Here is a 114,965-nt window from a genome sequence, read left to right on the forward strand (position 1 = left end):
AAATATATTGCGATATTTAATCATTGGTTTTGTTTATATTATTTAATTTAGGAATTGTAATTATTTTTAAAAAATAAATATGAGAATTTTGTATTTTTTAAACTTTATTTTCTTGTCTAAACTTGCAATTTTTTTAATTCTTTTAAATGTTGTATTTCTACCTTTCTTTTTTCTCTTACTTTATGCATTACACTCTTTCCTTGTACTTCAGGTTCGATAAAACATCGATTAACGACACTTTTTGGTCGATCCAGAAAACTGGGAAATTCAGATATCCGGGATAGCGATGGTCCCGAGCATCCCGGATAATTGGTTCTCTACTGTATTTTAAAAACAAAGCAGAAGTTAATTTTTAGGATATCAATAATCAAATAGTAACAAAAATATTACCCCACGAGTCCTAGAACAGGTAAATGCATTCGGATTTCAGAATGAAAATTATCGTCAATTGCTTTAATTTTTTTTTTATTTATTTAGTTATTTATTTGCAATTTAGTATCAAAATTATGATAGCTAAATCATATTTTAATTTTTGCTTGCAAACTCCGTAATATTTTATTTAAAAACGGCTCGTGGCCGCAATAAGACAAGACCAAATTTAATTATTTGTCATCATAGGAGGTAAATCAGTAACGGATATGTTAAATTAGTTTATTGTGTCCTATTGCACTGTGCAATATGTGATAAAATGCTTAAAAGAAGGACTTCATATCAGAGATTAAAATAAAATTTGCGGAAAAATTCATAAATTCGCAATTGAGTGCCTGCACGAATTTAACCCAACAAAAAAAAAAACTAGTTCTATATATTTACAAATTTATAAGTTTTTGATGATTGATTTCGTAAAAATAAACTTTTCCTTTGCTTTTAAAATATTCCATACAGTTTTGTTAAGATGAGAATACATTTTTTATTATTAAATATCCATATTAATTAATGGATAGTCTTATTTCAATGAAAGTCATAAGTATACCAACACTTTTGCGAGTCACTGTTATTATATTTCAATATAAAGCTGTACTGCATTTTATCTTACAAGTTGTTTTTTATAAAACATCTCAAGTCAAATTTTTAAATAATGTTTTGAATTTGCATTATTATTTTAAGAGATTCAGAATACAAAAACTTTCGATATTCTGACAACTAAACAAAAATCTTTTTTTTAAAATACATTATGAAAGGTTAAAATGAAATAGAAAAAAATTAGCATTAATGGAACAATTGTAACTATTTGTGGACAAACATTGCTGCTAGCGATTGCAAAAAATGTGTGATTGGTTGGTTTAATTATAGAAAATAATTTAGACTTCTTTGAATGAGAGTACAAAAGCTTTTAGAAAAAACGAGTGCAATATAAAATCTATTATTTTTAAATTACAAAAAAACGAGAATCTTATAAAGTTAAAAATACAGAAACATTGTTAAAATAGAAAAAATTACCACCAAAGCATCGGAACAAACTTGAGCTATAAATGGATTCAATTCACGGATAGAATTAAAAAACAGAAGCGCATATCCTAACCCCTTCTTCCACGTCCACCACAATCTTTGTGTTTCCTAAATTGCACAGTCCGATACTCTCCATAGAGATCAAAGGTTTCTACATTTGTTTAGCAACCATGGAAGAATTTTATGTGGCAGTCTAGTTTAACAGGGTAATAATGGAGCAAATTTCGATGCAAGCAAAGTATAGCTAAGTTGATGACATTTTAACCGTTTGAAGATACATTTCCATCTATAAAATGTGGGTATAATGAATGACATAATTTAAACTAAGAAGAAATTTCTAGCTTTTCTTTAAAATTCCCTGATTTTTCCAGCATAAAAAAATTCCATGATAATTCGAGGTTTTCAAGGTGGGTGGGCACCCTGATGTTAACTCAATAATAGCTGATTTAATGAAATAGCATACTTAGCTATTCCCAACAACAGAAAGTGGGATTTTTTGGTAAGCCAACAGGTGCAGAACTACAAAAGAATTCTATATCTGCAGCAAATATGGAAATTTCTAAGAATTATTGTGCAGTCAGACAATTGCGAGTTGAGCTCTCCATCAGGTTAGTTATAAGATCAGCTTATCTCCGAAACCCTCAAGTTTTAAATTACAGATGATTTTACTTAAAATTCACAAGATTTTACACGTTTTCATTTTTTAATACTTATTCAAAGAAACAAACAGTACAGTTACAGGAATGCATTTCAACACAAATAGATCAAATAAATCTGAAACAGTAGAAAAATAAGTTATTTTCTTTGTACTATCAGATGCCTAACAGCTCGTACTATTAGGACGAAGCACAGTGAAAATTCACAAGGTCACAGTTTGAGCAAGGCATGAGGGCCAATTATTACACAGGTATGTGTAAATATAACTAGATCAAAAGTGCAAAATTTTAATTTAATGCATATTTTAAAAATACAGAAGATTTGAGGCTTAGTGCAGAAAGCTCAGACAGTCACAGACTATATATAAATTAAATAATGTGCAAAGCATATTCATTTGGTTAAAATTTAGAAACAAATTTTAAGCATAACTGAGGCACAAAAAAAAGAAGAAACATAGTAAAAATTAAGCAACTCATAAAGAGTTATTTTTATTCTAAGTTACATATGAATAACAGAAGCAATTAGTATATGTCCAATATATAGACATCAGTAAACAGAAAACAAATATACTATTTGGATGAAACAAAATGAGATGAAAAATGAGAAATTACAATACAGATTGGCTATGTTGTCATACTGCCAAAGTTGAAGAGTGAAAACACTATTTTATAAAAGTTCATTTCTAAAGAGATGAAATTAAAATCCTGGATATGTGGTGGGACCCATCATACTTAAATCACGATTGTTGCCACCAGATTGGTAATTGTTGCCGCCAAACAGCTTTCCTGATCCAAAGAAATCAGAGTCAGTCCCACGATCACTGGCTAGAAAGATAGATTTCCATTATTTAGATCATCAAAACTATAAATATCAGAGCTTAAGCACAGTTGCAAGCTTATAAGATGTTGTGAAAAGGTTTTCTTAAAATTAAGTCACTTTACTAATGCAGGGGTGATTATGAGCCCAACTTAAAAATCCTGAAAAATTCCGAGTAAAATCATTAACATTTTAAAATATTGAAATTCTAAATAAATTATATGCAGAATAATTTAAATGAATAATTATGTATAGGTTTACTTTTATCTTCAATCACATTTATTAATCTAAAAGAAATATCCTTAAATAAAATATACAAGAATTTTTAGACATAAATGTGATAGGTGATTTTTGGAAATTTCTAGCGGCTTTCTTGGATCACGGCTAGCGAAAAATGCATTAGATAGATTTTAGTTTAGCAAATGCCTATTATATACACATCTTATGAGGCCAGAATAAGTTAACTCTTTTTAAACTACAACCATACAAGTCAGCAGCAATATCTAAAGAATAAAATTTACCAAAGCCATCTCCTCTGTTACCATTCCTATAATTGTTTGACATTCCATATCCAGCATTTCCAGTATCAGCATTAAATCTGTCAGCTCCAGCAAAGGGCCTTTCTGCAGCTCCACTAAACTGACGCCCACCAACACCATAACCTCTGTCAGGTGCATTGTTACCATAGCCTTGAGTGGAAGCTCCTCTCCCAAAACCTCTATCTGCTACACCACTGTTAAAAGATCTGTCTGTAGTGCTACCAAAACCTCGTTCCCCAGCAGCTGGTGAAAAGCCTTTGTCTGGACCAAATCCAAATTCTCTATCACCTCCACCAAATCCTCTAGCAGAAGCTCCATCTCCAAATCCATCATATTCTCTATCAGGTCCTGAGCCAAAATTTCTACCAGGACCTCCACTAGGGCCAAAGCCACGATCACCCATTCCAGGACCACCAAATCCATCATCCGGACCCATGGCACCATAACCCTCTTCGGAGTCAAAGGGACGAGCTCCTCTGTTGAACTGCCCCATGCCCGAAGGACCCCCATAGGGTGCGTCGTGTCGGAACATGTCAGGTTCAGACTGCAGGAATAATTCAATGTATCGATGTTCTGAAATAGAACAATACAGTTAGTATTCAGCAACATTTTTGAGTGCACAATGTGTCAGAGCAGTTTATACGTACGAATTTTTTCTTTATCTTTTTTCATTGCCCTGACAGCATCTTCGTGAGTGGCAAACATTGCATCTGCTTCTCCAGAAGATCGTCCACTGGATTCATATTTAATTCTTACAGCTACTGGCTTCAACGGAGAAAAAAACTAGAAGAGAAAACTATATTTGTAATGAATTTAATAGTATTGACTCAGGAGTCTGCCTAGGTTTTTATGAGAGGTACCTATTTTGCGAAAATTTAGACTTTATTTGTGAAAATCAAAAATTATATTAAAAAATGAACACAAAAATATGGTAAAGTAAGAAGATATATTCAAAAATTAACACTACGAATAAAATTAATTTATGACTGGGAAATTTTTATATATTTTTCCCCATATTATCAAAAATTATTTTGCTATTGTAAAATTTTGGGCTTAAAATTGCACCTAAATTCAAAAACCCATAAAAATCATTGTCCATTGTTAATTTAAAAACAGGCATTTAACAGTACTTGCACTAAAAGTTATTTTCCAACAGGGTCATATAGAAAAAAGTTTCACAGAGAGTAAAAATGTTTCATTAAAAAAATAAAGGTATGTTAGAATAAATTTTAACTTCCTGTAAAGTTCATCGGCGTTTTGAATTTGTGAAGGTACTGCTAAACGGCAATAAATTTGTCATGGCCAGAACCTGTGATTATTCAACAGAAACTTATAACTTCATAAAACATGACCTACATCAAATATGTCTCTTTCAACAGCTCTAAAAGGCAGACCCCTCATATGCACATTGTGACCAGTATCTCTTATTCTTTCACCTTCATTGAAGCCACCACGCATTGCAAATCCAGACGGTGTTGGAGCACCAGCTCGACGGCCTGCAATATTGTTTAAAAATCCATTAACACAGATATTTTGATTCATGAAAAATAACATGACTTGGAAGTGCATTCTTACCTCCTCGTCCTCCACGACCAAAACCACCAGACCTATCATTTCTATCATATGGACTAGGTCTGCTAGATCCACCCATGCCCCTCATTCGTACAGGTCCCATGCCCATAGCATTCCGAATTTCTTGCAAGCTGCTTTTGAAGATTTCTATATATCTACAAACATTGAATTAGATCAATGTTAAAGGACAACAATTAAAGTATAAAGGTTGAAAGTAAAACAATGCATAATACGCTTACGTATCTTTCATTATGTATGAAAATGTTTAGATAAACTAAAAATAAGCGTAAATAAACAAAAATAAACTAACAATATTTTTAAAAAGCTTAGAATTTGCAATTTAAAGGCCATTCAAATATTACATACAAAAGTATCTGAGGGATGGAGGTTTGCAATTTACTTATTTTGGCTGGTATTGAAAAGGGCAGTATAAGCAAGTTCAAGTAAGACTTAATATCTTAGCTGGGAAAAAAAATCTATTGTTAATTGCACCTGACATAAGCACAGGAGGAGAAGAAAAAAATTTAAGGTTTGCTTATTTTAGTTGACAAGGATGAAAGAAACCCAAAATCACTAAAAATGTTCAAGTAATATTCAAATGGCCAATTAAGTGGATTGAATTATTAGAGATTTGTTATTTTTTAAATCAATCTTCAGAAAATACATAAACAAACGAAGTATTTTCTTCTAATATAATTCAGTTATTTATTCTACGGTTCAATTTCATACTTTAAAATTGTGCAATTTGAGATTAATCATTGCTACGATTTTGACTAACATCAGAATTTAGGAATCTCTCTAAAAGTGTGGAATCTACTGAAATAAGAGCCACAATAAGCCACACGGCTTGAAACTTAAAATCTATTCAAAGTGGAATCAAGCAATAATAATCTAAATCAGGTGAGGCAAATAAAAAGAGAAGGAAGGTTACAGAGATACCTCTTGGCCTTGGGAATTGTGTTTAGGCGAAAGTTAACGCACCAAGAGTTAAAAAGGTATTTTTAAAACCTTCAGAATAAACAAAAACGAAATCAATACTTTTAAATCAGTCATAGTTTTCAAAGAATGTTACAGACATTTTATTTTCCTCATAATCTCAAAAAAAAAAAAAAAAAAAAAAAAAAAAAAAAAAAAAAAAGCATTAGACTTTGTCATTATTAATTAAAGGAAATAAGTAATCCTAACCCATTTTTTTTAAATACTCAGTAATATTTTACGATCAATAAAAAAAGCAGAAAGTAATCAACTAGTTTACCTCCTAGAGAAATCAAAGCCACTGCAAAATAACCTATGTTTGGGGTAAAACTACTATTTACGTTCACATACCTACACAACTATTTTTGTCCAAGTAATCAAGATCTTATACGCAGCTAATAAGTTTTTGTTTCATCATGCAAGAATTTAAAATGATTAATTCAATTAGCTAAAGTTCACCTTTCCCAGCAATTTTTGTTTTTAAAATAAACTAATCAATACTTTAAATAATTTTGACATTTGCATTCAGAACATTTCATTTATAATTTTTAGAAGTCTTGTTGCAGATCATTACATAGAAATTTGTTCCTACAGGCTCAGCTGTATCATTGCATCCTAATAATACTGATTGCTGTTTTAAATAGGTAACTTTTAAAACATCTACTAGGCTTTTATTAAAAATAACTTTTAAACACTCCACAAAAATCATAGATTAAAAGTAAACATCCCAAGAAACACCCTTTCTTTTGCGGCAGAAAATAACATTGATATTCAGAAAACTGAGTCAAAGCACATTTTTATAATTTATAAAACCATTTTTTTTTGGACAAATGACAATGAAATGCAACACAGTGCTAAACATATATATATATAATCAATCTTGGCCAAAACTTGATTGTAAAAACAAACCGAATTCAGGACTTCCAAATTACAGGAAAGTGAGACATTTGCTTATTCTCCAAAATCTAGTTTTCAAACATATTTATTTACTAGGAATTAAAAAATATTAACAGTGATGGAAATGGTACAATTTAAAAATATTATTTTCCCATCTTGGATATACCAACTTTGGAGACATAAATATAGTACTTAAAAAGGAAGGAAGACACCCCAAAACATTAAAATCTAACCACCCCACTTCAATAGAAATTTCAAAATAAACAAAAACCCATTTCCATCACTGATATTCCCACTCAACAATAAAAAATACAATAAAAATTACAATATATTGATAATAAATATAGAAATATAGCCCAGTTGACGGACAAAGTCCTGCTCTGGCCGATCACTTCAATACCTGTGCCCAATTTTTTCCTTGTGTTTCCCCATCGCCTTTTCAGCTATCTCCTGTGATGCAAACTGCACATATGCCTCCCCAGTGCTTCTCCCATTGAAGTCTGTTGGAAGGGTAATCCCATTTCGGACAATCTCCAACCCTTTAAATTAAAATCCAACCCATTATAGGACACTACAAATAAACTCAAGCAATATATTAAAGTAAACCTTTAAAACAGAGTTTCCTCTTATCACTTAAAGCTAAAAGAACAAGAAAATGATTAATGAACACCAAAATCAGGAAAAACATGAGCAAATTTAAATAGCCCTATAAAGAGACACTAAAATATTTTTTCTTTAAAATAATATTAACAAGCGATGCTTTACTCTAAAATAAGGTTGACAATGCTTCAAAATGAAAGTAGAATAAATTTTAATACAGAATTTCTTTAGTATAAAAGAATCAACACAGTAAATTATTAAAACCAACTTTACAGCATGAAAAAAATAAAAAAATGTAGGCTAAAAATATTTTTTATATTTTCCTTGTTTTTACTACTAATACACCATTTCAACTTGTTTCTTTTATAGTTAGATACTTACTGTATCAGAGTGCCAATCTGAAGGTAAAAATAACGAGAAAATTAGTGAAAAAGCATTCATCATGCATTTCAATAGATAGTTAAGTATTTTGAAGAACTTTTCATAACCACTATTGAGAATGTGAAGAAATTAGAATTACACTATAAATTATTATATATAAGGAATATTTTCCAAATTCGTTAGCTTTTGCATACTTAAGCAATATTTTTCATTAAAATATTCAAGTAAAAAATAAATATACAGATGCATTTTGTACTATATTTTTAAAAAAATAAAATATAAAAAAGTCAGACACCCCTGCACACAGTTCCGAATTTTTAAAGTAATTTAGTATATTATAGAGATAAATGCATACATATTTTGATATAACTGTCCACTTGAATATGCATAATCAATATTCATAAAATAATTAGTAGATTTTGTTCTATATATCACTTTGTATGTGTCCCAAACTTTTGTGTAATTACTGTTCCAAGTACAAAAAGGGACAATAAAATAAAAACTACAGATTCTAGTTTAATAAAATATAATTTCCAGGTTACAAACATGTTCTTCCCTACAGAGCAGTTATGTTTAATGACAGTTCCATTTCTATTAGGGTCCATAAGCTTGATTTTATCTTAAAAAAAATAAATTATTTTTACAAATTGTATTAACTTAAGTTTAAAAAATAAATCTAATATATATCGTTTGGAAATTGTTGTCTCTATCTGATATATATTTAAAGGGGATAGTAATTACCCGATGAGTATCGAAAATTTTTACTATTTAAAAAACATTACAAACATGCCACTACACATTTATTTGAAGATAACATTGTTAGTAAACAAAAGAATTCCAAATTTTTAAAATTAAAGAGAAATTTTAGGACTCATTAATATAGTTGAGATAAAGTATCAAAATATTAACTTTGTAAAGCAAAACTAAATGGCTAAAAAATTATTTTCAATTTTTTAAAACCATTTTTATTCAATTGTTTTCTTTTCCTTAAATAATTAAGAATTTGGTAACTTAAATAAAATTTTTTAAGTATCATAGAAATTTGCAAAATTTTAGAAAAATTATATAAATATGTAATGAAAAGACCAAGAATAAAACTCCTACCTGAAATGTTTTTTTTTAAACTGAATCTTTACCGACGTGTTTGGATAGAGAGTTTTATTGATCGCAGGTAAAAGATAATAAATAGAAAAAAAGAAAATTAATAGAAAAAAGATAATAAATAGAAAAAAAAAGAAAATTTTGTTTGAGCCATTTTTTAAATTATTCACCAAGGTGGATTTTCACCCATTTCTAAACCATAAACAATTTTGATGAAATATACAAAATATATATTTAAATGCAAAACAAACAATATCAAAGGCAATCTGAATAATCTGGTGATTTACAATGGCTTGAAATTAATAGTGATCTGTTGATCAGGGACAATATTTAACTCGGACCACCATAAAATTACCAGTGGTTTCTTGGATCAGCAATCAATGCAAAGGGATGATCAGCTGCATTTACGATTTTCAAATCTATAACTTTCCATGAATTCCAAGAATTTTTGATGACTTATCGAAGTTACTATTTTGTCCACAAAACCAATAAATTTTTAAAAAAACATTATACAGTCAGACCTCGATATAAGGTTACCCTAAGGGACATTGCAAAAGTGACCTTATAAGCGGGGTGACCTCTTAACCAATTCATTAGCAGTTCATAACTAAGCACGTAAATAGTACACACTAGGATTTTTTAAAAATGGTAAGAAAAAAGAAAACGTTCGGCCGTAAATTAAATATTTAAGTCAATAAATATTTAACAGAATTAGTAGAGAATTAAAGAAAGCTAGATTTTAAATTTTTTATTTTATTTAAAATAAAGCTGTTTACAAATTTCCTCAAAGTGTACATACATACATTACACCTTTCCTTATTCAGAATAATCATTTATGCAGGTCTGTCTCGTTTTTTGTTTCATTTTTCGAACAATGTTTTCTAGATTTTGTAACTTCTCAAAATGTTCCACAGCTCCCTCATGGTTTGTAAAAAAAAAAAAAAAATTCGCATGGCATTTATTGCATTGAAGGCTTTCCGTTGGGTTACAGCTACAGTCTCAGGATCACTGTCAACAACTTGTGAAACAATCAGAAATCGTAGCTTCAGAAGTAGTGGCAATTTCCTTATCAATCAAACCATATTCAGCTTCGTCTTCATTGGCATGGCCACGATTTTTTCAAATCTTCCATCAGAACAGATAGAGGAATATTGTCTTCTTCTTTGGTTTTCGTCATCCACAGTATTCAGAGAACTCACAAAACCAGCATGATGAAAACAATTTGCTATGCATGTGGTGGACACCATGCTACGCCTCAGATAAAAATGACCTTATAAGCGATAACGATTTTCAAATCTTGACCATATATCCGATAATCTGTAACAAAGAATTCCTATTCAGTGAGCCGGGACTTTGCAAAAGTGACTTTATATCCAGGTCTGACTGTAATAACATTTAAATTGAAATGATAGTTATAACCAAAACTGTTATATTCTGCATCTTCATATTTATTGATTTTAAACTAAAAACAGTAAAGAAAGAGTTGAAGCAATAAAATAGCTAGAAATTTTTTATTTCTTCTTGAAAGTAACAGTATAATATAAAAAGCCTAACAAAAAAAATTCTGAAATCACAGAAGTTTAAAAGATAATTCACTCTAGAAATGATGCTCTTTCTCTCACTTTTTGAAAGAACAGGATAAAAACCTTTCATATTTTAATAGAATATGACTATGAGTGGGGACTTTGTACAAGTCCCCACTCATTTGGAACATCAGAACACTGAATTTTTTTGATGCACTGCAGAAAAAATGAAAGTGTTTTTTAAAAATTTCAACTCCTGAAAAATGAGAGTAGCTTATATATAGTGAAAAACAAAATTATTTTCTTAGTCAAAAACTAGCGATTATACACATATAGTAACATCCTACCTATCATATTTGTGTCAACATCTCAGAATGCATTGGAACATTAATGTTGAAGCTGAATTCACATACTTACTAAAATTAAGCAGTATTCACGTATTTACTAAGTTAAAGCTGTATTCACAGCTAGCCCTCATTCACACAATAAACAAACACACTTGTCATTGAAACTTTTCACAGTACTTCACCAGGATTCATCAACATAAATCTTGTATACCCACGAAAGCTACACCACAATTTGCACGATTACTTAAATGTTTCGAACAAGTCTCTCTCAAAGAGGAAATGTGAATTTAATTTTATAGCTTGGCTTCACACTGTCTTTACCTTAATTTATATTTCATTTTCCTATAATATTATTGGCTAAATGGATGGATTTTTGTAGTCTTGTTAATGAGAATGCAATGGTAAGTTAGTGACTATGTTGTAACTAAATAAGAATAAATTACTTAGAACTAAAACTGCAATAAACCTAGTAAACTAATCTTAGAAATAGTTTAACACAACACAGAATTTTAAAGACAATATCCTAATAAAACACCATAATTCAATTTGCCAACACATCACACACTTTATTGATCTACAGATTTCAAGTTTATTTAGATAAGTTTTATAGATTTTGACAAGTGTGCAATAAAAAATTTATTCGAAGTGCAGTTATTTTTCTCAACATGAAAAAAAAATTTTTATTGAAAAAAGAAAAAACATTCAGTACTTAAGTGTACCTTGATAGTTTTTTTAAAATTCCATATTTAGTTATTTTTGCGAAATTTAAAAAGTAAAACAGCTCGTGCTTGTTTTTACTTTAAGACATTGGCATTAAATCAATCCACCCTTATTATTAAAATCGAAAAATTAGGAAATGCTATTAATGTTATAGAAGCATTTTTCAGAATATTTTCTTTTGTTTATTTTACTTCTATTTGGTTGATTTAAAATTGTGCAATTTTGATTAAAAAAAATAATTTTCAAACATACGCTATATTGCGCTGTCTAAAAAACGACATATCACAATATAAAATTTCTTACATCGCCCAGTCCTAAGAGGCTCATAAACTTTAAACTTGTGATAAGAGAAAAAAAAATACACAATATATCTCACACATTGATAGCTTAATGGGGAAAGATGCTTGACATAACTCTTGATATGAAATGAGAAGTAAAACATTAAGTCTCGGATAGCATTAAAAATCATGTATCAGAAAAATCTGTACAACTGTAGACTGTATAAGCGTATTTGCAAGGGTTGAGTCCCTAGAAATTTACCTGCCACACACTACTTTCCCATTGAATAATATGGGGTAAGCTGGTTTCTTGAGGCAGTAAAGCCCGCAAATAAAAGTTTAAAGTCAGGACTTACCCTCAGAAGGTTAATAAAACTGTACACCATTGTTTTAAGAGCAACTATTTATCATTAAATTTAACATACTTATCTTTAAATGAAATTTTTTAATGATGAAAATGTATAATGAAATAGGTTAGATTCAGATTAAATTCATGATTATTCAGGTATTGATAGTAAAAAAAAAAAAAAAAAAAATCTAGGAATGGTGCTAAGTGCTACAACCAACACAATTTTAACCATTGCCACCAATATTGTCAACTTTTTTTACTTTATGTCCTATGACTTTTATATTTATGCTGCAGTCTAGCTTCAAAATACTTAGAAACAGTAGGAGTAAAAAAGTTAAATGCAATTCATTCCTAAATATGATTAAAACTAAATATTAATAAATTTTAGCATATAAAAGAAAGCTGGAAAAAAAAAGAGAGATTTGAGAAAATCTGGAATCGAATATGTGAACACTTGCTTTCATTTTGCATTAAAAAAAATTAAAAAAAATTTGACCATTAATTTATAAACCTCTTTTTAAAAATAAATAAAATTTTACAAGTTTGGGCAATTTTAACAAATTTAAAATTTTTAACAAATAATATTAATTAAATGGATATTTGAAATCATTTTACTTATAGTTACCACCAGGGATAAAAAACAAACAAACAAAATAATGAAAATACCTGTGAAAAATTGAGCAATTTCTTCTTTTGAGCATCCGAATGGTAATCCTCTTAGCCTAACACAGGCATCACCAAAGGCCTCTTCACCATCTAAACCACATTTGCGTAAAGCCCATTCCATTTCATTAGGCTTAGATCTAAAAACTAAAACAAATACATCAAATAAATAATAATAATAAAACACAAATAAAGTAAATAAGAAATTGGAAATTATAACTTACCTTCGATGTAGCGACTGCCTAAATGTTCGTTGTCTTTATCTAAACCTTTTTCAGCATCCTCTTCAGTTTCAAACTCAACATAGGCTTCACCACTAGGTCTCCCTTCTCTCGACATAGTCAAATGAATACCAGAAGCCCCATTTTTTAAATTACACCCTGAAAAATAAACCAGAAGTTCTTTTCAAAAAAATAATATAAAAACTAGCATTTAGTTACATACAAAGAAAAATAAGCACACAGTAAAACTAATATATATATAAATAAGAACTGAAAGAAAGTCTTTCTTTGAACTAAGCCTCACAGCAGAATTTTTTCGAGCTATCTATGACAAAATTCTCTATAACAATAATATCTTTCTACAAGATACCTTTAATAATAAAACATATATGTTACAAATTAAAAATAACAAAAGCACTGTTTAATAAAAAAAACTATATAATTTGTTTTAATTGAACACATCTTTCTACAAGATACTTTCAATAATTAAAAATATATGTTCCTAATTTAAAATAACAAAAGCACTCTGTTTACTAAAAAAAACTACATAATTTGTTTTAATTGAACATGTAATAATTTTTTATTCTAATATTATGGGTGATATTCTCGCACTCTGTAAGGAGACACACAAATTATTTCCTTCTTTGCATTTTGTAAATAATCATAACAATAAAATAATTAAAAAATCACGAAATCCGTAGCGATTGCCGAAAAAAAAAAAAAAAAAAAAAAGATAGACGTTGAAATCATGCTAATACAGGTTTTTAATCCTAGTACCTAATTTTGCGAAATTTTTTTTTTATTTTTGTGAAAATTTAGCATTGTTTAGAAAAAAAAAAAAAAAAAAAAAAAAAAAACTACATTTGTATACAAAAAGTACAATACTATAAAACACATACACATATTGAGCACATATACACATATTGTAACAAAGCTTGAATTGTTTTGCTCTTCAATTATTGGTTCCGTAGCATTTTTAATACACTGTGCCTCATTATCAACTGTGACGGATTCTCCTCAGTGACAGTTTTTTCAGGCCGAAAATTTTTTTAAAAATCGATTTCGTTCCTATACTATCGATCGCGTGCAAACGCTTCATATAATAATTGCTATTCAGTGAGCCATCCACCCGCTACACTTAAATTTCTTCCTTGTTTCATTATAAATACTTTTCATAAATCTTGTTAAAAAATACAAATAGAACACGTTTTACGCTAATATCAAATCATAACAAAAACACTTGCCGTCTGGGAAAATGTGTTGAGTTGTTTACGCGCTAGCTCAATTTAGCCAGTTGCCTAATATAAAAACTTCACCACTCACGCTGAATGAATGGCGTACTTAGGAGAAGTGACATCAGCATATCAAGCCTGTTTTCGAGCTAGTGCGGCTGCATGGAAGGTCACCTGATGGCGTTCACTGTGAATTCACTTTTCTGTGAACCGCTTGGAAAACTATTCAGTACTTTAATTCCTTCGTTTTTTTTTTTTTTTTAAATTTTCGTGAAGATGCGTTTTTTCTTTTCTTCAAAGTTTGTTGAAATACTGATTTTTTTTTTTGTGTGTGTGAAGGTACCGAAAAACGGTGCCAAAATCGACCCGGATTAAGCCCTGGCTAATCAGCCCTTTCAAATGCGCTTTTTAGGTTGTTATATTAAATAAAAAAAATATCAGATTTCAAAATTACGATGGAGAAATCAATAGCAATAACTGCCAAAAATTCTCTAGAATAATTGCTGTAAAAGCAAATACTCAAATGCAAAATTTGAATTTTCCATGTTGTGTGAAATGTATCATTATAATTAAAATCCACATGAAAATCAACTGCCGAAAATACAATTGAAACATTACATAAATTTTTATGATACTATCGACGTAAATTGAGCGCACCCTGAAGTGATTATCTAAATGCATGATTCGAATATTACATGTAAATCCCTGTAGAAAAAAAAAAAGGTTTTTTTTATAACTTTTCATAAGAAAAATCTCTTTGCAGGAACTCCAATGTTCTGCCACAATGTCTGTCTAGGGGTATCTAAGTTTGTGGCTCAGTTAAAATCTATCTCAATAATTTATATATATATATATATATATATATATATATATATATATAATAATAACAATAATAAACGCAAAAGCCAATTTCAATTAAAATAATAACAAGTTGATCAAGATAATTTTACAAAATGTTGTGATGGTTTTGCACATAGTTGTTACACATGGTGAGAAATCTAGGAGCTTGAATTTTCTCGATTTTGGAAATAGATTCCTCATTATAGAAATAGATCAAAATAAGTATAAATAATCAATAATTATAGTTATTTTCATACAAAAAAAAAAAAAAAAAAAAAATTACTTCAAAACTAAATTGTATATAATCTAGAAACTAAAGAATAAAATGCAAACAAAAATAAACAGGTAATAATAAAATGTAATACATTGTAATGAGGAAAAAAGAATTTTTTTTTTACCATTATTTAAAAAGTAAATGGCTATTTAAAAGTACTTTGGTACAAAAGGCTTAAAATTAGCAGTATTGAAATTTTTTAGAAGCATTATAGTTCTATCATTATACATTACTAAACATTGGGTGCAAGTTGAAAAAAGGGCCAAGAATGAAAAATTTTTCCGACTAAAATTCAAAGCAAAGAGAAAATTATTTTAAAAGAGGCACTTTTTTTTAGAATGTAAGAAGAAAAATTCTGCTTTTGGACATTTCCGTAAATTTTTCAGTTTTTTAGTCACTTTTGTTCTTAACTTACGCGAACATTTTCTAAAGACGGAAATCCGTCCAGTGGACAGACCTCTTGCACCCATGTTACTCAATAAAAATATGATAAGCATTTCAAAACTTTTAAGGTTTAAAGTAGGGGTGCACAGCCTGCGGCCCACATGCGGCCCTTTGACTACTGAAGTGCGGCCCGCGAGAGCTTCTGAACACAATGAAATTTTTTTTAAAAATGGCAATTTTTAATCGCACTTTTGAGTCATCACGTTTTGACACAATCAATTTTAACAGATTCTTTAGTAAATGTACGTTTAACGCGCTTTCTTTAAGCTGATTTTATCGCAAATATAAAAGATTTTTTTTTTTTTTAAACAGTCATTTCCGCTTTTCTACGTGATTTCGAAAATGCCAAATTTTTATTACGAAGTAAGTTTCAGATCGCCCATTTAAATAATAACTTTTTGGTGCACTTAATTTGTGACGATTTCATCTTAAACCTAAGTGATTTTTTTTATCTTTTTTCTTAGCAATTCTTCCTTTTTTTCAACAATTTTTTTCGATAGTTATTGCTATGCGTTCCCACGTATTATAAAAAATTCAAATTATTATATTACGACATGCAAATTTTAAATCGTGCATTTGACACGCTTTATTCGTGCTGAGTTCAGCATAAATATAAGTAATTTCCCCCCCAGCTATTTCTATACTTTTCCACATGATTTTGACGATCCCGTTATTTAACTATGATGTTATTGCGGCACGTGATTGTTAATCACGCAATTAATTAATCACTTTTTGATATGGTATTTCGGTGCAGTTTTATCATAAATCCTAGTTACTTTTCCTACATTTTCCCCCCGAAACGAATATGATTTGGTCGAATGTGGTAATGAATTGTGATTTGGTCAAAAACCAAATATTCGGCAAAATAAAAGGAAGAAAAAAAAATCGACTGAACGTCGTACACTTGGGGCCAAATAGCAAATTTTTTTCAGCAGCATACAGGGCTTCAAGTGGCAAAACATGGTTTTGGAGCATCTTAGGAGCAACAAAAAAGCAATTTTGGAGCAGCAAAACAAAGATTTGGAGCATATTTAATAAATAGAATTAAAAGAAGAATTTAATAACAAGAATTTTTAATTTTGTCCATTAATAACATATCTTTTTTTTTACACTTTTTTGAAGGTCCCTGCATTAACAAATTAAGTTTCTTTTTGGTACCTTCCAATGCTGTTAAATATTCTGCTATCCTCAACTTAGCCTCAGATAAGAGGATCCGTCCGCTTTCTATAATCGACATGTCTTTATTATTTTACCCATCTTTAATATATTTTCAGCTGCGGCTAAGAGATCTTGAGAAGCCTTCAATTTTTTTTGCAAATCAATTTCAGCAGATTTCAATCTGCTTTCGTCAGTTTCAGTGTTTTTTGCTTTCTTTTTTCACAACCTCTAGTCGAGCAGAATAATTTTTAAATGCTGCACGAGCCACTTTAATCATATCTTTGTCAACTTTAAAGTTATTTAAACCCCTATTTTGTTGATATGTGACACAACTTCTCTCAAACCATTAACACTATTCAAATTTAAACTTGCCTTATTGTCAAGTAGCTTTTTGTTCACACTTAAACCTCTTTCAACATCGGCATTCCCATGTGGTACGCACAATAGAGCTTTGTTATAAGAGGATATTTGATATTTCCCAAATTAACTTTCTTCACAAAATAGTTTTTCCAAAACACATCAATTTGTGCATATTCATTTGAGTCAGAAGAATAACTTTCTGGTTCCCCATGTAACCTTGCCCCCTTCATCCAGTAACAAAGATGCCTCTCCAGGTTTTATAATGGATGGGGTTACTGTTGCCAGATATCTTATTGACTTAATAGAAGTTTTTTCTATTCTCATTACAGGATGCAACACTTTAAGAGGGCACAGTAACCTATTTTTTTGAGGCAATGCTTTTAATAAATTTTTTGTGCATGCCAAGTAAAAAGATCTGACACCTAAATACATAATTTTTTTTCTGAAGAAGATAAGGATGTCATCACCTTTGTGGTATCTAGTCCAACATCTATTAAATTTGAATTTTGCCAAATTTCTGCGTTTTCTACATCTAATGATTTTAAGTCCTTTCCTGACAAACATGAAAACCAAAACTCTTTAAAAAAACGCCCTGCTTTAACTAGGAACACCATTTCATCATACAGCAAGTGAATCAATGGTGTTTCAGTGTGGAAAAGACCTAAAAATTTATTTAATATTGCCGAAATATTAAAAAAAAAAATTTAATAAATTCAACATTGAGTGGCTCATACTATTTTTTAAATTAATTATTACTTTATTTAATTCTGTAAAAGGTAATTCAAAACTCTAATTAATTTAACTATTATTTAAGGTTATCGAGTGTAATTTTATTAAAATTTAAATAAATGTTATTTGTAATAGTATATTCAACACAACATTAACAAGATTAATATTGATCATACCAAATCTATAAAAATATGTAAAGAATTAAGCAAATTAAGAAAACTTTAATAAATTTATATTACAAATGTAAATTAGTGAATGGCCCCTAATAAATTTTTATTAAAATTGGTTACTTATAAAGTATTGCATTAATGAAATGATTAAAAAAAATTAAATAATTTTCAAATGCAAATACGAGTATTGAAGCTAAAAAAATTTTTTCAGAAGTAAATTATTATATTGTCCGTACACTCATAATATTTAGCAAATCTGTGATAATTAAAATTTTTCATATCAGTTGCTTTAAATCAAATCATTAAGAGATGAATTAAAGTATTTTTGAATGACAAATCTGAAAAACATAATATTTTTTGCTGCATTTAAAATATTTAAAACCCCTCTCTTCATACTTATTTAAAATCTTGCCTCTAAATATTATTAAGTTATTTCCTAAAACAAAATAAGAGCACTGAAAATTTTGAAGGTAATAATACAATAATAAAATGCAATAAGTAAAAAAAAAAAATTTTTTTTTTTAAAAAGTAACAAAGTAAAATAATTGTTTAAAAACAATATGCAATTAATGGATGGTCCCTCAGATAAAAAATTTAAGTTATGAAACTCAATTAGTTCTTATCCTTATTTAATCTTATCTTTATCTAATTACTAATATAATGAATAAAACGGAGATAGAAAGTTTGAGGTTATGAAGCTTTGTGATTCTTGACTGTTCTGAGGATCAACATGAAAATATGTACTTAGTGGATGGTCCCCTAGTTAATTCAAGGATCATGGTACTAATCTATAAATAGAATAGCGCAAGAAGGCTATTAGCTTTCCATTGACGAAGACGATGGTACATCAATAACGATGAAATCAACAAGAGAAAAAATTTTCTTTTGCTATTAAAATTTGGCAATGTTTAGTTGGTCCCCAAAACATTTTTGGCGCAGAATCGGCGCAAATTTAACATAAAATGTCGTTTCTGCGCAGTAATGCGCAAATATACCGATTTGGCGCAAAATGCGCAGCACTTGAAGCCCTGAATAGCAACTCTGAAACTAAAATTTCAATGCTCAGAATAATATTTCCTGGAAAAAAGTATTTATAAATTAACTCTAAAAAATAAGGCCAATCAAGAACGTGTTTGAAAATGTCGAAAAGCGAAACAGAAAACATAAAAATTACCAGAAAAAGCCAAGAAAAAAAGAATTAAGTCAATAGAAATGCTATTAAAAATTACTGCGTTATAATAAAAAGTTTGAAAAACGCTCTTAATTTTTTTTAAACGAAAATCTTAAGTTGAAAATCTCAATTTAAATTTTTCTCATTGCCATAATTTTTGAAGAAAAAAAATTGCTATAATGTAAATTTTATTAGTAACTTTATTTTTAAAAAAAAATGTTGAGTCATAATAAAAATGACTAAAAAAAAGAAAAACAGAAAAAACTAATTTTTCTTCTTTCCTGAAACAAAACTTGAATACTGAAAATCACACTTTTCAAAGATACTGGTTATTTATATTACAGTACAGGGAAAGAGTGATAATAAATTAATAGTATGAGACGTTCTGTTAAAATTCTAGATTATAATAAAAACACCAAAAAATGTTAAAAAAATCCTTCTCAATTCTCAAAGTATCGAAAAAATGACAAAATTGACTTGTCTGAACATAAATTTTTTAAAAAAAAAATTAATACATATCTATATAAAAAAAAAAAAAAACTTAGAAAAATATATTTCTAAAAAATATTCTGCCGAATATTTGACTGATCATTCAACCAACTGAATTTTTCACAGAAGGTGCCAAATACTCGTTACATCCCTAATTTAAATGCAATGTTATTGCAACTTGAAAAAGTCATAAAATGGCAAAAAACGTGAATTTTTAAACTGCTCACTGCTTGTAGTTTAGATTTCAATTTTTTGTTGCTTAAGTGATCTTTTTCGATAAAAAAAAAGGAAAATGTTTACGATATAAAAAACTAATAATTAATAAAATTAAATAATAAAGTACATTACAAAATAAGCATGGAATTTTATTTTGAACTATCACAGTCTTGTTTTTATTTCAGGCTTTTCTTTGAAACCTGTAAATTTTATTCAATTAAAATATTTAGTTTGAATTTATATTACTTAATTATGACAAAATTTTTTCCTACTTTCATTCTGTGGGCATTGCAGTTTTTTTTTTTATTTATTAGAATTTAATTCTAAAATGAATTTTCGTATTGCATGATATGATAAAAAAAAACGTTTCTTTTGTTCAATGTTTATTTATTTTGATATATCTATTGTTTATATAATAAAAATAGCAATTTTTTTTGTAAAAAAAAAATAATATCTTTATTTTTGAGTGAATTCTAATAATGAAACACCTTTAAATTTTTAAAAATATATTACTAAGTTTATTGATAAAAAAAAATAGAACGTTAATGTTTAAATAAACATTACTACATTTGTCATTAAGATGTCTAAATACATGTGCGGCCCTTCGCTAGCCAACCTGCTGTGCAAGTGGCCCTTCACTCAAAAAGGTTGTGCATCCCCAGTTTAAAGTGTATCAAAACTATACAATTAGTGAATAACCACAAATTCAATGACTAATCTGAGACTAAGAGAAATTACAACTATCAGCATTTTCCTTTTCATATGTCTCAGGAATACAACTGTCAAGGGCGCCGACAGCAGGGTGCACTTGCACCCCCCTGGCTTTATTTATAAACAATTATAGAGTATAAATTTTTTTTTATTAAAAATATTTTTAATCGAAAACAAATAATTAAGTAATTATTGATACGTAACAATTAAAAAAATGTTTAATCAAGCAAGATTTGTTATCGTCTTGTTAGCTGTCCAAATCTGCTTTTGTTCAATGAATTCTGAGTTATCTTTGATTTGTTTCTTATGCACACTGAGCATAACTACTTAATCTCTCGTGAGGCATTGTAGACCGATTCCATATTTTGGTGTGTCGCATTGTACTAAAAGTGCGTTCAATAGTGCAAGTAGTAGCTGAGGCCAAGAGTTAGGCCAATTTTGATTTCCTCCGCTACAGCTAGATAAAAAGGTGTGGCCTCAATAACTAAATCGATGTATTCGAGGGATTCATGAGTATTTTCACTATTCCTCCACATTTTGTACCACATAAATTCGTACTTTTTTTTATAAATATCTTGTTAACAATGAAGAAATGTATCTTGAAAAAAATTAACAGATGAAAGTACATGTAATAACAAAACAAAATGTAATAACAGAATATTTAAAAAAAAATTTGGGGGAGGGGGGTAGTTTGTTAGAGGGTTGCACCCCCTTTTATATTATTCTGCCGGCGCCCTTGACAACTGTAAAGATTTTTCTTTAGAACGTTAAATAGCATTAAATGTGATACAAAACATACAATCTAAAAATTAATCATTATTCACAGTAATGGTAGAAAATGAGTAGAGGATGGATTAGAGGAGTCACAGTTACCACTAAAAAATTTCACAATATCTTCTTTGGATGCAGACCAAGGCAGTCCTCTAACTCTCAGAACAAAAGGATCACGCTCTTCTTCATCTTCCTTTTTCCTACAGTAAAACATTTTTAATTAAGCATTTAGAAATCTTAACATTATGCAAATATTAGAAACTAGAAAGATTATACCTAGAAATCTTATTTTTCACAATATTTTTTTAAAAAAATTGTTTTTAAATATAAATATAGTAGTTTAAATCGAAAATACAAAATAACTGAAAAACGTATTAACAGTTTTGAAGGGCATAACATTAGTTTCAGTTACTGACACTGGTGATGTATCACCACTATGCTAAAAGAATTGAACATGAATAAAATAAAAGTATTTTTGAATAGTACTATAGACAAATAAACCTGTTTATGACGAACCAAGCACTTAGTCCCTAATATTTTAACCTGTACGGCAAGGCCAAACTTCAGTTATGTACTATTGAATGAGAGGACCAATTAAACTTAATTACTGATTAATCTTCCTTTGTTTAAATTGAAGAGTCAAACAATATCAATAAAACATTATACTTTTAAAAACAAATATTTTCTAGTATATTTAATTATCAATACGTTATTAGTTCTATGTTTATTTTACCTCTGAAATATTGTTCAGATAAAATTGTGACATAATTTGAGTAAAAGGGGTTTGGACAGTTTAAACCGTGGATTAATCCATTCTGTCCTAAACCTTGCCAACCCTGATTCGGATTTCTGATCCCCTTAGTTTGGCCAGGAGAACGCTACATAATTTGAACTCCTTAATGTTACTATTTGTGTATTCCACAGGGATATTTCCGTATCGTGACCTCTTGCGCCAACTATAATCGCTCAGGTGAAGTTATGAAAAAAATTTTTCCATGCAAAAATAACTTACAGTAAGTATATATTTTTGAAAACCATTTTACTTAATAATAAACTAAAAAGTTTCGAACTATAGGACATAAAACTTATAAGAAGATAATTTTACATAGCAAAATACAAAAACTGAATGAAACTGGTTGAATAGTTCTTCAGTAAGACCAGGAAAGTAAAATTTTTTATATGTATATCATCGATTAGTCATTTCGATATAATGTATGTTCGAATATTGTTTCCTCTGAATCAAAACCTTAAAATCAAAAATAAATAAATCCATAACAGAAAACATTGCTAATTCAAAAAAAAAAAAAAATGCTTCTAACATCCATAGTCTTACTTAATATTTTTTCAATTAAAATAATTAAGATGGTTTGACTTACTGATTTATATATATAAAAACATTAGGGCAGGCTTTGTTTCACTTGTTTTTAATTAAAAACGACTTACATCTTAATAGTTAAATACTAATAATACAATTTTATCAAAACTTTTTGTATATATATACGTAAAAATCAAATGAAAGTAATTGTCCATTTGAGTAGAACATAGTTTTCAATTATTTATTGAAAGAAAAGGTGCTTTTGAAACATTGCTAGATCTCTTTATTTAAAATAATAAAGTAAAGGGTCAGGGTGCATAGTAAAATTTTCAACAAAAAATAAGCACTTTTTAAGCTGTAAAAAATATTTTGTTATCTTTCCATTGTTAGAAAAATACGTAATTAGTGAATGATCACCAACTTAAGTACAAACAAAATTTGTTGCCAATTTAAGTGCCAGGGATATTTCCATATAGGTACCCTTTTATATCAAATATAATGGCTAAAGCAACAAAAGGATTATGCACTCAAAATCAGAGTTGGCAAGGTTTAGGACAGAATGGATTAATCTACAGTTTAAACTTCTGCCCAAAACCCTTTTATTCAAATTATGTCAATTTTAAAAAATATATTGTGTAAAATAAAAGGTTAATTTTTGAACAAGAAACAAACTGAAGACAAGTTTTTATTTTATTAAAAAAGTTTAATATTATTTTTAATATTGGATGGGTTTATTATTTTATTTATACTCATGCAAAAACATAATTTATCAATATTAAAAGCATATTTAAAGGATAAGGCATTCACTTTTCAGGGGTCTGATTAGAAGAAATTTGGGTTTAAATTCCAAATGTAGTATTCTAAGGAAATAATTCTACTTTTACAAACATCGTGTGCACAGTCCTATTGATATTAAATGATAATTATTTTTGTAAATAAATAATTGATCAATTTATATTTATTTATAAAATTAATAGATAATATTACATAAAAATTAATTTCTGGCAATTTTTTAAATAAAATATTATATATTTAATTGTTTAAATTTACTCAATGCGTAACACATTAATATTGATATATAACTAAGTTGTGTTATTTAAAATATGTCAATTGAAATTACAGTAGGGAACCGATTATCCGGAACGGTCGGGACCATCGCTATTCCGGATAACTGATTTTTCCGGTTTTCTGAATCTGCCGTTTTTTTATTGTTAAACCCAACTAAAAATTGAAAATTTTTTAAATAATCTTAAAAATAAGAAAAAACGATGAAGTAATACGCTAATGATTATTTCCATAATGATGGTAAGGTAAACATCTTTAAAAAAAGAAAGAAAAATCGTAAAATCTTATGAGGAAATTTTTTTTCTTTTTTTGAAAATGGCGAGAAAATTTATCGAATTCCGTTCCGGTTTTTTGGTTTTCCGATTTCCGGATAACGGGTTCTGTACTGTATTAAAAATATGAGTGATTTTGTTTCCATTATTCTTCCGAAATGAATATTCTGTTTTGAGCAGTATAAGCTAAATACCAAATATTTGTATGTGCATCTCTAATTTAGTAGCAGCAATTGTTAGGCAGAATCTTATCTATTTACAATTTAAAAATTCCTTGAAAAGGTTTTTAGCAATTTTCACAAAAACAGGACCTTTCACAAAATGTCTGGACAGATCCCTGCTTTTATTATTCAATGAACTGTGCAGCTTCAAAAGTTATACAGTAGGGAACCGATTATCCGGAATGATCGGGACCATCGCTATTCCGGATAACTGATTTTTCCGGTTTTCTGAATCGCTACAAAAAGCCGTCTTTTTTTATTGTTAAACCCAACTAAAAAAAAAAAAAAAACATTTGGAAATAATCTTAAAACGAAGTAATACACAAATGATTATTTCCAAAATGATGGTAAGATAAACATCTTTCAAAGTAGAAAGAAAAATCCTAAAATCTTATGAGGAAAAAAAAATTTTCTTTTGAAAATAGCGGGGAAATGTATGGAATTTCATTCCGGTTTTTTGGTTTTCCGGTTTTCTGATTTCCGGATAACGGGTTCTGTACTGTACTATATTATTTTATTTTAATAAATTAAAGTAAACTGCATAAAAAGTATTTATTAAAATATGTAATTATTATGTATACAATGGTTACACATATAAAATTTTTACCTTTTACCAATGTTAAAGGTTTTCGACACTTTAAGTCAGTTTAAGACAGTAACAGACACTTGTGTCCTAACCAAAACCCCAACCCTGAAAAAAAAATATGCAGAGAATTGCACCTGAGAAATAAGTTGCTGCGATTCTAAGAGTTTTTTGTAATTTCCTGCTCAGAAGATTGCTAATTTTAAAGATTTTTATATCAACAATCATGATTTGCAGCATAACCAGGGGTCTGTCGAGGCCGAATTTACTACCGTATAACGGTACCTTCACAAATTGAACTTTAGGAAAAACGTTAGTTTCACAAAATACTTTTTCTTAAAATTTTATTTTTGTATCCCTTAAGACATGATAAATCCATATTTTTGTGTTGATTTTTTAATACAATTTTTAATTTTTCACAAATTATGTCTAAGTTTTCACAAAATAGGTACCTTTCAGAAAAACCTAGTCAGACCCCTGATAACAGTCACCAATTTACTTCTGGGCAGCTTACGCTTGAAATTAGAAAAGAAAAAAAAACATCACAGAAGAGGACCTACTCCGAGCAAACGCCTATATATTGCTTTAAAAAAAAACGTACAAGCTCAAAATCTATCAAGCACCTTTGCAATAGTAGTTAGCGCTGCAGATAACAGAAATAATAGATCAATTAATTGGCACAGATGATAAAAGGAAATCCTCTCCCAATAGTAACACAATTTTACACTTAAGACACAAGGGTTATAGAAAAATAACATTACAAAACAGTAACAATTTTGATGAACTGAAATTTTTTTTTTATCTAGTTAAATTAAAAGGTCAATCTACATAAGCAGGATCATATTTTGCAAAATTTGTGAAAATCATGCGGTTAAAACTATAGTACTATTTATCTGAGCCCCATTAATTTAGAAAAAATATAATTTTTATCAAATTTATAGAAAAATCTTAATAAATGAAAGGATTGCTTTCGAAGTTAACAACTTATTTCAACATGTTTTTTTCACAAAAAAATGCCACGAGATAAAAAAAAAATTTAATATACATCATCAGTAAACAACTGATTTTAGCTAATTGATGAAACAAAAAATTTATCCGCAAAATTTAATTATATTATCTTGTCAGTTAATGCACTGCTGCGAATGATCAATAATAATCTTAAATAACTACGATAATAATGATCTTGACAATACTTTGCAAAATAACTATGCGTTAAAATTTAATCACTGCTAATTAAATAACATTCTAAAATGAATTAAATATTTTACAATTTAATACAGAAAAAGAACGTCATGGTAATGATACATGCAACATTGCTTTGAGTGTTGTAAATTTGTAATAAACTCTACCTATCTCTATCCATTATGAAATGAAATAAGCACTATAAGCAAGTGAGAAATATTAATTAAAATGCAACAAAATGTTGCACATATATTTAATAGAACAATAAGATATTTTTCCGACAAATGGCGAAAAGTTATACACCGGTAAACGACGCGCATGAGTTGTTGCCATTTCTTATTACAAGCCTTTGAAACAATTTTTAATACTTTGAAGAAAAAAAACTTACAATATTTTATTTGATCAGTTAGAAATTTTTAAATTTTTTTCAATCATATTTTAGAAATTAAGCTCTGTTATTATTAATTTCAAAACTTCACAGTTAAGAATTTGTTATTATACAATTAATCTTATAGCAGACGAAATTTTGTTTGTTTTCTTATTACAACCAACATTTAAAATTGTAGATTGTAACAATACATTTAAATCTGAAATTTTTTAAATTTATAATAAATTTGTAGTTTAAAACTTACAAACCTTTATACGCATTAAAATCTTAAGGAATAAATTGAATTAATTTAATTTTTCATTATGCTCGTTACGATGTGTTCATGTGCGGCGTCATAAGAATGGCGACCATTTCAAAACAGTAGATGAATTCGATAACCTTGAAAATCTATTACCTTCTTTGAGCCATTTTATAGTAAATTTATTACATTAAGTTAGCTTTTGTGTAGTACTTAAAGTGCAAAAGGAAGTTTAATCAATTGTTCTCCATCCCTCTTTAATAAATTATTTCTTATGTTATTGATCAATGATGCTGAACATCATGCTTTTCCTGAATAGAGAATCAGCTTCTGAACTCTGAGGAAATTATAAAATATATTTTAAAATCTTTTATAATAATAGAAGGGCGATGACCATTTCGGTCCTTTCATATTTGTTTTGTTTCCATAAAGTTACCTGCTTGTCAACTTCAAAATCAAGTTTACTATACAGTAAGGATAAATTGCATTTTCATTGCATTCTGATTAGTTTTTTTTAACTAACCGAATTATTTATGTTTCTGCTTAACTTATCAATTTAAAACTTGCTATTGTTACCTAGTTTGAGACTCTAGAACCGAATTAATGTTTTTTTCTGAATTTTTAGTGAAGAAGAAAGTTTTGCTCTATGCTGTAATAGGTTATATTTATTTACTTCCTGCTTTTGTTGTAGTTCAGAGTTGAGTTTTTATGTACCTTAATTAGTTTAAATGTATATTTTATTTTAAAGATAAGTGTTTTAAGCTGATAATGATCAATTGAACATTGACTTTAATTCTATGAACAAGGATTTTGCTTCTTTGAAATAATTTTACTTACAAAAGCAGTTTAAATTTACTTATAAAATCAGAATAGGTTTATATAAATAAAAAATTCTTTTCATTTTTAATTAATTGTTTATTAAATCAAATGAACATTATTGTGCATTTTATAAAAAATTTCTTTTATTAGCAATTGATATGCATGAATTGCTGCTTATTATCTTTTTATAATAAAAAAAGGAATAAAACAATTTTATTTGTTATTTTCCTCTTTAAAATAATTTTTCATTTTGCTGTTCTTTTAGATGATACAGGAGAATTAAGTTTCATATTCAATGTTGGTTTATGTTATTCACTTAAAACTCTTATTTTTATTTCAGTCACCTGAAGAACGTAATTTTAATCTGTTCTGATGGACGGTACCTTTCGAATGAAATCATATACAGCAGATATTCATGATAAAATAGCAAGAGCATATTATAGTCATGGACTCTTCTGTTCTAGTCACCCATACCTTGTTATTTTTGTTACCTTGATTATCTTTCTTATTTGCTGGTGAGTTTCATTTCTTTACTATTGTTTCGGATACATTAACTACTTTTTATTGATTGACTAATATTTCAGTTTATTAAAAATAGTTCAATTTTTAATTGTTTTCATTTTACATTGATTTTGATATATTTTCAATGTTGAGAAAAATTTTAAGTGTTTTTTCTATTTGTTTCTTTAACTATGGAAAAATATGCCTTAAAGTCTGGATTTTTCGTTAATTGCAATCTGGTAATTTCCAGAAATCCAAGGTACAGAAATTTCAAGATATCATCGATCACATTTATGTGTAAAAATTCATGTATATTTAATTTAAAAATATTAGAACTAGAATTTATACTTGGCATCTCTTTCATTTGTAAATATTTTTTTTGGTAGAATAATGTGATTAGAGGTAAAAGTAAACTTATACAAAATTATTAATTTGAATTATGCTGCATATTATTTATTTAGATTGTAAAATTTACTTGTTACTTGTGTAAAATTAGATTGTTGTATTTACATGTTGTAAAAATATCAATGATTTAAATTTATAAAGACATAAATTTTTTGAAATGCGTCCTTAATGATTTTACTCAAGAAATTTTTAGGATTTTTGAGTTCGGCTCACAATCACCCCTGAATTATCATGATAACGATTTTAATATTCTGTAATTAAAAACCATTTTTTGCAGTGAAATAACAAATGAAAAAAAGCAAGAAAAAAAAATTAGTACAATAAGAAAATTTAAGTTCTCTAAGCTAAACTTTTAAAATCTTTTTTTCTATGTTTGTTTTTATTGTTATTTTGGGCAGTTGTTATGTTGGAATATTGGCATTATTGATTTTGATAGTCTTTTGACATGTATGCTGTCCCCCTTGTGCCAGCCAGGAATATTCTCAGGCTGGCTAGGAAATATGTTATTAGAAAATGCTGAGTTTTTAAATTTTTTTCAGCTATCCCCTGATATACTTGCCACTTTTGGGAAGTTCATCTCAACATTTTTTTACTCCCATTCAAGGTTTTGTTCCACCTGATATTAATTTGGGAAATTCTGAGAATTACAAATTTAATGGACCTCGTTGGGTAAGTGCTCTTATACAAAGAAATTTCTTTCCTTATTTTAAGATTATTGTATGTGATGACTATTTTACGGTTTTGTCGTACATTTTCTCAAATGCAAGAAGGTAATAAATTTTTTTAAATCATATTTAGGTTCATTACTGAAATTCTTTAGAAGAAAATTGTAAAAATCTCTTGCAAGTTTTGCCCATGGGTCATTCCATGTCTTTGTTATGAACATTTTAGAAATCATATTGTATTTTTAAGTTATTTTGACAAATACATCCTAAATATTTCAGAGTGCAACTTGATGAGATTAGTGCTTATGTGAAATAATATCTAAGGTTTTTATTGTGAGAATATCACCCATAATATTTGAATAAAAAATTATTACCTCTTCAATTCAAACAAATTATGTAGTTTTTTTTGTAAACACAGTGTATTCATTATTTTAAATTAATAACATATATGTTTGTTAGTATTAAAAGTATCTTGCAGAAAGATATTAGTGGTAGAGAATTGAGTCGCAGATAGCTCAAAAAAATTCTGCCACAGGGATTATGGCAATCTAGAATTAGAATCTGGAGAGTTGTGTTATTCTTTGTTCATTCAAAAGAAATTCAAGTTATTTCATGATTTAATTGTATTAATACTTTAAGGCAGAATAATCCAATTTATTAGAAGCTGAGACTAGTAAATTATGCCAAAAAATAAATCAAGGTAAAACAAATATTGAGACTTGCTACAATACACTTAAACTTTAACGACATTCTGTAAAATTTTTTAAAAGAGTTTCGCAGTTTGAGTATCTGCGAACGATCTTCACTACTAAAAGAAATTTTAACCGTTAAGATAAATAACAAGTTCTCCATATCAAATGAATTCTATCATAGCCTCAAGAACAAACTGAAATTTCGGTTTTTAACTTTTAAAAATAAAAATTAACACCTGAAGAATGTTAATTTGACCAACTCAGCTTTATGGGACTTCATAGCTGCCAACTCTATTGATTTTCTAGTAGACAATTGAATTTTGCAAGTTTCTCCTGGTCTACGTCTACTGATTTGTTGAAAATTCTCCTGGTTTTTGTACATTTTAGAAAATTCCCTAAAATTGCAAGTTTCCTAAAAAAAAAAAAAAAAAAATTCCTATTGAAATAGAATTTTTGAACAGATTATTATTACTTGCTTGAATACTTAAATAAGTATTACTAATGCATAATGGAGCAATCCTCATTTATAGAAATCAGTTCAAAATTCTTTTTGTTCTAAAATGTTCAGTTAATTTTTTATTCAGAACTCTCTTTTTGTATTAAATTAAAGTATTTTAACTATCTTTGATGAATTACATGCCTATTAATATTTGAAATTATAAGTAAACATAATACACAACATTTCAAGCATGCTTAATGTCAATCATAACTGGAAAATATTGCAGTTTTTCTATTTTGATGATTATAACCCTATGTGTAAAATATTTCATATATTATGCAACAATTATCATGGAATTTATATTCCGTAAAATCTACTGGATTTTTTCCTACCCATGTTTGCAGCTTTGGAAGTTAGTGTTGGGCAGTAACCAAATTACATGAAAATAAATTATTGATTTTTGAGAAGTTTTAAAAATAATATTTAATGCAGTGCATGAGAATGATAGCTGAAGGTCCTTGTTTATCTTAAAAATTTATCTAAAGTACTCACATCCCCTTATAGTGTTAAAGTCTTAAAATGCAATAGATTATAGTGGCTCGAACATCAGATATCGTATAGGAAGAAGGGATGTTACTATGACTAGGTATAGTGACACAGTTTAATGAATTCAATTTAGAATAAAATTAAAATAAGCCATTTAGCAAATGTAATAAAATTTAATTCAAACTGTATCAATGTATAGGGACACTTATGATTTGCTTACATTACCTTTACGTGTGAAAGTTTTAAATTGTGTGCCTGTGAATCAATCAAACTATTTGTGTATCGGCAAATGCTTTTATGTGTAACAGCATGCTATGAAGTTTTATTGATTCTCTGTGTTTTGAGTTTTATTCATTTTCATGTGATGCTATGTTTTAAAATGTAACTTTATTCATTAATTTACTCCATTCTCACTCCATGTATTGCTATTTTATGTATGTTTATAAGTTAAAAATATAGAGAACAGGGAAAATAATATAATAAAATAATAAAGAAAAGAGAAAAAGAATTTTCTTCTTCTCTTTTCATTAATCTTCATTATATTATTTTCCTTGCTTTCTCCATATTTTTAACTGTTTTTATGAGTTCTATATACTTGTTTATTATTTTCATAATTTTCTTCATTTTTCTCTATTTCTAAAGTCCTTTATTCCTTTCTATCTTTATTGTGCTATATATCTATATTTTATATTAGAGGACTCCGTCCCCTGCTCGTATCAGAAGCACGCATGGGTAGACTAAATTAGTCTATACTAAATTTGAGGGTGCTCTTTGATTCTCGCCAAGTTGTGATCGCAGTTGATCACCAAGCTCGGCGATGTTGAAACCCAATTGTGACTCTGATTGGTTTAGATTTTAGCGGTATTTTTAAATGTTCAACAGTATATACAATTTCAGAGGTCCGTTAGTTCTACGTTGGTAAGGTTACTTTTGCTTCTGGTCAATAAGATCGAAGGTATGTGGGCAGTCATAAAAAGGGACTTTAGAAAAAAATGTCATTGCCAGTCCGGTACCATGGATGCCATTTTAGATTCGTATTTCGCCGAATTTATGTGGCAATGGAGGTACGCAATCTTCTATTCATGATAAATTTAGACAGTATCTAACTGCTATTAGAGAATTCGGTGCACCTAAATCTGAGGATATTCAAGCTTAACGAGGAAGTGAGTTGTTTTTTTCCTTTTCTTTCTGTGCTTACTCCATTAATTTTTGTTTCGATTCAAAATGCATTTTACCAATAAAATGCATTTTGCATTTTATTAACTTTGCTCATATCGGGTTTATTGCTATTTTATAAAGTTTTGGCCGATGTTTTGTTGAAATTTTCCAATATTTTATTGCAATATCATTATATTTTGGGAGCCACTCCTGTTACCACGTTGTTCTGCGCAAACAGGAATGGAAAACGTAAAACTAACGGACCTTATTATATATACCGTTACATATTACATATAACGTTGAACATTTTCAAATAACGCTAAAATCTAAACCAACCAGAATCGCGATTGATTTTCAACATTGCCCAGTTTGGCGATCAACCGCAATCACAACTTGGCAAGAATCAAGGGGCACATTCAAATATAGTCTGCCCAATATTTCTGGCTGAACGATTTTTTGAAAGTAAGTAAAAAATAATTAAAACTAAAGAAAAGCGATGATAAAATTAAAAATTAATAACAAAACCTCCTTATATACAACATTTTTTATCAATTTCTTTTCTATATTATTCGTTTTAATTTAAACGCCTTGACTCTTCAAAGCATCTTTGCCACGCATTCCATTGTCGCGTATTGATAGATAGCACTATGATTATTTTCCCGGTAATTTTGTGCTGCTAAATTGTGTTCAGCCCTATGTTGCTGTTGATATTGCCTAAGATATTCATGGCGATTCATTTTTTATAAAAAGATATAAGTATTTTAAAATAAACTCAGTTCAATATATTTCATACATTCAATACAAAATAAAAATCGCAACAAGGTTTAGCTGGTAAGTTTAGTTGTAACATTTCTGCAGACAGCATTATTAAAAATTATTACCTTTACCCACACATGCGTTCTCAATTTTGATTGGCTGTTTTGTGCGTTACTAACCAGCAGTCTTCTGTGATTGGCTATGTGCATTCCACTCTCTTCTTATATTATATATATATATAACATGAAACATTCTTACATTTACTTATCTCAGAAAAGAAAACAGAAAGGGAGAAAGACCACCAATTGAGTTGCTAAGTGTAGAAGAAGAAGTAATAAAAGCATGAATAGCGTAACTGGAAGAGCCTTGCTGTGGATAGGATTAGATGGCACTAACTTCTTGGTATGGCCTTGGCCTGCAAGAGGTTTTAATGCCTTTAATGAGGAACCAAATAACACATTTATAGAAGTTTCTTGTTTGAAAGCAGCCAACATATTTGAAGAATATTCTTAGAAATTGGGGGGGGGGGGAAAGAAACTAAATTTTTGTTACTGTATCTTAATAGTCAAGTAATAGGAACTGAACTTTATGTACCACAGGGTCATGCTGAAAAGTGCTGACTGTAATATGTTTATTACAATAATTTAATATTTTCTACTTTCAAGTTTTTTCTTCTTAATCCATTATTTTAACTCAGTTAATTGTTATTTTTTGCCCTGAAATTCTGTTGAATATCCTTGTTCAAAATGAGACAAACAAACAGTCGAGATATTTTAAGTGACCCAAGATTAATTAAATATAGTAAATATTTATAATTTGTAAACAAATATTTTACTTCCGTGTTTTAATCAAATTTAGGAATATAATAATTCCAAATATGAGTGTTAAATACTTAACACTCATATTTGGAATTATTTTTTTTAAATGATATAAATTTATATTTTGAAAACTGGAATTTCTTTTTTCAGTTTCAAGGACCACCCGTTAGTTACATTCAGCAGATTGTTGTAAAGAGTGCTTTATCTCCATGGAAAACAGATTTAATCTTAACGGATGCATTTCGAGCTCCACTGTCTACGGCTTTTCAAATTATCCAATTGCTACAAAATCATCAACTGAATCCTAGGTAAGCATGAACAAAAGAAATTTTCAGTCTGTTGTTAGATCATTAAATGTATTGTAGTTCTCTCCCTTTTTTTATTTAATCCAAAAGCAATTTATTTATCTAGTTTAATTTTAAGAAATGTTATTATTGTGTCTTTAAAGGAAAATTTGTGCAACTTCGTTTCAAATTTGAATAGGTAGTTACTTTATTTACGTGGACACTAGAGCTGCCCAATGGGCTATTGGCGATTGTACATCCATGAGGATAATCTGAAGGCATGCCATTGCAATTTTGATCCTCTGTAGAGGGGATATCTCTGCTTTTGTATGCGCAGCAACCTGAGTGTGAAGTTGAGCACTTTACAGTAGAACAGTTTAATGAGAAGCGATTATGTGCACCCTTGGTCCCTACGGTTGGTCAAAGTGGTCACCCACTCTCTTACTGACTGCAGCCAGTGATGCTTGACTTCAGTGTTCTACGGAGAACCGTGTCTTTACGATCAGTCCACTGCGGGGCAATGAATATTATAATTTAAATGATTATCATTATGCATTGGCTTATTTTTTTTTTAACTTAATGTTTTATTTTATCTTCTTATTAACTACTGTTTTTTGAAAGCTCACTTGAAATGACGCTTTTTAGAGAATAATATGCTATTTATATAACTGTTATGAGAGTTATTCATGACTGTTAGGTCAATTTTCGCATGTCTTTAGCTAATGTCATCTATGCTAATTCTGAATATAGCATCAATATGCTTTATGAAAATAAATAACATTTACTATCTATTAGTTATTATTTGAAAAGTTACTCATTATCTGTACTCATAAAAATTTGCAAAAATTGAAGAAAATGATTCATTAATTTCATCTAGGTCTGCCTAAATTGGCAGTTTTTTTAAAAAAAGTTTTATAACTCTTTCAAGTTTTCTATTGGCTCTAAAATCCAGATAATTCTGTAAAACAAGATTGTATATCTAGTTTTAAATTATTTATAAATAAGGCTTTTAAACAGAGGCTTTTTTTATTTTCCTCAGCTTCAGATCTTTAAAAAATCAAAGAGCGAACATATTCTTTCAAAAATTGGAATTATTATATCAATTGTTCCTGTATGTAAGATTTTGTTTGTTAATTTTAAATGTGTTAATCATTTGTGCAACTATTAATTATTCTATTTATGCGTAATTTAAAAGATATTCTATAGTATTATAGTCACACTTTTATCTTTAGCACTGTTAATCAAACAAGCCTTGGTGACTTATGTTTACAAGTGTCAGAGCCCATTGATCATCCAACTTCAGATTTTTTACCTCATTATGGATGCCTAATTGTTTCTCCAAGCAGTATATGGCAGAATAACATTGATAAGTAATTATTTTTCTTATTCTTTGATTTTTGACTTTGTAAATTTAGTTAAAAATTTTACTTTAGTGTCGCATGGTGCATAGAGTTTTTAAAAAGTTCTTATTTTCAATTTTTTGTTATTTAAAAGCCCTTAAAGGTGTTTTTTTTCATTGGCTTAATTTTCCCTTTTTGAAAATGAGATTCTTTTCTTTACCGTGTTGATTTTTGCCACATATTGTGCAAAAGCGTGCTTTTCACGTTGTTCTTTTCAACATTTTCACAATTCATTCAATCAATCTATTTCGGCCTACAGTTGGTCCATAGCATATGAAAGCGCAATCATTTTACATGTTTGATAAATATTTGCGAGTCCACATGTATGTATACTCAGCTTTGTTCGGTGAAATTCTTGCACTATCTTGTGGAACTCTGCTGCATTTTGCAAGATATTCTCAATTTCAGACTTCATTTTCCACCGAAAATTCTCTTTATCATTTTATAATGGCTAATATAACCCAGAAAAGAGTTCTATGTCAAAAACTAGTTATTTTATCATGATCATGTAAAGTCTTTGAAAATTATTTTGTATTTTTTAATGCACATAGTGCTTAAAAATATTTCTTCAATGCTTAAAAAGTACTTAAATGGTGCTTATTTTTTGTTGAAAGATTTGGCTGCACACCCTGTGTCTTTTGTTTAATTTTTTCAGATTGACTTGTATAGAGAGAGTTTTAGTTTTTGTTATTGTTACTTGGAAGTTTAATTTATAATTTTAAAACTGTTTGAATTAAATTATAAAAGTTGTTCCGAAAATTGCATTGTTCTATGTAAAAAAATAAAAAATTTTTTTGAGCCCTTTTTTTTAAATCTGAATACGTTAAATGAATGCAGTAAAGAAATCTTGTTAATTGATTTTCATTTAGATTCAAATGGTATTGATTTACTTTATTTTGTTTTAGATTTAAAGAAGACCCTGATATTGTCAAAACAATTTTTGGTGTCAAGGATTCTTCCGTAGACTCATCCAGTTTAAGAGGTATACAATTGTTTAGTTACTTTTCAATGTAAATATTGCATGAATGGTTGAATGAATGTAAAACAATATCAAGCTTCCTAAAATGGGAAGAAATTTAGAAAACTTCTGGTGTATTCTTCCGCTTATGTTATGTTTACGAGGCGATGTGTGACCAGGCTTAATATTCTTGGAAGTTTTATTATTTTGATTTGTATTTAAATTTATGCATAATTTTATCATTCCTAAGAGTTTTCTGCAGTTCATAAATTCTAACAAGTCATGAGCCTAAAACCAAATTTAATGAAGTTAATATCATGGCATAAATAAAGTGTAAGATTAGTCCAGTTTTGAGTTTTATCTTTTATTTGGTTATATATGTGTAAAATAGCATCATTTGTTATTTATTGGGTAGCATCATAGCAAGCTTGCGGAGTCTTCCAAATTCATTTCTTGTTTGTTTTGTTCAAAGTTAAATTGAAAAAATGTGTTTCATTGAAAATACCACAAGTATAATAGTTTCTGATAGTACTTATTTTCAAGCTTAGGCTTAAAAATCTGGCAACCCGAAAGTCTTACTACAGATATTAACCCCTAGCGCCATCTGCACTTAGCTTTACGCGATCAGCTGTCCACAGGGCCCAACTTAGCCTATTAGGGCCCCCTCTGCTTCACTACTTTAGTAATGAAGAACCGAACTTTATGGTGGCATTTAAATTTTTCACCTCATTATCAATAACAAGAAAATTGACTAGAACCTAAAATAGCTATAAAGTCCCCCCCCCCTCCCCAAAGGTCAGACAAAATATCGTTCTGTTTATCTTATTGATTTTCTGACAATTCTATGTCTATCAGGCCGAATGAAGTTTTCTGATAGTTAACTTTGTTATCTAGCTGTGAAAAATTCAAATCATTGCTGACATGAGTGTGGAATTCAGCTAAATTTGTGCAATTACGGAGGCTCACTTAAGCCAATCAGAAGCTTGCATCTTTGTTAACATATCGCATTTTGCGATATATAAAAATACAGCCTTGATTGGCCAAAGTTGTCCATCGTAATTGCGAAAATTTAGCTGAATTCCTCATTAGAAAACTATGGATTTACGAAATATAGATTTTTGTGTTAATATGATAGATTAATGAAGATGCTATTTTGATTTTTGTTTAAAAGAAGTTAATTGAAGAAGGAAACCTAAAATAAACTTTCAATTGGATTTGGGGACCCCTCTGATGTGGGGCCCTGGAGAAACTGCCCCATATGCCCATGCCTTTGTCAGACTCTTACTGTCCATGCATTTAGGATACTTAGATATCGATTTTTGTTTAAGCCTGAATGTTTTATTCCTTTTTCGAATTATATTTTAGCTATTTCAAGTTGAAAAGTAAAATTTTTTTTTGTATTCCAATTCATAATTTCTTTTTTTTTTCCCAATAGAAGTACTTTTTGGAGTTCCAGTTAGAGAAACCGGAATAAAGAAATTATTTGTTCGCAATCGTCCTAGAATTATTACTTATGCTGTAACAATAGCCTTTCAAACTTATAATTCTAAGTAAGTTTTTTTTCTGTTTAGTATAACTTCTTCATTTTCTTTCACATATCTACCTTCTTGTATGAGTTTGCTTTACAATATACATTTATATATTTACATGCCTGTAATATCTTTGTCACACCTTAAAATGGTTTGGAAAAAATTTTTAGAAAATTGAATTTTAGAAACTCCTTCTGTATTTTTTTTTACGTTATAATATTGACCCTTTTTTCATCTTTGTTGATCAAAACAAATATTGTTTTGATCAACTTAATCATAAGCAACCAACTTACACTGTATATTTTGTTCATTTTTTTATCTTTAATTCACTTTTGAAATTTTAAAGTCAAATAAGGTAAAGTTCAAGGTAAACTTTTAATTAATGTGCCAAAAAAAGTTCAAATGTTAAGTTCATTTTTTTTCCATATGAGTTCAAAACACCTTTTTATGCTAACATTGTATTCTTATGTATTTATTATTCTTATGACTATCGGTGATAAATTTATTTAAAGATATATTTTGAATTATACTATTAGCCTGTGTTAGTTTTGCGTTTCAGAAAATTATGTATTCTTTTTAGTATAATTACTTTCATTATTCATTTAAAAATGAAAGTTTTTTTAAATTTATAATCTTAGATAAAGTCTTGCTTTTTTTGTTCGTTAAAATGTTCACCCAAGTTTTATACCTAGTGCAATCTTATTTAATAGAAGATTTTAGTTATAAGTTAAATATTTTTGCTGTAATTTATTATAAAAATCTTGTCCTCAAGTAAATCTAAGTTTCACTGTATTTCTCCATAAAAAGATTTGAGTCTCGCAGGACCTCGTCTTTACCGAACCCTTAACAAGTCAGAATATGCGCAGGGGAGGCCATGTCTGTCGAGCGCCAATGACGTTCAGGATAAGTTTTTTGCCCTCCTGTTGAAAGTAAGGGATCTAGTGTGGCCCGTCAAGAAGCGTGAAAAGGCAGTTTGATGGGCTCTCGGTCTAAGATTGAAAGATTCTCCCGGTTTTTTTGCAAAATACTAAGAGTGGTTGGGAGGAGTTCTTATGGTCTTGTTTTGTTTCATTTTTGCCAGGGAAGAAATTTTACTAAAGGTAAGCTTCCCGCAATGATCAGCGTCTTCTTGGGCAGCGGATTTGGCCAGGAAGTCAGCCCTCTCATTCCCATCAACCCCAACATGTGAATTAATCCACTGAAAGTGTGTCAATTAGGTCTAAAATATCAAGGCTGGTCTGATCTCCAACAATATCCCAATTAGAGATATGCTGGATTGAGGCACGACTATCAGTCAATATCCAAATATCTTGAAAATGATCTGCCCGAGCAGCAAATTGCAAGCTCTTTCTGTTAGCAATAAGCTCAGACCTAAAAACTGAATTGTTGTTGTGATTTTTGATCTTGTATTCAATAGCACCCGTAAGAGTTGGAAAACACCGGAAATTCTTCCCTCACTTCTGCTACCATCAGTGTATATTTTTAGGGAAGCACGGGGAATATTCTGGATAGTCTCCATGGCCAGGCCTCTGATGAGGTTTGGGTGCTCAGAATTTTTCGTCACACTAGTCAAGAGTTCCTTGTGAAAGTGCATTCCATACAGTCCGAGTCTTCCACTATGGTTGCTGAGAGAATGGTGCTCCACATCAGAAGAAAGCAAGTCCAGAGATTTCACAAAGGAGAATGGGCTGTGTTTCCTCAAACGCCGATTATCAGTCCAATTCTGAAGATAGATTGAGGTTCTATGCTGCTCGCTAAAACTGTAAAGCGTATTATAATATTTTGTTAAAAGATAAGTTCTTCTCATTGAAAGTGATGGTAAGTTGCTCTCAAAAAGCACTATGTCATTTGGACAGCAATGCCTAAGACTGGTATAAATTCTAGCTGCACTATGCTGCAAGCCTTCAAGCTTACAAAGATTATAGATGGAAGCACAGGAGAAAATCGGGAAGCCATACTCCAGAATTGGTCTGACAAGACTTATCACTTATTAAACCCACTTTACTCTGGATACAACCGTGTAGAATAGTTTTCTTTATTGAAGACAAGTTTATCAACTTTCAAATAAATTATCTAGAACTTTAAAATAAATGAAAATTTTTAAAATAAATTATTTAAATTAATTTAGAATTTTAAGAAAATATAGTTTAGCAGTTTGTTGTGTAAAAAGTAAGTTTATTACATTGTAGCCTGACAATGTAATAAACTTACATTGCCAGTATTGTATCGACCAGCCATTGCTGGGATTCGAACCCGGTTTACCTCATTCAAAGGCAAACGATTATTGCCTGAGCCGTCACAGCTTAAATAATCAAGTATGTATATATTGTACCAAAAAATGTCCCGAAATTGTCTTAATTTTTAAAAAAATTCTACCCTGATTTTTATTTTAAGCTACTACGAAGCCGAATTAAATTAATCTGAGTTTTTACTAATTCATGTTAGTAATTAAACTGTGTATATTGTAATTATACTGTGTTGCAGTATCTTTTTAATCACAAAATTATTTAATTTTTCTTGATTTCTAGATATCTTACTAGTCTTCATGATCATATAAAACTGAAATTTCCTAAGCATCCATATCCAGAAAATGTTACATATGCTTCTGAGGACAAGGCTATAATCCATATACATTTTCAAAGCTTGCATACTTTGATGGAATTTGTGCCATTGGCTTTCGCTTACATTATAATGTTCTTTTACATTTATTTTTCTGCTTGTAAGTCACGTTTTAATTATTGATTCAGTAAATTTTTATTGATAACTAGGTCATTAAGTTATTTTTATTATCCAAATAAAAAAAATTTATTTATACAAATTTAAATTTTCAGTCTTTTTTTAAACTTTTCTCAATCAGAATAATGAATGAAATTTATGATAATAAGATGTCAAGATTAGAATAAAATAGAAAACTTTGTTTATACTAAACCTTAATTCTGTATTTAGGCTCATTTGTGTAATATATACACACAAATATATACACACAATCAGTGGTAAATATATACACACAATCAGTGGTAAATATATACACACAATCAGACGTCTTTTTATTCTTAAATCCTGATTAAAGAATTGAAAATTGGTTAAATAGAAAATCATGTTCATTCGTTAAATAGAATCATTCGTTAAATAGAAATACTTAAACAACACAAAGCAGGTTTTAAATTCATAAACACTTGACATAATTAAAATAGCAATTGATACACCTTTATCTTGTAAATTAATATCTACTATCAACTTGTTTCAAATGATTTTATCATAAGAAGGCTTGGTGATTTCTTCATCATTTCTTTCTTCATCTTCACAATTTATTGCTGTGTTGTTTTTATTTTTCACACTGTTCAAAATACCCAATTCACTTAATGTTTCTGTGGTTGCAGCTTCAGAATCAATAAAATCATTAATCAGTACATCATCATTAATTTCATGGTTTTTTCTTAGCTGTACCTACATTTTCTTAAGTTCTTCATTCTCTTCACTTCCAAAATTTTCCACGCTGACTAAGAATTCAGCTTTACCAAAACTGTTACGAATAATACGGTCTGTAACATCATAGTTTCATGCTTTAGAAATTTCTGTTATGCTTTCTCTTAAATTGATTTTTGGCATGAATTCCTGTATAAAATGGAGAGATTTAACTGCATTTTCTAAAAGTAAAGTAGCTACAAAAATCAATTTAAGGACATTACTTAAAATGCATCAACAAGTTTGAAATGTTCTGCAATATTTTGGGAAATATGGAAAGTGGATCTCAAAGAAAAGTTCGTTAAATAGAAGTCCGACTGTATTTGTGTGTGTGTATATGTATATATAGCATATAGGTACTTTAATGACTAATCCTAGTTTTTTAAAATTGCATTTTTGAATAATTTACTTTGTTAATCAGTAAAACTAAAATTTGGAAAATGTTAGAATTGTATCAGAATTATAACAATGTTAAATTTTAGTTTTTATATTATGAGTAGAATTTAAAAATTTTCATTACTAAATTTGTTGGCTTGTTGATTTCTAAAAAAAGCTGAATATATATGGTTATTCGAATAATTTGCAATTCTAATTCTAAAATGTCCTTCGGAATGTAAATTTTCTTGCAACCTGTATCCTCTTTTTGACTTAAATTTGGTTTATCAAGCTCTTACTGCATAAATTAATAAATGATACTATTTGTTTATTCAAAAGGTTATTTTCATAATAATTTTATCTATAAAAAATATTCATTGCTGGTTGACATCTCTGGTATATATATTTTTAATTTTTATAAATTTATGTTAATTTTGAGGAACTATTTTTCATCGCTGATTTTTTTACTTCAAAAAATCTTTGTCTGCCTTAGTTTGAAATCATAAGATTGCATCATAATGCTTGAAAATTTAATTTTAAATCAAGAATATAAGTTATTTAAGTTGTGTTATACAATTACTCACTTGTATATAGAAACCTGCTTCAATTAGCTTTGATTCATTTCACTTACAGATTTAATTTTTGTACTAAGCACGATCAAAATTTCTGTTACTTGTTGTCAAAAAGAAAACTTAATTGTATGCTTTTTATTAACTTTGATTCATTAAATTTACTTCTGTTAAATATAAAATTTAATCAACTGTAATAGTAAACATAAATCTGGCAAATGAATATTGAAAAGGCTGTAAGTTTAGCAGCATTGGAATATTTAAAAGTGTGCCAGAATCTTGTCAGTCATCTTGCTTTTGTGTATGTTATTCAAACTTTTTTTCCCTGTTACTCGATTTTTTTATCTATGATGTACAGGTATAGGACAAAATAATAGGAACACCTGTGAAAGAATAGAGTCGTTCTCGACCGTCCAATAAGCGGCGGGCACATGTCGCAAGAATGTGCCACCTAGTGGTGATGAAAGGCAATGTATCTGTCTAGGATTTGGCGGTGTGAGATTTGCATGAGAAAAATCTGTTTCTAGCAAAACGAGATTATGTTCGACCTCTCTGACCTTAAAAGAGGCATGATAATCGGAGCTCGCCTGGCTGCAGCGTCCATGTCCAGAACAGCGAACCTTCAAGGACTACTGTATCAAGGAGTCTGTCGGCATATACAAAGTTGGGTAAGGCGTCTTCGGCGAGGCACAACAGCGGCAGGAAGTGGAAGTTGTCAGACCGTGATAGACGGGTGTTGAAGAGGATAGTTGCTCGAAAACGCAAGACTATACTGCTGGTGATAACATCCGAGATGAATTCCCACCTTCAGAACCCTGTATCCATGAAAACTATTCAACGGGAGTTACATGCTGCTAACATTCATGGCAGAGTAGCTATTCCAAAACCGTTAGCTTCAGCTCGGAATGCTTTGAAGAGACTACGGTGGTGCCAAGACCACCTAAAATGGACACAACTGCAATGGGAACAAGTCATCTGGTCTGATGAATCCTCTTTTACACTATTTCAGGCCACCGGACGTGTGTTCGTGTGGCGAACGCCGTCATAAACAGTTCGTGTTGACTGCCTGGTTCCAACCGTGAAACATGGAGGTGGTTCTGTGATGGTGTGGGGCGCTATATCTGCCCGTGGATTTGGGCCTCTCATTGTCTTGAGGGGGGTGGTCAAAGAGGACCATTACCGAAGCATTCTTGAAGATCATCTTCACCCTATGCTTCATACTCTCTTTCCGGAAGTACGTCCTGTGTTCCAAGATGACAACGCCCCTGTTCACACATCTCACTGTGTTCAAACATGGTTAAATGAGCATAATGATAAAGTGGACCATCTAACGTGGTGTCCTCAGTCCCCTGATCTCAATATCATTGAGCCTTTGTGGGGTTTTTTGGAGAAAAAAGTAGGTGCTCGGTTTCCTCCTTCACGCACACTCTCTGAACTCGAGACAGCCCTGCAAGAGGAATGGCTGCAAATTCCAATGAACTTTGTTCAAGACCTTTATTTGCCAATCCCGCGTCAAATGCAGGCTGTCATTCAGGCCAAAGGTGGCCCAACTCCTTATTAATAAAATATTTTCATTTTTTCACAGGTGTTCCTATTATTTTGTCCTACACCTGTATGAAGTTTAGTCAAATAGTAAAATTAAATTATTATTTTTTCTTTTTAATTTTTAAGTTTTAATCTATATATTATATGTTAGTTATTTAAAATATATTAATAAGTTTTAATATTTTATTAATATATCTTGCATTTTTAATTTTGCAAATAAGTTTTTAATTTGTTGATTCAGGAAAAAATACTTGAAAATCTCCAAAAATGTCCTACAAACCTTAAAAATGCTTTAAAAACTCTTCATCACTATAAGAGACCAAAAATGGAAATGTTATCATTTTTTCAAATATCTCTCATGCTTATTATTTTCCTTCTTTTTCCTAGGTAAAATAGAATTAGTAAAATCCAAATGGATCTTGGCTATTTGTGCAGTAATGACTGTTTTTATGTCACTATTGATGTCGGTTGGTATTTGTTTATGGTTTGGACTTAATCCAGCTCTTAGTGGCAGGTAACCTTATAAGCTATATTTTTTCTGTGATGCAATTATAAGTTTTCCTTTTTTCTAATCATGCATTTTGTTTTAGTGAAATTTTACCATATCTCATTGTTGTGATTGGTTTGGAAAACATCTTAGTGCTAACAAAGTCTGTTGATTCAACGCCAATGCATTTAGATGTCAAGCTTCGAGTCGCTCAAGGTATAGAACATGATTTTAATATCTCTTATCTTTAAAAAAATCACTTTTTATAGCATAATACCAATAGAAATTAATTTATTTTTGCATAATTGAATACAAATGTTAGGTTCCTGCGGTATAAGTTTACCTATCATTTATGTGGTATATTATACAACTTATCCTGATGAAATTATTAAATTTACAATATTGATGTGTGTCAGCGTAGCCAAATACATAGTAGGATAAAAAAAAAAGAAAGAAATTAAATATTTGTGCACACAATCCAAAAGTATCTGCTGGCTCCTAATATTTTTTGAGAGCAGAATGTTTTTATTGCAATATAAAACATTTACCTATTTTACATATTTATTTATTTATTCAGGATAAAAAAAAACAATATATACATGCACATTAACATTAAGAACATTAGAGGAAGAATTATATAAATGGCTATAAACAAAAATAAAATTAAAGAATTGCATTCATATTAACACTAAACATACTGCAACCGGTCAAAAGACTGGTTATTGTATTGTAAAGTGTTGGTACGCTTAGTAATAAGTAATTATTTAAGAATTAAGTAATATTAATGATTTTGCTCCTGTAATTCTTCACAGCAAAATCCATATTTAATTTATCCAACAAACTTGGGGGCAATTTTGTTTCATTTTTATTAAGAAACAAAATTACATTAAAAAGTTTTCCTGTTGTCACCATAATTGTTTATATGCATTTTACAGCAATAATCTCGTTAGCAGGTGAGCAATAATTGCTCACCTGCTAACGAGGGGATCACATATTTTTGGGCTTAATGAGCAGTTTTATCTTTTTTCATCAGTAGCAGCATGCATACAACTAAAATTTTTTTTTTAATCTGCGCACATTTTTTTTCCATGGATATTTTTGTTTTTAATATTACAAAAAGTATCCACAAAATTGGAAAATATCTACCAATGTATTCGCACACGACGTGTGCGATTCCGTTTATATTATCTAACTATGGACAAATAGTTAGAGTCATTGTCCTGATAAGATAGAGGTACCGAAAATTTAAACATGTATGTTTAAATTTTTATTTATTATTCCTATGTCTTCTAGAAGTGTCTAGAACATGGTGCATAGCGTTTTTAAAAAGTTCTTAAAGGTGCTTATTTTCGTTTTTTAAAAGCACTTAAAGGTGCTTTTTTCATTAGGTGTTTTTAAAAAGTGCTTAATTTTCCTTTTTCTAAAATGAAATTTTTTTCTTTACAATGTCGATTTTTGCCATGTATTATGAGCTAGATTTGGTGAGATTCTTGCTCTCTTATGTACATCTCGCAGGGCCGTCTTTAAACTATTTGAGGCCCTGGGCACATTAGGATCATGGGGCCCCTATGACCTTGAGAAAACACTATTTAGTTACAATAGATAAAGAAAGACAAACAAGGTTCTAAATTTATTTTTATTTAGTTACTAGCTATAAAAAAATAGGAAATATAAAAAATAATCTACAAAAGTAACTCGCTTAACTTAAAATCCTTAGATTAATTCTATGTTGATTGCAAAGGTACCCTTCTAGATTTAAGATGAGCAAAATCGTTAATCACTTCTTCAAAATTTATGGTATTGAGAATATCACATTCTATGGACATCAGCGACAAACTATTTAATCTCTCTTGAAGCATTGTACTTCTTAATTCATTTTTTATTCGTTTCAATTTGGAGAAGGAGCGTTCTCCGCTGCAGTTAGTTACCATCATGCTTAAAAATATTCTCAATGCAATTTCTACGTTAGGAAATGTGTCTTCAATTTTGTTTTGCTTTAATAGATTATATACTTCCTGTACACTGTTAGATGCTTCATTTTCACTCTGAACATTTATTAAGTATTCTTTTAAATGTTGACATTCTATTTCTAACTCTTTTTCATTTACATCTTCGTGATAGATTTGAGAAAATTCTTTGCATCCTTGTCGTATCTCTTCGGAATTCAGAGTTTTTAAGTGAAAAAATAAACTAAAACGTTGACTGACGATCTCATATGAACTTTGTCGCTGTTTTAGATGAACACTCAAGGTATCGATTATTGGGAGAAAGGTTTCTACGTTGAATCGCTCTTTTCCATTCAATTGGACTGATGGCGCAGAGCCATCAAAAAAACTCTGCCGTGAGCTTCTACGTCTTGTTCTTTGAGATAGATCCTTGTAGTCAGATTCTGGGTTATTTTCTTTGGCAGATGATTCGAAGTTATCAAATTTATCCCTGAGGTTAGTAATAAAATCATAAAGTGAAGTCAACAAATTGGTTGCAACGTCCAGTGTTATTGTTTCTTTCTGAAGATAATTACTTGTTTTGTCTATTCTTTCCAATATAGTGCTCCAGATTTCCGTCAGTATAATAAATTCTAGATTTCCCATTTTTCTAGACAGACTAAGGGCTTCGTCTCTTGTTTCTCGTGCCTGTTCAGTATCGTTTGCGATGGTGATTAAAGCTTCTAATATTCTTTTATAACCCCCATGCAAAGCACTTACTGCATCAGCTCGGGCTGACCATCTGGTTTGTGAAAGACTCTTAACAACTTTTTTTGAACCTAAATGTTCTGTTAACATATTCCATCTGTGGGTGGAGCCCGAAAAAAAGTTGTACACTTTCTGAACTATTTCAAAAAACTGTGATGCCTCCGGTACACACCCAGCAGCATGGACACCTACCAAGTTTAGTGAATGTCCTGCACATGGTATAAAGGTGGCAAATTCACATTTTTCCTTGATTCTTGTTTGTAGACCACTATACTTTCCCGACATATTTGAAGCATTGTCGTAGCTTTGTCCTCTGCAATCTTTTATGGGAATATCATGTATCTCTAAAAAATTTAAGATGGTCTCCGCTAAATACTTAGATTTATGTTCTTTAATAGGTATAAATTTCAAAAACCTTTCAACAGGAACACAGTCTTTTACGTATCGAATGATGAAAGTTAGCTGGTCAATATGAGACAGATCGGGCGTACTGTCAACGCTTATGGAAAAATATTTTGCTGATTTAACTTCATTTATAATTTTTTTTAGAACCTGTTTTCCCATTACTTCAATAAACTCATTACAGATATTTGCTGATAAATAAGAAATGTTACCCTTTCCAGGATTCCCAAATTTTTTTAAGTGATCTGCAAGAAATGGATCAAATTCACTCAATAATTCCACACAACCCAAATAATTTCCATTGTTTGGAGATCCTAGGATTTCATTGTCGCCGCGAAATGGAAGCCCTCTCGATGCCAAAAATTTTACAACAGCTACAATCCGTTTAAGTACATTTCTCCAGTAATCCACTTCCTTTTGATGTTGAGATAATAAGTCTATATCTACTCTACCAACCGCTTTACTTCGTGCCAGATAAGTCATCATAGATTGCTTATGCGCTGGGCTATTTTCATGTGTTAAAATTATGTGATTAATATGCTTCCAATCATTACATCCATTCCGAGAGCAAAGATTAACATCAGTTGGGTTAAATAAGCAGCATGAAAAACAAAATACAGAGCATTTGGAAGGCGAATACAGCAACCATTTTCTTTCGACGCTTTCATTGTTCTTTAATTTGCGAATAAATAATGCTTTGTTGAAATATCTCGTTACTAATTTATTACCATCTTTGTATGTTCTGGATGCCTCGGAAAAGTCAGAATCTTTATTTTGAAAATATACTGGTCCCTTACGAATTAAAATTTCGCGATTTATTTCAACAAACTTTTCGTGAAAATAATCGGCGGGATCGTGCGATATTAATTCTTCTGTGTTGGAAAACTGCTGTTCAATTGACACAGTTGGAGTTGTCGGTTTTAGTGAAGTCACTGAAGTCGTTGCACTTTCGTCGTAGGAATAGTCGCTTTCTGATTCAATCTCTTTTTCAAAATTGGAACATGAAGGTTTAGAAATTCCCACAATTTGTAATTGAGCTGAGTCATCATGTGGAACATTTATGAGTTGATTGCTACTTACAGAAGTTTCTCCAGTAGTAGTAGTAAAATATGATGTTAATTTTGGTAACTTTTCAATTACTTCTTTCTGATGTAGAGCTTTTTTCCTTTTTTCAGATCCACTAGGATATGACCGTTTCGACATTTTATATTATAATTCACTATTTAATTAATTTTATAACGAAAATATTCGCTAACACAAAACAGACAAAACGACGATTTAATCAAACAATACTATTTTTTTTATCAGAGCTCGAGCACAGTCAGTAACAAACTAACAACTACAAACAAAACAAACGCCACAACATCGCAGACAAATACTTGAAGGGAATTCCCGTTCGTCAAGTCAAACGACGATCGGGAATCGGGAATTCCCCTTTTTTGTCTTTGGTATTACGAATGACGTTCGAATAGGTTTCTTTAAGACATAAACCACACCGCATCAAATAATTCTTTTTTTAATTTAATAATTTTTTTTTAAATTGTATTCTTATACTTACATATAGGTATTTAAATTAACCTAAACATACTAATATCGGAAAAACTCATTTTTGAGAGAGAGTGGAGTATTATACCCTGTTTATTTATTAGTTTGATCTTTCTTTTTGACAGATGTCAAATCTGAAATCGATATAACTTTGCAACGACGAACAATATCTTCTTATTTTAATAATATTAAAAATTGATAATAATCATAAGAATAGACACACAACATAAAAGTACCTGTTAAGGACTCAAGCATTTTCCGAAAGTCTTAAGTGGTTTTTATTGCTTCGAGGTAAAATTTAAATAGAAAAACTGAAAACAATGGTTTCTTACCTACCCAATGTTTTTATGTCTAGTGCAATAAAATTGATTGACGAATGAATTTATTTATTTTGAATAGTTTAAAACATACATACAGCCACATATTTAGCCAACACATTTTTTACACCAATAGATATTTTCTGTTTCCCATCACTGACCCATCTGTCAAAAAGTTCAAGCTATGTTGTACAAGGTATAGCTATCCGCATGCGGCAAACTAAAGCTAATATAATAAGCGTAGGTATTGTAGTAAGTCATTATCATCAGATTTTTCAAAATTAATGTTTTTCGGTAATGTATCGGTTATCATTTGGTAATCTGGCAGGAACTAGGGGACCCCATTCGATCGCGGGGCCCTGGGCACGTGCCCATAGTGCCCAGTGGGGAAGAGGGGCCTGACATCTCGGCTGCATTTCGCAAGATATTCTCAATTTCAGGCTTCTTTTTCCACCCTCTGAAATCAAACTGAAAAATCTCCTGATCATTTTATAATGGCTAATATAATAAAGAAAAGAGTTCTTTGTCAGAAACTAGTTATTTTATCATAATCATGAAAATTATTTTGCATTTTGTTGATGTATTTAAAAATATTTGCTAAAAAAAATACTTAAAAGGTGCTTATTTTTTATTGACCCTGTTACATCATTTTCTGTTCCATATTTAGTTTTGTATAAGCTGATGCATTTTAAGTGAAAATCCCAAGTTACCTTGCAGGTTTTAAGTGTTTTAATAATCTGATATACTTTCTAGACTCATTTAATTTCTCTCTTTGTGACATTATTTTATTTTAGTATATAATAATATTTTGTGAAGCTACAAAACATTATAAGCATAAAGAAAAATATTAAGTGCCAAAACTCTATTTTGATGCTTTTAATTTTGATAAATGTTATTGTGAAATCATTCTGTTGTAACCAGTGCTCAAATAGAGTAAAAGAATATTTTGCTTCAATACTTTTGTCACTTGTTTGAACCACTAAAACAGTTGCAACCTGCTGATTTCAGCTTCTTACTATTAATGTTTCTTAACTTCCATAAAAATGACTTTTAGGAGTGTGATTTCTTTTAAGAAATATATATATAAAATTTTTTTAAAAACATGATAGTTAAGTGTGCACCCTCTGTTAGAATCGCAGTGACATGGCGGTATTGTCACAGAACGTTACAGAGTTCTTGTGGAAAGATTTATCGTTTGAAAAGTAAAAAAAAAATTTCTTTTCTACTGAAATTTACACGTGATATTTGAATCATGCATTTAGATAATAATTTTTTGGCCACACTCAATTCACGCCGATAGCATCGTAAATCGATGTAATGTTTGATTGTATTTTCGACAGTTATTGATATTAATTTTCACATGGAATTCTAATATCCCGATATATTTCAAAACAATATGGAAAATTTCAATCGTGCATTTGGGTATTTACTTTTTAATGCAATAACTCTATCAAATTTTTGGCAGCTATTGCTATTGATTTCTCCATAATTTTTAAATCTGATATATTTTTCACACAGAATTATTTACTGCAACAATCTAATCTCGAAACGAAACAGGCATTTGAGAAGTCGAATTCACGTGATTTCGGCGTCCATCTTTTTCTCTCCAATTACTACTGCAGATTTCATGATTTTGTATTGTGATGATTATTTACAAAATGCGAGGAAGGGAATAATTTGTGCGACTCCCCAACAAAATTCGAAAATATCTCCTCCCATAATATTAGAATAAAAAATTATTAGATGTTCAATTAAAAAAAATTATATTTATATTTTGTAAACACAGCGCTTTTGTTATTTTAAATCAGTAACGTATATTGTAATAATTAAAAGTATCATGCAGAAAGATGTTAGTGCTAGAGATGTCTGTCACTGAGAGCTCGAAAAAATTCTGCCACAGGGATTATGCATTTCTAACAATTTGGAAAAAACATTGAACTTTTTTTTAAGAAAATTTATTTACAATACTTGCGTGGTAGACAGTACTTATTGTACTAATTTTTTTCAGTTTAGACTTCTATATTAAATGCCTCACAAGATATTTTCATGAAATATATGGGCTGTGTGTGTATATTATCATCTTATTTGATGTTCAAAATTGTCTTTGCCTTTTCAGGTCTTAGTAAAGAAGGTTGGTCTATCACAAAAAATCTTCTTACTGAACTCGCCCTTCTCACTGTTGCCTTTCTTACATTTGTTCCAAAAATCCAAGTAAGTAACAGTCATGATGTTCATTCATATGGTAGGCAATCTTTTTTTTAAATTTCTACCTAGCCACTTTAAATCCGTTGTAAATAGCAATTCAGTAGACTAAAACAAATTACTTGAAATACTAAACATAAGTCAACTTAATAAATTTTGATAAATTTTAAATTGTTTTCATAGTTTAAAAAATTTTTGTGTTTTAAATTTAGTTGTTGGATTAGATAATTTAATATTTCATGATATACCTATAGTAAAATAATAATAAATACTTGGTGAAATAGTAAATAATTAATTGCTGTTAGGTGTGATATATTTGTAGTTGTTGTTTAAAGCTAAGCAGTCAGTTAAGAAGTTGCTAAAATATGTTAGGTAGTGTATTTTAAATCTTGTGTTTTTTATAAAGTTATCAGTCATTATTATTAATTTTCTTTGGTAATTTTTCAAAATTATTTCTTATTTTAAAGATTTATTTAGTTCTTTACATTCAACTGCAAAATGCTGTTAAAAATTTTTTTGAAATTACAATTCAATATTAAGCTTATTTGTGTGTTATTATTGTGTCCATTATTATTGTGTCTAATATTAAGCATATTTGTTTTAGAATTAAAGTATTATTGTGAATTAAAATTAATCTAAGTATCTTATTTCAATAGTCATCATTTAGTTATTTTCTTGAAAATAAAAGATAAAAAAAAAAAAAAAAAAACTAAGTGTAAATTTTGTAATAATTATGTTGACAAAAAAATGGCTTTAATAATATTTTTATTTAACTCATTTTTGAATTTGTGTTTTAGAAAATGCTGCTAATTTGGTGTTACAGTGGGGTAAATGTGAACTTAAGCCACTTAGACATATGGCACTACGTTACATGCATATAAGATTAGTAATAAACTTATATTTTAAAATAAATTTTTTACTTTGTCCATAATTTTATTTTTGATACGTTTTAGATATTGATCTTTATAGATCAAAATAGCTTAGTTATAATTCAATAACTATCATAATTTTATTAAACAAAAAAAGGACTTTGTGAAATTCATTTAATTTAGAATTTTTAAAAAGTTTTATTGAACACGTGATTGAAAATGCATTTTTGGGCTAATTATTGACAGTAACGAGTAGATGGAACTGCCATTATCAACAAATTAGTTTCTTTATTTTTTTATATTTAAATGTTTGTATAGTTTTATTTAAATAGGGTTTTTGTAAAAATATATGTTTCAAAGAAATCGGATCTAAATTTTTGACAAATATAATTTTCGCAAAGCTTCATTTTTTTATTTCGAGAATAACAAACTATTTTTCACAAAAACAGGATGTCAAGAAAATCCTTAATCGACCATACATTTTTCCGTGAGTGTTTAATACTTTTTTAAGTTCTGTTTGTTGCCGTTTTAGAATTCTGAATATTACATGAGACTGTCATTTGATAGTAAAAAGCATTAATTCATAAAGTGTTAATGATAGTTTCAAGTAATAAGCATGGATTCATTTATTTATTATTTTTTTTAAGGAGTTCTGCTTGCTTGCAGTGGTTGGTCTTCTAACAGATTTTTTCCTTCAACTCATGTTTTTTGCTACAGTTTTATCTGTAGATTTAAGAAGATTAGAAGTAAGAATAATAATTAATGTAATCTTTTCATAATTTTATCAGGGGTGATTGTATTCCAGGTTTTTTGTATAATCCCTCCAGGTCTAGAAACTAGGAGCAGGTCATGTGATTTTTTTTGCAGAATTAAACGTATCTCAAGAATTCACGGACTTCAGAAGCATTAAAACTTATAATCCGATGAAATTTTCACCACAATCTAAAATTTGAAGTAAGAATTAAGTTTTTCAAACTAAAATTCAAGTTTTAAATCGCATTAACGAGACGATTTCATACACGTGATCTTCCGCAATATTATTATTATTAGTTTTGGTTTGTATAAATATCGCAATTTTTATATTAAACTTCGATGTTCATATTTACCTGATTTGAAAATTACTCATTGTGAATTATACATTGTGATTCGTTTTCTTATAATTTAAAAATCAAATTTCTCAATTTGTTTTTACACATGTCAGGGTGCATGACGTTTTTAAAAAGTGCTTAAAGGTGCTTATTTTTGATTTACATTTTTTAAAAGCCCTTAAAGGTGCTTTCTTTATTCGGGGTTTATAAAACAGGGTTCCCACCTCCTTAAAAGTCCTTAAAAATTGCTTAACTTTTATTTTGGAAAATAAGGGCCCTTAAAAGTACTTAATTTTGGTACAAGGTTTTTAAAAGTGCTTAATTTTTCGGCATCACTATAATTGATAGGAACAATTTTTTTGTTCAATGTTTTAAAACAAAAAGTCTTTCTTTTAACACCTCGAATTAGACCATGCACTGAGAGTGAAGCATTTTAGAGAGACAAGAAGGGATGTGTGTGAGAGGGCTACAGGCAAAAAGAAAGTATTAATGTATTGGTTCTTTCATTAATATATTCTGCCTCTTGTCTAGAATGATGCCTATGAGAAGAGTGACATTCTGAAGAAAAGAATAGAGCGTGGACAAGGGGGATACTGCACATGAAGGGATAGTGCTTTTTTTGAGGGTTCTAAGGTACTTAAGTAGGAGACTCACACTGATCTGCAAAATTGACAGAATTCAAGAAATTCAGTTTTACTTGTAATGCATCTGCTCATAGGAACAAAGTAAAACCCTAAGAAAAGAAGTATCGAAAAAAAAATTTGAACTAATCCACCACGAAAACTATTTCCAAAAATCTTGGAAGAATTAAATAAATTGGTATAATATTTCAGAGTGTAATAAGTAACTGTAAATTTAAAAAAAGCAATTACATTTTTTAAAATTCATGATTGTACTAAAAATTAAGCATATCTGTACTAAACAGGGTTTGAAAAATCCCATCCCACCTAGGTTTTACATCAAAAACTGGAGATTTATTGGGTTTTTGGTGAAAACCTGAAGTTTTTTCAAAAATATTGTAAATTTTATTCCTGAGTACTAAATAAGAATGCATGATTTGCTCCTAACAAGGAAGTTAAATATTTGGTAACTATTTATAACTTGTTTTGCTGCAATGTAAATTTTTTTTTAAAGTTTTCGATTGTTACGCTATAGTTTTTATTTCTTAAGGATAAACAGATTGTTACATAAAAATTTAAATCTACTCAATTAAAAGATCCCAAACTTTTTGTTATTAATGTCTATTGGAATAAAATTCAAACTTAGATTTTAATAATCATTTTTCTCAGTTAACATTGCGACTTAATATGCTGTTTTTTTTCTTCTAATTTCTATTCAACTTTTGGTTGCTTTAAAATTAGTATATGTTTTTCGTCACATTGTTTAGTAATATTATGTAAAATTAACTCCTAATATCAGTTTTGACTAGAAATAACTGTTAAGCTCATCATAAATGTAAATATAACACATTTGTTGTTGAGTAATAGTTTTCAAAGTGATTAAGTTACATACCGTTTTCAATATGTTTCTCATAAAATTTTTCAGTATATTTTTTCTAAACTAGTGATTCACGATAAAATAAAATATCAAATCATAGTAATAGTAGAGACTAATTTTAAGAATTATAGAGAATGATAAGAAATATTACAAGTAAATATCTATAAATGATGAAAAAGTAAATAATTTGTCAATATTTGTTAATTAAGTAGCCTTACCAATTTTCTGGCCATAGGAATGTGTTGATGCCTTTTAAAAATCATTTTAGACCCTTTTACTTATATGTTTCACCGAGAACTAATAAACATATTGGTGTGAAAATTATAAATCTTGAGCATATTGTATTTTTATTCTATAAAAATTTTTCTAAAAATATTCATTTCAATAAATTTTTTAAAAAAAAGGAGAAAAAAAATATTAAGTTTAGCCTTGTGAAAAAAAAGTGGAATGATTTAAGGCGCTTAGATATTAGTATGACCCGTTTTTACTTGAAAGAGGACTTGATTTAACATGACAAAGTTGAGAAAACTTCTCTCATGCATAACTCTAATTCGACTTCTTAGTTTTAATTTTTTTAATATATACCCTTATAAATGAAATATTTTGTTAATAGAAAAACAATATTTTTTTAGGCGTAACTGAATATTTGCCAAGATTGGCCCATTCCTGAATATGTGGTGCATGTCTAGTAACGAAATATAAAAACTTGTAATAATTTCTTTATTTGTTCTTTTTTTTTTAATACATGAAAAAAATTGCAAATTTTTATTTCTGTACCTAATTTTGCAATTCAATTTCAATTCAATGATTGAAAAGGAAATACAGATAAGTTTCATAGATGTCGTTAATCCTTAACAATCTGAAAATGTTTTAAAAAGACCCGACCGGGGTTTTCAAAAATTGTCTGGTCCTACTTTGGCGAACCCTGTTAATTAATACAATTTTATCAGTACTTACATTATAATAAAATTGTTTTTTATTATTTTTTTTATTTCTTGATTTGTTTTAAAGAAAGTTAAATAATAACATGGTCACTGGTTATATATATTTATTCAATGATAAGCAATCATACTATTTTTAAGGTCCTTAAAAGTGTTTAATTTTTGCTTTGTAAAAGGAGTGGGAACCCTGTAAAAAGTGCTTAATTTTCTATCTTTTAAGAAGAGATCTTTTCTTTGCCATGTTGATAGTCTTTCTAAATTACAAAAAAAAAAAAAAAAATGCATGATTTTCTCTGCAATATTTATCAGAAACTAGTTATTTTATTATGATTATGTGAAGTTTGTGAAAATGTTATTGAATTTTATTGATTTTATGTTCATAAATTATAAACTTTAAACAATAAAAAAATAATTTTTATTGCTGCACAAATCCTAATTATAATTTTTTTTTCTTTTCGGAAAGTGATAAAATTTTTTTTTTTTTTGAGTATTTAAAAAGTACTTAAGAGATGCTAATTTTTTGTTGAAAAATCTTGTTATGCACCCTGCAAATTTTTGAAATCAATATCGCGACTCTATTCACCCGAGTTTAAAATCCTGTATCCCTATTCCTATTCACAGAATCTAAAAATTATGTATCACGATTCCTACTTACGCGATTCAGAAATCCAATATTGCGATTTGTGTTTTTGCATTCTTAAAATTCAATATGGCGATTCATATATGTAATTTAATTATAAATCTTAGTCAAAAAAATTATATTACATATGAATAGTATATAAATCGATATCTTGTTATTGAGTTTTTGCATACTGTTTAATTGTTTCTTCGAGTTGCAACTTTCAAAGTTTTTCACTTCGTGTCACAATCACCCCTGTTTTATATTCTTCTTCAAAATCATATCACAATTGTTTGTACTGGAATAAGTCATGTTTTACTTGTGACTTTTTCCTAATTAATTTTAAGAAAGTTCTATGGTTTGTCTACCGCAAGAACTCCCCCCACCACAAAGTCTGAGGCCATCTGCTGCTGTGAAAACAAGAATTGTGCATTTCAGGGAGTGTAGCTACTCCTCACTATAGGGCTAACACAATAGACCGAAGAAAAATATTCTCTTTATCTCACCGACCTGAGTCAAAACCTGTCCTAAACAGTGACCCCGCTCCCCTACTTGAAATAGCTATACTTTGTTACCATGGTTACCGTCACGGGTCCAGACGAATGGCTAGAGGAGTTCTTACTTTATGCAAACTATATGTCTTATCAAAGTTTTTATTTTTTTATTTTTCCAATTAAAATCTCATGTTTAAATTTCCTATAGTTTGTCTACGGTAAGAGCTCTCCCTGACACAAAGTCTGGGGCCGTCTGCTGCTAATGAAAAATAGCGCATTTCAAGGCAGCTAGTTACTCCTCACTCTAGGGCTAACACTATTAACCGAAGAATAAATATTCCCTTTCACTCGCCGATTCGAGCCAAAATCTGTCCCTAAACAGTAACTCCACACCCCTACTTGAAATAGTTATACCTCGATACCTTAGTCACTGTCTCAGGTCCAGTCAAATGGCTAGGGGAGTTCTTACTTTAGACAAAATATATGTCTTACATAGTTTTTAATTTTGTATTTTTTAAATTGAAATCATGTTTGAATTTTCTTAAATTGATGTTATATTTTCTTGATTTATATTGTATAATATGTAAATAAACTGCTGTTTGTAGAAAATGCAACACCATGAAAGAATCATCAGAATCAAATGAAATTTAATGCAGAAACGACTTGTACTGATACAAATAAATGATGAAATTTTCAAAACAAAAGAAACAAATTAAGCGTCCGAAATCAGTATTTGGTGCAGCCACCACGCGCTGCAATAAGTGCTGCTATACGACGTGGCATGGAGTCAAACAGATGTTGAATATCTGCTTGAGGAAGAGAATTCCATATCGCTTGTATGCGCAACCAAAGTTCGTCTTTGGAAACTGCAGGACGCGGATCACGAGTGAGATGCCGACCAACCATATCCCACACGTGCTCAATAGGCGACATATCCGGCGAATAAGCAGGCCAAGGAAGAAGTTGCATGCGTTGTGCTGAACAGAAGTCTCTAACAGTCCGCGCAACATGTGGGCGTGCATTATCCTGCTGAAAGATAGCTCCAGGGATGCCTTGAAGGAAAGGAACGACTTCGGGCTGTAGCACTTCACGGACGTATCTGTTGCTATTGAGATTACCCTCAATTCGTATCAAATTGGATCGTCCATGATACGAAATCGCACCCCAGACCATAACTCCTGGTGTTCGACCACTATGTCGTTCAATAATACACTCAGGAAGGCAGCGTTGACCGGCATAACGTCTAACACGAACACGGCCATCATGGGTCCACAAATTGAAGCGTGATTCATCTGAAAAGACAACTTGGTGCCAATCAGCTCGCCAGTCTCTGTGCTCAAGAGTCCACTGCCGACGCAGCCGTCGATGATCCGCCGTGAGGGGAATCCTGTATAATGGCACCCTTGCACGCAATCCACGGCGCAGCAGACGACGCCGAATTGACGAAGCCGACAATTGTACACCTGTAGCAGTAGACCAATGTGCTGCCAGCTGCCTGGAGGAAGCTGTGCGATCATTCACCGCCATGCGGAGCAGGTGTCGATCATCGCGCTCTGACGTCACCTTCTGTCGTCCAGTGCCTGTTTTTCGAGTTGTTCGGTGCTCGTCGGTCCACTGCTTCCAAACTCGCATCACTGTGGAACTGTTCCGCTGCATACGAGCTGCTATTGCGCGATAGGAAAATCCTCCTTCTCGAAGGCCGATTATCCTCCCTCGTTCAAACTCCGTAAGTTGCTTGAATTTCTTATTCTTCCGTCGTGGAGGCATACTCAGGTCTCACTAAACGTTTGCCACTAACAAATAATCATGGACTATTTTCAACGTCCCGCTACAGCACTTTATTTATACGCTTTCAGCATCAATTCAGAGGGCGCTGCGCGCGCCACGCACGCGCGATGGCTCTGAAACTTTATTAATTTGCATAATATCCTATAATTGACATTTGCTGCGAATTTCATTTGATTCTGATGATTCCTTCATGGTGTTGCATTTTCTACAAACAGCAGTTTATTATACATATATAAAATATTTGAATTCTTATAAAATTTTTCTCGTCACATAATTAGGTTACTGATCTTCAAAGGAATTGCATCCGTGAAGTATCAAGTATCAGATCTAATCAGAGTGGTAGAACTACAGATGATAAAAATATTAGGATGTCACATCTCAGGTATCTTTTTTATTTTATTTTCCAAAGCTGTTTTTTATGTGAAATGATTAGGATTATTATTAGCAATATGCTATTTTCTGAAATTACATGTCTACTGATACACTCTGTACTCTTTATTAAAATTTGTAATTTAGGTTTTCCCCCTCCTCTTTAATGTATTTTATAACCATCATTGAACACCTGACTGGATATTCAGTCAAGTATACAGTTTATGAGTACTAATGTTCAACTCTGTATCCTTGTAATTTTCAAACCAACCCAGAAGACAAGAGAACTTCTGGATCAAATATTGGGAGAAATTTGGCTTCGTTTAGGTCATTTTGATAAGAATAACACGCATTTGCGTTACATGGGGAGGAAAACCACGGTTCATTTGAACCCGGTTCAGCTCATTGGATGGCGAATGTTCTTTCCCCTGACTGACACAGCTCTGTTTAATGTATTGGAAATTTTCATTAGCACCTTAAATTAAGCTTTTGCTTGCAGCTCTTATTAAAACCTGTTATTCTGGTCCATCAGTTGTACCAGTATTTGCAAAGGGTTAATGTAGATATAATTTTTTCAAAATTTTGCAATTCATTGCTGTAACATAATTTATATTCTAAAAAGTATTTTGATTGATACTTTTTATGCTTTTCAATTTTTAACTTTTTTACTGTATATATATATATATATATATATATATATATATATATATATATATATATATATATATATATATATATATATATATATATATATATATATTTATATATAAGAAGAGAGTGGAATGATAACACATAGCCAATCACAGAAGACTTCTGGTTAGTAATGCACAAAACAGCCAATCAAAATTGAGAACGCATGTATGTGAAAAGGTAATAATTTTTAATAATGCTGTAAAAAAATACAAAATACAAACTGACCTCAAATAAAACTCAGAGGACTTTGAATCAAATAATTAAGAAAATTCTACTATAACGTTTATAAAAAGGAAGATTTATGAACTCAACAACAAAATTATAACATCGGCATTCCAAACAAAAAACAAATTTCACACTTGTTACGTAAAGCTATAAAAAGACCGAACGATTATTTATGCAAACAATTATATATGATTATTATGACCTAAACTTCATGCAAACGATTGTTTATGACGTCATTAGATAAAAGTGTCATTAACGCAATATTATCCAGTGTTTATTAACAATTTTGAGTGCCAATGTAAAAAGATAGTTGTTCTAAAGTTTTATAATAAAATGTTGGGAATAATATTTTTAAGGGTGCCCCTTGGCGAAATTGGCTACTTATGTTTGGCGCTATTCCTGTTTGCGCGGAACACCATGGTAACAGGAATGGCATTCAAAATATAATGATATTTCAATAAAACATTGGAAAATTTCAACAAAACATCGGACAAAACTTGCAGTGAACCCAATATAAGCAAAATTAATAAACCCAATAAAAAGGATTTTGAATCGAAGCAAAAATTAATGGAGTAGGCACAGAGGAAAAGTAAAAAAAAAACAACTCATTTCTTCATTGAGCTTGAATATTCTCAGATTTAGGTGCACAGAATTATCTAATAACAGTTAGATACTGTCTAAATTTATCATGAATTGAATCTGTGTACCTCCATCGCCACATAAATTCGACGAAATACGAATCGAAAATTGCGTCTGTAATACCGGACCAGCTTTGATATTTTTTCTTAAATCTCTCTTTATGACTGCCCACATACCTTCGGTCTTATTGATCAGATTCAAAAGTAACCTTACCAGCCAGTATCCAACGTGGAACTAACGAACCTCTGAAATTACATATACCGTTAAACATTTAAAAATAACGCTAAAATCTAAACCAATCAGAATCACGATTGGGTTTCAACATCTCCCAGCTTGGTGATCAACCGCGATATCAACTTGGCGAGAATCAAGGGGCACCCTCAAATATAGTCTACCCAAATGTTTGTTTTGATAGAACGCAGTTATTTATTTTAGAATTCCAATATATTTTAATAGCTTTGATAAATCAGGTAGAGTTATTGGAAATGCGAATCAACACTCTCTCAAAAAACTATTCGCATTCCAAATTATCGAAATATATTGAACAGAGTTTACTTTAAAATGCTTATATCTTTTATAAAAAATGAATCGCCGCCGTGAATATCTTATGCGATATCAACAGCGGCATAGAGCTGAGCATGATTTAGCTGCACAAAATTAACGGGAAAATAATCGTAGTGCTATCAATACGCGACGGCGGAATGCGCGGCGAAGAAACGTTGAAAAGTCTAAGACGTTTAAATAAAAACGAATACCTTGGTGTACTTACGAATACTTCTGATTGAAACTAAAATATTTTGTCAGTTGACAGTCTTGAAGTTAATTGATCAATTACTTGCAATGGTATTTGCTTTTGAAATATTACTTAGAATCAACTTATTAGTATTACATGTTTTAATTTGTTTGTAATTTTTGTAAAGTTTTTTTTCATCAGGTTTTAATTGTTTTTAATTTAAAATTTAAATTACTGGGAGGGGGATAAAGCACTATATAGGAAGCGTCCTATAAGATTAACAATGATTTGAGTTCAGCTCTACCCCGCTTGCGTCAGATACGGAGATTAATCTCCGGCTAATGCCCTATAGTAATGTGTTAAGTAATATTGCTTCCTCGCTTTATATAAGTTTATAATATTGTTTGTATTGAAATCGCTTTATATAAGTTTATAATGTTGATAATAAGTTCCTCTGACATTTTACAATCCTATCATATTCTCTCTATGTGATGTTGCTGCAGAAAAACTGCCAGCTAATCTCCAGGAAAACGACTTTAAGTTTGTTCGCAAATTGAACAAAAATGTAATTGCGTAGCAATTATCGGGGGTTGGCGAGCGGTAGTGAGCAGGGGCTGGAGCCCTCTAGTATAACTAATTAATGTTCATAATTTTCTCTATTTTTCTCTTTTTTCTTTTTGTCCTTTTTGACTTTGTTATATTTATAATATATATATATACATACCCTCCAACTTATGAAGATTTTGAAAATAATTCTTTCTAGTGGTAGCGAACCAAAGTTGAAATTTTTAAAGCAAATGGATCTCTCTTAAAACTTTTATCAGAACTTAAGAATCTAGCCATATGGCCTGCACTTTTATAAGTAATAGTGGACAAGTTACGCTAAAATAAATTTTTTTTAAATATTAAGACATTAATTTTGCTACCGTCTGAAAAGAAGATTTCTGAAACTAGCAGTTGGAGGTTTCTGTAGCAGTTGGAGGGTATGTATATAAATAGATCTATATGATATACATGTATCGATGTATATACACACACACATAATATGTATACATATATACAGTGAACTCTCACTACTACGATATACAATACTACAATAACTCTCGTTATTAGGATAATGTTTCGTGGTCCCGGCAAACTTGTATATGAATTAATGTAATGCTCCTCTCAATATTATGATGTTCTCTGAAGCAATAAATCCCTGTAAAATGATTTTTTTTTCCAAATTTCAATCTTATTTTCTCCATTTGTTATTGATTTTCAAATATTGTAAAAATCCTATTTTATCATCTTTTGCCATTTTTCCATTTTTTTTTCTGACAAGAGAAGACTCACTGCTGACCACCCTAAGAGCTTCCATTCTTAGAATTACCTCCCTCATTTCTTAAGAAGTCACAGATGTAACATTCCTATCTGATTTCATTTCCTTTATGTTAAAAGCTGATCATGAGTCACAAATGACCACAAACATCACACATTAACACATGAAAGAGAATTTTTTTCGGTAGAGGGTGGGTGGAGCATCATTCACAAACAAAAATCATTTTCATACTTTGGACTCAATGCTTACTTACTTTGTTGGTTGACTTGACAGTTCAAAAAATGAATAAACAAACAAAAATATCAGATTATTTTCAATAAAAGCGGTTTTCAGGTATATTTACGATCTTACTGTCTACATTTATTTCAATTGGTTTTAATATTTAACCGTATTTAACACTATGCAAGTTAATTTTTGTGCATAATATATAAATACATTTATAGTTAACACATATATAAAAAAAAAACTTATTGTGTCCCCTAAGTATGTAGGACCTTGATATAACAATATATCCCTTTACAACAATATATTTATTGGGTCCCCAAAATATTGTTGTAGCGAGGTTTTACTGTATATATATATATATATTATTAAATTATGAAATAATTTACACTGGTTATCATAAATTAAGGAAAAATCACAAAAATAGCGATAACTCTTTCAAAAGTAAGCCAAACCGTGCAAAATTTGCATATGTTGTCCACTAAGAGTAGCTGAGTAAAATTGCAATATGCAAATTAGTGGCGCTGCACTCGGCTTACGTCATCTGCCTGGAGCATAAAAGTCCAAGTTTGAGAGAAAGCACACAAATTTTACTGTGATTGCGACATTGAAAATCTGAGATAGCCAATTCGTAATAATGACCTCTAGGCATCATTTGCCTGAAGAACTACGATGGAGAGCCATCGGGAGACTAGAGGCAGGGCAGAGTCAATCAGAAGTGGCCAGATGGCTAAATGTGAGTCCATCTGTGGTTCATAGACTTTGGAGGCAATTTCAAACCACAGATTCGGCATCTAGGAGGTTCAGTCAAGGACGGCCAACTGTTACGACCAGTGCCGATGACCGATATTTGACATTAAGTGCACGCAGGAATAGAACCGCTACTCCGACACATCTTAGATCCTCTCTTGCTGCAGCCACCGGAAGGTTGGTGTCAACGTCAACTGTGCGCAGAAGGCTCCACGAAGGTGGTCTGTATGCGAGACGACCAGCCATTTGCGTGCCGCTCACATCACGCCATAGGAGAGACCGTTTGCAGTGGGCCCGACAACATGTCCACTGGACGTCAGATCAATGGAGGCCTGTTCTCTTTACGGATGAGTCCAGGTTTAGTCTAGAAAGTGACAGTAGACGTTATTTGATATGGAGAGAACCTGGGACCCGTTATCATCCATCAAACATCCGTGAAAGAGATGCATACGGAAGAGGCAGTGTCTGTGTTTGGGGAGGCATATCCTTAGGAGGGCGCACATACCTCCATGTCTTTCCAAGGGGAACCGTGAATGCTCAGGTTTATCGAGACAACATCCTTGATGCTTATGTGCGCCCATATGCCGGGGCAATTGGTGATTGCTTCCTGTTACAGGACGATAATGCAAGACCACACAGAGCTCGCATTGTTGATGATTATCTTCAACAGGAAACAATTACTCGCATGGAGTGGCCAGCTCGATCCCCGGACTTGAATCCTATCGAGCACGTTTGGGATGCTCTAGGGAGGCGTGTATCTGCCATCAATCCGCCCCCTCAGACCCTTGCCACGCTTGCAACTGCTTTACAAGAGCAATGGCTCTCACTTCCTATTGAACTGATAGACCGCATAATTGAAAGCATCACACATCGCTGTTTGTGCTGTATTGCTTCTAGAGGCAATCATATTCCATATTAAAGGTACTTTTTCTATTGCAAACCGATACTTCCAATTTGTTTATTTTATACATGTGCTAATTTCTATACTACTATTAATGTCTGATAATTTCTTTTTATGTTGTTTAATACCTTACTATGTGTTGTATATTGTGGGTAAGTTTCATAAAATTCCATGTGTAATTTCTTGAGTTATCGCGATTTTTGTGAATTTTCCTTAATTTATGATAACCAGTGTAATAGGTATTACAGTTTAGTAGCTTTCTGTTATTGGATTGTATTTTACTTCCCTATTGTTAAGTATTGATTAGAAATGTAAGAATTGCAAAATGTGTTATGCAAATTAATAAACAAATATTTTTTTTAATAAAATATTAAAGAAAACAAAATGTTATACTCGCAGTGCAGACATTGATATGTGTACTATTAACTGCTCAGCAGACATCAAGTCAGTTGTAAGTCACTAGAGTTTGTTTCAATTAGGGATACGATAAAAAATGTTTTTTTTAGAGATCTATTGTCGGTAATTGTTTTACTGTATTCTAGTGAGCGCAAGAAAAACTTAATTCTTTCATTGCAATTCAACCCAAGAGTTATTTCCATATGTTTAAATAATTATTTTTAATATAATTAAAAATACTTTTATTTCTGTTTATTATATATAGTAAAATTTTATATAGTTTAGTAAAATTATATATAGTAACACAAAAGAACCTAGAACAAGTTAGTAATGATCAAAATATTTATTTAAAATCTAGGTTTGTTCAAGTGAATAATGATGTAAATATTTCATTGAAACCTCCAAACACTTCAGCTAAAATCTTTGCACCTCCTGCAGTTCCAACGCTGGGAAAATTGTCCAAAAGAATGAAATTCATTTATTTTTGGGCAAGAACTAGAATGGTACAAAGAGGATTAATGGTATGTTGATTAATTTATTGTTCTTATTGCTTACATTTAATTGCCTTAAATTTTAAAACTTGCACATCTTTTTTTGAATTATGATCTTACAAATAAAAAATAGTTTTTAAAGGCTAGTTAAATATAGTTATCTGCGCGCCTGGAAAGTCATGAGAAATTATGGAAAGTTATGAATTTCGGTATTGGACAAAATTTGCCATGAAATGTCATGATTTTAACTTTTTTTTTTAAAAAAAAAAGCATGGAAAGTCTTGGATTTAGGTTGCTAAAAAATCTAATTTTTAAAATGGTACCCCCCCCCCCCAAATTTCATGCTGTTCCGAATATCTGAATTTGTAACAAAATCCCCACTTACAGCCATATTTTTTAAAAATATAAAATGTTCTTATCATGCTCTTTAAAAATTACGCTGCTCTTTCAAAAAATTGAAAGAAAAAACATTTCTAGAGCGAATTTTCTTTTAAACTTCTGTGATTTCAGAATTTTTATCATTATTATTTTTTTTTATGTTATCAATTTAAAATTCTAGCTGAAGCAAGCCAGTTGTTCTGCCCAGCGGCATTTATTCGTGTTTACAAAAAATCAACAATGTTCAAAACACTTCACAAATGTGCAGACGTACTTTTGTAATAGTGAAATGAGTGTGCATGGAAATAAATAAAATAATTAGTTTTTACAGTCCACTAAGTGAAAATTTATTAAACACCAGTCATTGGTGAATTTTTCTTATTCCGAAGTAAGAACAGAAAAATCAGGAGTATTTCTTTCCTTTCCGATGAACATGAAAAGTATCTTTAGAATAAAATTCTGCAGGAAAAAAAATTTGCTTTTGTATTTTTTCAGCCATTTTATTGCTTCAACTCTTTCTTTAATCTGTTTTTTAAATTTGAAATCTATAAATATAAAGATGCAGAGTATAACAGTTTTGGTTATACCTATCATTTCAATTAATGTTCTTATAGTGCTTTTTCAAATTTATTGTTATGTTTTTGTCGGAGAAAGTAGTGACTTCGTTAAGTCATGAAAAATTCTTGCAATTAGTCATGAAAAGTCATGAATTTGAAAATCTGAAATGTAGCAGATACCCTGAATATTGAATTCAATTTTATCTGAATCGGTATTTACCTTATTAGTACTTTTTGGTTAGATGGATTCAAATCGTGCTAACTATTTTTTTTTCTTCGGAAGCTTTTCCATGTGACCAAAGCAAAATGGCCATTATCCCAAAACAAAACTGAAAATATTCATAAATGCATGAAACAATATCTACACACAGTGGATTCTCTGGATAAAAGGTTTTTGATTTTAACAAACACCAGAACATTCGTATTTAATAAAAATTACAAATATTCAATTGTGAAATAAAAATTGATTAATGCCAGCTTCATTCAACAATGCATAAATCCATGCGGTTCACCACCGAAAAATCAATCTTTCTCCTGTCACCTTGCCTTATCTTTGTAAAGAAAGGAGAGAAAATGGTACTGCACTTCTGAAATAATTCTGACATCGGCATCTTTTGATCTTTTCATCTGGACCACACAGGTTATGAGACCCCTCAAGTTGAAATGACTTCTTTCAATGCTTCTTCCCCATTGAAAATTTCTTTAATTTTCTTATCAGTTTAAAGACTGTATTTAACACAATTGGGGTAAAAAAAAAGAGAACAGAAGCATAATCTTTGAGGTGTTTATATAAATGAAACATTTATACAGACACTTGATAGCTGATCAATTGTGAATAATCACCTCCATAGGTCCTCATGACTTACAGGTATGCATTTCTTTTTCTTCTGTGAATCATGGGAGGTTTATTTTCCAAGAAGGTATTAACCATGTTCCCTATCAAATGATAAGTAGGTGTAAGGCGATGTGAACCTAATAATTGAAGCGGACTGAGGACAGTACACTCCTATTTGGTATCATATGTCTAACTTGAGTATCTATGCTAATGGGAAAATTATATTTATTTATTTATTTATCCGTAGCTACATCCAGAATTATGTATTTATATCAAACTTCTTTATATATTCTTTTTTATCTTTCTTATTGTTTAAATAAATATTCTTGTAGATATTTACAGTATCCTTGTAGATATTATTTAATTATTTATACATCTTTGAGAATATTCTAAAAACAATTTACGTTGTTAAATTTCGTTATATACCCTTCCCGTAAACGGACAACTCTCATAAATGGACAAATTTTTTGGTCCCATGAGTGTCCGCTTAACGGAGGCTTCACTGTATATATATATATATCAGAGTTCTCCCTATGAATAAAAAAGGGAAGGGAACACTTCCTCACAGGAAAGGGTACTTTGAGTTTTGAAAGGGCACTCACCACCGTTAAAAAGACCATCAATATCAAGATCATATAATATTATATGATCATCAAAATGTGTAATATTATATAATAATAATAATAACTGAATTCAATCTTCAATTTTTAAATTAACTTTTTATGCTATTTTATGTGTATGTTTCACAAAGTTATTCTCATTCAGTTTCAAACAATAACTTGTTTCAAACAACAGCATATTTTAAACTGAAAATTATGAGAAAATAAATAAATAAGCATTCAAAGATGCATTTTTAAATTAAAGCTATTTATTAAAAAAAAAAAAATAATGTTAAAATTTAAAATCAATATACCCCTCAAATAAAAGATGTAAATATCTCTGAGGACGAATATCATGCAAATATTAACTAGACATCATAAGAAAAATCTTACTAAAATTAGGGAATGAAATTTAAAATAAAATAACTATCAGTATCTAAATAAATCAGACATGAACTTTTCATTAAAACAGATGGTTAAGAAAGCAACCTTTTCCTAAAAAATAAAATAAAAAGGTAATGTTTCTAAGGGATGGTAGATTTTTTTTTTACAAAAAGGGCGAGGAGGGCGCATATATAAGAACAAAAGGCTTGCGGGGTGGGCCACCCTTCTAAAAACAATTAAGGAGAATATATATATATATATATATATATATATATATATATATATATCACAATGACACTCAAGTGAGCTGGGCAGACTGGCACGGAATTTAAAAAGAGCAAATTATACTTATGGCAAGAGAACAATCATCCAAGTAACATAAAATGGAAGTGCTTCTGAATAAAAATTAGGGAAAATCTTGCAAAATAGTCCCAATGAAATGTTGTGTCTTATGGAAAAAGGAAAACCTGAGTAATTAAAATAGGTGCATTAAATAGGTCGAGAGAATAATATAGTTATCACAGTAAAGTAAATTCCATCAAAGTAAATTGTTTTTCGCTGGCAAAAAAAAAAGTCTTAATAGATTGATGTATTTATATAAGCTTGATAAGATACATTTCAATATTATAACTATTAATTATTATTATTTTTCAGATCTGTCTTGTGCTTTGGATATTTTTGTTGGTTTATAGTTCAGGAATAGTTGAACGGTATACTGGAAATTCAACTTTAGTTTCCAAACAAGGTATCCTTTTATTTTAATATTTATGCAATCGACAAATTTTACTTTAAAATACTTTAAATAATTTCATTGAACTTATTTTGTTATATTGAACCTATTTTGTATCATTAAAATTTTAATTATTCCTTTAATTAAAAAGATTTGCACCCAATTAATTGTTTAGGCCGTTTGTTTCAATCTTTATTTATAAAAAGATGACTGGTACTTTTTACTATACCTCTCTCTTTTTTTATAGATATTTTAAATTATTAATTAAAATAATTTAAAAAAAAATTATTTTACTTTGATATCGCAAATAGTTTCGCTTATTAATTTGATAACGCGAAGAGTTTTTAAGAAGAATCAAGAATTAGGTATAATTTACCCTTGATAAAAAATAAAAGTTTGTTATAGTAAGATTTCAATTCCTGGTTTATATCACCTTTTCTACAAATGGTGATTTGATAAAATTTCATTAAAAGTATAAAGTTCTAAATTACTAAGAGGGCAGTTTTATTTTTATTCTGTTACATAAAATAATAATTTGTTATTCTTTGTGAATTAATGAAAATGCATAACTGCAAGATTTTAATTTAAATCATATATATAATCATATTTATAATCAAAGTAAAATATAGTAAAAATTTAATTTTAACATTAAATATTTAACTTAATTAGCGGTTAAATATATATTTTAATTAATATAATTTGAATATTTACTTAACAAGTTATTAATTTAATTAATAAAATATAGTTTATTATCAAACCATTTAGGGCTAGGAAATTTTTTTTAAAGATAAATAAATTTTTTGTATTGATTTTACACATCATTAATGGTAGGTTGTTAGTTGGTAGGTAATAGGTACTGGAAATGAAATGTTATTAATAGTTTGTATTTACACTATCAGTCGAAAGTTTGCGAAAATTTTGAAATTTGCAAAGAAAAGATCTAAATTCAAATGTTCATAGAACTGCGAAAAATCACTCAAATTGCATGAAAATTTGATATGTTCTAAAGTGAACCATCTACAGTTAGTTCCATATGATCAAATTGCAATACTTTGTTTTTTGCGAACTGAATCCAGCTTTTCATCATGGGTTGTTTTTATGATGAAAAAATTTGTTAACACTTACCAAACTTGCAAAAAAATATTTTTGTACTTTCTGTTAATGGAAAATAGTTATTTGGACCGTTCTATGTAAGCCCTCAAAATTTTAGATCGATTTGATTTTTTTTTACTAAGTTATAGAATTTTAAAGAACATGTGTACTTTTCTCGATTTTTGTTCTATACATCTTGCACCAAAGAACTTTTTAGTTTTAATGTTTTCTATATTTTCAAATAATTAATATTTATTATAAAACAAATATTCTTATTCATTATTGTAATTATTGTTATTACAAAGAATTAATTATGAATATAATTAAAAAAATATCTCATATATGTCACTGTACACGATTGTACACAATGCGCTGTTTCATTGAATGCTAGAAGTTAAACAAACAATACTTTATTTAACAATTGTAAATGATCAAACCAAAATCACTGCACTATTGTAATGGTAGCCCAACTGGCTCAAACAAAAGTTCAAGAGCAACTGACTAGTTGGAAACAATTACAACAGATGGTGTACCGTTACCCTTCAAACTTTGGCAAGGCTGTGATCTTTTAATTGAATTTTGGTAACAGTTACCCAGGTTCAAAAATAGACAAATAACTAATGAATTACATGAAACATTTAACAATAAAAATTAAATTTTATTATAACTATAAATTTTCAACAAACACAACTTCAATCATTTCCAGATGCCTTCATGTGCACTAAAATTTCCAATTTATAGACTTTTAAATTTCCAAATGGTTATACTCAAGATAAAACTTTTCGATAAAAAGCACTTTTAAATTTCATATGCACCACATTCAATTAATTCACACTAAAAGAGACATTTATGAAATGAAAATCCTAGCTTATTCTAAATTTACAAGAAACATTTAAACTTTAGGTCATTATATTCCTACAACAGATAATTAAAATTAAATATCCAAGGCTCATCTTAAAATAGGTATCTTAACACCTGATAGAAATAATTTAAAATACGAAATAAAATGCTCTTCTAAAAAGTTACTAAAAAGGTAAGAAATTAGAGTTTATAAATACAAAAGGAACTTGCAGATCACCTTCTGGAACGCCCACCGGGCTTGCAGCTAGACTTGTGGACTAGGAGAACTTCGACTTTCCGACCGCCATTCAGTTCTTTAGAAACATTCGATTTTCTGCCGAGGAACGCTGAATTCTTGCCAACCGTCTTGAACTTAGCGACATTCAGTCTATCACTTCCCGTCAACTGTTCTGAGGCTTCAGATCAACTTTCTTCCAGGCAACAGCTCATCCGACCAATGTTGCGTACTTAGTTGCGGCATCCAGAGACTCTTTCCAAACATCAACCTTTCAGCATTTCAGCCTAGATCAACTCACTCCGAGACTCCAGCTATATCTAAACTCATTCTCGATGATACCGGCTCAGAACACACTTCTAGTAGCCATGATAGATCCTGTCAGCGGTGATGTTTCAACCCAACCTTCCATCGGGCACGATCCGCACTCCCGTCGTCCTGCTTTTTCAGCCACTCTTCACGCCTCTTATACTTTTTTCATCAAGACGAAATAATCCATACTGACCTGTTTACTCGCTCAAAAGTCATCCTGCATCCAGTGCACGTCAGAACAAAAAAAAAGATCCATAAGAAAAACCAGCTACAAACCCACTAATACGCCATAAAAGTGATAATCAAAACCTCCTTAAATGTTAATACAATTTATATCCACAATCTACCCCAAAAATCCCATTTTAAAAGGATCAAAAAAAATTTCTCATGAAATATCATAATTTTGATTGCATTTAAATTTTATCTAGTGGTGCCATCTATTGAAAAATAACCCTTCTTTAAAAAGTATTGATACAAAAAAAACTCCAATAAATTCCTATTTATTACAATGGCGTTTCGCTTAAGACCGAACAGTCACATTTCATCGAAAATTTGTTTGTTCTTGCAAACGAAACGATGTTTATTGTTAATTTGAAGAATGTACTGTAAAATTTCATTGACTAATTTTTTTAGTATTAAATTATTTTATTTGAAGCAGCGTTTTAAATATGTCTCCTAGAAAAGAAATATCAACTGAAAAATGTGCAGCTATAGTATCTTTAAGAAAAGCAGGTCACACTATAGACAAAATCGCTGCATTAGAAAATGTTTCATTAGCATGCGTTCATTCTACAATTAAAAGGTGATGAAACAGGACTCTACGTTGATCGCACACGTTCTGGAGGGCCAAAGATTACATCAAATCGAGATGATCGAAAAATTATTGTTACAAATTTAAAAAATAGATTCGATACACCAGCACAACTGAAGTGTAAATTATTCCTAGGCTCAGAAAAAGTTTCAACTTCAATAATAAAACTGTGTTTGCGTAAAGCTTGCTTTAAAGCAAAAAAACCTCTTCTTAGACCCAAAAATAAAGTACTACAATTAGAATGGGCTTGCAAGTATCAGCATTGGTCAATCACAGATTGGAAAAGTGTACTATGGACTGATGAATCAAGATTTGACATTTTTGGGAGCAAACGTCGCATGTTTGTAAGGCGTTGTGAAGGAGAACGAATGCAACCAGATTGCATTTGACCAACGGTTAAACACGGAGGGGGTGGCATAATGTTTTGGGGATGTTTTGGAAATGATATACGCCAATATATGTAGGAGATTTAATTAAAATAGATGGAATAATGGACCAAAAAAAAGTACCATTCTATTTTGCAACGTCATGCTATTCCTGCAGGTGAAAAAGTTGTCGGTTCAAATTTTGTATTTCAGCAAGCAATGATCCCAAGCACACGTCAAAATTATGCAAAAAAAAAAAAAAAAAAAAACGAAGTCAGATTGAAAATTATGACCTGGCCAGCTCAGAGTCCTGATTGTAACCCAATAGAACTTTTATGGGATCATTTGGATCGACAAATTCGATGCTGTGATATTTTGAACTGAATTCGGTTATGGGACATTTTACAGCAGGAATGGAACTCTATATTACTTGAAGTGATTAATGGCTTGTTAGAACGAATGCCACACATATGTAAGGCTATAACAAAAGCAAAAGGTGGATGGTTCGAGGAATCTAAGATTTAAATGTTAATTTATTTAATTACAAAATACAAATAAGAATATGTTAAATATTTGATCTGTTGTAAATAAAATAGTTTAGTAAAAATGCAAGTTTTTTATACTATTGTTATTATTTTTTAGAATTATTTATGTAATTATTGTTATAACTTTTTGTTTTAATTTAATGTAAAGTAAAAATATCACAGCAAAACTAATACATATAAGTAATAAATAGAGCCCGGATTTTGATGACCTAAAAAATCTCAACTAATGCCCTTAAAAAGTGCAAAAAATGCCCTTAAAAAGGGCCAAAAATGCCCTTAAAAATGCAAGAATTGCGCAAAAAATGCCTTAAATAAAGTAAACATATTGAATTAAAAAATATTTTGGTCTTTAAAATTATTATGAGTCATTTAAAAAATATAAAGCAATGCAATACTTGTTCTACGTTCATTAAAGTTTGAAAAATATGTTTTATATCCTAAAATAACAAAAAAAGGAAAATATATTGACACCAAAATATTTTTATTTTGTATAGAAACTTTAATGGATATAACAACTTCCACCTCATAATATTACTAAATATCAGAATTACATTTGATTATTAAATGTTTCTTGATAATTTGAAATGTAAGCGAGCGTCTCTTGTCTGAAAGTAAATTGTCATTCCTGCAGAAGCTTCTTTCAACGTCTACTGATGTTATAGGTGCGTACTTGAAAAAGACGATCTCACTTACAATTCTTCTTCAATTTGAAAAGATTTTGCTTCACCTGTTAATATTCTATAGATTTTCTTCATTGTTTGGAAGCCAGTGTAATAATGAAAATTGATAAAAAATAGTAAAAATTGGAAAAAATTAACAAAAAACTTTAAAAAATGCATTAAAATGCAAAATACACCCCAAAATTTAAAGAAAAATGCCCTATAAATCTAAAAAAAAAATGCTCTAAAAGACCAAAAATGCAAAAAATGCATAAAAATGCAAATGTCATCAAAATCCGGGCCTTAGTAATAAATATAAACAATAAATATAAACATTAATAATTACAATAATGAATGAGAATATTTGTTTTTTAATAAATATTAATTATTGGAAAATATAGAAAACAATAAAATTAAGAAGTTTTTTGGTAGAAGATGTATAGACCAAAAGACTGCATATGTGGAATGCTCAAAAATTGAGAAAAGTACACATGTTTTTCAAAATTCTGTAACTTCGTCAAAAAAAATCAAATTGATCTGAAATTTTGAGGGCTTACATAGAATGGTTCAAATAACTATTATCCATTAACAGAAAGTGCAAAAAAAATTTTTTGCAAGTTTGGCAAGTGTTCAAATTTAACAAATTTTTTCACCATAAAAACAACCCATGATGAAAAGCTGGATTCAGTTCGCAAAAAACAAAGTATTGCAATTTGATCATATGTAACTAACTGTAGAGGGTTCACTTTAGAACATATCAAATTTTCATGCAATTTGAATGATTTTTCGCAGTTCTATGAATTTAGACCTTTTCTTCGTAGATTTCAAAATTTTCGCAAACTTTTGACCGGTAGTGTATAATTGAAAGTTCTTGTTGATAAGTAGTTAGTAATTTTTATAATACAATAAGCACTTAGTTTAAATGCTAACTATTTGCTTTCAGGCTTTATACCAACAATGTAAATTTTTTATTACTTTGCAACTTAATTTAAAAAAAATTTTTGTTTATGCAATTTTAAAATAATATGTCTGTTTCTATCCATTTCCATCCGTTATATGTTTACCTTATAGACGAAAAATTCTAACAAGTGTTTTAGGTTTTAGATTGACTGTAAGAAGTAACGATAAATGTAATTGATTGCAGTTAAAAATATATATATATATATTTCATGATTTATCAATTATCAGGGTGCATACAGACTCTTTATACTCCTTAGAAACTCCTTGGAAATAAAAAAGACTCCAAGGAGTATTTGGAACTACTTAGATTTCCAAATTAGTCCTTAGAAACTCTTTAGATTATTGTGCTGCATAGATGAACTTACTAAGTCCGCTGATGAATTTGCTGTCCAAGCAGGGAAACTAAATGATATAACTTGGCTGTCAAAATCTAATAGTTGAAGAAAAACTTTAAAAGAAAAAAAATTTGAATTGCAAGAGTTAGAAGAAAAGAATAACAGCAAATAATATAAATTTTACAAGTTACAAGCAAACTTAATTAATAATTTACTGTGATTTTTTTTTGTATAAAATGCCTTAGATTTTCTTATGTATTCAAATTTAAAAATATAAGATTGGTAGGTTTTTATGTTAATCTTTAACATCTGTGCTTTAACAAGATTTATTAAAATATTCGAAAATGGAAAATGTATTTATGTGTAAAAGTGATAACTTCATTTATTTTTCTTGATGAAGTTTGACAAAGTCAAAATTTATTTCAAAAGAGCTTGAAAAAAATATGCTATATATACATTTTTGAAAGTTCCTTATAATAACTGTCTTTTAATTAAAAAAAAACTGTTTAGTTATCTTTTAGACAAAGTTTTTAAATTTTTGATAAGTCCTTGAAATTTTGGACTCCTTGGATTTCTTTTTCTGATCTCTGTATGAACCCTGTATGAAAAAAAAATCTCTGTCTTGCTGTTTTTTTTAATTATTTATTATTATTAAAAATGGAACAATTTTAATTATTTGGCATACTTGTAATTTTCAGTGTGAAATCCATTTACTTTACAAATTAATAGAAATTTTTTTCTGTATATGCAATTATAAAATAATATATCTGTTTCTACCTGTTTCCATTCATTACATCTTTTCTGTATTTTAGGTTTCAGATTGGGCGTATAAAGTTAAAATAATTTTAATTGATTACAGTTAAGAAAGTTTTATTTAATGATTTATCTATTAAGAAAAAAATTAAGCTGTTTCTTTATTAAAATTACAATTTTAATTATTTCACATATTTGTCATTTTCAGTGTTAAATCCATTGCTGTCTAAGATTTCACCCAGATTCAATAGCACACTTTTAAATTCAAACGAAACAAATGAAAATAAAGCCTGGAACTGCAGCGATCAAACAGTGAAAGAATTTGCAAGAAACATAGATATACGTCTAAAGCACCATAATTTAAACTCTTGGCAGTCACTCTATCCCCAACATTGGACTACTTTATTTGGATACTATAACATATCTCTTTCTGGAAGGTAAGTGATAACAAGCTGTTTGAAGGTTAATTTGTTATCAGTTCATATATATTGATTTATGTATAAAATATTATTGTAAATTTATATTTACTTCAGATGAAAATTAGAGAGCCGGGAAAACCAGCCGGCTGAAGACTTCCCGTGTAGTAAATGGTGACTGGTGTACATTAAATCTGTTGGGTCTCTAAGTCCTCTATGTTCAAGGACTAAATTGAGCTCCGCAAGGTCTAATCTTAATAGACTACAAAGAATGGTCTGTGTAGCCCTATCAGGCTGTCTTAGAACACTCCAACAGCTGCTCTAGAGAGCTTACTTGGACTTCTTCCATTGAACTTACGCATTGAAGTTGAAGCTCAGACAGGCATAAAGCGTCTAATGTACCTTGGCCTATGGAAAGAGTATTCCAAGCACTTGTCATGGGGCATCTTGTTTAACAAGTGATGGATATGACCTCTTTTATTATGCCTAGTGTCTATATGTCACTAAGATACGCTTTTCACAAGCCTTTCAAGATCCATTTTCCTACTAGGGATGAATGGTTTAATTCTCCTCGGTGGCTTAAACGCAAATGTCTAATATGGTACACTAATGGTTCAAATCAGGAGCAGGAATTTATTGCTCCAATGACGGTACCAAACTTCACTTCTCCCTGGGAAACTATGCCACGGTTTTTCAGGTTAAGGTCTATGCCATTATCTTGTGCTGCAAGATATGCTTAGAAAAGGGGTATTAAAATATGACTATCCGCATCTGTTCTGACAGTCAGGCTGCTTTCCTATCACTGTCAAGGTGTAAATTCACCTCTTTGTTAGTGTGGGAATGCTTCTCGGCCCTCTGTGACCTGTCCGCTCATAACAAGGTATCCCTGCATTGGGTATCTGGACATATGGGTATTGGTGGAAATGAGCTAGCTGATGAAGCAGCACGGGCTGACTCTAATGCAATTTTCTGGGGCTCTGAACCTGCGCTGGGAATTTCTCCCTCCTCATTTAGGGCATCCATTTTCAAGCTCTACGGCAAGATTGCCCATGAACAATGGCGCGCTGCTGACGGTCAGAGACAAGCTAAGGAGCTGAATCGCGACTGTCCTAGTGTACGTACTGGTCACTGCATCCTCAGGAGGCACCTACACATAATGGGAATAGAATCCAATTATCGTTGTCGGGGTTGTCATCTTGAAGTAGAGACATCACGACGCATACTCTGTGATTGTGATGTCTATTCTGCTCAAAGATTTGAGCATTTAGGGCAGCATTGCGTCAATACCTGGGAACTGCAAGACGTTCCTGTAAGGTGCTTGCTGAACTTTATTTCAGCTATAGGGCTTTCTTGCTAATCACGATTTAGGGTTTGGGTACAATAGACCTCTGATCGATGTGTCCTGCTCGTCAGAGCTGCCCAACCTCCTCTATGTCCCATAACAAATTATACCTTCAGGGTAACTGAATTGGAGATTGATGGTTCTTTGGTTCTGGTCAAAATTAGGATTTGTGGATGAATGAATGAGTCGGCCCTATAAAATGGGTGTGACGTATGGGTGTGCCAGAAGTCGAATTCTTGGCCCCAGATGGCGCCACTGGAAAAAATAAGCTGTCTCACCCGCTCCGCCTTGATAGCCAACGACAACAACATGAAAAATTATGTATTAATTAAGTTGTTTTCGGTCAAATATTGATTTATTACAACATGTAGTATAAAATAAAAATATCTTTGTTGGTAATATTTTTATAAAACAAGTCGGTTCCATTTTGAATTTACTTAGTGTGAATGTAAAAGTTTCACTATGCAAGGGGTGATGACTTTTATGGAATTGAGAAGAGGTAAATATTTTATTGTGTGTTATGATTTGATTTTTTTTTACTTTAGAGTTATTATGTCATTGATGTTTATCTTTTTCGAATGCTATCTATTTACCATTTTGTGTTAATAAACTCAACATTCAATCCAATAATGAAACAGAGTTTCCTATTAATAAAATCTCCAAACTGCATATTTCTAACTACATTGAAATTTTTTTTATCACACATTTTTTTATCACCACCTAACAAAGTCATTTTAAATTTTTTAATTTCTTTCAATTTAAAAAAAAATTCTTCTGAAATTAAAAATTTAAAAATCAAGTCTCCTGAAAGTAAAGAATAAACTTTTTCTTGTGTACGCTTTTTTAATGGAACTACTCACACTGCTTATTCCTGTGACATTGTACAATCAACTCTATGTTCACATTCCAAGCATTCGTTTATATTATATATTACTTTAATTTTTAATAAAAATTCTTAATTGTTTATTTAGAAACTAAAAATGTTGTAACCCTTTGTTTTAACTCTGAAATGTTCAAACTTCCTTAGAAAGAAAATTTCTTGGTAGCAATTTTTAAAAAATATTTTTTAATAAATCTCTATAGTCAAATTTACCAATAAGTTTGGATATAGAGATTTTTTAGTGTAGTTTATTTAATTGAACAATTTTTATATTTACAATTTAATTCTCTGATTTTAGATTCATCAGTATTTTACCTCCTATCCACGTTTCTGTTGCCGTAGAACCTGAAGTAGCTATTGAATTGAGGAATCCTAAGGATTTTGAAATTTCAAAGAAATCATATTGGCAGTTTTTATCATCTGGAGAAATAAAAGATGGAGGTAAGTAGCTTTTTATTTTACTATTTATTTCACTTTTATGGTGACTCAAGGGATAAGGCTCTCGTCTTCTAATGAGATTTACTGGGTTCGAATCCAAGCGATGACTGGTTGATACGAATCGCACATTTGGCTCACACCTACAGTGCTAACATAAAATATCATCAGTGGTAGGATGGATCATAGGTTAGAGTCCCCTTGCCATCAGGTTACCCGTGAGAGGTTTCATGGTTTTCCTCTCCATGTAATGCAAATGAGGGTTAGTTCCACCAAAAAGTCCTCCTCAAAGGTAAATTTCTCCCAATAACTGATCCAGGAGTTCCCTTGTCTTCTGCATTGGGTTCAAAATTCTAAGGCTACGGAGTTGAACATTAGTTGCCGTAAACCCTAAATTTGGTCGGTTATTCAATGACAGTTACAAAATAAAAATGTATATCAAATCTAAAGATTTAATTAAATTTTTATATTTTTTTATTCTTACATGAATAATCGCATGGAAAACAAAAAAAAGATTCATGTCAAGAAAGAAATATTTGTAAGGCTCACTTTTTATGCATTATTTATTCTGAAATGAATGAAACAGGGTGTGTAGCGTTTTTAAAAAGTGCCTAAAAGTGCTTATTTTAGATTTTATTCTATTTATTTCTATTTGTAAAAGCCTTAAAAGGTGCTTTTTTCATTGGGTGTTTTTAAAAAGTGCTTAATTTTCCAATTTCCAAAATGAGTTATTTTTTCTTTACCATGTCTATTTTCACTACGAATTACGCAAAAAAAAAAAAACAAATATTACTCACATTCTTCTGTTCAACGTTTTCACAATTCATTCAACCCCAATCTATTTCAGCTTACCGTAAGTTCGTAGTGTCTGAAAACGACAATTGTTTTACATGTTTGATGACATACTTGCGGTTCCACATGTATTTCATCCATATAGAGCTGGATTCAGTGCGAAGGATTCTTGCCCTCTCATTTGCAACTCTGCTGCATTTTGCAAGAGATTTTCAATTTCAGCCTTCATTTTCTGCTTTCTGAAATTGAGCCAAAAAATCTCTCAAATTTTCGTTGATTACGGGGATTAACTAATTTTTTTCTTCCTAATAGCAATAGAAAATTTTATTTCTCTTGTTATTTTCATCTTTGGTGAAGTGCCATTGTCTTTGTCACTAGCAAGCTAATGCCCTTCTCGAGAAATTCAATTTATTGATCAGTACCATAATCTTCAAACTTGACTCGGGGATCATTCACTAATTATGTATTTTAATGTGGATTCCTAGAGCAGTCAAGAATCTTAAAGCTTCATCTCCTTAAAATTTGTATCTGCCTTTTATTCATTAAATTTAAGAATTGAGAATTTTAGACATAATATTTTTACTTACCGTCCACCAATTTTAGGTTTTCGACAATTGTCAAAAACTATGTCGAAAGGTTTTTTTACCATGACGGATAAAACTGCCAATAGTGAAAAATCGCCAACCCTACCTAATTATGACATTTCATTAAAGTGCTTAAGAGGTTATTATTTTTGTTGAAAAATTAAACTATACACACTGATAAATGCTGTTTTAAGATTTCTTTTTCCATTCAACCATTACTATTTTTTTTAAGAAAAAGAAAAATCAGCAAGTAGTTGCATAAATCATAGATGGAAAAATAGCTTCACATCAACACTTACAAATTAATAAAGTCGTTGGTAAGAAAACTTACAATGATCTTATAAAGGATTTACACAAGGTTTCTATAGTAGTTTTACTAAGTTGCATTCATACTTGTATCAGTTATATTATTTTTAAGTTGTAGTTTCATAACTGCCATGTTTCCGGTTTTTTACAACTATCTCCTGTTTACCTTTATATTCTCAAATTTCTCCGTATTTGTTGAAGAAATTAAAAAAAAAAAATAATTTCATGACAAAATATCCAATGATGACAAAAATGCTTCTCTTATTCCTCAGCAGATTGTGCTATTGCTAGTACTGTAGTATGCTGAGTGGTATCAGAATTGTTTTAGTTAAGCCGTGATGGCTCAGGGGATGGTGCATTCACCTTTCAATGGGGTGCACCCAGGTTTGAATCCCATCGATGATTGGTCGATATGAATTCCGCATCCAGCACTCAACGACTGCAGTGCTGACATAAAATATCCTCAGTGGTAGATGAATCACGGGTTAGAGTTTCCTTGTCGTTAGGCTAACAATGGGAGGTCTACGTGGTTTTCCTCTCCATGTAACTCAAATGAGGGTTAGTTCCATAAAAAAGTCCTCCACAAAAGCAAATTTCTCCTAATGCTTGATCTAGGAGTTCTATTGTCTTCTGGATTGGGTTCAAAATTTCAAGGCTACCGAGTTGAACATCAGTAGTCGTAAACCCAATATTGGGTTGATTAGTAAAATCTCCGTTATTTTATTTCTCCAATGTTGGCAGTAATATATATTTTATGTGGTAAATTTTACTTGCAATATCACTCTGATTATTGATTGCAGAGAAATAATATAAATTTTTTTGCAGACATTGATGATCTGCTGTCTAGAGATCTCCCTTACCACCCATCTTCACCTGGAGAAGTAGCAATTGCTATAACCTTAGCAATTCCCAGCTTGCTGTTTTTCATATACCTCATGGTTGTACTTTATCGCTGTATGTGTTCCAAGCATTATGCAGAGTGGCGCTCATCTTGGAAGAATGCAACAGGATCAGAGGGCAATAGATTAGGATATTCGGATGGAGCTGCTGATGCCAATCTTGTGATGGAAACATTTCCTTTAAAATTATGTGGTCATTCTCAGGTAAGACTCTTTTTTGTAAACCCCTTAACAGTGACATGATAGTTTCATGAAAAATTTTAATGAATCTCTTTGTTCTGTTAATTTAAATCAATTTTAATCCAATTCAGTCATCAAAACTCATTCACAAATTATTTTTAAACAGCATTTGCATGAAAAAATATTAGGTTCTCTCTCATTTTCTTTTAAGAAATTATCTTTTTAATTAAAATTATTAGTCTCGGATAAAAAATAGATTAAATTACAATTAGAAACAGATTAATAAATCTTCATATAGCTTCTTAGAAAGAAGGGATTCTTATTGAAAATTCAGTTCTCAATTTGAAACAACTAAAAACAGATGCACGGTGTGAAATTAAAGTATATGTTTACAAAATATTTTTGTTTCATTTAAATAATATTTTATTCATTATTATGATTCATGCAGGTTGTAGTTTTCATTTTATAGTGAAATGTTTAGTTTGAAAAACATGCTTCCAATGTTTTTAGCTAGCGAGCGAAGCTTAACTCTTTTATTTTCTAAAATTGTTATGTCTTAAGATATTTTTTATATTTCTGAAATTTATCACCTACGTGGTGGTATACTAATTTTATAAAGAATTGATTCTTATTATGTATCTTACTGGATTACTAGTAAAAAGTTTTCAGTGCTCTTGAATTATTTTATGGAAACTAAAAAAAGAGATAAATTTTTTCTTGATTGCAAGATTTTTAACCCCTTAACAGTGACATATATTTCAGAAAAATGGACCAAAAATGGAAATTTTTGTTAACTGTTTAATTTTGTTCTTTTTATTATTATAAAAGTTAGAAAATGGTTTTTTATAACAAAAATAAAATTTTAAATGCAATGACTACTGTATTTATAATTTTTGGATACACATGAAAAAGTAATGGATTACTTACACATCTTATTCAATTTGAGCAAATTAAAGAAAATTTTGAAGCTAAATATAATATAACAAGTAAAATGTAATATAAAATCACTACAATATGATTTTCAATACATACATTTTACAAATCTCTTACAGTATGGTATATCCCAAAACACGATACTACACACAAGCCCATATCGCAGTCTTTGCCCTTGACTGAAGTTATAATCGGTGAAAAACTAGGACCACTCATGCCATCTGTTAGGAAAATAGTGAATTAAGTAGGAGCGAACTCAGGTCATATTTCCCAAAATAGAAACGTTAATTTTTCTCCAGCCCAAAGTCAATTCGGTCATCAACAAATACTGCACATAGTAGTTGCCCGAACTGGATTCGGGCGACACTGGCATGGTGTTAATCATAACTTTTAAGGGTACAGAAATTGAACTTTTAACTTGCTATTATGCAGAGAATATGTAAATAATCATTTTTAACTCTTCTCTTTTTTGATGAATTTAGAATAACTTTTATAATTAATATTATTAAAGTGTATCATAATCTTTAGTCATAATACACTAACATTATATTTTGTTTAAGAAATAATTTTCTCCCTTGATCCATGGTGCGCTTTAACTAAAACAAAAAACTAATTTCACATTACAAGTTAATAATATGGTCCTCATGTCGGACGGTCTGACACAAGATACATAAGACATAAAGTTACTTATTTTTGTTTTATTTACAGGTAAATAAGATGTATATTGAACATAAAATCATGGATTTAAAATATTTTGAGTTAAATTTAGAGCTATATTTTTTTATATTTAGCTGAAATTTTTCACTAGTTTAATAAAAAGAAACTTTATCATAATGTTTATTGTAAGTGTCATTGATTAAAAACATTATAACTAAACTTAAAGTTATTTATTTTTAGGACCTATTTTTAAAAAAAGTATTTTTTTTTCATTATTTTATGGAGACTACGATAATTTACTCCTAGTTTTTTGATTGTACATATGATAGGGTTTTACTCTTAATTACTTTGTTGTAGAACTTTTTTTCTTTTCAGAGCCCTTAAATTAGTAGTAAGTTAATGGTATTAAAATTTTATACAATAACATTTCCTTTCAGTTATTCTGCTGATTTTTGGTCATCAAATCCAATTTAATCTAGCTATATGCATTTTTGTTTCTGCTTTAAGTATTGTAAATTTTTGAAAAAGGCATTTTGTTAAATCTTAATAGCTTATTTCCTACTTGATTTTTAATTTTGCTTCGTTTTCTTTGATTGCAACCTATAAGTAACATTTTTGCTTAATTAAATGTACTTATTCTTAGAAATTTGACTACAGTTTTATATTTGTTTATTTTCAGGATTTGGAATACCTTTGCACAGATGAATACACTGTAGTTAGCACATGCCTTGATGGAAACATTAATGTATGGGATTCATTATCTGGTGAATGTCTTACTGCTATTAAAAGATCTGGGTATGGCAATTACAGTGTTTAAACTACTCTAAAGACTTAAAGCAGTTTTTCCCAAACTTAGGACTTTTATGTACCCTTTTTAAATTTTTCATAACACAGTGTACCACAAATAAAAAATAGAATTTATTTTTTACTATAAAAAAATTACACAAGAGTTAAAAATCACAACTGGCTGCTGATTTCACTAATTATTAACTGTTCACTCTGCAAAAAATAGCCAATAGAAAAATACGTAATCATAAATTTTCATGGCTAGCTTTGTTTTGAAATAAAATTTTTAAAAATTTTTGTTGCAAGATATTTTGCATAAGAACGCGTACCCCCTCTAATCTGTTCCTGTACCCCTGGGGGTACGCGTACCACACTTTGGGAAACACTGACTTAAAAGAAAAAAAAGAATCTGTTTTTTTTTGACTTAGGGATTATCCTGTCGACCTGTCAACGCTTGCATAAGTGCTCCTCTGGCGCCATCATAATGAGAAGCTATTTCCAAAATAAACATTCTAAACACATTAAAATTATCAAATAATAAGGAAATAACAATAACAAAAAAAATATAAGTGTAAAAATACGTAATAAAAAGTTTAATCAAAACAAAGTTCAAACCTCTTTTTTTTAATATTTTTTATAATTACGCATTGAATTATTCTTGAATCTAACCATATGTGTTATTGTAAATCATTTTGGCAGCCCTTGATAATTTTTAAAGCGCAAGCAGACAAGTCATTATTTTTGTTTAGTTGCCGCAACATAAATTCGTTAACTCTGAATCAGAGTGTTTTCAGACAGTTCTGCGGTGTTTCCTGTTTTAAATTTGCAGTTATTGGCACAGAGGCTACCTTTTGGCGATAAAATCGGGTTTGGGGAAAAGGATCGACGGGATAATCCCTAAGTACGAAAATGACCGACTGTATAATCCCGAAGCACCATTTTTGTTTTTATTTTAAGTTTATTACAGTTTTGTTTGTTTGTTTTAAGTTTATTACAGTTTATTAGTTTTGTTTTGTATTAAGTTTTTGTTTTAAGTTAAGACTTAAATAGTCTCAACACATTTGAAGCTATACACATAGCTGCCAACTCTACTGAACTTTGCCAGTTTCTCTTGTTCTACTGGTTTAATTAAAATTTAATGGTTTTTGTAAATTTTACAAAATTCCCTTAAATGGAGTAAGTTTCCTAAAAAAATTTTTGTTCAGAATATTGCTTGCTTGAATATTTAATTAAGTATTATTAATACATAATAAGTCGATTCTCATTTATAGAAATCAGTTGAAACTTTTTGTTCTAAAATGTGCAGTTTATTTTTATTCAGAACTCTCTTTTTAAATTAATTATAAAAATATTTTAACTATCTTTGATGAATTAAATGCCTATTAATATTTTAAATTATGAGTAAATATAATACATAATATTTCAAGTATTTTTAATGTCAATCATAACTGGAAAATATTGCAGTTTTTCTGTTTTGATGACTATAACCCTATATGTAAAATATTTAGTACATTCTGCAACAATTATCATGAAATTTATATTATTTCGTAAAATCTACTCAATTTTTTCTTATGCATGTTTGCAGCTGTATATATGCTTGATAAAATCAAAATTTGGAAAAATATAAAATTGTTCTTTTTTCTTACCCTTCAAATCTTACCTTTTTTTAATAAAAAAATTTATAAATTTATTGAACAGTAGTCATGAAAAGTTTTTACTATATTCATTTGTCAAGTAAGTTAGTTTTGTCTTAAAAAAATTTTTTAATATAAAATTTTTATTTAACGTAGAATTTCTTGAAAGATAATTTGACTTCAGCAGTCATATTATTTTTTTTGCTCATTAAATAAGAAAACAGAAGCTTTTTATAGCGCCGGATGATTAAGAAAGTGGAATGTTTTGTATACAGTGTGCATTAAAAAAGCTAGTATTGATTCAATTTTTTCGAATAACTAAAGTGACTTTAAAATTTTTTTTTGTGTTTACTCTTTTATTCTATAAAATACTAATTTATATAATGCAGTGTTCTTTTTATTTAAATAGAACACTTTAAAATTATTTTTTTTAAATATTTTCTTTGTCAAAAAATTTGAAACATAATAAAAATATTCAAAAATGTATGATATTAAAAAGCAATGATAAGCATTTCTATAAAATTATTTTTGCAGTTTTAATTTATTCACATTTTATTTTGAAAAAAAGAGCATGTTTATTCATAGAAATTACGATTCTGTGTCTTGTTTCACATCTTAAAATTGAGCATGTACTGATTAATAAACATATTTAGTGTCTACTCCTCAAACGGGAATGCAATTTTAGTACTTATATAAAAATCTGATAACTAGATTTAAAGTAATTTACATGTTCCTTTATGTATCTATATATCTAAGAAATATAAAATATATTTATATAAAAAAGATCTATGTTTCCAAATTAATAGAATTTTAATTTTATACGTAAATACAGCCAAATTTGCTTCTGACTCTGGGAAATATATTTATTTATTTATTTTTTGGTTAGGAATTTAATGGAATTATAAAGAATTATGTAATTTATGGAAAATTTATTATTACAATGCGTATTAAATGTAAATATATTAAATATATATTGAATGTTTTTCATTAAAATAAATTGCATGTTTTTCTCTGGTTTAAAAGAACCTGAAAAAATGCTGATGTATTTTTGTTGCATACTAATAAGAGTTCACATCATTTTCAATTATTTTAATTCATATATAAGATATTTTAACATTTTTAACAATAAGGAATTATAATCACATTTAAGCAAAAAATTTTATTACGATGCATGGATGTATTAAATGTTTTTTAATAAATAAATTACATGTTTTACTCTGGTTTAAAAGAAGCTCAAAAAATAAAAAAATGCTGATGTATTTTTGTTATATACTAATAAGAGTTCACATTATTTCCAATAATTTTTATTCATAATTTACATTAAAATGTATCATTATGTATATATATATATATACAGACGTGCCAACTCTCCCGCATTTTGCGGGAGTCTCCCGAATTTTGAGTTATTCTCCCGCCCTCCAGAATTAATTAAAAAAACTCCCGAATTTTACTGCTATCGATGGCCAGACACTCACAATTACCTAATTTTTCCGCGATTGCGGAAGTTTTGTTTTTCTTTCAGTGTGAATTCCATCCCCTCTTATTGAACTACCATCTGCCTGAGGCGTAGCTGCACGTGCTTTATTTTTCCCTCCTCTTCAACGTTACCCCTCTTTAACACTCCTATTTCACCCGCCCCCTTACACTGGGATTCGTAGGAATCTTCGTGTGGAGTTGAATGCGATGACGTCACATGACGATATCGAGTGACGTCCGTACAGGAGTGGGGAAACTCGGTTGGCAACAAACTTGTAAACTAGCAACGTGATATCCATTATTCGCTTAGTCTTCGTATATTAAATTTTTTTTTTTCAAGGATGTCTAAGTCGAAACGGAAGTATGCAACCAATTTCAAAAAATCATGTACCAATGACTTTAGCAAGACTTAATTGCGAAGAGCTAAATCTGCAACTCTTTTTTTATGCATACAGTAGAGAACCATTTATGCGGTATCCAGATAATCCGGGAAAAAGTTTCGCTCGTTTCTCCCGCCATTTTGAACTAAAACGATATGGAAAAAAAAAAGTGGAAATTGGACTCATCCTTGAAGTTGAGTAGAGGAAAATGTGACAAAGGGGAGAATTTTTTCCCCCGTTTACCCAGAGAAACGTCATTTCTTCCGCGACCTTGAGGATTTTAGATCTTTATTTTCTCCTTTAGGCCGTCAATCGAACTCAGAGGAGTGGCATGCTGATTTCGTGTTCTGTTTGATTTACGAGGGGGTGGGGAAAATGCATTGCACATGCATATCAGTAAACAGAAGATGAAAGAGAAAAATATATTTATCTATTTGACATTGATTAATAAAAAATAAAAAAATTTTCCTTTTGAATAAATTCTGATTCTTTGGAAGTGCGGTACCATTCGCAAGTTTTTCTTGATGTAGAAACGCACCTGCTTTAATTAAAAGTAGTGTTTTTATAAAAAAAATAAATAAAAGGAAAATTGTTTATTAATTTAAACATACAATTAATTTATGAAGTAGATTGCAGTTTTGTTTTTCTGATTCCACTACGTTTGATTTTTTTTTTTCCTTTTCCTGATAAATTTCGCACCTAATAAATTATTTTTATTCCTAAATTTTATCACTAGGGTTTTTTTTTTTTATAAATTCAATTGATCTTGCCTTGTTCCAGGTTTTAATATTTATGCTAGTGCCGTTTTTTAACTATCGTTTCGGTTCGATAATTTTCAAGTGTTGTTTTTATTTAGATTAATAAGTTTTCCTTTTAAGCTTGTTTTTCTTGTCTAAACTTGCAAATTTTTTTATTCTTTTAAATGTTATTTTTCTACAATTTTTTTCCTTTTTCGATTTAGGGGTGCTCTTTTTTTCTCTCTTACTTTAAAATGTGTTTACACTTTTTCCTTGTAATTTGGGCTCGATAAAATATCGATTAACGACACTTTTTGGTCAATCCAGAAAACCGGGAAATTAAGACATCCGGGATGGCGATGGTCCCAAGCATCCCGGATAATTGATTCTCTATTGTACAGACATTAGTATTATTATACATTAGTATTGAATTGGTTTTTTAAAATAAAATAGTTCTTCAATTTGTTTATTTTTTATAAGTTTTTGTTCATTTTTATTACAGTGTCAAGGGTTTTTGAATAATGTTTTATTAAGGAAATGGTATTTATTTTTTAAATAAAGAGTATCTACCAAATATAATTTTGTTTCTAAATCTGTGTTTAATTATTTTATTTCTATTTAATATTTTTCCACAATTTGTGCTCTATTAGTGTGTAAAATTTCTTGCATTCTTATATTTAATAAATTTTTTACTTAAAATTCCTTAAAAGTGTCAAATATTGCATACCGTGCGCCTTTTTTTATCCCTCCTGAAATCTCCTGAATTCTTGTTAAGGAAACTCCTGAATGTTAATTTTGCTAGGTTGGCACGTCTGTATATATATATATATATATATATATATATATATATATATATATATATATATATATACAGTGAAACCTCGATTTTACGTCCCCCGAATTTACGTTTTTCCCGCATTTTAAGTTTTTTTCATCAGGACCCAGTTTTTCCGTATAGCTCCAATGTTAATTTTACCCGGATTGTAAGTTTTTAATTTACGGAATTTCCCGCATTTTACGTTTTTTGTAGAAAGAAAAAAAAAAACTTTTAATAAGCAATATTTAAGGTTTTTTACAGAAAGCAACTTGTCCGGAAAGCTGTAGCTGAACTAGAGAACGGAAACCTAAATGACGCCTGCAAACTAAAGTTAAGTGTTCTGGAGGCTATGCATTTTATTTCTGCTGCTTGGAGAAGCGTTACACAAAAGTGCATTTCCCACTGTTTTGAAGAAAGCGGAATCGTAACTTCTAATGAACCGTTAGCAGATGCAGGATTAGCTAGACTAGACCCGGAGAATGACAATGAAACAGTTAGCTATGACTTCGACGAGTACATCCGAGAAAACTTAGCAACATGCGAAGCTGAGAGAACCACTGCTCCATCCGTGGACGATGTTATGGACTTTTCATCCGCCAATGAAGATGAACAAGAAGGAACAGAAGCACAGCCTGTTCCTTCTTTCAACACAGCATTGAGAAGTTTGCTAATAGTGAAAGACTATTTTCTATCATACAAAGACCAGGAAAAAAATTTGCAAAAGATTTCAGTCCTGGAAGATGAGGCATTTACTTTGAACTCAATGTCTAAAAAACAATCTACTATTACGCACTATTTTGCATTTTTAAAAATATTTTCCAAATCGTTTATGAGTTGAATAAACAACTGAAAACCTAAAATAGTCAAGTAATTTTTTATAAATAATTGCTAATATAATTTTAAAGTTATTGCAAAATTTTTTTCCAAATCCAATTAATTGTTTTTATGATTTAAATAATAAAATTTAATCTTATCTACGCTTTCTCATAATTATCTCCTAACGAAGAAATTGTTATTTCATTTGATCCAATATCTTAAAAACCATCTCTTTTGCAGTGTTTCCGAGAAAGCAAATAGAAGTTCTCGAAAGCACGGCAGTTTTTCATCAGACTCAACATACAGTTCATCACCTCAGTCAGATAATGGAGATCATCTAAACTCTTACAAGTCATTCAACACCGATTCCAGAACTTCTTTTCCCGATTCTAGTAACTGCAATTTTCCGAAGCACTTCAGTTTTGACAAAAATACTGCGTACTGTGATAAAATAGGTTCCTCTAGCCAAAGATACGATTTCAGTAGGTTTGTTTTAAAAGAAGACTGCATTTCTAATGATGCAGTGTTTGACAGTAATGACTGTAACAAAGCTCATGAATATCAAAATGCCAAAGATTCGCATCTAGAGTATATCAACAAAGGAACCAATATTGTACATTCCACTTTATCTCATCAAGCCATATGGTGCATGGACTATTATGTGCCTTGTATAGCAGTAGGATGCAAAAATGGCCGTATCGAAGTAAGTTTTTGATATGCATTCTTGAATTTTAGTTCATTTTTGTCCATATTTTGTTAATGCATTTTTTTTACTCTAGACAGGGGTGATTGTATTCCTGGGGTTTCCCAGAATTCCGGGTTTTTCGTATTATCTTTCCGGGTCTAAAAATTAGGAGCAAGGCATATGAATTTTCTGAGAATATCGAGGAATTCCGTGTTTCTCATAGTCACGATTCTTCTGACAGTGGGCAGAAACCTGATTCTTTTAGTTTGGCGGATTTTCGCCATTTTTAATATTCAAAACTGCCAGAATCCGCTGATATCGTGATTCATGTTCACACGGTTTGAATATCTAACATTGATTTTTGTGTTTACCTAATTTAAAAGTTACACGCTGCGATTCGTATTTGCATGGTTTAAAAATCATACATTGTCATTCGTATTCACGCAATTTTAAAATTAATATATTGATGCTATTCTAAAAATCTAACATTTCAATTCTTGTAAGAACTAATATCAGTTACTATAAAGGTGTGATATTCATCATTGGTGGGTTATTTAATTATTATTATTAAAAAAATTTATGTTAAATGTAAAACATTTATGGTATAGCAATTGATATCTTGATATTGATATTTTGCACAATTAATTTTGAGGGTATTTTACTTCATGTCCCAATCACCCTTGCCTAAAGAAATAACTACCACACACATTTTTCATTAACAAAGGAAAAAACTTGTTTTTTAGCAGAAAAAACAATGGATGAAAAGATGTTTTTAGGCTCTGTAAGAGCTTAGTTGGTTAATTAACTGTCATTATATTCTTGCTCATGTTTGTTAACTGCGTTTTATCATGCTCTTTATATGCATACCATTTTTTGTGTGTCCAAAATTAGGAATATTTTGTGCTATTCAGTATACAGTAAAAAAATTAATAAATAAATAAAATAAATGTGACTAAAACAGAAAGGACATACTATAGTTTTGGTTCGATAAACAATAACCATCCCCAGTATCCGAACACTAAATAATGTTATAGAATTAAAGCGACAAACACATGCACAAATGAAAGTACAGAAGTGGACATACCTTAATTTTGGTTCCATAATCAATAATTTTCCTTAGTGTCTAAACATCAAATGATGGTATAGAATTAAAGAGACAAGCACATATTTTATCAGCATAAGCAATCTTGAATTTCCAAAGATAATTTTATTCTTAACAATTTAACATGACTAAGCATCTTCAATGCGTCAAAATGCTTTCTTATTTTGTTTATTATTGCTTTTCTAATTATTAGGTCTGGAATGCATTCACTGGAAAATTAGAATATATTTACGAGGAGAACAAGTCTGGCATCACTGCATTATGTCTCACTAGAGAGAGGTCAGTTTATTTTTGTATGTTCAAAAAATATGTTTTATTTTAATTTTATAACCGTCGTTGAACAGCCGACACAATTTTTGGGTTTACGATTGTTAATGTTCGACTCCATAGCCTTGTAATCTTGTACCTAATCCAGAAGACAAGGGAACTCCTGGATGAAGTCTTGGGAGAAATTTGCCCTTGTGGAGGACTTTTTGATGGAACTAACCCGCATTTGCGTTACAAAGAGAGGAAAACCTCTCATGGTTAGCCTGCCGGTAAGCGGACTTTTATCCATGATCATTGGGATATTTTACATCAGTAATGTGGTTGGTGCAAGCTGGATGCAAAATTGGTATCGACCAACCATCGTTGAGATTCGAACACGGTTCACCTCATTAGAAGGCGAACGCTCTATACACTGAGCCAACATGTTTTATTATTAAATTTAGGATTAACTTTATAGGTTGGTTTTCCTAATTACAATAATTTTATTATTGCTTTTTTTCTAGACACTCAATTGTGGCCTTGCAAAATTTGCCTTAAATTATCAGTTTTTATGTTTGTATTGATAAGGAGACTCTATATTTTTCAAATAATCTTTATTTTCAGGCTTATAGTAAACAATGAGATCAAAAATTATAAATTATATTATGTTTGGTCATTGATCGTGGCTATTTTGTGTTTTAAGCTCACAAAACCATTAAGCAATGTTTTGATTGCAATGCAAATTTAGTCCTAAGTTTTAAATTGTAGTAGAATAAATTTAATTTAGAGTGTCTTTTTCTAATTATATATATATATATATCCCCCCCAAAAAAAACATTGAAAGAAAACTTTCTTTTGGACACCCTGGATATTTGTTTGATTTTGTTTCTTGCATACTTCGTAAATAACTCTTTTTCCAAAAAAAAAAAAAAAAAAAAAAATTGCACTTGTTATATCATGTTATGTTGTGCCGACATTTAAATATATATCTTTTTGATATCTCAGTAAAAAAATCCTTAATAATGTTCTATTTTCAAAATTCTAAACAACTTCACAAAAATAATAATTTTCCCTAGGAAATAATAAAAAGCTAGCATTTACTACAGATTCATAGCTAGTTAAGGTACAATTAATCAGTGATATATTAGACCTCATTGTGTCAACATCTAGATTTATCTTATTCTAAACCTCTAGAAATAAATAAAAAAAATCCAGAAAATTATGTGGAAAAAATAGTTTTCAAAAAAAATTATTTTTTTTTGCATCGGTCATGTGACTAAGAAAAAAACAAAAAACAAATTTTGCAAAAAGCTGGAATGCTCAAAGAAATAACAGAAAGGTAGCTTTTGTTGTACTTTCATTGTGAATTAAGGTATTATGTCAAAATTCAGGTTATCTTTTTTATTATGCCCCCGAAAAAATAATAAAATCACTCAATAATGTTAATCTTAAAAATATCAGACAGTAGTCCCCCCCCCCCCAAAAAAAAAAAATTTCACATGAAAATAGATAAGCGTTAACTTTTAAAATGAATGCAATGTGAATAAAGGTTCAAGAGTTTTCAACCTTGCCTAAACAATAATCAGATCACTGCTTTTTTTGGATAAATAAAATCACTCAATGAAAATCATTCAAATTTTATTTGAAAGTAGTATTTTTTTACTGGACATTGTATATGATGTGAAAGAAAACAATAAAAGCTAGTTAATTTTTAGGAATATTTTCATTAATGAATTAAAAATAATGTATTTGTAAAATATTGTCTTGGCTATTTCATTTTATCATTTTTATTTTTTATCATAAGGCATATTTTCCCCTCTATTAGTATTGGTTTTTAAAGTTCTGTAGTCCAGGGATCACTTTTTTTCTTCTGTAAACCCTATTCCAAATCTAGGCATTACAAAATTCTTGAGGTTTCATTTTTGGCTCAATAATTACAAAGGTATTAAGCATATTGGTAAAAATAAATTGTAAATTTTTCAATAAAAGATTTTGCAATTCTCCAGAGTTGAACATTTATAAAATAATAAGCTTAAAAAGAATAAAAGTAGTATTAAAAATAATTAAAGAGTTGCAAAATAGATCTTATTTAATTTTCTGTTAATAATTTTACATAAGGAAATGGGTGCATTGTTTTGGCTATTTCATTTTATCATTTTTATTTTTCATCATAAGGCATATTTTCTCCTCTATTCGTGTTGGTTTGAAAAGCTCTGTAGTCCAGGGATCTTTTTTTTTTCTTCTGTAAATCCTATTCCAAATCTAGGTGTTACAAAATTCTTGGTTTTATTTTTGGCTCAATAATTACAAAGGTATTAATTGTATTGGTAAAAATAAATTGTAAATTTTTCAATAGAATATTTTGCAATTCTGCAGAGTTGAACATTTATAAACTAATAAACTTAAAAGGAATAAAAGTAGTATTAAAAATAATTAAAGAGTTGCAAAATGGATCTTATTTAATTTTCTGTTAATAATTTTACATAAAGAAATGGGTGCATTGTTTTGGCTATTTCATTTTATCATTTTTATTTTCATCATAAGGCATATTTTCTCCTCTATTCATATTGGTCTTAAAAGTTCTGTAGTCCAGGCATCTTTTTTTTTTCTTCTGCAAACCCTATTCCAAATCTAGGTGTTACAAAATTCTTGAGGTTTTATTTTTGGCTCAATAACCATAAAGGTATTCAACTTATTGTTAAAAATAAATTGCAAATTTTTCAATAGAAGATCATTTATAAAATTCCCTAAAACTGAGTAAGTTACCTATAGAAATCCCTATAGAAATAGAATTTTTGCACAGTTTATTGCTTGCTTGAATATTTAAATAAATATTACTAATGCATAATGAAGCAAGCCTCATTTATAGAAATCAGTTTAAAACTTTTTTTGTTGTTCTAAAATGTTAAGTTTATTTTTTATTCAGAACTACCTTTTTAAATAAATGAAACAATCTTTTAATTATCTTTGATGAATTAAATATCTATTAATATTCAAAGTTATGAATAAACATAATAAATAACATTTCAAATTTATTTAATGTCAATTATAACTGGAAAATATTGCAGACCTTTTACGGTTATAAGTTTAATGAAGTTTTTGTATTTTGATGACTAAAAAAATACCTAAAATTCCCTGTTTGTCAAATATTTAGTATATTATGCAATTTATATTATTTTGTAAAATCTACTGGATTTTTTCATATCCATGTTGGTAACTATGTATTGGTGAAAACAAATTGCAAATTTTTCAATAAAAGGTTTTGCAATTCAATAGAGTAGAACATTTATTAAATAATAAACTTAAAAGGAATAAAAATAGTATTAAAAAGAATTAAAAAGTTGCATAATAGATCTTATATTATTTTTTGCTTATAATTTTTACATAATAAAATGGCTGCAAAACATAACACGATTTCAGGTACTATTCTTTCTTAAAAGTTTGCTTCTTCATAGCATTTCTTCTTTTCTTGAATTTAAAAAAAAAAAAATTATTTAAGTATTTTGCACAGAGTGGAATCAAATACTGGTGTGTTTCTCTTAATCTCCAAATTGTTTTGCTACCAGGCCAAAAATTACTCATTTAAAAGTAATGCGTTGAATCGTGTTTTTCTTTAATGACACCATTGTATTTTGATTAAATTTGTACATGTTGCCCTTCCTAAATTCGTATATTTTAAGCATGCCAAGTATATTATTTTCCTAAAATAATTTTGTTTCAGGTTAATTGCTGCCCGAGAAAATGGGATTTTAGAGTTTTTTGCCATAGATACTTTATATGAAAATTATTCAAATCTTCAAATGCATGCAGGTATAGAAAAATTTCCTGTTTTAATTACTTACTTTTTATATTTTGTTTTACATTAGTTTAAGTATTTTTTAAAATAAATCTAAAGTTCTATGTTTGTGTTAAATTTATTATTCATTCTTTATGATGTTTGTTTGTGTTTATTTTTATTATTGTTTGTTAAGCATTAAATTTTCTAATGTACACTTCTTTACTCTACTCTTCTTTACTAACTCTACTGGATTTTGCCAGTTTCTTCTGGTCTACTGGTTTAATTAAAATTCTTCTGGTTTTTGTACATTTTAGAAAATTCCCTAAAATGGAGTAAGTTTTCTAAAAAAAAATCCTTATTGAAATAGAATTTTTGTACTGAATATTGCTTGCTTGCTTGAATATTTAAAATACGTATTACTAATACATACTAAAGCGAACCTCATTTATAGAAATCAGTTGAAAACTTTTTGTTCTAAAATGATCAGTTGATTTTTATTCAGAACTTTTTTTTTTTGAATTTTATAACTATCTTTGAATTAAATGCCTGTTAATATTTGAAATTATGAGAAAACATAATACGTAACATTTCAAGTATGCTTGATGTTAATCATAACTGGAAAATATTGCAGTTTTTCTATTTTAATGACTATAGAAATCTCTAAAATTCCCTATGTGTAAAATATAGTGTACATTATGCATCATTAATCATGAAATTTATGTTAGTTCGTAAAGTCAACTGGATTTTTTTCCTATCCATGTTGATTGCTATGCATACTTATTTCTTGTGGAAAACTTTTGGTTATAGCTATGAAAATTATATTTTTGCTTACATAAAATTTTTTATTTATGATTCATAAAGATTGAAATGAACTTATTCATTATTAAGAACTTATTTTTTAAATGAAAGAAAAAAATAAATGTTTTTCATTTTTTTAATACTATTTTACTTATTAAGTTTTGGCCAACTGATTCTGTTCCGACTAACAGTTATACTTAAATGTGATGCCTGTTGTTGCGACTTATGGAATGTGTCTGTCAAATTCTGTAAATCACTTTTAAAATGTTTATATTATTATTTTTAATGGCCAGGATAGCCTGGTTGGCTGGGCGCTGCTCTCACGTTCGTGAGAACGAGAGAGTTTGAATCCAGCTGGCTGAGCCGTGGTGTTGTAAATGGTGACTGGTGCACATTAAACCTGTCAGGTCACAAAGTCCTCCATGTTCATATCAATCAGCTGTCACTAGGATTCGAACCGGGTTCACCTCATGGGAAGGCAAACACTCTATCTCCTGAGCCACCATGACTGAAATTGAATAATCAGGAAAAATATTGAGGAGAAAAACTTTAATGCTTTTTATTTAAGAGGGGACAGATATATGCCATTCTGCATATTATGTTTCTTTCTTAACTATTAATTAATTTATATAATTTATTTTTAGTGATAATTAATTTCAGTTGTATTTTATTAGGTCATGCTATTAGTTTAGATCAGATGGAAGCTGCTGAAGTTATCCGTTGCTCTTGGCTTCAAAACGTAAAAGCACATTCCTTATCAATATCTGCTTTAGAAGTAGATGGGATGTTAGCCATATCTGGAAGCTATGATCGCTTAATTAAAGTGAGCATTACATTCATCAGAGTTCTCCCTAGGAATAAAAAAAGAGCAGGACACTTTGAAATAGCACTCACTTATCACCATAAAAATTTATCAAAATGTGTAATATTTTGTTGTAACTGAATTTGATCCCCAACATTTTTTAAATTACCCTCTTATACTATTTTCTGTGCATGTTTCTAAAAATAATTATCTCTCATTATAAAAGTAAGAGAAAAATTTGTAGTTTATAAAAATAATTATAAAGACACGCTAAAAGACTATCTCTGTGCATAATTTTTTTTTTTTTAAGAAAAAGTATAAACTAAAATAAAAGTTTCATTAATAAAAAACTTTAAAGCTTTTTCCTACATTTTAAACTAAAGATTATTAGAAAACAAACATATAAAGGTGTATTTAAAAAAAAAAAAAAAAAACAGGTATTGGAAAAAAATTTAAAACCATCAAAAATTCATTACTCTCCCCTTTAAAAGAAATACTTGTAAAAATTGAATGAGTTGAGAAAAATCTGAACGAAGTAAATATTAATAATAGTCATTGGAATTAAACCCATAATTACAGATAATTTTACCAGTGTTTAATCATTTAAACAGGGCGTTAGTTTTTTTCAAAATGGAATAGGAATATAAAGGCAGTGTTTTTAAGGGATTGTGTCTTATTTTTACAAAAAGGGTGCATTTATAGGGATCAATATGCAGGCAGGCTTTTCTAAAAATGCTTAGGGAAAAGGCTGCATTCATTATGGTATTTGTTATTCATATTTATATAATGCTTGATCAGTAATGTTGATTTTAATGCCATTTACTATTCTAATCGTTATACCTTTTATCAGGAGCGATTGTATTCCGGTTTTTTCGTATCAATCTTCCGGATCTAAAAATTTGAAGCAGGGCATTTGATTTTTCTTCGAATATCGCAGAATAACACGCATCTGAAGATCATTGGTTCGCGTACATCCAAAAATCAAAAACCTATAATCCGACGAAGTTTTAAACCTTATGTTAAATCCTGTTAACAAGATATTTACATATGCATGATTCTTCCGCCATTTGGATTCTTTTGGCTTGGTTGATTTTCTCCATTTTGATTCTTTGGAACTACACTGGAATCTGCTAAATTAGGGGTGCTCAACCTGCGGCCCGCCAACCCTCGATGTGCGGCCCGCGGCCGCAATCTGAACAAAATGAAAAAAAAATTAAATATTTGTTTTTGAAAAATAATAAAAAAAATTCGGTAATTTAAATTTACACTTTTAAGTTTTTGACGCACCCAATCTCAATCAATGTAGTTTTTCGATGGTTAACGCTACGGATTTCAGCATAGTTTTAAAAATCCCAATGTTTTTAATACATCATTATTACGATTTACGAATTTTAATTACCACTTTTGACGCCTTTCGTATGTGCCAATTCCAATGACTTTTCGGTAGTTATTGCTACTCATTTTCAAGTAGCTTCTGAAATAGCGATTTTTGAAAGTTATGAAACGCTTTATTTGTGCAAACTTCATGGAAAATCTAAATGACTTTAGAACCTTTCTTCAACAGTTATTGCTGCACATTTCTGCCCGCTTTTTAAAACTTCGATATTTTAGCACGATATTATTAAGAATCGCGAGTAAAGAATCTCTCATTTAGATAACCATTTTTTGACACGGCTTAATTGTAACGATTTTATCGCGAATCAAATTATTTTTCAATCGTTATTCTAGAAATTATTGCTACACATTTCTACAAGGTTTTGAAAGTACCGATATTTTTTATACTCTATTGCGACATTTTAATTTCAAATCCCGCATTTAAATTACATAAAATTTTGATGGACTTTATTTACTCCAATTTCATCTGAAATATAAAAGTATTTTGGCTATTGTTTTAGTAGTTATTACGTTTTCCCCGTGATTTAAAAAGATTATGATATTTTTAATACTATGGTTTGACAGCAAGCGAGTTTTGAATCGCGCATTAAAATAATTATTTTTTACGTGCTCTGTTTGTGCCGATTTTATAATTTGCGTTGTACCGATTTTAACACGCATTTTTTAAGAGGTTTTTCGAGCGTGTTTTTTCTTCTTTCCCGTTATTGCTGCATTTTTATTTGTGATTTAGAATATACCTGATATTTTCACACAATATTACAACTCGTGAAATTCGATTCAGTTTTAATTTTTTTTCGCAACTTAAAAAGTAATTACGCATCTTAGCCAAATCAGCACCTTCCCAGGAAAAAAAAACGAGATGTGTTTATATTAAACGCGGTCCGTTTTGCAAGAAAAATAATTCAAAACACTGCATAATTCTTTAGTCCCATGAACACGTGCAAGTTTAACAACACACATCGAACCTATTCTTTTTGTTGTCACTTGTAATTTAAAAGTCATACATCGTAATTTGTATTTACGCTATCTGAAAATTGCCCATCGCATATCGCGTTTCGTATTTACGGGATTTAAAATCACATATCGCGATTCGTGTTCTGCCGTTTAAAGTATCATCCGTTGCTACTTTTCTCGAATTCATATGCACGCGTTTTAAAAACCATATATCGCGATTCATATTCATGCATTTTCACATGCCGGATCGCGATTCATATTCATGTGAGTAGTCCTTTCGCAATTTAAAAGCCACAAGATTCGTATTCATGCGATTTGAAAAACGCATAGCAATTCGTATTCAAGCAATTAAAAAATAACACATCGATATTTGTATTTCCGCGATTTAAAAACCCAGAAAGGAAGAACACCATCTAGGACAAATTCCAAAACTGATGATGTTATTTGCTCTAAGTTTAATACTACCCACAACAACAGCTTCTGTCGAAAGACTATTTTCCAGAATGAATTTGGCCTGTTCAAAATTACAGAGTAGTCTTTAAATACAATCATTACATTTTCATTTAATGGCTCAAAAAATATCACATGATCAAGTAGATAAAATTATCACAATATTCAAAAATTTTGCAAATTACAGTATAACCATTAAGAAATTTTTTAAACCATTTTCTACCTTCTTGGAGCATTTTATATCATTTATGATTATATGCTGGGAAATGATTTGTATATCATTAAATTTTAACTGTATAAAAAAAGATAAGTTTCGTAAAGTAATGTAAATTTTATTGATTGTAAATAGTAAGTGTCATGTTAAAAATATATTCGTCATAAAAAGTTGTAAACAAGTATCTTAATAGTTTTTTATTATTAAGGAATATAGTTCCTTAAAATTTAATGTGTTTTCTTTCTTTCTTTTTCTTCCCTCTCTCAGCCTCTTATAATTTAAAATAAAAATGTCTGAAAGTTAAAGTACATTCCCTAATAAATGCTAAATCTTATTTTCCACTTAAGGGGTTTTGTTTTAATCATTTTTAACCCTATAAACTTTCTTTAAATCAAAGTATTTAACTTGAATTTATATTAATAACTAGAATATTTATTTATTTGAAATTTAATTCTATGAAGAAAAAATTTAACGTTAAAATCTATGTTTAAATGGACTTTTGTATTTTGTAATGTGATAAAAAAAATTTCAATTTTTCCATAGTTTTTAAATTATTTCAATTTATCTAAATTTTTTCTGATAAATTTATTCTGATTTTCGAATTCTGTTTTCTTTCTTAAGTAATCAGTTTTGCATTTTCTAATTTTAAACGTTTTAAAGTATTGTATTTTCTGCAAAGAGATTACAAGGTAAAGCGACAAAAAGAATTTAGTGTTATATAAACAATGATGTTTATATAACAATCACCACCAACAATTGCTTTCAATATGTAACTTATCATCTAATGATCTAAACACTTTGGCATGCGGCCCTTCATTGGTCAATCTGCTGTGCATGTGGCCCTTCACTGAAAAAGGTTGTGCACCCCTATGCTAAATATTGTGATTTTAATCAAACATCAGTTTTCGTATTTACCTGATTTAAAAGTTACACGTAGAGATTCCTATTCGTAGGTTTAAAATTCCAATATCACAATATTGGATTATATATAACATTTACTCTTTTTTAAAATCTAATGTTGCGATTCGTATCCACATGTTTTTAAAATTTAATATTGTGATTTGTAATTACGCTATTGTAATATAAAAAATTTAATTTCTTATTTATATGTGATTCATGGACTACGCATTGCGATTTCTATTCACGTGATCTAAAAATTATGCTTCGTATTTACTCAATTTAAAGATTCAATATCGTAATTTATATTTTCGTATTTTTAATGTCCAATATTGCGATTCATATTCACGCGATATTAAAATCCAATGTAGTGATTGTTCGCAATATTGCAAAATTTTGTTAAATATGAAACCTGTTTGGTATATAAACTGATAAAAATTTTTTGCACATTAAAATTTCAGGGTTTTTCACTTTGTTTCTCAATCATCCCTGTTTAATCCAACTATTTCATTGAATTAAAATGATAATGTTATAATTGTGTTTTGTTATTGAATAATTGATCATTCTCGTAATTAGTAAATTTTAAAGATCAGTTTAGAAAAGAGGTTTTCCATTTATGTTTTTATTTATTTCAAGGGGCTTTTAGCCTTTTATCTGTAGAGATAAAAAGTTTTAACATGCATGTCTGATGATCTAGATAAAATGTAAAACTTTCTGCAAACAATAATTATTTGTCAACCTATTCGTTATTGCACAGTCTGTACAAAATTTATATGCTTTCTGCAGTGAATACTTAGTGTGCAGACATATTTCTGTAAAAATAATATGTATATAAAGAAATATATGGTATATAAAAGTTGTTTTTAACTAGAAAATGCAAACTAAGTTGTGAAGTGTAGCTATTATTATTCAATTATAAATTTAAATGGTATATAATCTTTAAAATTGTATTTTAGAATAAAATAAATACACAAAACATAATTGAAAGTTGTGTAAAATTATTTTGATTTAAATTAAAAATCTAACTAACTTTTTTTGTTAAATGTTTAGATTTTTAGGACTGATTCTACTGTTTGTATTTATACTCTTCATGGTCATACTGGTCCAATATCTATATTAAATATTGATCAAGTAAGTGTCTTGGATTATTTTCAGTTATTTATTTAGCACTAAACGTACCAATACTTTACAATACAATACATTGTACAATAATCAGTCTTTTGACTGGTTCTGTTATGTTTAGTGTTAAATAGCATTTCTTATAAAATGCTGATATATATTCCAAAAACTGTATATTTATTGTGCATATAATTATATATGATGCCTCCATTTTATGAGCTAGGGTTCGTGATTCTGTACTAAAAGACTATTTTTGGTTTTTAGCAATATAGTGTTGAAAATATTTATAATCAGTTAAAATCAACAATTTTTTTTAAAAAATGAGAGCTTTTTCAAACTTTTAGATACTTTTAGCTATGTTAATCCAGCACTTTTTTAACGATATTAAGTTTCTTTTTAAATATTATAAGTTTTAAATCTGTTTGGTTCTAACAACTGTTAAAAAGTAATCTGACATAAAAAGTTTAAGCCAGCAATATTTTGCGACTATTAAAAATATAATTTTATTACAAAACTGAACATTTATTATTATTTTATAAAAACTGTAATAATAAATATTCAGTTTTGTTTTCACTTGTTTTAATAAAAGTAATTCTGTGCTATCCAATAACTGTTTTATATTTTTTTTTGTATAATGACTTGAATATTATTATTATAAAAGGTAAAGAACTAATTCTTAGTGCAAAAATTATAAAATGAAAAACATGTGTTTCAATAAATTAAATATGAATTTAAAATTTATTATTAATTTCCTCTCTAAGAGTGCTTGTTTTGTCCTTCTATGCCTGTTTTTATCTTTCTTATTCACTACATTTGATAAGAATTTTAAAAACAATGTTCTTCAATACACAATGTCTATAAACAAATGAATTTCATTTGTGGGGCTATTACTCACTGCCAAAAAGAAGTTGATGAAAAATATTGTTTCAAGATCGGTGAAGAAAGCTTATTGTAAGAAAATAAATTTTATTTTTGGCAGCAAGTTGTCTGTTGCAGGCATGAGATTCTTCTGACTTTTAGGGGAATTTCTGACCAGGGTTCCCATGATTCAGGGAGAGCAGGGAAAACCTGGAATAGTCAAGGAATTTTTAACTCCAAAAATCAGATAATAGTTGAGGAAAATAGCATTTTTTTTACAAAAGCCTGAATATTTTTATTTCACACATCGAAATAATCATTCTTAAAATTATCTGTAGCAGTAATCAGTCATTGATATTCGAGTTAAATACTGCTAACATCTATTGCAATTATTTGTTGTAAAAATTTTGCATTATAGTAAAAATGAAATATTCCCTTCACTTAAAAAAAATTTTTTTTTACACAGAAAATCTAATATTTTACAATGCTAATAATAGAATCTATGTTTTCTGATAAAAATATGGTCTTAATTTTTATTGAAATTTACCTAGTTGTACCTGGAAAAGTAAGGGAATTTTTTTTCTTCTGAAATTGAGTGGGTACCCTGTCTGACTTAACTTAAGACAAAATTAGATTTATAAACTTTATTATTGGCTTATTTTCTTTAGTCATGATTTATATATAAAGCTGAACTACTTGGTGGACTGTCAATGCACTCAGAGAGTAAAAAAGAAAAAAAGAAGTTTAGTCTGTAAATGATTTAAATGCTTTTAATTTTTGCACAATAGTTTCACACTTTTTTTATTTATGTTTTCATGATTTGAGTTGATTGGTATTTTTGGACTTTTCCCACTCCCATACCTTCTATAGGAAAGTAGAACTGTTGTTGTCGTAGGTCATTAAGACAAGGGGTGCGGTTTTTCTTGTTTTCCAGTGGCACCATCTATGGTCAAGAATTCAACTTCTGCCACACCAATATATCTCACCCGTTTATATGGTGAACTCATTCACACATCCATCCATTCATTCATCCACAGATCATAATTTTGACCAAAACCAGAGAATTATCAATCTCCAATTCAGTACCCCTAGAAGTATAAGTCGTTATGGGAACATGGAGGACTTTGTGATCCGATAGATTTAACATGCACCAGTCAACATCTACTACACAGAGAGTCTTCGGCCAGCTGGATTCTACCTCACGCTCGTGAGAACTTGAGTCCAGCGCCCTTCCAACCAGACTATCCTGGCCCGGAAAGTAGAACTAAGCTAATTAGTTGATTAAAAAAGATTATTGTTAATCACATTGTTTTCATGTGGTTAAAAAAAATATTGTTTATTGAAAAGTACTTGAACTTCTTCATGGCTTTGAAAATATGCTAAATTTCTTTTAATTTTTTCTAACTTTCAAAACGGGAGTTTAAGTCAGGTACCCTTTCTTGTGTTCTCATCACATTGTTTTCGTCTGGTTTGGAAAAAAATATTGTTTATTGAAAAGTACTTGAACTTCTTCATGGCTTTGAAAATATGCTAAATTTCTTTTAATTTTTTCTAACTTTCAAAACGGGAGTTTAAGTCAGGTACCCTTTCTTGTGTTCTCATCACATTGTTTTCGTCTGGTTTGGAAAAAAATATTGTTTATTGAAAAGTACTTGAACTTCTTCATGGCTTTGAAAATATGCTAAATTTCTTTTAATTTTTTCTAACTTTCAAAACGGGATTTTAAGTCAGGTACCCTTTCTTGTGTTCTCATCACATTGTTTTCGTCTGGTTTGGAAAAAAATATTGTTTATTGAAAAGTACTTGAACTTCTTCATGGCTTTGAAAATATGCTAAATTTCTTTTAATTTTTTCTAACTTTCAAAACGGGAGTTTAAGTCAGGTACCCTTTCTTGTGTTCTCATCACATTGTTTTCGTCTGGTTTGGAAAAAAATATTGTTTATTGAAAAGTACTTGAACTTCTTCATGGCTTTGAAAATATGCTAAATTTCTTTTAATTTTTTCTAACTTTCAAAACAGGAGTTTAAGTCAGGTACCCTTTCTTGAGTTCTCATCACTTATTGAGGTAAATAAATGATTCGTTTGCTAAGAAAGGCCTTTGATTAAAACATAATTAAAGGTATACACAATTAGAATTTGCTGTACTTAGAAGATTAGTGAAATGAAAAAAAAACATTCATTGAATGAAAAAGTGACAGTATATTTTATTGTTGATGTCAGAATTATTTATTTTTTCTCTATAGTTTTCACCATCATCTGCGGCCAGCGGTTGTCAAGATGGCCTCATATGTCTTTGGGATCTCATGACAGGCACTTGTATGTACAGTTTAAAAGGTCATCATGGCTCTGTTACGACACTCCTTACCACTGATATCTATGTCATAAGCCAAGGCACTGACAATCAGATATGTATTTGGGAAAAGAGTCAAGGTCACTTAATTCATAGCATTGTACAGGTATTATAGTGTTATTATTTTTTTTTCATAAAAAATTATATTAAACTGAGAAAAATTTAAAAAAAACAACTTACATATTTAAAAATTGATAGGAAAATGGTTGTTTATTTTCTGACAAGTTCGATACATCTTTAATTGTAGTTGGTGTAGTTTAAAAATTTTCATGTAACTTAAAGTAGCGACTCCTTTGTTACATAAAATAAATTCTGCCTGTTTACGAAAATAAAAAAAACATTCCTTTTTTGAGTTTTTAATATAGTGACCATGTGGGTTTTATGTGCCCTTGGACAAAATATATTGCAAGGCCCTTTCTCAAAGGACAAAAATTTCTTTTTTTCATTTTTTGTAATATTTTTGGAAAACTTTCTTCTGAAGAATTTCTCACAAACTATTCAACCTTGAATTAATTTATTGTGAGCCCCTTTTCTCAAAGCACAAAAAGTCTTAATTTTCATATTTTGTAATGTTTTTGGAAAGCTTTCTTCAAAACTTACACTTATACTTTTGAGGAAAAATATCTGACTTTTTCAAAATTCAATTTCTCAGGAACTATTTGACTGATTTTGCTAAAAATTTTGTATTTTGCCATGTGAAATTACATTCTTTAAAATGATTTAAAAAATTCTATACCTTATAATTCAAATTGTTTTGAACATTCTTAAGTAAAATAAAATTATAATAATAAATATTTACTAAAAGTCTTTTTTTTTTTTTTTGCATGGAATTATCTTTGGATAAACGAATTTTATAATCGCGTGTAAAATTGTTTTAATTTGCTTAAAAAGTTCTTGAGATGTAACAAAATACACAAAAAGTAAATTTAACATTAAAGGGTTCAAACTTTGGAGTGCTCTCCTGACATACTATTGGGACCATATTTCCCACTTTGAAATTTGTACTCTAAAGATGCTTGGATACCCAAAATAAATATGACTACGGAGAAACGAACACAATGTTTATTTCATATGGACAGCACAAGAAGGAATAAAATATAACAAATATGAGAAAGAAAATAATTGGCGATATTAATTCCAACTATTGATATTAATTTAAACATAAGTTTTAGGCATTATTTAACACACACAGAGATTACTGTTCTCCGGAAAAAATCCGGATTTCCGAATTTTTTGCTTACAGCAATCTGGAAATCTGAAGTTCAGAAGTTTCAAGAAATCATGGATCACATTTGTGTATAAAAATTCTTGTATTTCTTATTTAATAATATTAGAACTAGAATTTATACTTGACATCTCTTTCATTTGTAAATGTTTTTCCTGGTAAGATAATAAATGTGATTAGAGATAAAAGTAAATTTATACATAATTATTAATTTAAATTATGTTGCATGTAATTTATTTAGAATTTCATGTTTTAAAAATATTAGTGATTTAAATTTATACAGACATTAATTTTTTTAAATGCGTCATTAATGATTTTACTCAAGAAATATTCAGGATTTTCAAATTATGTTCACAATCACCCCTGTTTCCTTCTACCCTGTATATTTTGAGGGCAGAAAACCGAATTGCTCGATAAAATTGTATATTTATTCAGAGAAAGTTGGTTTAATTTTGCAACTTAAAATATCGTCTGTATTTATTAATTAACATATTTGAAGTCACCCCCTTGTGAAAATCCGATCATTAGCTCAAAAATTATTCAGGGTGGTCTGTTTTTTTCTCTTCTTTCATTTATTACAAGTTGAAATAAAATCCTCTCCAAAGTTTCATCTTTGCCATCGGAGTAAACTTAGGTGATTGATTAGGCCTTATATTCTCTCTGGAAAATCTGGAACTCTCAAGGAGATTCACTAACAACTCTGTAAATTTAATTATCTTCAATTTAATATCAAGTGTGTTTCAACCAATTATTGGGTGTTTAAACTGTTTTTTACAACTGACCTTGTTTTATAAAAACTTAAGAATGGTACTATTATTTATTTATCTCGTCATCACTGCTGTTCTAATAAATTATTCTAATAAAAATTTTGTTGCTTCTAATTTATTTTTTAACATTTAAATCTCTTAAAACATCGAGGTAATAGGCATTTAAAAAAATTCATTCATCTTTATCTTAGACTTAGAAGACGGATAAACAGCAACAGTAATTTTTTATTTAATGTTTGTGTATTTTATTTATTTATTGATATTATTTTGTTTAATATCATGAAAGGAATGAAATAATAGTAGTATTTCCAAAAAAATTTTTTTTACATTTATTACCAACTCATATAAAGATAAATATGCAACTAAAATCTGTTTTGCAGTTCTTGTCTAGAGAGTAGCCTTTCTGATGAAATAAACATTTTATTATAATATTAATTACAACTATAGATGGTGTTTTCAATATGAATGTTTACAACAATGCTCTACTCCCAGTTAGAAAGTATACAGCTGCTGCTTTTTTTGCAATAGTTTCAAACAGATGTTTTTAATAAGATTGATAAATTATATAATTTCTGTATTGCATAAGATATTAAGTGAATATTTGGTTTTAGTTATTTAGAGATGTATTGTTAAAAAAGGTTGCTAGATTTAGAAAGAACTCGCTTCTGATTTGGCCTTTTTTTCTCGTTTATTACTGTTTTTTTCTTGGTGCAAGTGCACCATCATACATTAGTGTCAGCATATTGTTGGAGCAGCAAGTTCATTTTTAAATTATCATTTAGGTTTAACTGTCAAAGTTGGTATATTGTTAACAAGGTCAGAAGTATTTTCTAAAATTTTTTTTTCAAATGACAATTTTTACATTTTGGAATGAATGACAGGTCTTCGAATGACGATTCTTATTTTAAACAGAAATAATAAATCAGGTTACAAGAAATACTACTCAAGTTTCTACTACTCAAAACACAATGATCACGTTGTGATGTCAAAACCAGTAACCCGGAAGTATAGGCAGTCAAGATTTTGCAGCGCTCCCTAGTGTGGAAAACACCATTTAGATAAACTTATTCAATTCCTACTACTATTTAATGGCACTCTCCCTGTATCTTGTTCAAATTTTCAATCATTAATAAAAATGCTTTTTATTCCACCACTCAAGTTCAAATTTTTTCAGTTCAAGTTTTTTAAACTTGAACTAGATGACACTTGATGTTAATACAGTTTTTAAAAAAATATTAGTTCATTCATTGAATAGGGATGAGTGGAAAACAAAATGAAATTTTCTGATGGGTTAAGTGTTAGTCATTGTTTTAAATCTTGCTTTAAGCGATTCAGTTTATTTACATATTTTAAAAGTAACATCAGTGATAATTTCTAACTTATAGCTCTATCTGAACAAAAAAATAGTTTATTGCGCGCATTTAAATATTTTATGTACGCTGTGGATAAATTCACTAAAGAAGATTACGTGGTAGCACGTGTAGTCCACGTCACCAAATTTATACTTTTAAAGTTGTCTGATAACACGCTCCTTTTTTTCTTCTTTCAATTCCTACTATTAGAGAACACTCTCCCTATGTTTTGTTGAAATTTTCAATAGTTAATAAAATACTTTTTTTCAAATACATATTTTTAAACTTGTAGTGGCTGACACTTGATGTTAATACAGTTTTTTCAAACGTTAATTCATTCATTAAATGTAATTTTAGTTTTATATGGGAGAAAAATGTAATTATTTAGTAAAAAGTAACTAAAACATAATTTTTGGTTGTTGACCTAAGTAAGAATTTAAATTTATGATTTTTTTAAATATTGTTTTATGATCTCCTCATATTTAATATCTTAAATTTCTAGGATTACAGTCTTCACAGTAATTTGATGCTCCTTACAAACAATATCATGGTCACAACAAAAGAGGTAGGTTTCACCAATATTTATTTTATTATTATTGTTGTTGTCTTGTCCAGTAGTGCAAGGAAAATTAAATTTGTCCAAAAGTATCTAAAACAGCTATTATTATTGTTATAATTTCTTTTTAAATGAATCTATCTATTTTATTAAGCTTTCACTACTTATTATTTTGTACAATTTTAAAGAATATTTATCATGGCATTCCAATTCTGTTTCCTTAGTAATTTATAAATCCTGATCATGTGGATCATAATGTATAATTTAATATCGTAAAAAATTGCAAAAAGCAAAAAGAAAATAACATTTAATCTTTTTTTTTTAAATTTCATTATTTTACACAATATTAATTATTTCCTGATTGTATTCTATTTAACTATCTTTTAAAAAAAATTCACAGTTTTAGTGCTGTTTATATGAACGTGAATTTACTGTTTTTCAAATCACAGCTATTATTTTGCAACAAGACATAATGTGCAAGTAATAAAACTGTAAATTTAACGGAATTTCTGTAAATTTTAATAATTTGTACTTTATCTTGCGAACTAAATTTGAATCTTTTTTTAATCATTATTTTTAGAAAGTTCTAACATATTAAGTTCAAAATTTAGGTTGGTGTAAATTGTTGAATAGTTTTTGCAACATAATCAAATCGGCAAGTTGAGTAATTAGATTTTCTTCCATTCTTCTTTTGTGCAATAATATTTAAGCATACCAGTTTAATTTTACTTTCAAAAACTAAGATATAAGAAAGCTTTAATCTACCCATAAAAATAAATTTTTGCCATTCTTATAAAGGGTTGCCACTCCACAGGGACAACAGGAAAAATCCTGGAAAATACAGGGAATTTAAAAATAACAGAGAAAATGTTGGGAATTTTAATTCTCTCTTATGAACTGGGGAAATACGGGGAATCTTGTTTCGTATTCCCGTCTTTTAAAAAATGGTGACCACTCAAAGCGTAATCTATAGGATATTTAACCATGATATTTCAGCTATACTAAACTATTTCATTTACTATAGCATTATTTAAGTATGTTCAGCTGTTTTTACAACTATTAAAACTAATAAATATAGTTAGTCCAATATAGCTTCCTCAAGAGCACAGTAATTGTTGTTTCCTCTTACTATATTGTGTATAATATGTACAGGGAAAACACAGGGAATTTTTTTTTCCAGATTTGAGTGGCAACCTTGTTATAATTGAATGTTATATAAGAGAGCTTATTTTTTTTTTTTATTTAACAAAATTATCCACAATTTTTTTAAATCTTTATTGCATTTAAATTTTATAAAATAACCAAGTAGTAATATTTCTAGTAATTTGAGATTTTGTGATCTTATGAATCCTATCTATTTCTTTATTTTTTCAGGATAATTTAGTCATATGGGATGTTAACCATGGTGAGGCCCTTCGCATGATAATGGTGGGCAGTGGTGACCATTCTGTTCACATTCGTCTTCTTAGACTTTCCGGACAATCTGTAATTTGCGATTATGGACCTCAGATTTTTATCATAAATTTTCCTGCCATATCTGATAAATCTGAATGAGTTTTACAGATCAATAGTGAGAAATGAAATAAAAAACAATGTGTTTAATTATTGCATTTTGACATTTTATTGTTGAGCCATAGACAATTTTTCTATTTTCATTTTTCTAAATACCAAAAATGTGTAAGTAATTAAAAACTTGATTTTCTTCTTGATCTTTAGAGAGGCAAAATGTTTGTATTTATATTTAATTGTTTTTAATATCCATTTTTTTATACATGTGTTAGTTATAATTGAATTGCTTGAATGCATTTTGTTTTTATTTAATAGACAAATTAAAAATTTTAAAAGAAAGTTTTAAAAAATGATGGAATACTTTGCAAAGTAAAGAATGTGAATCACTAAGTTGATGATAAATATTAAAATAGCTTAAAACTAATCAAAGTTTGGATTAAAATCTTTATTGTGGTTAAAAAAAATTTTTTGTTTTGCTAAATAAGGTAAATTTAATTATTTTTATTAATTTAACTACAAACAACTTTATTATTTAAGTTTATAATTTAACTGTATAATTAGATGATGAATTTAATTTTATTATTAGATTTTAGAATTAATAAAAGTTTTAAAAAAATTATAAATTTTGACAATATGAATTGTTTTTTCTGTCGGAAAAGTGCTGTAATGGCCCCTACAGGTGCAGCTACTAGTTCATCATAATTTATATCTATTTAAACCATTGAACTTTTGCAGTAGTATTTATAAAATTAATTTGAATGTCAAGTATCAATATATGTTTGTTGAGGGAGTGGCCATTTTGATTTCAGTGCAAATTGGATTAAATTTGCATATTTTTTTACCAATTTATTAAAAAATTAAAAGAAATACTTAGCATGTTTTAATTGTTACAATGTTTTCCCCCCCGCATTTCTTAAACATGCTAAATTGATTCGACGTGTCTTTTCTTAGAAACAATTATTTAAATTTGATTTAGCACAAATTGCTTTGCTTAAAACTAAATTTGGATGTTTCCGAAAATAAGTAAAATTTTAAATTATTTAGTTGTTTGAAAAATATATGTCAGTGATCTAACGACTCTGGAAAGAAAAAAAAAGATGTTGATCTCTTTAAATTACGTATTTTATTTTTTCTAACCTATGTATTGATAGATCATTATTTCCCCCGAAGGAGAATCATATCTATTTTTTTGCAACAAGACTTTTAGAAGCGTTCCAGAAAAATAAACAACTCTTACTAGGTAAATTGTTACTTTTTTTTTCAAACAACACATCTTTTTATTTTGCTAACTAAATTCTAAAATTGAAAAAAAAAGTAATTAATTAAATATCAAATGTCTACATAAATAACTATATAATGAAATAATGTTAATTTATGTTATTTATGGCAAGTAAAATTTCCATGACAATATGCTGGGATGTGGACACTTTCTGCTTTGGTCATTTTTATGAATTTGTTAAATTTCAGCTGGCATTTGTTATTACAGTTTAATTGAATAAGACTTCTCTTAGATAAGACTTCTAACTGACTTCTGATAAGACTTCTATTTATAAGACTTCTTAACTAACTATTAGATAGTAAAAAATTTGTAAAGTGGGTCGGCCATAGTAATTAGCATATCCTAATAGCATATCCTTGGTTTAGATTTATAAATCTGGACATAGCTTGAAATTCATGTTTTTAAAAATGTACGCAAGTGGACAGAGCTCTAACTGTGTGTTGAAAAAAATGGTCAAAGCTCAAACATGTTAATGAAAATGGACACAGTTTGAAATGCATGTTGAAGAAAATGGACTTAGAAATGGAATGGAAAATTACTTTTCTAACAAAACAAATATGCTTTGTTTTCAAAAAATTGTCTTTCATGTTGTCCTAATTTTTTAACTAAATGAATAGACAGCACATTTCACCATTGTTGCATTTAATATATATTTTTAAATCCTTTTAAAAAATGACATTTAAAACTACAAATTATAATTGAGGAGAAAAAGTAAACCCTATCAAAACCTAAATTTTTTAAGAAAAGTGAGAATAGAACTTGTTTGATTGGTACAAGAGGCAAAGTAGACTACAAATTTCATCAAGCTAACCAACTGGTTTGCTTTTTATGCAACCTTCATCACTAGTATTTCTGTGGATTCTGATGGTGTTTTTATTTTTCTGTCTTTTAAAGATTTATTTATGACTTCAGTATGTAATTTTTTCCCTTCCATTTTTTTAGCAAGGATTCTAAAAATATATATTAGATTCCATGTATAGATTTATAAAATAGATTAGTTTTTTCAAATAAATAAAAGATTTTAACAGTGTGTGATTTCTATTGCTGTTATTATAATGAATCAAATTATCAAAAACTATGCACACTACAAGTTTCTCTAATGTAAATTAGTTTATTGCCTCTTATTAAACAAGGTGCATAGCACTTTTAAAAAGCACTTAAAGGTGCTTATTTTTGATTTACATATTTTAAGAGCCCTTAAAGGGTTTTTTTATTTTTATTCGAGATTTGTAAACAGTGTTTAATTTTTTATCTTTAAAAATGAGATTTTTTCCTTGGTGTGTCGATTGTCATCATAAATTACAAAAACAGCATGATTTCCACGATTCTCTCTGCAATATTTATCCAAAACTAGTTATTTTATCATGATTATGTAAAGTTTTTTAAAAATGTTTTGTTGATTTTATGTTAATACATTAAGAACTTTAAACGATTTAAACAAATTTTTATTACTGCACATATCTTAATTAAGAATTTTTTTTTGGAAAGTAATTAAAAATATTTTTTGAGTGCTTATTTTTTGTTAACAAATCTGGCAACGCACCCTGTTAAAACAAAAATAAATATATAAGTTTAATTCTTTTTAATTAGAATCAGGTTTAATGGTAAAAAAAGATGTATATTTAACAATAAATACTATTCTTTTTATCCCATCATATTCATTCATTTTTGTTATCTTTCATATCATATGAATTAAGTAAATCTCTCCTTGCCTTATGTAGTTGGAAACTATAATTAGAACTATTCTATGTTATTCTACTTTATTTAAATACTACTGTGTAAGTAACTAGTGAAAATGGTATTGCTTAATCAATCTCTTTTTATGCCTATTGCACAAATAATAGCATAGAATCAATTTTCCATTAAATCATTTGGTGCATGTAGGACCATTAATTCCTTGTCCTTTTTGTGTCAAGTGTTTTAATTAAAATCGGAATAAGCCTTCAATGTAATTTCCAAAGCACTAAACTTTATTGTAATTTCTAAAATGTGTTATTTATATATTATCTTAATTCACTGTACATTTTGTGACTAAATGTTTTGTTATACTTATTGAAAATTAAAGAAATATTTTTGTGACTTGCTTTCTTAATGTTTATAATGATGTGTCATTTAGTTTTTGAATATTGCATTATGTTGTAGGTATTTTTTAAACACATTTTATACAAATTTTTTTTTTTTAAAAAAAAGAGCTATTTAGTTTCAATTTAGACTTAATGAAATTATACTTAATTTTTTAATTAACTAAATTTGTTTAAAAATTGATCTATTGTAGAACACTGATGAATCATAAAAGTCCATTAAAAACAGTTTTACTATTATTCTTTCCAAAGCCTCAATTCAAGTCTTAAAAACTCATTTTATATAATTGTTACTGTATACATTTGCATCTATTCATCGTTGTATAACAAACTCATCTAGGAATCTTTGATTTCAAATCTACACCTGAAAGAAGTTTGCTTATTTAAAAGAAGTGGTCAAATAAAGCTAATCTTTTGTGTCCAAAAATTAAGTAAATAAAAATAAATAAATAAAACTGAATTAAACTTATGAAAAAATTTATCTTAGTCAAAACTCTTTCTTCATGTCATCTATCATCTTCAAAAATCTATCGCAGTCAGAAAAATCTTTTGGAATTATCTATC

The 114,965-nt window shown here is 29.3% G+C and overlaps 2 protein-coding genes across 2 annotated transcripts; one reads left to right on the top strand and one right to left on the bottom strand.

Moving 5' to 3' along the window:
* Window positions 1–2,563: 2,563 nt before the first annotated feature.
* On the bottom strand, window positions 2,564–26,627 carry LOC107442325 (heterogeneous nuclear ribonucleoprotein F). The gene is given in 10 exon segments (XM_087168499.1): window positions 2,564–2,930; window positions 3,444–4,034; window positions 4,109–4,244; window positions 4,818–5,015; window positions 5,017–5,188; window positions 7,306–7,444; window positions 12,871–13,014; window positions 13,092–13,247; window positions 21,756–21,853; window positions 26,459–26,627. Coding segments are annotated over 10 exon segments (1,776 nt in total). The 5' UTR covers window positions 26,473–26,627; the 3' UTR covers window positions 2,564–2,802.
* A 155-nt stretch (window positions 26,628–26,782) lies between these two features.
* Window positions 26,783–111,368, top strand: SCAP (SREBP cleavage activating protein). The gene is made up of 27 exons (XM_087168494.1): window positions 26,783–27,388; window positions 28,077–28,251; window positions 29,182–29,311; window positions 33,867–34,024; window positions 35,233–35,370; window positions 36,306–36,382; window positions 37,794–37,908; window positions 40,416–40,606; window positions 44,229–44,355; window positions 44,432–44,544; window positions 51,402–51,496; window positions 53,004–53,102; window positions 59,062–59,165; window positions 65,391–65,553; window positions 68,931–69,021; window positions 76,122–76,350; window positions 78,850–78,992; window positions 81,494–81,771; window positions 84,017–84,132; window positions 90,224–90,686; window positions 91,964–92,049; window positions 95,738–95,826; window positions 97,267–97,415; window positions 102,355–102,435; window positions 105,526–105,738; window positions 109,479–109,541; window positions 110,907–111,368. The coding sequence occupies exons 2-27, from the start codon at window positions 28,109–28,111 to the stop codon at window positions 111,084–111,086; spliced, it is 3,834 nt and encodes a 1,277-aa protein (XP_087024620.1). The 5' UTR covers window positions 26,783–27,388; window positions 28,077–28,108; the 3' UTR covers window positions 111,087–111,368.
* The last annotated feature ends 3,597 nt before the right edge of the window (window positions 111,369–114,965 follow it).

The sequence above is a fragment of the Parasteatoda tepidariorum genome, chromosome 7 (assembly GCF_982258835.1).
Source record: "Parasteatoda tepidariorum strain Cologne lab strain chromosome 7, Ptep-v5.0, whole genome shotgun sequence".
Lineage (NCBI taxonomy): Eukaryota > Metazoa > Arthropoda > Arachnida > Araneae > Theridiidae > Parasteatoda > Parasteatoda tepidariorum.

Excerpts from the sequence above, each read along its gene's own strand:
- SCAP (XM_087168494.1), top strand. The coding sequence starts at position 28,109 with ATGGACGGTACCTTTCGAATGAAATCATATACAGCAGATATTCATGAT. Across the intron at positions 40,607-44,228 it reads TTACATTTATTTTTCTGCTT|GTAAAATAGAATTAGTAAAA; the intron begins GTAAGTCACGTT and ends TCTTTTTCCTAG. Across the intron at positions 92,050-95,737 it reads TTATGTCTCACTAGAGAGAG|GTTAATTGCTGCCCGAGAAA; the intron begins GTCAGTTTATTT and ends ATTTTGTTTCAG.